We start from the raw sequence: 144,179 nt of genomic DNA, 5'->3' as shown, positions 1-144,179 counted from the left end.
CCACTTCAGATGCTGACACGTCCAGATTGTCACCTGTGATTCTGATGGACCAGCTATAAACTAGAGGCCCGATAATTTGCTAGAACAGCTCACAGAAATCAGAATAACAGTTGACTCACTAGATTACAGTGCATTGTACAGGGATACAACTCAGGAACAGCCAGATGGAGGAGATGCCCAGGGTGGAGAACAGGGCCTCCGGGCACCTCCATGTGTTTAACAACCCAGAAGCTCGCCACATCCCTTCGCTTAGGGTTTATTTTTATTTATTTTTTATGAAGACCCCATTACTGTAGACACAACTGATTAAATCGTTGGCCTATAGTGATTAACTTGATCTCCAGCTCATCTCTCCTCCCCAGAGATTAAGGTGTGGAGCTGAAAGTTCCAACTCTCTAATCACTAGTTTGGTTCCCTTGGCAACCAGCCCCCACCCTGAGGCTGTCCAGGAGCTCCCAGTCATCTTATTAGCAAACAGCAAGACACTTACCACTTCAGAAATCCAGGTACCAAACAGGCTGGAGACCAAATAGGTATCTCTTACATGACAGACACAAATCATTTACAAGTGTTCTTTCTGAATTTGGGACGTGATCTTGGAGCAATGTCAGAAAGAATCGTTAAGAAGACTGGGTGATCTGGGTGATGGCTGCAAATAATAATAATTAAAAAAAAAAAAAGATGTGAAAGGATTGGAATTCATTTTACAAAGTCCAGATGAAAATTTTTTTTTTTCTGTTTGCATCATGACAATACAATACAATTATCTGGATGAAAAAGAAATAAATCACAAAGACATTCTGTGTCACACTTTGACTGTCTTCCTTTCCCAATGATTATTGGAATGCCAACAATGAAAATATAACCAAAGATCTTGATTCCAATACTGGGACTGAGACTTTGAAAAGAGGGTGTCTGGTGGTGTTAGTTTCCACTTGAGAATTAGTGTCCGTTTGTATTTGTGGTTTTAAATGGGCCAGTCGGCATGTTTGTAAGATTCCACACCCCCCAACCCCAACTCCTCACCAGCAACGTTAGCTGTTTCTGTAGATAGTTTAAGGAGTATTGAGTCTTGCAGGTGAGTGGGACAGAAGCTGAGATGGCCAAGGGAGTTGAGTGTTTGCAAGAGAATATCTAAGTGTTGGATCTGCAAGTTGGGTAAAGGAGGAGGGCAGTATATGATGTAGGGGGGAGGGGTAGGTGATGGATACTGGAAAAATGGTATTATTAGTGGACTGGATGTCTCAGTGAACTCAAAGAATTTTTGGACTGGGACTTTGGGTAAAAAGCTATAATTTGGGTACTTGAATTCAAGATTTCAGAGATGGCCGAGAAGAGGCAGAAAATTTGCTTTAGATGAATAGGTCAGGGAAAAGAAAGACTAGGATATTGAGTGGGTGAAGTCATCTTTGAGACATAAGGAGAAAGTGACCAGGAATTCTATAAGTGACAATAACTCAGAGGCTTAATGAGGGCCCTACAGACCTCAATTTGTAGTTTAAAAACCTTTAAATTCTTTTTGAAATAATTTCAGACTTTAAAAAGATACAGAAGCAACACTATAGATTTCTATAAGCACTCCACTCAGATCCTTAATTTTGTTTTTAAAGATTTATGGGTCTTCATTGCTACAGGCTTTCTCTAGTTGTGGCAAACGGGGTTACTCTTCCTTTCAGTGCTCTGGCTTCTCATTGCAAGGACTTCTCATTTTTGGGAGCCAGGGCTCTAGCACTTGGGCTTCAGTAGTTGTGGCTTGTGAACTCAGTGGGTTGCAGCTCCCGGGCTCTAGAGCGCTGGCTCAGTAGTTACGGCACAAGTCTTAGTTGCTCTGTGGCACATGGGATCTTCTTGGACCAGGGATCCAACCCGTGTCTCCTGCATTGGAAGGCTGATTCTCAACCACTAGACCCAGGGAAGCCCTTAAAACGTCAGTATCTAATATAATGACCATATAATTATAAACATCAGAAAACTAATACCGATATAGTACAGTTATGTAATCTTACAGACATTAATCAAATTGTGTTATCATTCCATCATGTTCTTATTTTTGGTCCAGGAGTCAATCCAGGATCACACATTTTTGCATTTTTTCATTTTGCCTCCTGGGTCTCCTCTAATTTGAAACACCTACTCAATCATTCTGGACCTTGACATTTTGAAACATACTGGCTGGTTATTTTGTAGAATATCTCTCAATATGAGTTATCTGATGTATGCTGATGCATTTAAGTTCTGCATTTTTGGCAAGGATACCAAAGTAGGGAAGTAACTATCTTGGTACATTTTATCAGGAGGTACATGATGTTTATTTGTCCCATTAAATGGTGCCAAATTTGACAGCTTGGTTAAGGTGGTATTGCCTAGTTACCATTGAGCCACCGGGGAAGCCTCCCTTTTAACAGCTTTTGGTTTTAGCTATGATAGGTGTGGATGAAATAAACATAAAATACCAAATAAACAAAATTGTGGAAATTAATTCTAATTAAGGATAATAAGATATTCATTATTTTGCCAGAAGGTGGTAGCAAAGTTACAATCAGATCTTGGGTAAAAATTTGCAAAAATACCCCCAAACTCAACAAAACACAAACCAAACCAAAAGAAAACAAAAAACAACAGAGAACTGGGAAAACAATGGAATGTCACCTCCTTATTTAGTATTTTATTTTTATCTTAGAGTCTTGTTATTGTTGTTCAGTCACTAAGTCATGTCTGACTCTTCGAGACCCCATGGACTGTAGAATGCCAGGCTTCCCTGTCCTCACCATCTCTTGGAGTTTGCATTCAATATTAGTAAAAGAAAAAAAGCTATAAAATAAATGCAATTCTTCGATTGTAAGTTTGATGAAACAAAGGATTATTTAAAAATTCTTCAAGAGTCAAAGACTCTTTTTAAATTTATTGTTTTTTTATTTATTTGGCGGCAGTGGATCTTAGCTGTAGCGTGTGGAATCAAGTTCTCTGACCAGGGATCAAACCCAGAACCCCTACACTGAGAATGCAGAGTTTTAACTGCTGGACCACCAGGAAAGTCCCATCAAAGTTTCTTTATCAAACTAAATTTTTACCTTGTTAGTAGTACTCTCCACTGAATAGATGAGAAAATGAAATTAATAGTAAATCCATAAAGTTCACTGCATTCTATGTATTTCACAATGGTATGCTATTTTGTGTCAAATTATAAGACTGGACACATTCTGCAACAGGAAAATGTAGGAAAGAAATTAAGATAAAAATGTTCTCTATGGACACTGATGTATAGAACAGTCTTATGGACTCTGTGGGAGAGGGAGAGGGTGGGAAGATTTGGGAGAATGGCATTGAAACATGTAAATATCATGTATGAAATGAGTTGCCAGTCCAGGTTCGATGCACGATACTGGATGCTTGGGGCTGGTGCACTGGGACGACCCAGAGGGATGGAATGGGGAGGGAGGAAGGAGGAGGGTTCAGGATGGGGAACACATGTATACCTGTGGCGGATTCATTTTGATATTTGGCAAATCTAATACAGTTATGTAAAGTTTAAAAATAAAATAAAATTTAAAAAAAAAAAAAAAAAAAAAATGTTCTCTATGGAGACCATCATCGTTAACAGTCTCCACATGAAATATTGAAGTAGAGAATGGTGAGAAGAATCTGAACAAATGTCTCATTTTCTTACTCTTATTTTCTGTCCTGTTCAGGCTGTTTTCAGCATTCCCTTATCTCCTTTCCACTTCCAGTTCATTCATTCATTCAGTTCATTGTCATTGCTTATTCCTTACTGAGTCTACCGTGTGCCAGGTACTGTTCTAGATGCTAGACATCTTGCAGTGACCAAGAAAATTAGGACCCTGCTCTGATGGTGCTTACCATCTAGTGCAGCACTACCCAAGAGAGCTTCCCGAGGTGCGGGCGATGCTTTCTGCACAACAGGCAACAGCTGCTGGTCACATGTGGCCACTGAACTCTTGAAATATGGCCTCTGTATCAGACAGAGAAGTTTTAGTGGGTGAGATAGACAGCAAGCTAATGAACAAATACACTGGAGAATTTTGGAAAATGAGAAGAGGTGCAAAAATTCAACTGCATAAAGGGATGGAAACCTGGAGAAGAAAGCAATGTTAGTTCCACTGGTCAGAGAAGGACTTTGTATGCATGACAAATGAGGTGAGACCTCATGGAGAAGCCAGTCACAGGATAAATGGAGAGAAAAAGTGTTCTAGTTGGTATGACATGCTGGATGGGGGGATAATCTTGTACCCAAGAGGAGTCATGCCTTTTCTTTCCCCACAGCCATTTGCCACTTCCCTGTTTGTTGGTTGTCTCTTTGGGTTTGCTTATCTTGGACATATCATATAAATGGAATTTCCCAAAGTATAAACTTCTGGGTCTGGCTTTTTCTAAAGTTTTCAAGGTTCATTCATGTTATACCATTTATAAGTACTTTATTTCTTTTTATTGCAAATAATATTCCACTGTGTGGATATATGCCACTTTGGTTTATTCATTTATGAGTTGATGGGCATTTGGTTTGTTTGGCTATTGTGAATAATGTTGTTATGGACATTTGTCTGTAGGTTTTTGCATACATATATTTTCAGTTCTCTTGGGTATCTCCTAGGAGTGGAATTGTTGGGTCATATGTTAACTCAGGGCTTCCCAGGTGGTGCTAGTGGTAATGAACCCACCTGCCAATGCAGGAGACGTAAAGAGGCACCGGTTCAGTCCCTGGGTCTGGAAGATCCCCTGGAGAAGGTCACGGCAACCCACTCCACTGTTCTTGCCTGGAGAATCCCATGGATGGAGGAGCCTGGTGGGCTACAGACCATGGGGTTGCAAAGAGTCCGACACGAATGAGTGACTAAGCACAGCACACAGCACGTTAACAGTGTATGTGGATTCCAACCTTCCTACATTCTCACCAACATTTATCATCTATCTTTTTGGTTATAGTTATCCAAAACTGAAAACAAAAATTTAAACCTAGTATTTTCAGAGGATAAGCCTATTACCTAAGACCTTGTATAACTAGACCTTTAGACTTTTGTGAAACCTAGTCTCTTTTTGCCGTCAGGCAACAAACTAGGTCCTACTGAAGCCTGACTGGATTCCTCTGTGCTCTAGACATGAATGCGAGAACCAGTTCCACACCTTTCTTTTTCTCTTTATGATTTTTCTTCAGAGCTGATCAGTCAGTGATGGTGCCATGAAGAGAAGCATCTTTTTATTCTTGGTTCTTCTCACATCCTCACACACTGAAGAAACCTCACCCCGTTTACATGCTCAGAGGTGTGCCGTGGACTCTAACTTGCTTTCTGAGGATTTCCATGAAACTTGCTGACTCTAAGACTTGTGAGACATTGAAAACTGAAGCTCTGTTGCCAGAGGTGTCTGTGGAGCAGGCCTTGGGATGAGAAATGCCTTTTAGCTCAGTAAAGAGAGACAAAGAAGTCTAGTTGTCAAGAAAAAAAGTGGACCGAAGCTTTAGAACAATCTGTCTCAAAGGATTACTTTTTTTTCCTTCTGTTGCTCTGCATGAGGGATCTTAGTTCCCTGAGCAGGGATCGAACATGTGCCCCCTGCGATGGAGGTGCAGTGTCTCAACCACAGGGCCGCCAGAGAAGTCCCAGGATTACTTTTGAAGATGTGCTTTTCTAGCTCCAATATTCTCTAATTTATGTAAGACCCTTACAGGTCAATCAGCCAAAGCTCACACCCAACCCAGGGACCCCTTCTCTGACCCGCCCGTTAGATCTGCTTTGTGCTGAAACATGTGAAGCAATGGAAGGCCACTGTGACTTCATGAGATAAACAATTCTATTTTTGGAAGTGGGGAAGTTGAAGTAACTCTCCATACATCAAGCTGGAGTTTCTTGTTCAGGGGGGTCACCTAGTTTTATGCTTTGAGAGCTAAATAGGAATCTACACTTCTTTTGACATGAGGAAACCCATCAGTTTCCAGGTAAAATCCACCTGGGGGTCCCCAGGGGTTGTGTGGGGGAAGTCTCCCTAGGATGCTGGCTCAATTGCCTGGGCATTCTCCCTAGAGACCCCCTTACTAATTACAGCATCACTACCTTATTGCCTGTGTGGGGAGTTACGTCCTCCATTTATGGGGGCTGTGTCTGCCCCAACACTTCAGTGCTCCTGCCCATGGCCCTTAATTCACCTCAGCACAACCAAGACCACGAGCAATTCCCTCTCACTGTTCATACGTTTATGATTTGTAACAAAGTCTTGCGTTTGCTCCCAGGAAGCCGAGGAGAGAGGGTGTGCTCAAAGATTGTATTCCAAACCCAGATTTCTTCCAAATTCCGTCTTGCTGCCACTCCCTCTTGCAGCTTCTGGTCAAGGCCCAGGGTGAGCCATCCGTCCAAAGGTAAGGGCAGTGAGGTCAACCCAGACCACAGGTCCCCTCAGGCCTCAGGCACTCTAAGTACCTGGGTTTGAGGAGACGCAGTGGGAGGCGTGGAGCCAACAGCAGGTCCTCGGCCAAGACCTCACCAGCCTTCCCACTGCCCACCCTTCTCAGTCACATCCCACTTGCTTTGTCCTTTACACCTTCTCTTGATTTGTCAAGGACAAGGTGAAGTCTACTTAGTCTATCACTGCTCAGTTGTTGATTCCAAACAGAAAAGAAATAACAAATTGAAAGGCTGAAGGAGAGAACTGAGTAAAGAAAACATGTATTTCCTCCCTACACGTGTCTCTCTGGGGAGTGAAAGATCCAGAAAGGGCAGCGTGTTGGGGCTGTCAGTGGGGGTTTAAATTCAGCTCTGCCCTGGGTGAGGGATTTCCAAGGTGGCTCAGTGGTAATGAATCCACCTGCCAATGCCAGAGTCACAGGAGATGCGGGTTCTATCCCTGGGCTGGGAAGATTCCCCGGGAGAAGGAAATGGCAACCCGCTCCAGTGTTCTTGCCTGGAGAATCCCAGGGACGGGGGAGCCTGGTGGGCTGCCGTCTATGGGGTTGCACAGAGTTGGACACGACTGAAGAGACTTGGCAGCAGCAGCAGCAGCAGTGTTCTCTTTTTATAATGTCCTCGCTGTGACATCACCATAGAATTTGATGTCAGGAGACCTGGATTTCAGTCTTATGTCTGCCACTCATGAGCATGGGGGCGTTTATCAAGCTGCTTAACTTCTCAGAGCCTCAATTTTCTTATCTGTGGAAAGGAAACGTGTGAGGGAATATGGCTGGTTGCAGCACAGAACCAGCTAGTTTGATCAGTTGCTTGCCCGACTGCTTGCCTAGGCTCCCAAAAGGAGAAAAGCAAGAAAAATCTCTTATACGTTGTTTACCGTACATGCGCTTATAAGGAGACACTCATTTCACTTCCACAGTGCTGTTACTGATATCTTCCCTTTCCACAGAAGAGAAAATTGAGACTCGGAGAAGTTAAGTAGCTTAATAATAGACCAACACTCCTGTGTGAGTAACAAAGTCTTTCAATCTTATGATCTCTCTTGGTCTAGACCTGCACTGACCAATATGCTATTATTTTAAACAATTATAAAAAAATTAAACTAAAATCTGTCTGTGCCACCTTAGCCATGTTTTAAACACTCAGTGAGGCCAGTGGCTGGCGTGTTGGACTGTGCAGGTTTGGATTAGTGACCTGGAATGTGGGTGGGTGTTACTGTCCTCCCCTGATCCACAGAGCAACACTGGATGCAGATAAGAGGCCTCGGACTCAAAGGCTTTCAGAAACCAGAGAGGGAAGCAAAATGAGCTGGGGGCTGGCTATGCTAGGGGATCGGTGGGGTCTGGGTTAGACTGAGCAGTGGACGCCTGGTCTAAAGAGCAGCTGCTACTCCGCTTTGGCCAGAGGTTGGCCCAGGGGTGCCAGATCTTTTCTTTTTTTTTGACACGGATAAAGAATTTTTATTTTATTTTTTATTTGTATTATTATTATTTTAATATTTATTTATTTGTCTGTATTGAGTCTTAGTTACAGCGTGTGGGGTCTAGTTCCCTGACCAGGGATTGAACCCCAAGCCCCTTGAATTCGGAACGCAGAGTTTTAACCACTGCACCACCAGGGAAGTCCCTGAATTTTAAAGATTTCAATGTTAGATGAGCCCACAAGCCCCTAGTTTTCAAATTCTGCAGATGAACCAAACCACTGCACTTGAAACATCTTCCATGTGGTCAGCTTCTGAGCGGAGAGAGGAGATTGTAGGAATGGGGACTGGAAGAGGCCAGAACTTGGGCATGAGTGTCTAGAAATGGGCAGACTAAACAAAGGAGATGGTGGCAGGAGAGAAAAACAAACCCCCAAAACAAAAACACAAGCTGCTCTTTTTTTTTTTTTAAGGGTCAAAAGTCAAGAGAGGTTTTCAGCGTGTGCACAGGCTGACAGAGAACAATAGGAATCAGCCTCCAAACGTGAAGGATCTTGAATCAGGAGCAATGATTTTCCCCAGGGATCATTGAGTTGTACGTGTCAACGTTTCATTCACAGATAAGGAAGAGCAGAAGCGTTTCCATGCCCCAGTGTGGACCCCACAAATCCTTATCGTATGACTTCAAAATCATGGTACAGGGAGATGTCTCAAAGTAACAACACAAGCATTCCAGCAAAAGCAATGGATGAAGGGGCTTCCCGACGGCTCAGTGGTAAAGAATCCACCTGAATGCAGGAGAGGCAGGTTCCATCTCTGGGTTGGGAGGGTCCCCTGGAGAAGGAAATGGCAACCCGCTCCAGTATTCTAGACAGAGGAGCCTGGAGGGCTACGTCTATGGGGTCTCAAGAGTTGGATACAACTTAGTGACTAAACCACCAACCTCCACCAATGGATGAAGGGAAAGTTTAGAGACATCACTTACCTTAACATATGATCATTGTGCTGTTATGTGATCAAAGTTATTGCATTTCTGATTCAGTCTGTTCTTCTGACTCACAAGGGTTAGAGATAGCTTTCAAATTATTGAAAGTAAACAGCATCATGCAGAGTTTTATGAATTCAACACTGTAAAAAGAAAAAAATAAAGCTTAAGTTAAAGTTCCAGTCTCTTTAACCATTTGTATTACTGGATTGTATTTACTATGTACTTCTGATTTAGAAAATTCAAGAAAAAAATGGTTTATTTGCATTTCAAATTCCTGGGTTGGGTCTTAGTTGTGACTCAGATGTTCTGCTGATTGTCTTAAGACTGCTGTTTTATAGTGTTTTATTGACATAATGCCAGGAATGTTAAAAAAAAGAAAAGAAAAACAAACAGATTGAGAAACTTGAGTCAAACTGAGGCACACGTGAGCAAAGCTCATTCAAATGTGAAAAGAACTAACTAGCAGTCTTCACTAGATATTTCAAATGGCTGGGTGTTTGTTTTGTTAAAGGTCAAGTCTATACAAACACTTACTGAATGACAAATGCATGCCCTCTATTAAATGCCCTGGGGATGGGACAGGGGAATAAATCCAACAGTCTCATTCCTGCCCTTAGCAAGTTCAGAATTCAGAAATGCAGTCATTGATATTTTCTCCTGAAGTTCAGCTGAAGTTGACAAATAATAGCCAAAGGGCTAGTGTTTTCTGGGCAACAAGCTAAGCATTTGAAAGTCCCTCCAGGATGCAGGCAAGAATACAGAGCTTACTGAGAAATCTGCAAAAAGCCATCGAGGTGTTTACAGATAAAAGAATTGATTCTCCCTCAAAATGTGGATGTTTTCTGGAAAAGGAAATGCTGCTAAACCACACAACTGCTCTTGTCTTTCAATCAGGGAGTGCCTTTCCTCCAGGAGTCTTTGTTCAAGCCAATAGCAAGTTTGTTAGATGCCTCTTTCTCCAGGGGGGTCAGTCCTTGGAGAATTTATCCTGTAAAGAGGTCAAGTTTTAACAGGTGGTGGTGGTTTAGTCGCTAAGTCGTGTTCTGCTGTTGCAACCCCTTGGACTGCAGCCTGCCAGGCTCTGTCCATGGGATTCTCCAGGCAAGAATACTGGAGTGGGTTGCCATTTCCTTTTCCAGGGGATTTCCCGACCCACAAATTGAACTCAGGTCTCCTGCATTGCAGGTGGATTCTTTACCAACTGAGCTATGAGGGAAGCTCAAGTTTTAACAGGCACCTCAGCAAAGGACAAGACATGGTCCAGAACCGTCTGGATCAGTCTGCCTTCTGGATCAATCCTGCCTTCTGGACTAGACTACTTTCTGGATCAGTCCTGCCTTCTGGATTAGTCTGCATGGACTGCCATGGCAAAAAACCACAGACCAGATGAATAAATGGAATCATGTTACCATTGGTAAAATAGACAGCCAATGGGAATTTGCTGTATGACTCAGGTGAATAAATTAATATGCATTTATGTATTTTTGACTGTATCGGTCTTCGTTGCTGTGCTGGCTTTCTCTGCTGGTGTGAGGCCTTCTCACTGCAGTGGCTTCTTTTGTTGCAGACCACAGGCTCTGGGCTGCGCGAGCTTTAGTAGTTGTGGTGTGTGGGCCCAATAGTTGAGGCTCCCAGGCTCTAGAGCTCACGCTCAGTAGTTGTGTAACATGGACTTAGTTGTTCTGTGACATGTGGGATCTTCCCGGACCAGGGATCAAACCCATGTCTCCTGCACTGGCAGGTGGATTCTTTACCACTCAGCCACCAGGGAAGCCCAGACCAGGTGACTTAAACAACATAAATTTATTTTTCTTCACAATTCTGGAGCATGGAAGTCTGAAATCAATGTGTCTTTGGGTTGGCTTCTGTTGAGTTTGCTCTTCCTGGCTTGTAGAAGGTGCCACTGGCTGTGTCCTCACCCATCTTCTTAAAGACACAGTCCTATGGGACTTATGACCTCATTTGACTTTAATCACCTGTTTAAAGGGCTTCCCTGGTGGCTCACGGAGAACGCAATGGCACCCCACTCCAGTACTCTTGCCTGGAAAATCCCATGGATGGAGGAGCCTGGTAGGCGGCAGTCCATGGGGTATCGAAGAGTCGGACGCGACTGAACAACTTCACTTTCACTTTTCACTTTCATGCACTGGAGAAGGAAATGGCAACCCACTCCAGTGTTCTTGCCTGGAGAATCCCAGGGACGGGGGGCGGGGAGCGCCTCGTGGGCTGCTGTCTCTGGGGTCGCACAGAGTCGGACACGACTGAAGTGACTTAGCAGCAGCAGCAGCTGGTGGCTCAGACGGTAAAGAATCCTCCTGCAATGAGAGAGACTGGGTTCAATCCCTGGGTTGGGAAGATCCCCTGGAAAAGGGAATGGTTACCCACTCTAGTATTCTGGCCTGGAGAATTCCATGGACAGAAGATCCTGGCAGGCTACAGTCCATGGGGTCACAACGAGTTGGACATGGCTTTCACTTTCACTTAAAAGTCGTATCTCCCCCTCAAGGGTTTTCCTGATGACTTAGTGGTAAAGAATCTGCCCATAATGCAGAAGACACAGGAGACTTGGGTTTGATCCCTGGGTCGAGACGATCCCCTGGATGAGGAAATGGCAACTCACTCCAGTATTCCAACCAGAAAAATTCCATGGACAGAGGAGTCTGGCAGGCTGCAGTCCATGGGGTCACAAAGAGTTGGACACGACTGAGTGACTAGGCATCTCGCCTCATGGGGGCAGGATTAGGGTTCTACCATTTGAGTTTTAGGGGGACACAGTTCAGTCTGTAACAACTTTTTTCATTTTATATATCAGATCATTTCATCTAGGAAAATGTGGTGTCTTTGAGTAATTGCTCCCTGCCCCTGATTTTATAAAATAAAACAAACAAAAAGCTATCATTCAAGATGAGGACAGAATTTCCTGGAGAGGAGGAACAGTCAGATCCAATAGCCCTGTTATTTGTCTCCCAAGTCCCACTGTCACATGGGGGCTCTCTCATATGCACCCCAATGCCACCTGTGGGGGTGGGTAGTGGTACGGGTGGGGAGTCTTTCTTAAGACTTAGGACATGACAAAGAGCTGAGAGTTACTGAGTACGGCAGGAAGCACATCATCCTTTGGCCACATTGTCCCTGTTAATGGTTTCACTGGAGTGACTTGCCTTGCTGCCTGGCTCCTGGGTAGGAAAGATACCTAAAGCTTCCAAGTTCTATCCCAAGAGAGAATTCTAAACTCCTTTTATTTATTTTTTCCTATTCCCCACTTACCCGCCAGCAGTGACCACCCCTCGGCATAAATCCCCATATAGGAAGCTCCTCAAGATTTCGGAAGAGGATGACCCCTTGCTGGGAATCATCACCTGTTGGTCTCCATGTGTGTGGCCCCACGGTGAATCACTGCTACCTGCCCAGTGCTCCAGAACAAGTACCGAAGTGTGCTGGGCGCTCTTTGTGGACTACATAGATCATGTGCCATCTTCCTCTCGAGGTCCTGGATGGTCGTGACTTGACTCCATCTTGCATCACCCTTCCTTCCAAATGACAGACATCCTATGAGCACAATACAGGAGCCAAGAGGGAGGAGACCAAATATTTCAATCAGATCTTGCTTGGAGAGTTTATTTTTCATAATTACTCAACAGTCTCAGACAACACGAAAATCCTAAAATCCCTGTAGGCTCCCCCAGAGTTCCACAGCAAACATGAAGGGGCTGAAAAGGCGTATTTATACCTAGACATCATGTACATCTAATCTTTGTGACTACGTTCAAAAAAGACTATCTTTCATACATGCATTTTACCTACCAAATGAAAACTGATAGAAAAAGGAGAATTTTAGCAGCAAACCACCGGGATTTCACGTATTTTCCTGAATCAATTGACGCTATAATTTTTAGCGTTCTGCTGTGATTCTTCAAAACAGATTCTTCAAAGCTGGTCTGAGTTCTGGGACATGATGCCAATTTATGATTCAACTTCTGACCCTTGTGCACAGGAGTCATCTTTGAGCATTTTGAAGGACTTAAACCCACTGAATTCCTTAAACAGAAAATTACAGAAACTTAGAGCATTGTGTTGTGATCTCAGTCGAGATGAATTTCCAAAAGGAGTTTTTATGGTTGTTTGTTTTTGTTTTCAAACAAACAATGATACAAAAGGCCAGGAAGAGGGATTCGGTTTTTCTTCAGAAATGTTTAATTTCCATGTTTTCAGTTTTGAGTATTTGGGCCTTGCAATAGCTATGAGCAAAACCTTTTCAATGCCCTGATGTCCTAGAATTAAAACAAGCCTCTCAATCATTCATTCCTACAGTAAACATTTATCAAGGGCTACTTGAATGGGCTTCCTGGTAGCTCAGTTGGTAAAGAATCTGCTTGCAGTGCAGGAGACCTGGGTTCGATCCCTGGGTCGGGAAGATCTCCAGGAGAAGGAAATGGCAAGCCACTCCAGTATTCTTGCCTGGAGAATCCCACGGACAGAGGAGCCTGGTGGGCTACAGTCCATGGGGTCGCAAGAGTTGGACATGACTTAGTGACTAAAAAGACGCTTACTCCTTGGAAGGAAAGTTATGACCAACCTAAACAGCATATTAAAAAGCAGAGACATTACTTTGTCAACAAAGGTCCATCTAGTCAAGGCTATGGTTTTTCCAGTAGTCATGTATGGATGTGAGAGTTGGACTATAAAGAAAGCTGAGCACTGAAGAATTGATGCATTTGAACTGTGGTGTTGGAGAAGACTCTTAAGAGTCCCTTGCACAGCAAGGAGATCCAACCAGTCCATCCTAAAGGAGTTCAGTCCTGGGTGTTCATTGGAAGGACTGATGCTGAAGCTGAAACTCCAATACTTTGGCCACCTGATGCAAAGAGCTGACTCATTTGAAAAGACCCTGCTGCTGGGAAAAACTGAGAGCAGGAGGAGAAGGGGATGACAGATGATGAGATGGTTGGATGGCATCACTGACTCAACGGATATGAGTTTGGGTGAACTCCAGGAGTTGGTGATGGACAGAGAGGCCTGGCATGCTGCGGTTCTTGGGGTCACAAAGACACGATTGAGTGAACTGAACTGAACTAGTGACTAAATCACCTGTATGGGTAGCAGTGTACCAGGTAGGTCCTAAAGGATGCAGAGTGGGAACGGGTGTCCTCCTAGCCATCAGAGGTGAACTTTCAGGACCTGCAGTGGGGTGAACAGTGCCCTGAAGGAGCCCACATCAGAAGTGGGGCCAGTTTAGTGGTCTTGGTGACGAGAAGAGTGGCTCTGTGGTTTAGAGCAATTTGGAATGATGTGGGGGTGTTCTTTGGGACCTGAGTCACTAACTGATCCACAGTGATATGAAGTTGGATGTGAGGTTGTAGTTGAGCAGAACCGTATGGGGCCTTCTAGGAACAGAATCCACACCGCCCCCCATGTCCTTTGCCTGCCTCTTGTCTATAGAAAAACTTAAGCCTCCCTGGGGTCCATGGGATCACGAAGAGTCGGACATGATTGAGCGACTGAACTGAATTGGGGGTAAGGAGAGGAGAAGGTGGGGAGCAAAGCAGGCATTTGTACACTGATGCAAAGGCAGAGGAATCTGAAAGGCAAATGGAAATGACTGGGAGGAAAAACCTCAAAGTAAATACCACCAGAATGAGCGGTTGTTGTTTAGCTGCTAAGTCGTGTCTGACTCTCTGGACCCTATGGACTGTAACCTGTCAGGATCCTCTGTCCCTGGGATTTCCTAGGCAAGAATACTGGAGTAGGTGTCCATTTCCTTCTCTAGGGGATCTTCCCAACCCAGGGATGGAACCCGTGTCTTCTTCATTGGCAGGCAGATTCTTTACTATCCTAACCACCAGGGAAGCCCCGAATGAGCTGATAAACACAGAAAGTTTCTGGTACAGAGCCTAACAGGGCCAGCATCTCTCCTGGAAAAGACTCCAAGGTTTTGGTGATATTATGAGATGAATTTTTATTGTCTGTAACACTCTGTGCTTAGTCACTCAGTCATGTCCTACTCTTTGCGACCCCACAGACTGTAGCCCTTCAGGCTCCTCTCTGTCCACAGGGATTCTCCAGGCAAGAATCCTGGAGTGGGTTGCCATGTTTTAAAATCTCCGCCATCTTCCTTCTGCTTTGTCTTTCTCCTTTCCCCCCACCCCCCTACACCTCTTTCCTTCTTTCTTACCACCCATGGGAACTTCCCCCACTCCCTTCATTTAACATTCCTTTGAGTCTTCAGAGCTTAGCTCATTCAGTTTTGTCTGTGAGGTGGCAGTGCCTAACTCAGCCAGCAGATGTCACGGTCGAGTAGTTACGGAATCCGCCCCCAGCAAGTCTCAGGTCAGAAGCTTCAGGTTCCCTTGGATGGATTTACTCCCTGCTTGGTTGGCTTCTGTAAGGTCTAAAACCTGTGCATCATATTTACTCGAGGCAGTGGTGTGGCCACCTCTCCACTTCAGATATGACGTTCAAGAAGCGATCTCCCCGGGGTCTGCAATCCCCATCTTTCACCGGCCCCCAGCGGCAGCACGTTGCCTCATGCCCCAAGAAGTCACAGTTGCCCTTCAAGGCTGGTTCAATGGCATTTAATGGTATCTAACCCTGGCCCATTGCCCTCTGGACTTGGATCTTGAAGTTGTGGCCAAAATGTTAGCTCCGAAGATGGAGACGGGATCAGGTACCACGAGGTCCCGAGGGCAGGAGCCAGTCTGAGTATGTCCCGTTACTTGATAGCAGACAGGCACTCTTCATCAGCTACTCAGGACTCCAGGCGCCAGGCAGTAAGTTGAGGTCAGGGAGTTTGTTTTATCTACTGATTTGGAAAAATATTTAGCCTCCCTGGAACAGGGATGTGCATTCCGTGTGCCTGAAGCCATGAAATTTGGCAAGTCCCATATCAGATGCCTAAAACTGTTATACAACTCAGTCTAATTTAGAGTGTAAGGCTTCCAGAGGGAACCAAGTCTCTCCCTTGGTCCCATAGTTCCTGCTGGCAATTCTTAGGGTCCAACACTATGAATCCTTAACAATAAAAATGGTAATGATAATAATAACCATTGCTCAGATTTGACCTACAGTTCAAGACACACAGCTTTGAATAATCAGAAGCTTGTTTCAGCCCAGAGGGAAATATGAGTACTTGTGTAATAATTTGGCCATTCTACAAATGAAGACAAAGGTACTGAGAGTGTGAGCTGTAGTGAAAACATCTCCCGAGTTGACTGTTTCTTCCACAATTGGCTCTGCCAACCAGAAAACGAAAACCATCTTTCTTGCCATTTTTCAAAAGAGAGGTCATTCCGTGTCTCATATAATCTTTATTCAAAATTGTCTTAACAGGGTTTAATCCTACTTAATTTTGCATGGTATATACAGATCTGCAAGAGCAAGTACTTAAAACTCTGTTCTCCAGGAAAGTAACACTTAAAATGGAAAAGTCAACTTACAACTAGAACGTCTAACATATAACTTCCATGTGATTTAACGGTACTTGTGTGTGTGTATATGTGCACAGAACTGCAGAAAGAACATACATTTTAGACTTTACTAGTTTTGTGTTCAACTTGCTACTCAGCAGATTCTTCAGTTTTCTCATCTTTATGTACTGTTCCTTACACAGAAATGCATTTCACTAATTTTGTAGAATAAGGGAAAAAGGTCACAGGATAGAAAAAGGGTACAAAAGTTAAATAAATTTGGGAGGTGCTGGGTTGAAAAAAGTTCAACTGATTCTTTAATTATAGTATCACTCAGAGCCTTTAATATATTAAAATAGAATGAGACTATCACAGAGGGAGAGCAATAGACAAAGCACAATGAATATCCTGCTGCTGCTAAGTTGCTTCAGTCGTGTCCGACTCTGTGCGACCCCAAAGACGGCAGCTTACCAGGCTCCCCCGTCCCTGGGATTCTCCAGGCAAGAACACTGGAGTGGGTTGCCATTTCCTTCTCCAATGCATGAAAGTGAAAAGTGAGAGTGAAGTCGCTCAGTCGTGTCCGACTCTTAGAGACCCCATGGACTGCAGCCTACCAGGCTCTTCTGTCCATGGGATTTTCCAGGCAAGAGTACTGGAGTGGGGTGCCACTGCCTTCTCCAAATGTATATCCTAGAGTTGTCCAAATTTGGGGCAACTATGGAAAAATTTTCTCCTAGAGCATCTCATAGAATTCAGGGAAATAATGACTACATTCCTCAGTGCTCTTCAGGTTGCAAATGATAGAGACCAGACATCAGCTTAGAAACCAATAGCTTGGGGAACCAAATCAAAGGTAGGGCACAGGTGGAGGTAGGTAGCCTCATGGCTGACTTGAGCAGCTTATAGTAGTATTTATCGTGAAGTGACAATGTACCAGTCACCATTCAACAGATTCGTAATTTATTCAACCTCACCACAGCCCCATGAGTTAAGGACAAGTATTATCTTCTTTTTACAAAAGTGGAAGATCAGGTTCAGAGAGGTTGCATCCCAGGCAGTCTGACTCCAAGCCCACACTTGGAACCACTGTTAATTGTATGTCTCCAAGGACTTAAATGCTGTTAAAGTTTAATTTCACTGTGACTCTTGTATCCTTGAGTCTCTTTCATTCTCTTCAGCTCTCCCCATGAGATTAGAGACCCAGCTCCTACCTCTGAGATCGCCCTCTCACCTCCTTCCTACAAAATGCTCCTCCCCCTTAATGTTCTATTAAAAAGCCTTCTGCAGAAGAATTCTGACTAGTCCCTGACTTGAGGTCAGGTGGCCGATGTGGGGACAGGAGTGTGGGGTGTTCTAATGAGCTCAGCTCACGTGCCAATACTGTGGCCAGGAGAGTGGAGAACTACAATTAGCCACACCCGCTATGTCAACAGGGTCCTTATAGGGTGATGGGAGCAGTTCTCTAAAAGAAGGTGTGTTTTCCAGAAGAGGCCTGAGGCACTGACATTCTGAGCTCTGACACAACCCATGGTCTTTTAAGATCACAGGGAAGATGTATGAATAGTGGCCCACATATTTCCAGGCACCGGAGTAGGTTGGTAGCTCATTGCAGCTACTCTTCGGGTTTCAGAAGAGAAATATCCTCCTTTGATCGGGGCTGCTAAACTAAGCAGGTGGAATAAACTAGCTGGGAAGAGTGCTTTGTATGAAAGCCACAGAGTTAGAATAAGGTGTGACTTTCAGGCCAAGGTCCAGGTCTCAGGGGACAGGCCAAGCTGGAGGACAGACAAAATCAGGTCAGAAGCCCAGGGAATAGGGCAGCAAGATCCAGCTTTGTCATGAAACACAAGATACGTTCAGAGGAAACAGGCCAGGAGTCAGCATGCAGAGGTCTAATCTTGGTGAGCAGGTACAGGCTGCCCAAAGCCAGGTTTGGACATGCCCACTCGGGCTGGAACCCAGGAGGCTGAGGTCAGTCCTCAAATGTAGAAAGGAGGCAGAGAACAATGCCTCAGATTTCAAAATGTGGGACTGACTAGGGAGCCAAGTGATACCAAAGAGACTTTCCTCCAGTTCCTATAAGGGAGAGTCAGCACAAACCGCACTCTGATTTGCTTTGACCATCTATGCCCACTCATCTGAAGGTCACCATGGACCCCTTGCAGGAATGGGCTGTCAAATACCAGAGATTGATACACACGGGGCCCTTGGTGCCAGTGGCTTCGGTTCTGACTGGCAGTCTTCGTGTCAGCCACTTTGTTGTCAGGATCGGTAGGGAGTGGGGTCCTCTTGTTCGTGAGACTTGGTCCACATTTGTCAATTGATCATTTCATACTGCTGCTGTGATCAGTTACCACAAACTCAGAATACCTGGGGGAAAAAAAACCAAACATGAATTTATTATCTCATGGTTTTGGAGGTCAGAGGTGAGAACAGGTTAAAGTCATTGGACTGAAATCAAGGTTTGGGCAGGGCTGTGTTGCCATGCAATTAAAAGACGCTTACTCCTTGGTAGGAAAGTTATGACCAACCTAGATAGCATATTCAAAAGCAGAGATATTACTTTGCCAACAAAGGTCCATCTAGTCAAGGCTATGGTTTTTCCAGTGGTCACGTATGGATGTGAGAGTTGGACTGTGAAGAAAGCTGAGCACCGAAGAATTGATGCTTTTGAACTGTGGTGTTGGAGAAGACTCTTGAGAGTCCCTTGGACTGCACAGAGATCCAACCAGTCCATTCTAAAGGAGATCAGTCCTGGGTGTTCTTTGGAAGGACTGATGCTAAAGCTGAAACTCCAGTACTTTGGCCACCTCATGAGAAGAGTTGACTCATTGGAAAAGACTCTGATGCTGGGAGGGATTGGGGGCAGGAGGAGAAGGGGATGACAGAGGATGAGATAGCTGGATGGCATTATGGACTCGATGGACATGAGTTTGAGTGAACTCCGGTAGTTGGTGATGGACAGGGAGGCCTGGCATGCTGCGATTCATGGGGTCGCAGAGTCGGACATGACTGAGCGACTGAACTGAACTGAACTGTGTTCCTCCTGCGGGTTCTCAGGGAGGCTCCCTTTCTTTGTCCTTTTCAGCATCTAGAGGCCGCCTGCATTCTTTGATTCGTGGCCCCTTCCTCCATCTTCAAAGCCAGCAGCCCAGTGTCTTCCAGTGTCTCTAACTCTGAACCTCCTGCCTCCATCTTATAAGGACCTTTGTGATTACCTTGGACCCCAGCCCTTTATAATCCATGATAATCACCTCTTCTCAACGTTTCTCGCTTAATCATACCTGCAAAATCCATTCTGCTGTGTGAGCAAATACATTGACAGTGTTTGAGGATTAGAAGTGGACCTCTTTGGGGAGGAGTATTGGTGAGAGTCCACAGCTGCCATATTCACCTGTGAACCTCCAGACAGCTTTGGCCTTTGTCATGTACCCCTGTCATTGTCATGGTGCTTCCATTGGTCCGTTCCAGATTTTAGAAGCACCTTTCTGGGTGCTTGCAGGATGAGAGCTGCACACCCTGGACGTATGAGGTCTCCTTGTTTGGGAGGATGGGGCTAGAAGGGCCATGCTATTTCCTGAGTAGGGGGGCTTCTGTGAGAGCCATTGCATGTGGGAGAGGCCCTAAGCACCCCAACCTTCCCTGACCATTGTGTTTTCCTCCGTGAAGGGGAGACTTTCTCAGCAGCCTCTAGTCTCTAGTTACAGCCATATAAATTGCTATACTTAAGCAACCTTTACGGAAAAGCAACTGGGATGGATAAACCTCTCTGGAAAAACTCTCATGGCTGTGCTCCAGGAAAAATGCATGAGAATATTTACCAAAGTCTTGTTTGTAACAGTGAAAAACTGAAAGTAACTAAGATTTCTTTCAATAGCGGAATGGACATATAAATTATTGCTATATCCTACAGTGATCAGCATGAATGGCTTAGAAGTATGCATATTGATATGGAAAATATTTAAAATATGATGTAAAGTGAAAAAAACCCAAGTTATAGAATTATATTGTTTACAGTCATAGGAGGTACAAGTGTAAAATTATGTTTGGTACGGAAGCACCCCAGCTTCTAAATGGAACTGGGTTCCAAGTGAAAATGGCAAAATGGAAATATTTATTATAGCTAAGTGGTTGGGACCATGGGTTTATTATTCTCTATACTCCTCTGTTGGAGAAGGCAATGGCACCCCACTCCAGTACTCTTGCCTGGAAAATCCCGTGGACGGAGGAGCCTGGTAGGCTGCAGTCCATGGGGTCACTAAGAGTCGGACATGACTGAGTGACTTCACTTTCACTTTTCACTTTCATGCATTGGAGAAGGAAATGGCAACCCACTCCAGTGTTTTTGCCTGGAGAATCCCAGGGACGGGGGAGCCTGGTGGGCTGCTGTCTATGGGGTCGCACAGAGTTGGACATGACTGAAGTGACTGAGCAGCAGCAGCAGCATACTCCTCTGTATATTTTAAAATATTTAATAATAGAGCAATAATTAAAAATTTAAGCATAAGACATAGTTATTTGGGTTATTTTTGAAAGCAACTTTTTTTTTTTTCTATCAGTTCAATTCAGTTGCTCAGTTGTGTCTGACTCTTTGTGACCCCATGGCCTGCAGCACGCCAGGCTTCCCTGTCTATCACCAAATCTGGGAGCTTGCTCAAATTCATGTCCATCGAGTTGGTGATGCCATCCAAACATCACGTCCTCTGTCATCCCCTTCTCCTCTTGCCTTCAATCTTTCCCAGCATCAGGGTCTTTTCTAACGAATCAATTTTTTTTTCTATAATAAAATGTTAAAAAGAAATTTGAACTAGTTTCATCATGGAGTCAGACTACATACTGAGCCAATGAATGATTCAGTTTTTCAACACTTTACCCTGTTTAAACATTGATTTGAGTAATCAAATGTCAACTCTTCAATTATTATATAATTAGTAATTTTCCTATTTGTCTTTCTATTTTTTTTAATTTTATTTTTAAACTTTACATAATTGTATTAGTTTTGCCAAATATCAAAATGAATCCACCACAGGTATACATGTGTCTTTCTAAACAGTGTGGTTAATGAGAATGTATTCTCTTGTTTTCCTTTTGTACAAAATTCTACATGGAAAGGTGGGTAAAGGAAGTTTCTCTATCTAGAGTAATTCTTACTGAAGCCCTTGCTAGTATGGTAATTACTGCAAGGACTTGCTTTAGCAGGATCAATGTTCCAGAATTTTTCCTCCAGGGACTTATGTAACAGATATTAATTTTCTCCATGGAATTGGATGTAGACATTGCTAGATAAAATTTTTATATTGAATTCAGAATTTCTTCACCCTGATAATAGTCAATTTTGAATATGACTTTATCCAGATACTAAGATGAGAATCCAACCTTACCAGTTCTACATTTCTGTCTTATACAAAATGCTACCAGTAAATATGAAAGCAACTGTCACTTAGAAATTTAATCCAGTCTTCCTGCCTATTCTGTAGTCATCTGGTACTATGTACAGTCTTTACTCTGCAAGTATCCTGTACTATTTCTCCAATTCTCCCAAATTACAAGGATGAGAGTCTTGACAGTTTGTGGGGAAGGAGAATTTAGAGCTGAAAAACAAGATTTTGAGAGTTGCAAGAGTGCAGTCAGAAGTGAACATACAACCATTCTTATACATTTTGTTGTTGCTCTCTAGAGCAGTAAAGATAATGCTCCTCTGTGCAAAATTTGAGATGCATCTTTTTCTCTGGGTGGACATGAATGCAATTGGCCGCATGCCCTTTTGCAGTATGCAACCTGCCCAACCATACATGGCAGCTCCAAGAGGGATTATCTCTAGTGGTTTATATACATCTTAAAATAGTAAATATGCTACAAGCAATTTAAATGTGCAACCCCTTGCTTGATAGAATTTTGTAAGTGCCTCTTTGCACTTGCAACAGTAAGTATGCAAATGTGTTTGGGTTTGCTGAGATAGCATGTACAATAAGAGGCATTTTTTTTGGCATCTGTTTCTGCATGTCTACTCAAATAGTCTTAGAGTCAGGACTGTTGAGTCATTTCTCCCACTCACCCAGAGAGGTTCCAACCATGATGTCCCCAGCAGAGACTGGGGAGGGGTGGTGGGGCAGGCATGTACTCGGGCCAGTGATCCATACAGGGTTCAAGCAGCATGACAACATAGTGATGCAATGGTAAATTGGTTCTGCACACAGATGGCACCCTTAAGTAGAAGTACAGAAGCGCCAAGTTATGTCTCCTAAATAATTTTGCAATGCCCCCGTGCAAGCTCATCCAGTCAGTGGAGCATCAGCAGTCCCAGGCAACAGGAATTCTGAAACTCAGTAAAGCATGGCACCTAGAACTTCCTGTGGATGGAATGCATGATGAATTTCTTTTATTATTTAATACACCTCCCAATAATCATCTAGGATTAGAAAATTCCAAAAGGAAATAAAACCTGGACAAGTCTTTGTTGAATTTGTTCGGATCATTGTCTCTGTTTCGATTAGAGTTGATTTAGTATTTCTACATGTACTTTAGAAATATAATACACACATACATAATATATAAATATAACATACACACACATATATATGTATGCATGCTAAGTTGCTTCAGTTGTGTCCAACTCTGTGTGAAAAACCTATGGACGGTAGCCCACCAGGCTCCTCTGTCCATGGGGATCTCCAGGTAAGAATACTGGAGTGGGTTACCATCCCCAATCTGCTTGACTCAGGGGTCGAACCAGCATCTCTTATGTCTCCTGAATTGGCAAGCTGGTTCTTTACCACTAGCGCCACCTGGGAAGCCTGCACACACACACGCACACATATACACACAAACACATGATTTTGGACAATCACTCAGAAAATTTGCAAGTGCAGCACAGGGTTAATCTTTACAACTGAGACTTCTCTTTTCCCCTTTGTAATTAATAAGTATTTTTTGGGGAGAGAGTCTGACACTATGTAAATACCTGTACCTGTTAATTTATAATTCACTCATTGTTCTATCAGTGTGAACATGGGCATATATGTTTGGGTAATAAACTATTGCTACCATAATTTATCTTGATACATTGTCCTTGTTTTGCCCCCATTCAAGCTGGATTTTGTGTCTTTTGGGCATCCCCTCATTCTTTGAACACTTCTTGCTTTTTCTAGCATAAGATGATGCAGGCTTATCATCCACTTTCCCCTCTCCAGCCTGGAGCTGCTGTTTCCTCAAAGAGCCTTGGTTTCTTTCAGTGGAGGCTGGTGTTTGGAATCCAAGAACCCTAGGTGTGCTCATTTCTATTGGGGTGCTTTTGCTCCAGACCCTTTTAATGGATAGGTTTTCTGTCTGTCTGTCTGTCTATCTCTACACACACACACACACTTCTTATATACTATTCATATATATATATATATATATACACCTCTATCTGTATTTATTGCTATGCAGTGCTGTGCTTAGTCACTCAGTCATGTCCTACTCTTTGGGACCTAATGGTTTGTAGCCCACCAGGCTCCTCTGTCCATGCGATTCTCCAGGCAAGAACACAGGAGTGGGTTGCCATGCCCTCCTCCAGGGGATCTTCCCAACCCAGGGATCGAATCCAGGTCTCCCACAATACAGGCAGATTCTTAACCATGTGAGCCACCAGGGAAACCCAAGAATATTGGAGTGGGTAGCCTATCCCTTCTACAGGGGAAATTTCTGGCCTAGGAATCAAACTGGGTCTTCTTTACCAGCTGAACTACCATGGAAGCCCCATCTATTGATATATCTATGTATTTATTGAAAACTGTGACTTCACATCCATATCACCAATTCCAATCCATCCATTGAGTTCATTTATTTCTTTCTATATTTGCATCTTTCTTCTGCACAAACAACCAGGCTCCATTATCTTTACTTTATTTGCTCCTTTGATCAACCTTACTGTATTCGTACAAGCTACCATCCCTTCTCTGCCAGAGGCTCTCCTTACCGCATGCGGACATCCTTTGCTGGGCTGCCTTTCCACACAGACATCCTTCTCAGCCTTGCCTCAGTGCCCCACCTGGCACCTCCTCCCTCTGCTCCCTGTGTAAGAGCTTTGTATCCTCCCGGACTGTGTGTGTGCTGCATTCTCCTTGCTGAACTCCAACACCTGCTCTGGGCCATCAAGGCTCTTTCCTCTTCTGGTGCACAAGCCACCTTGTTCTGCCTCACCTGAAAGTCTTAGGAGGAAAGAGAAGGGAAGCAGAAGAGGAGGGGGAGGAGGAAGAGGAGTTATATGTACTTTTGAATAATGAAAAGCCCCTAACCCTCACCTCACCCAATAATCATTGAGTCATTTTAAAAAGTAGCATTGATTTGAAGACGTGCTACATTGTTGGCCTTCCTGGGCACCTCCTGCCTCTGCTCAGCCCTGGCTGTCAAGCCCTCTTATGTATGTCTTAGTCCCTTCCTTCTGTATGATGCCAGAGCACAAACCCAAGGAAGTAGGCTTGTCTCAGCTTCCTGTATCTTCCTGCAGTCCTCCCTGCAGAAATGCCCCGTGATTTACCTTTGTTTATTATTCTCAACAGTCCCATTTCCACCCCTGCTCTTCCTTATCTAAATATGCCTGTCAGGATTGACTTGGGGTTACTGGAATAAAAATTCTCAGGCTCTCCAAAGAGCTGGATAGCAATCAAGGTTTATTGCCAGAATTTGTGTACCAGGAACTCCTGACTGAATTTCCATACGTGTTTATTCCTGAGTCTGGAGCTTTCCTTAAGTAACTATTTCTGTCTTTTAAGCCTTGGCATTGTACCTGGTACATGATGGGCAGTCAGCGTGTATTTGTTAGATTAGAACAACTGATCCTGCTTGATATCCTAGCCTACATGTCCCAACACTTGAGCCGAAACTAGAAAAACTGTCATTTTCAGTCTTCTGATAATGTATTAAGTTGTCCCTGTGCTCTGGGGAGAACCAGTCAGAATAGCTGTTAGTGATGAAAAGTGGAGCAGTGACCCTTCTCTGGGATGGAGGGCTGTGGGGTAAGTCATCTTGGAATTACACACACAAGGGCTGTTACTGGGCCAGGCTGCCTCCCCACTTTCTTCCCTCCAGGGAGGGGAGGGCTTTCTAGATCTGGACCCGGGACATGATATTCCAGATATTGGAGCGATGTGTGTTCTTGCTACCATATCTGAGTGGAGACCCTGAAGAGCCTGGCTGCACACACGGGCCACATATTCCCTCCCCTTGTGCGGCAAGAGACACGAGAGACTGTGTCAGGGTCAAGGAACTTTGCTGGGAGCAAAGGGACTCCACATGGCGTTGTTGAAGAGAGAATAACCCTCTTGGCAAATGTACTGGTCTAGAATGTGTTCTGATGTCTTTGGGGGCTAAGGAACAACATCCAGTCCCAGGGGGAGAGGATGGAGTCTCCCCTGAAAGGAATGGGCAGTCTGACCACCAGTTGTCCTGAGTAGAGGTTAGTCCTGGGGAAGGAGGTGGGCGCCTTAAGAGGAGCGGGAAGAATGTCCTTCTTTCTCCAGGCCTTGGGTAAGTCTGGCCTGGATGCTGAAAAGCGAAAGCTTCAGAAACCTTGTGTGGTGGTGGGGTGTGTGGGGCTCTGTGCCCTGAAGGCAGATGGGGAGGGATTCAGAACAGGTGGTGTCTGATTCTCATCTTTATGTTGTACTCCTTTTCTGTGATTTTGGAAACACACACAAACAAGCAGACAGACACATACATAATTCACAACACCTAGACTGGAAGAAAAATATCCTTGAGCTATGGGTAGATTTCATCATCTATATATTAAGAAAAATAGGATACGTCACATAGGTTTGGTACATTCCAGGTAGTGCTAGAGGTAAAGAATCTGACTGCCAATGCAGGAGACTTATATAAGAGACACAGGTTTGGTCCCTGGGTTGGGAAGATCCCTGGGTTGGGAAGATCCCCTGGAGGAGGGCATCGCAACCCACTTCAGTAATGTTGCCTGGAAAATCCTGTGGACAGAGCCTTGTAGCCTTGGCAGGCTACAGTCCATGAGGTCACAAAAGAGTCAGACATGACTGAGCAACTAAACAACAAAAAAATCACCCCATACTTTTCTAGATGACCCTGGGATGGAAGGAAATAATGTTCTGTTGAGCACTACGAAAGCCTTCATTTTCACTTGAAGATAAGTAGGGTTGATGAGTTCACATAATGTGTCAGATTGCAGACCAATAAGAGAGCCAGAAAGAAACCAAGTCATCTAACTCCTACAGGTAAATCTTATCACCCTTTTTACCTGGATAAAGAAACAAGTTGAGTGGTTAAGAACATGCCTTACACCACACAGTTCATAAATGTCAATGCCTGTGTTCAGTCCCAGACCTAGCTGGTTTCAAAGCCCACCCATTGTACTTAAAGCCCACCCATTGTACTTCATCACATGATGCTTATAAGCGGATTTGTATCCAGATAGGAAATGAAGACATCGTATCCAGATAGGAAATGCTTGACACTTTCAGCAGGATGTTTCCTCTATTTGTTGCTCACAGCTAATCTGGGGATCATCCAGAGATTTTCTGATATTTCAAAAATTATCTAATTTTCTCTTATAAGTTACTGTAATTTTTACTCATAAGCTACTGTAAAAGTGAGAGATAATATATAAACCTCCAGAAAATTTTTTTTGTTATTACCTACTTCTTAACTCATTTTGAATTGTACAAATAAACTTGCCCAATCCTATATTTTTTCAGTATGACCAACTTCATCAACGGAGTTTTCATACAGAGATATAAAATGTCAATGTCAGGGTAAAATTACCCTGAACGTACTCCTATTAAAGGTAAATCCTTTAAATACCTGATTGTGGAAATTAATGATAACTGTATTTTGTGAAATGAAGCTAAATATTAAGAGGAGGTTTCTGTGTAGACATTTTCCACAAACTTAGCATTTTGACTACTGCTAATTCTGTTAAGCATCACTACGAACAAAGCTAGTGGAGGTGATGGAGTTCCAGTTGAGCTATTTCAAATCCTGAAAGATGATGCTGTGGAAGTGTTGCACTCAATATGCCAGCAAATTTGGAAAACTCAGCAGTGGCCACAGGACTGGAAAAGGTCAGTTTTCATTCCAGTCCCAAAGAAAGGCCATGCCAAAGAATGCTCAAACTACCGCACAATTGCACTCATCTCACATGCTAGTAAAGTAATGCTCAAAATTCTCCAAGCCAGGCTTCAGCAATATGTGAACCGTGAACTTCCTGATGTTCAAGCTGGTTTTAGAAAAGGCAGAGGAACCAGAGATCAAATCGCCAACATCCACTGGATCATGGAAAAAGCAAGAGAGTTCCAGAAAAACATCTATTTCTGCTTTATTGACTATGCCAAAGCCTTTGACTGTGTGGATCACAATAAACTGTGGAAAATTCTGAAAGAGATGGTAATACCAGACCACCTGATCTGCCTCTTGAGAAACCTATATCCAGGTCAGGAAGCAACAGTTAGAACTGGACATGGAACAACAGACTGGTTCCAAAGAGGAAAAGAAGTACATCAAGGCTGATTATTGTCACCCTGCTTATTTAACTTATATGCAAAGTACATCATGAGAAACGCTGGACTGGAAGAAACACAAGCTGGAATCAAGATTGCAGGGAGAAATATCAATAACCTCAGATACGCAGATGACACCACCCTTATGGCAGAAAGTGAAGAGGAACTCAAAAGCCTCTTGATGAAAGTGAAAGTAGAGAGTGAAAAAGTTGGCTTAAAGCTCAACATTCAGAAAACGAAGATCATGGCATCCGGTCCCACCACTTCATGGGAAATAGATGGGGAAACGGTGGAAACAGTGTCAGACTTTATTTTTCTGGGCTCCAAAATCACTGCAGAAGGTGACTGCAGCCATGAAATTAAAAGATGCTTACTCCTTGGAAGGAAAGTTATGACCAACCTAGATAGCATATTCAAAAGCAGAGACATTACTTTGCCAACAAAGGTTTGTCTAGTCACAGGTATGGTTTTTCCTGTGGTCATGTATGGATGTGAGAGTTGGACTGTGAAGAAGGCTGAGCGCCAAAGAATTGATGCTTTTGAACTGTGGTGTTGGAGAAGACTCTTGAGAGTCCCTTGGACTGCAAGGAGATCCAACCAGTCCATTCTGAAGGAGATCAGCCCTGGGATTTCTTTGGAAGGAATGATGCTAAAGCTGAAACTCCAGTCCTTTGGCCACCTCATGCGAAGAGTTGACTCATTGGAAAAGACTCTGATGCTGGGAGGGATTGGGGGCAGGAGGAGAAGGGGACGACAGAGGATGAGATGGCTGGATGGCATCACTGACTCGATGGACGTGAGTCTGGGTGAACTCCGGGAGTTGGTGATGGACAGGGAGGCCTGGTGTGCTGTAATTCATGGGGTTGCAAAGAGTTGGACACGACTGAGTGATTGAACTGAACTGAATTCTGTTAATCTGTCATCAGAATCATGCTGTCCTTTAGAACCAGTGCACACAAGATTGCCTTTTCCTATATGGATGATCTGAGAGTTACTCTTCACTGAAATATTCTCAGTAGTATCTGTTCATGTCTCCAATCCACTTGTAAATAAGGCATAATCATAAATTGCTGCTGCTGCTGCTAAGTTGCTTCAGTTGTGTCCGACTCTGTGCGACCCCATAGATGGCAGCCCATCGGGCTCCCCCATCCCTGGGATTCTCCAGGCAAGAACCCTGGAGTGGGTTGCCATTTCCTTCTCCAGTGAATGAAAGTGAAAAGTGAAAGTGAAGTCACTCAGTTGTGTGGACTCTTCACAACCCCATGGACTGTAGCCCACCAGGCTCCTCCGTCCATGGGATTTCCCAGGCAAGAGTACTGGAGTGGATTGCCATTGCCTTTTCCAAATCATAAATTAAAGAGTCTGATTTTACTGGTGAAAATCAAAAGCTTTCTCATTGTTATAACATAGGTGGTCAACCAAATAATCCACAACATGCTAATATATAGTTTTTGGGGATTATTTTAGAAAGATAATGCAAAATGTCAATATTCTTGGGGTACTCTTATCTCACATATAAAAGCATTTCTTCATAACTATCTGTGTTCTGTCCTTTTTGAAAAGATGCGGTAGTTCTTAACATAACTCAGCCATATAATTTGAAGTAACTTTAAGAATGTCAGTGCATGTAAAATTTGGTTATGTTGGGTTGACTTTTAAAATAGAACAGAATGTCATTTAGTCTCACTGGATGAGAAATATTTCAACATTAAACAATGTGTTTCACAGTCACTGGGTAGTAAAATTTCCCATATGTGTATTTACTCAGGAAAATAGCTAATTATTAGCAATTAATAACTAGAAGGGTGATCTGAATACTACCTCTGCTCGTGAACTCAATTTGCATGCTTTTTCATACAATTTAACAAATATATATGAATATATTTATGTACATAAAAGCTTGGAAATTAGAGCTTTCCCCTACTTAATAGAGATTATCTGAAGGCTGTAAGGTATTTTTCTTTTTAAAATACAATTGCAGGATATCAAGGGCTTAAGAACTATCAGAATGCATGTGGAAATTTTACACCAAACACATATCTAGCAATTTATAGCAGCAAATCATTGTTATACCCTTCAAAGGGTTTATCTTAGGAGGGTACACATTTATACCAAGGATGATACCATTGACCTAAACCACTGTTTCTCATACTGGGGGAAGGGTCATGATTCCTGGGGTTCTGAGGACATAGTCTCAGATTCTCCATTAGTTTTTGTTTTTTTTTTTAAATGTATATATTTTTTGGTTATGCTGGGTCTTAGTTGTGGGACTTGGGATCTAAAATCTTCATTATGGCATACAGGATCTTAGCTGAGCATGCAAATGCTTATTGCAGCTTGTGGGATCTAGCTCCCTGAGCTGGGATCAAACCCTGGTACCCAGCATCGGGAGCATCAAGTCTTAGCCCCTGGACCACCAGGGAAGTCCCTCCACTAGATAGTTTAAAAGTTGCATTTATATTTCTAAGGTATCTCAAAAATTTAATATCAGCATATTATGGATCATCTGAGTGACCAGATCATAACTGAGTATTGCCAAGAATTTCTATGCTTCTGTTTACATTTGTGTTCTTTATTCATTAACATCCAGCAACACCACTGTAATTATCGTGGGCTAATAAGAAAAGAGCACAGATATTTTCACACCAAACGAAGGCCAAGCAATGACCTGGTCCTGCTGTCCCAAGCTTTCCCAGGAGACTGAAGGGATAAATAAGAGGGAATTGCATCATCACAAGGCATGCAGTGGCACAGCCGTGCTGAACTCCAGAATATCCACAGTATAGCGGTCAGTGCTACGTCCGCGTTACGAGTCACAGCTTAGCTTCAGAAAAACAGCACCTGTCAAATCTTATGTGAGTAATTTGAATTGTATTGGTTTGTCATTTTCTTTGAATTGAATGTTAAACTTTGATGTGGCTTTATAATTTTATAAGTGCTATAAATCCAAGGATTTTTAACCCCTAGTTTTATGTTGGCACACATCAAAGTAACATTGCAGTAAAAGTAATTTAAGACAACACTAGATGATCCATGAGAGTATTTCGTTTATAACCTTTCATTTATTTAGTTTATTAAAAGTGGTCCTTTGAAGAAGCAGTGCTCTTAATGCTTTGGACTTTTTCTTTAGGAATTGCCTCTATTGTGCAATTCTTTGAATATTTTCAAGTGTATAAATCTTTCTGTCTGATCACAGATGTGTTAAAGTCATCGCAGAAGATACTTTGCATTTGCCAGACTAGCACCTGAGAAGCCTCTTTTGGTTATTGTCCCTCTGTTTTCCTTTCTGGAATGCAGTCTTGGTGGAGCTGCCAATCACGGTGCCCCATCCTTCCTCCACCCCCCACCCCCTGGCCTGGGGCGGACAGGGGATCCAAATGATGTCAGTCAGACTCTCCCTGGAATTCGAAGCTTGACACGAGGACTGAAAATAGTTGAAGCTGATTCATCCCAATGATGGAAGTCTTAAGAGGCCGTCTGTTATTTCCTGCTCCTTTATTCCCTGGTTTTGCCTGGATTCTGATCCTTTCCAAGATTTGCTGGTCAGCTGCCACTTAAATTCTGTGGACTAACCTAACCTTTCAACAAATCCCTTTATCTTTGATAAATTTAGCCAGAGTTGGTGTCTGTTAACAAGTAACCATTGATGGAGATATAAGAGTGAAGTCTGATATAAAGGGTTAGTGACAATGCCAGGAAATTTTATTTGGGGTCAATAAAATAATGTGGAAACACTGTGGGTAGCATTTATTGGGGCTCCTTATCTGGCTGGTGGTGGTTTAGTCTCTGAATTGTGTCTGATGCTTATTCAGATATTTATTCCTCTGGCTCTCTCCCTTCAAGGTCACCTTGGGCTAGCTGTGTCTCTCAACTAAAGGTGGTCTCTTCAGGGGGTCTCTACCCAGTTCTCTTCTGATTTTCAGTGGTCCCTCCCTTACATGTCCCTTTTGAGCCTAATGTATTAACTATCCCTGTGGTTTTCCTACTGTTGTTATTTAGTTGCAGAATCCTACCTGGCTGTTTGTGGCCTCATGGACTGTAGCATGCCAGGATCCTCTGTTCTCAACTATTTCCTGGAGTTTGCTCAGATACATCTCCATTGAGTTGGTGATGCTATCTGACCATCTCATCCTCTGCTGCCCGTTTCTCATTTTGCTTCAATCTTTCCCAGGATCAAGGTCTTTTCTGATGAGTCCACTCTTCCCATCAGGTGGCCAAAGTATTGGAGCTTCAGCTTCAGCAACAGTCCTTCCAATGAATATTCAGGACTGATTTCCTTTAGGATTGACTGGTTGGATCTCCTTGCACTCCGAGGGACTCTCAAGAGTCTTCTCCAGCACCACAATTTGAAAGCATAATTTCTTCAGTGCTCAGTCTTCTTTATGATCCATCTCTCACATCTCACATTTCTCACACTACTGGAAAAACCATGGTTGGTTGGTGGTTTAGTTGCCAAGTTGTGTATGACTTGTGACCCCATGAACTGTAGCGGTCAGGCTTCTCTGTCCATGGGATTTCCCAAGCAAGATTACTGGAGTGGGTTGCCGTTTCCTTCGCCAGGGGGATATTCCTGACCCAGGAATTGAACCTGCATCTCCTGAGTCTCTTGCTTTTCAGGCAGATTCTTTACCACTGAGCCACCTGGGAAGCCCCTCATCTGGCTACTATTTCTATAACCACTATTGAAAGAAGCTGTGGAGCCTTGTGACCTTAGGATCAAATAGAGCTCGTTTTTTCATTTCCCAGCTGTGTGACCTTAAGTATGTTACTTAAACTCTCTAAGCCTCAGTTTCCTTGTAGATAAATGGGGCTTAATAATAGTATATGGGCTTCCCTGGTAGCTCAGTTGGTAAAGAATCTGCCTGTAATGCAGGAGACCCCAGTTTGTGGTATTGTGAGGATTAAATGATACAAAGTATATAAACCATATAGTAAACATTCAGTGTCTAAAGATTATGATAAATTTGGAGGGGAATTTTATTATTTATCTGTTTTGGCTGTGCTGTGCAGCATGTGCCATCTCAGTTCCTTGACCAGGAATTGAACCTGCACCCTCTGCAGTAGAAGTTTGGAGTCTTAACTGCTAGATAGCCAGGGAATTCCGATGATTATGATAATTTTAATATGTTTTATGAAGTTATCATTGAGCTACATGCTGGGGCTGCTAAAATAATCAAAGAAATTAAATCCACTCATATTCTTCTTGGAAAAAGCACTGACTTTGTTTGAAGCGGCACATTGGTATTCATTTAGGGAGAAAGCAAGGAATTAAGTACCCGCAAGGAAATGTTTAAGTGATAGCCAAGTGAGGATAGAGAGAGAAGAGATGTTAGCCAGGGAATGACAGATTAGACATTTCAGACTGAAAAGTGATGTAATATGATCCGGCCTCTCTAAAATGAGGGGACTCTTGCCATCTGTTTTATTTCTGGTGTTCTATGTGAGATTATTGAACTAAGAGACAACACCTGGTGATAATTCATAGTTGCTCACTTTATGCATAGAAAACAGATCCTTGAAACAGATTTTGGGACTGGGTTGTGTATGTGTTCAAGAAGCACAGAGACTGCTTCCTTAACAAGGCAAGGGGATATGGGCCCTGGGTAGCTCGTAGCCTGTAGTGGATCATGACCACTCGAATCATCACCAGTGGTATCCACAAGTAAAGTGCAGGTGGAGGAGAGAAGGCATGGGGAGATCAAGTGGCCATGGGACTTAGTTGTTATGGCGACAGTAATGTTTGTAAAGACTGTGGAGTCACCGGCTTTTTCTGACAACCGTAGATGATACGAGAGAAATGGAAACCCCCGAACATAGATTTAAGAATACTCACAGAGTTTACCCGTCAATCCCAATCTCCGGATTCCTCCCCCACCCTTTTCCCCCTTGGTATCCATATATTTGATCTCCATGTTTATGTCTTGATACTATGTATAAAATAGATAACTAATAGAGAACATATTGTATAGCAGCAGTCTCCAACCTTTTTGGCACTAGGGATCAGTTTCATGGAAGACAATTTTTCCACAGACTGGAGCGGGAGGGCGTGGTTTCGGGATGATTGACTTGCATTACACTTACTATGTGCTTTGTTTTTATTGTTATTACATCAGCTCCAACTCAGATCATTAGGCATTAGATCCCGGAGGCTGGGGACCCCTGCTGTATAGCACAGGGACCTCTGCTTAATGCACTGTGGTGTCCTGAATGAGAAGGAAGTTCAAAAGGGAGGGGATAATTGTGTATGTATGGCTGGTTCATTTTGCTGCACAGTAGAAACTAACACAACACTGTAAAGCAACTATACTCCAAAGAAAATTAATTTAAAAAGAAAGGGTACTCATCGGGGACCAGATGGCAATGTAACCTCAGTGTTGGTCCAACTGCGGGGCAAAGGAGGAAGTGCTAAAGAGTCAGTGTAATGCTCACACTTGCTAGGCTTCTTAGCCTAGGGTATAGGCCTTATCCAGATAACCACCATGGTGTTATCACTCACCTAGAACCAGACATCCTGGAATGGGAAGTCAAGTGGGCCTTAAGAAACATCACTATGAACAAAGCTAGTGGAGCTGATGGAATTCCAGTTGAGCTATTTCAGATCCTAAAAGATGATGCTGTGAAAGTGCTGCACTCAATATGCCAGCAAATTTGGAAAACTCAGCAGTGGCCACAGGACTGGAAAAGGTCAGTTTTCATTCCAATCCCAAAGTATGCTCAAACTACCACACAATTGCACTCATCTCACATGCTAGCAAAGTAATGCTCAAAATTCTCCAAGCCAGGCTTCAACAGTACATGAACCATGAACTTCCAGATGTTCAAGCTGGATTTAGAAAAGGCAGAGGAACCAGAGATCAAATTGCCAACATCCACTGGATCATCAAAAAAGCAAGAGGTTCCAGAAAAACATCTACTTCTGCTTCATTGACTATGCCAAAGCCTTTGACTGTGTGGATCACAACAAACTGTGGAAAATTCTTCAAGAGATGGGAATACCAGACCACCTTAGAAATCTGTATGCAGGTCAAGAAGCAACAGTAAGAACTAGACATGGAACAACAGACTGGTTCCAAATAGGGAAAGGAGTACGTCAAAGCTGTATATTGTCACCCTGTTTATTTAACTTATATGCAGAGTACATCATGAGAAACTCTGGGCTGGAAGAAACACAAGCTGGAGTCAAGATTTCTGGGAGAAATATCAATAACCTCAGATATGCCGATGACACCACACTTATGGCAGAAAGCGAAGAAGAACTAAAGAGCCTCTTGATGAAAGTGAAAGAGGAGAGTGAAAAAGTTGGCTTAAAGCTCAACATTCGGAAAACTAAGATCATGGTATCTGGTCCCATCACGTCATGGGAAATAGATGGGGAAACAGTGGAAACAGTGACACATTTTATTTTTTGGGTCTCCAAAATAGTGCAGATGGTGACTGCATCCGTGAAATTAAAAGACGCTTGCTCCTTGGAAGAAAAGTTATGACCATCCTAGATAGCATATTAAAAACCAGAGACAAGACATTGCCAACAAAAGTCCATCTACTTAAAGCTATGGTTTTTCCAGTAGTCATGTATGGACATGAGAGTTGGACTATAAAGAAAGCTAAGCGCCAAAGAATTGATGCTTTTGAACTGTGGTGTTGGAGAAGACTCTTTAGAGTCCCTTGGACTGCAAGGAGATCCAACCAATCCATCCTAAAGAAGACCAGTCCTGAATATTCATTGGAAGGATTGATGCTAAAGCTGAAACTCCAATACTTGGGCTACCTGATACGAAGAACTGACTCATTTGAAAAGACCCTGATGCTGGGAAAGATTGAAGGTGGGAGGAGAAGGGCACGACAGAAGATGAGATGGTTGGGTAGCATCACCTACTCAATGGACATGAGTTTGAGTAAGTTCTGGGAGTTGGTGATGGACAGGAAAGCCTGGCGTGTTGCATTCAGTCCATGGGGTTGCAAAGAGTCAGACACGACTGAACAACTGAATTGAAAGGCATTGGTGGGACTGGAGTGAGACAGGAGCCATGGCTCGAAGACATTAGGATCCTACAGTGATCAGCATGGCTGAGGACTTTGAACCTATAAATTCCCCTGACTCCCTTTCTGGCAGAGGAAACCCTACCTCTCTCCCCCAAGGGAACAAACCTTCTGCTGCTTAAAGTCTTTGATATGGAAATATCTGGTGCTGTCTCCCAAAGGAGGTCACTACTCTGCCTCTAGACCTGTAACAAGAGCTAAAATCTAAAAGAGTTCTTTTTTTTTTAGTTCTGATGGAGAGGCATGAAGGCCAGTCTTTGAAGAGAGAGTTTATACACAGATGTAAGATGTCACTGATTGGACTTGACAAGAGTCTGGGGAGCTGCCCGAGAGCCTGGTGAGAGTGAATTCTGAAGGTGTTACACCAAACAGGACAACAATTAAATCTCTTTTGGCCTGAATTTATTAACACTGGGGCATATGCTGATGACACCACCCTTATGGCAGAAAGTGAAGAACTAAAGAGCCTCTTGATGAAAGTGAAAGAAGAGAGTGAAAAAAGCTGGCTTAAAACTCAACATGCAAAAAAACAAACAGCATGGCATCCGGTCCCATCACTTCATGGCAAATAGATGGGGAGACAACGGAAACAGTGACAGACTTTATTTTATTGGGCTCCAAAATCACCACAGATGTGACTTCAGCCATGAAATTAAAAGACACTTGCTCTTTGGAAAAAAAGCTATGACAAACCTAGATAGCATATTAAAAACCAGAGACATTATTTTGCCAACAAAGGTCCATCTAGTCAAAGCTATGGTTTTTCTAGTAGTCATGTATGGATGTGAGAGTTGGATTATAAATACGGCTGAGAGCCAAAGAAATGATGCTTTGGAACTGTGGTGTTGAAGAAGACTCTTGAGAGTCCCTTGGACTGCAAGGAGATCAAACTAGTCCATCCTAAAGGAAATCAGTTCTGAATATTCATTGGAAGTACTGAAGCTGAAGCTCTAATACTTTGGCCACCTGATGGGAAGAGTCAACTCATTGGAAAAGACCCTGATGCTGGGGAAGATTGAAGGCAGGAGGAGAAGGGGATGACAGAGGAGGAGATGGTTGGATGGATTCAATGGACATGAGTTTGAGCAAGCTCCGGGAGATGGTGAAGGACAGGGAAGCTTGGCGTGCTGCAGTCTATGGGGTTGCAAAGAGTCGGACATTACTACTGAAAGACTAAACAACAACAAAATTCCAACAGGATTCCAGATTTCACATGTTGACTAGACTTGGCCCTGGTTTGGCAGCATGGTATATTATCCAAGTTGTTTGGAATGTATATCACATTCCATATTTATCAGTTCTTCTGCTATCACAGTATAGTTTGGAGAAAGAATGGTTATTTTGATATTCCATGGTACATGGAATTATGCTAATGGGATTTGATGTTCAGGAAGTAGAAAATTCCTTGAATGCCTTGGCAAGACACATGCATGCTCAAGCATGAAAAGTAAGCCCTGAGAAAGATTAGGGCTTTGCCATCTTGGTACCTTTCTAGAGTCCAGGGATCCAGGTATTTGGGGATATTTCTTTTACAGTGAGGGATTTGTTGCTGCACCCTGCCTCTCTCACCACTAAGAATGAAGTACAAAGCTTGGTGAGGCTCTGTGAGTTTTGGAGGCACATCCCATTTGGGCACCAGTTTTGAATAAGGCTTCTCTGGTGGCTCTAGGGGTTCCCTCATAGCTCAGTTGGTAAAGAATCTGCCTGCAATGCAGGAGACCCCGGTTTGATTCCTGGGTAGGGAAGATCTGCTGGGGAAGGGATAGGCTACCCACTCTAGTATTCTTGGGCTTCCCTTTTGGCTCAGCTGGTAAACAATCTGCCTGCAATGTGGAAGACCTGGGTTCGATCCCTGGGTTGGGAAGATCCCCTGGCAAAGGGAAAGGCTACCCACTCCAGTATTCTGGCCTGGAGATTCCCAAGGACTGTCTAGTCCATGGGGTTGCAAAGAGTCGGACATGACTGAGTGACTTTCACTTTCTTCCTGGTGGCTCAGCAGTAAAGAATCCACCTGCCAATGCAGGAAAGGAGACACAGGTTTGATCCCTGGGTCAGGAAGGTTCCCTGGAGAAGGAAATGGCAACCCACTCCAGTATTCTTTCCTGGAGAATCTCCATGGACAGAGAAGACTGGTAGGCTACAGTCCATGGGGTTGCAAAGAGTTGGTTATGACTGAGGGACAGACTTTTGCTGTTTTTTCCCCCCCCTACTTTAAATGGGGCCTGGAATAAAAAATGTCTCTGCAGTGGGTCTATGCTGTGACCCCAGCTGCCGAGCCATTGGAGCCTTGTGACCTGACAGAACCAGCAGTAAGAGAAAATGACTTTGGGAAAAGAAACTCCAATATAATAAAAATACAACATTTTTATTTTCTCATTTTTATACAAATAATACATACTTCATATAGAAATTTTAAGAATACAAATATGGGAGAAAGAAGAAAATCAATCAACTATAACTTCACAACCCATATAACTTGGATTCTATCATGGCGCATACCCTCAGTATCCTCCCAGCTCCTCCCCAACTTTTTTTAATGCATGTAAATACTTTTCTTTTTCTTCGGAAAACTAGATCACAGAGAACACAAAACTTCGCAATTTACATTTTTCATTAAGTAGATTGAAAATACTCATTGTTCTTCAGCAACATTATTTTAAATGTCTGTTTCATTTTTCATTGGATGGATGTCTCATGATTAACTTAATCTTTTAGTTTCATATGTTTAGATTGTTTTCAATTCCTAGCTACTCTGATAGGTTTTACTGATAAACACATTTCAATTTTTATTCTATTAAATTAAACCCAAACCTAGGAAAGAAAGAAAATTGATATCAGAAAAATAATATACCTTTAAATGAAAAAATACTGATGTGGAAGGAAATAGAGACATATATTTTGAACTGAGATAGAGAAAGGTAAAGCATCCATCTATCCTTCAGTTCAGTTCAGTTCAGTCACTCAGTTGTGTCTGATTCTTTGAAACCCCATGGACTGCAGCAAGCCAGGCCTCCCTGTCCCTCACCAACTCCCAGAGTTTACTCAAACTCATATCCATTGAGTCGGTGATGCCATCCAACCATCTCATCCTCTGTCGTCCCCTTCTCCTCCTGCCTTCAATCTTTCCCAGGATCAGGGTCTCTTCTAATGAGTTGACTCTTCCCATCTGGTAGCCAAAGTATTGGAGTTTCAACTTCAACATCAGTCCTTCCAATGAATATTCAGGACTGATTTCCTTTAGGATGGATTGGTTGGATCTCCTTGCTCTCCAAGGGACTCTCAAGAGTCTTCTCCAACACCACAGTTCAAAAGCATTAATTCTTTGGTGCTCAGCTTTCTTTATAGTCCAACTCTCACATCCATACATGACTACTGGAAAAACCATAACCTTGACGAGACGGACCTTTGTTGGCAAAGTAATGTCTCTGCTTTTTAATATACTGTCTGGGTTGGTCATAACTTTCCTTCCAAGGAGTATGCGTCTTTTAATTTCATGGCTGCAGTCACCATCTGCAGTGATTTTGGAGCCCCAAATAGTAAAGTCAGCCACTGTTTCCACTATTTCCCCATCTATTTGCCATGAAGTGATGGGACTAGATGCCATGATCTTCGTTTTCTGAATGTTGAGTTTTAAGCCAACTTTTTCACTCTCTTTCACTTTCATCAAGAGGCTCTTTAGTTCTTCTTCACTTTCTGCAATAAGGGTGGTATCATCTGCATATCTGAGGTTATTGATATTTCTCCCAGAAATCTTGATTCCAGCTTCTGCTTCATCCAGCCCAGCATTTCTCATGATGTACTCTGCATGTAAGTTAAATAAGCAGGGTGACAATATACATCCTTGATGTACTCCTTTTCCTATTGGAACCAGTCTGTTGTTCCATGTCCAGTTCTTACTGTTGCTTCTTGACCTGCATACAGATTTCTCAGGAGGCAGGTCAGCTGGTCTGGTTTTTGCATCTCTTGAAGAATTTTCCACAGTTTATTGTGATCCACACACTCAAAGTGTTTGGCATAGTCAGTAAAGCAGAAGTAGATGTTTTTCTGGAACTCTTGCTTTTTCCATGATCCAACAGATGTTGGCAATTTGACCTCTGGTTCCTCTGCCTTTTCTAAATCCAGCTTGAACATCTGGAAGTTCATGGTTCATGTACTGTTGAAGCCTGGCTTGGAGAATTTTGAGCATTACTTTGCTAGCATGTGAGATGAATGCAATTGTGTGGTAGTTTGAGCATTCTTTGGCATTACCTTTCTTTGGGATTGGAATGAAAACTGACCTTTTCCAGTCCTGTGGCCACTGCTGAGTTTTCCAAATTTGCTGGCATATTGAGTGCAGCACTTTCACAGCATCATCTTTTAGGATCTGAAATAGCTCAACTGGAATTCCATCACCTCCACTAGCTTTGTTCGTATTGATGCTTCCTAAGGCCCACTTGACTTCGCATTCCAGGATGTCTGCCTCTAGGTGAGTGATCACACCATTGCGATTATCTGGGTCATGAAGATTGTTTTTTGTATAGTTCTTCTGTGTATTCTTGCCACGTCTTCTTAATAGCTTCTGCTTCTGTTAGGTCCATATCATTTTTGTCCTTTATCGTGTCCATATTTGCATGAAATATTCCTTTGGTATCTCAAATTTTCTTAAGAGATCTCTAGTCTTTCCTTACACTAATGTTAAACTTCCTGAACTTAATTATACTTTGGTCATTTAGGGGATTATTTCAGTAATATCCTAGCAGCACTGATCAATGTCCAGGAAAAAACCCCATGTAAAATCCACAAACTTTGTAGATTTTTGTCTTGCTTGTTTTTTTTTTTTTTTTTTTTTTTTTTTTTTAACCATATGACAATGAATGTCAAAGAGCTCTACTATGATATTTTATTTTTGGTTAACTTTGCCTAAGAATGACTTGCTCAATAGTTGCCTTCTGTATTAATCATATCTTTATTTTGTGATACTTTGACATCTTGGACCAGTCTTACTGTCTAGAGAGAGACTTGCCCCTCCAGGATGAACTGCTTCTTAGAGATGGTAAGCAACTCACCTGTGAGCGGAACTTTCCTGTGTACAGTAATCCATCCAAAGGCACTGTCCCCAGCCACTAGACACCAAACCAATTTCCCTGCCTTAAAAATTGAGATCTGGACAACAGGAGACCACTCCTACAGCCTGGAATCCTGTTACAAAATTAATTATTCAAATGATTCGATTCTATGCTTGTTCAAACTTGCCAACCCTGCCTCACCCATTCCTTCCCACAGAAACGACAGTAAAAGCTCTTTCATACTTTCTCCTTCTCTCCTCTCTCTTGACCCACTGACTGACTTGGTGCTTCCCCACATGGTGCTGGGGGCTGTGTCACACCCCGTTACTTGGGAAATGCAAGCGGTGAACTGTACTTTCAAAGGCAGTTATCACCTCACCATGTTCAGTTGTGTGCAACTCTTTGCAGCCCTACGTACTGTAGACCACCAGGCTCCTCTGTACATGGGATTCTCCAGGCAAGAATACTGGAGTGGGTATTGTCATCTCCTTCTCCAGGGGATCTTCCTGACTCAGGGATTGAACCCGTGTCTCATCTCATCTCCTGCATTGGCAGGCAGATTATTTACCACTAAGCCACCTCGGAAGCCCCTTATCACCTCACCACACCTGACTGAAACAAATTCCTGGTACATTTTAGAACACCTTCTTTCTCTCCTTAACTGTAAGCATCCAAAAGCTGCCTGGGGTTCGAATTCTATGCCTATTCTCAACACGCTTTCCCAGTTTATAGCAACATCCAGACAGGGTCCGTTGTGCTTCTGAGGTTTTGGGATTGCCCAAGCCCTGAAGCTCTGCACACTGTGTGGGCAAAGTTTCTTCCATAATACAGAATGCCTTTTGGGTATTGAAATTTGTTTTTTAGTTTTCTTGAGCTAGATCTTCATGGTTTTTCCTTGTTCAAAGAAGAAAACAATCTGTTATTTTGCTTCCTCATCTTTAATAGTTGTGACGAAAATATGACTCCCTCAATGCAAATTTTACACAACGTGAATCTTTCTCCAAAGCCCAGTAACTGGCCATGTAAAAGATGTGTCAACCAAAGGCTCCATTTGATCTCTGTAGCTCTAGCAGCTTAAAAATAACTCCCAATGAGAAATAGAAGGGTGGCTACTCACAATGACAGTGGGGAACACAAGGACTTTGAAGAACAAGTGATTCACTCAGATCAGATCAGATCAGTCGCTCAGTCTTGTCCGACTCTGCGATCCTATGAATCGCAGCACGCCAGGCCTCCCTGTCCATCACCAACACCTGGAGTTCACTCAGACTCACGTCCATCGAGTCAGTGATGCCATCCAGCCATCTCATCCTCTGTCATCCCCTTCTCCTCCTGCCCCCAATCCCTCCCAGCATCAGAGTCTTTTCCAATGAGTCAACTCTTCGAATGAGGTGGCCAAAGCACTGGAGTTTCAGCTTTAGCATCATTCCTTCCAAAGAAATCCCATGACTGATCTCCTTCAGAATGGACTGGTTGGATCTCCTTGCAGTCCAAGGGACTCTCAAGAGTCTTCTCCAACACCACAGTTCAATAGCATCAATTCTTCGGTGCTCAGCCTTCTTCACAGTCCAACTCTCACATCCATATATGACCACAGGAAAAACCATAGCCTTGACTAGACAGATTCACTAGGAGAGGATAAATCAAATAGAATCAAAACTTAATTAAAACCATCTTTTCCTAAAAAAAATGAGCTTTGAGATTTTGTAAAAAAAAATGATAAAATTCAGAATTTAGAACATTTAGAAAATCAGGTCAAATACTCAACAATCGCTGAGTAACACCCCCACACACTTCAGGCTCAGAACAAAAATGCTCAAGGTTCTCAATAACATAATGTATGATGAGACAAGAAGATGTATCCTCCTGAGGAATGACAGAGTCATGATGCCTTAGTTCTTGGATTGGCTTCCTTGGGTGGCACTGGGCATGCACTGAACTTGCGAGGCTCTTATGTCTGTGAAATAAAAAGATAGAACTGGCTGAATTCTAAAAACCTGACATGTTAGTAATTTACTCGGAATTCACTCTATGACTATTCCATGCTCATTTTTTAGGTCTTACAACAGAAACCCTCAGGAGTAGAGACCTTTCCTCTTAATTATTCAGTTCAGTTCAGTTCAGTCACTCAGTCGTGTCCAACTCTTCGAGACCCCATGAATCGCAGTACGCCAGGCCTCCCTGTCCATTACCAACTCCCGGAGTTCACTCATACTCATGTCCATCGTGTCCATAATGCCATCCAGCCATCTCATCCTCTGTCATCCCCTTCTCCTCCTGCCCCCAATCCCTTCCAGCATCAGGGTCTTTTCCAATGAGTCAACTCTTCACATGAGGTGGCCAAAGGACTGGAGTTTCAGCTTTAGCATCATTCCTTCCAAAGAACACCCAGGGCTGATCTCCTTTAGAATGGACTGGTTGGAGCTCCTTGCAGTCCAAGGGACTCTCAAGAGTCTTCTCCAACACCACAGTTCAAAAGCATCAATTCTTCGGTGCTCAGCCTTCTTCATAGTCCAACTCTCACATCCATACATGACCACAGGAAAAACCATAGCCTTGACTAGACGAACCTTTGTTGGCAAAGTAATGTCTCTGCTTTTCAATATGCTATCTAGGTTGGTCATAACTTTCCTTCCAAGGAGTAAGCATCTTTTAATTTCATGGCTGCAATCACCATCTGCAGTGATTAGCAGTACCTCTTTTGATGGGTTTCCCTGGTGGTTCAGTGGTAAAGAATCTGCCTGACAATGTAGGAGACATGGGTTTGATCCCTGGGTTGGGAAGATCCCCTGGGGGAGGAAATGGCAACCCACACCAGTATTCTTGCCTGGGAAATCCCACAGACAGAGGAGAAGTTCATGTTGTTGCAAAAGGGTCAGACATGACTTAGAAACTAAACAATGATGATACGTTTAATATATGTTGAAAAATAAATGCATGTACTGACATTTTGTAATAAATGAAAAGTGACCTGACTTCCACAGCAGAAGGCAGAGCACTGAATTCCACCTATATCACCTTAAAATTGAGAGGAGTGGAGGCTGGGGAGGCTGTTAGGGGGTGAAAAAGCCTGATGAATATTCATTGCAGCCAGCACCTTGGCCTCTCAATTTTCACCCTCAATAATATCCCCATATCCACAGCCAAACAAGAAAATCACCAAACACAGGGAGTTAGTCCTTATGTATCTAAAAATGCACAGAACAACTCAAATCACATCACTGGTCATAGTAACAGGATTCTGAATCAGAATTTCTTTTTTAAAAAAATTTATTTGGCTGGACCGGGTCTTTGTTGTGGCGTGAGAACCCTCAGTTATGGCATGTGGGATCTAGTTCTCCAACCAGGGATGGAACCTGGTTCCCTGCACTGGGAGCTTGGAGGCTTAGCCACTGGACTCCCCCTGGGAAGTCCCAGGATTTCTTGATAGGGTCCATTATTTCTCTAATTCTGTGGTGTTCCCATCTCAATATTCCATAGCTGATGGACCACATTGTAAAGTCATCGGTATGACAGTGGAGCAAACAGAGAGAAAGAAAAGCAGAAAATAGGTAAAATACAGAAACATACATGGGATAGAAAGAGGATGGAAACATGAGTAGAGATTAAGTCCCTTGTATCTGTACCAAGTCAGGAGATTGTAACTGGGTTTAGGGACTTCACCATGCCATGGACTCCTTGACTTCAGTCAGTATCTCAGCTTGTTAGTGCTCTTCACTCACTGAGTTGGCCCCAACCTTTAATTCACAGAGTCTGATTCCTGGCTCAGATATGCTCCTGTGTCTGTTTATCACTTGTATTGACATGGGAGGAGGCCCCTCCTGGGAGCTCTTGGATTCCATTCATATTTCTCCTGCTCACACTGTGTTTCAGCATAGTGAGTTCCCCTTGACAGTCAGGATCAAACTTTCTGGCCAATTTAGGACCAGTTTAGGACTTATCTAATTTTTTGCTTGTTTACCCATTGGTATGAAGATCCCAAGTAGCCACTGTCAATTGTGAAATCATTCCTTCCTAGGTTCAAAACCAGCAGAACCCAGAGGCACAGAGATGGGAGCGTAAAATTTGAAAGTGGGTCATTAGGAGTAATATTTGAAAGTGGGTCATTAGGAATAACTGCAAGGAGATCAAACTGGTCAGTCCTAGAGGAAATCAGTTCTGAGTATTCATTGAAAGGACTGATGCTGAAGCTGAAACTCTAATACTTTGGCCACCTGATGTGAAGAATTGACTCATTTAAAAAGACCTTGATGCTGGGAAAGATTGAAGGCAGGAGGAGAAGGGGACGACAGAGGATGAGATGGTTGGATGACATCACTGACTCAATGCACATGAGTCTGAGCAAGCTCTGGGAATTGGTAATGGACGGGGGATGCCTGGTGTGCTGCAGTCCATGGGGTCACAAAGAGCCATACATGACATGACTGAACTGACTGACGAGTAATAACAAAAGGTGACGATCCCGTTTCTGTTCCTTCATTCCTAGATCCATGTACTTTGGCTCTGGGAGCAATGGCAGTGTGTATTGACTGAAACTCAAATAGGTCATTCCTACATACTTGAAAACCTTTTGCTTCTGATCAGTGGTGAGTATATGATAAAATCTGCAGATCTCATGGGAATGAGAATATTACCTACCTTTTTTCTTTGTAAAGTTAATTCCTTGGTCATAAGGGATGGTGTATGGGATACCAGGACAGTAATTCCACAGATAGTGGAGCTGGCAAAAGCGTTGTGAGAAGGGGACGAATCTAAATACAGAATAAATATACATTTCAGTGAAAATACGCTGCTACCCAGAGGAAGGGGTTCAGTGTAGTTAGCCTCCCTTCAGAGAGGTGAATGGCTCACCCAGAGAATGGTCCCTGCTGCAGTCAAACTGGGTACTCACAATAGCACTAGTTAAGTTGGTTTTGCCAAAGTGAAAGTAATGAAAGTGTTAGTTGCTCAGTCATGTCTGATTATTTGCAACCCCATAGACTGTAGACTGCCAGGCTCCTCTGTCCCTGGGATTTTCCAAGCAAAAATAGTGGAGTGGGTTGCTATTCCCTTCTCCAGGGGATCTTCCAGACCTAGGGATTGAACCTGGGTCTCCCGCATTGCAGGCAGATTCTTTACTGTCTGAGTCACAAGGCGAATCTATTTTGTGGAGGCTATGCATGAACTCTGCTCCTGACAGCACAGGCACTTTATGAGTCTTCTGAACAGCAATGGAGTGACTGGGAGGGAGCTTCTAGACCAGGTCATCTTTCCCATCTGAATAACTAAGAGTGGATCTGGAGGGGGAGGGGGTGCCTATAGACCCACCAGTGAGGAACGTCTTCAAAAGACTTTTTGGTATAACAGGAAAGAACACAAGGAAAATAAAAGCAAGTTTTAAAAGGCCATACAAATATCCCAGTTTATGTAATACAAGTTACTCAACCTATTTTGATATACAAGTTAGCATTAGGTTCATATGTATTGACCCAAAACTAAAAAATGTGAGTTGATTCACTCCTGTAAAAGAAGCCTGCAGGTCTATCACTGGGGACTCAGACGCTGATTTTTTTCTTTTCCACCATCCTGAGCATAACGGTTCCATTCTCAAGTTCATTTCATGGTCTAATATGACTGCTGGAGCTCCAGCGATCATGTACATTTTCCAGGTAGGAAGAAGAGAAAGGACCACAGGCTTCAGTCTATGCCCTACCTTTAGAAACAACCTTCCTGAAACTTTTACCCAACAACTTCTACTTACATTTGATTAGTCAAACTTTGTTTCACATGGCCATGCTAAGTGTCAAGGGAGGCTCGTCAATATAGTTTTTAAGCAGAGAAGATTGCTTCCTTGAATAAAATGGGGTTCTAAGGACAAAGGGAAGAATGAACATTGGATGGACAGCAGCCGTGTTTGCCATAGATTGCTTCCATGGCTCAGAAAACCTGTTCAATAGATGTCTTTCAGCTTTAAAGAGCTGGCAAAAGCCCAAAGCCACATTGCCTGTATTCTGTCTGTACCTTGAGCTCCTTTCTGGAATATCCATGATGGGGAGCTGTCATGTCATGTCATCCAGCATGGGGAGCTGTCATCTTAGAACCCATCACCTCAGTGCTCCTTCAGCCTCCCAGGGTGCCTCAAGCCAGAAAAGCCAACTTTTTTCTCTGGGCTTGTCCTACTTGGTTTCAGGTTTTGGCCAGGAAGTTGTTTCTCTTCCCTAGGTGACTCTCAATAAAACTCACCATTGTAAGGTAGTATGCTGTGGAAACATCTGTCTTCTAGCATGGTAGATTAAAAAAATTTCTTTTAATTGAGTTATAATTTACATACCATACAGTTCACTTTCTTTACTTGCACAATTCAATGGTATTTGAATTGTGACTATGCAAAAGTCATATGCAAAAATTTGCATATGCAAATTTCAAAAATATTTAAAAATTTGTTTGTTTGGTAGAGTCGCATGTAGGATCTTAGTACCCTGACCAGGAATGAAACATGGGCCCCTTACTTTGGAACCATGCAGTCTTAACCTCTGGACCACCGAGGAAGTTCCTGGTAGATTCTTATTTTAACAGCCACCAATGAATCATGGAGGGCTTCCCTAGTGGCTCATCAGTAAAGAATCTGCCTGCAATGCAAGGGACACAAGTTTGATCCTTGGGTTGGGAAGATCCCTTGGAGAAGGAAGTGGAAACCCACTCCAGTATTCTTGCCTGGAAAATCCCATGGATAGAGGAGCCTGGCAGGCTATAGTCCATTGGGTTTTAAAGACTCAGACACAACTTAGTGACTAACAACAGCAATAGCAATGAATCACGTATCTGGTACTCCTTCCCTTATGTACCTCCTTCCCTGAGTGACTCTGGGCTTGGCCATGGGACATGCTCTGGCCAATGAGGCATCAGCAAATGTTGGGTCAGAGACTTGCTATGTGCTCTTGTAATGAAGCTTGTGTTCTTGGATCACCTCTGTGTAAGAAACCCAGGCAATCTTGTTGGAGAGGTTAGCCCCAGCTAACGTGAATGAGGCCCTCTTGGATTTTCCAGCCCCAGATAAACTACCAGATGATGGTAACCACGTGAGAAACCGTAGATTAAAAAAACCCCAGAAGGACCACCCAGCCGAGTTCACTTGTAGAATTATGAGTAAATAAATGGTTGCTGTTCTAAGCCATTACATTTTGAGGTGGTCTTTTATGTAGAAACAGAAAACTGAGACTTATTGGATATTGCTCAGAGAAGTTATGGCTGGGGTTAGGGTTATGGGTTGATCATATCCCCTAACCACAAGGCTGTAGTTTTAAGAATATATTCTTCAATGAGCACTTGTTGTTTTTGGCCACTCAGCATCCATTTCACCCTAGGTAAGAACACTAAGATTTTACTCAGGGCAATCAATTATTTAATTCTCACATGTGATTCTTTTGGCCACAGTGTTTGGACGGCTTGAGGTAAATGACTTAATTCAGACAATTAAAGGTCAGGTCTAGGACTTTTGGTCAAACTCTCTTTTCAGCTAGAAGACAGACTATGAAGTTATGAAGGATCTGAGGATATTGTGGTCCTCCACTTTGGAAATTAAGGCATACCAAACAGCCACTGGAAGCATACTAAATTTTTACTGTAAAGAAGTTCCTGAAGGAAGCCTTCATGTAGAGCTAGCTGGTGGGAGTGTAAATCGATGCTGCCCTTCTGCTGTTAGGCCATAGTAACCCAAGTAAAAACACATATACCTTTGATGAAACAGCATATACTCCAGGGAAACGCTCATGTAAATCCATAAGGGAACACAGATAAAGATTTTTAAAGAGCAGTTTCTTGTGGCAGAGAAGTAACACAGGTATCAAAAACTAGGAGAATGGAAGTTCCCTGATCACCTAGTGGTTAGGATTCTGGTCTGTGACTCCTGTGGCAGATTCAATTCCTGGTTGGGGAACTGAGATCCAGCAAGCCGTGCAGCTTGGCCAATATCAAAAAACAAACAAACCAACCAAAAAATGGGCAGAATATGAAATCTAGAAAGATGGTAGTCATGAAACTATTTGTAGGGCTGCAATGGAGACACAGACATAGAGGACAGACTTGCAGACATATTAGGGGAAGGAGAGGGTGGGACAAGTAGGGAGAGTAGCGTGGAAACATATACATTACCATATGTAAATAGCTGGTGGGAATTTGCTGTATGACACAGGGAGCTCAAATCTGGTGCTCTGTGACTACCTAGAGGGGTGGGATGGGGTGGGAGGTGGGAAAAGAGGGAGGGGACATATGTATGTCTGTAACTGATTCATGATGATGTATGGCAGAAACCAATACAATATTGTAAAGCCATTATCCTCCAATCAAAAATAAATTTTAAAAAATGGGCAGAAAATCTAAATAGACATTTCTCTAAAGAATACATACAGCTAGACAAAAAGCTCATGAAAAGATGCTCAGTATTGTTAATTATTAGAGAAATACAAATAGAAATTACAGTAAGATTTGACACGGGTAAGGATGGCCATCATCAAAAAAATCTACAAAGAATAAATGCTGGAGAGGGTGTGGAGAAAAGGGAATCCTTCTACACTGTTTAAGGGAGTGTAAATTGTTAAAAACATGATGCAATAAGTATAGAGGGTCCTTAAAAAGCTAAAAATAGAGCATATGAAACAGCAATCCCACCCCTAGGCATATACTTAGAGAAAACCATAATTCAAAAAGATACACACACCCCAATGTTTATTGCGTCATTATTTACAATAGCCAAGAAATAGAAGCAACAAGAATGTCCATTGACAGGAATAGGTAAAGAAGATGTGGTGCATTTTTACAATACAATACTGTTGCTGCTGCTGCTAAGTCGCTTCAGTCATGTCCGACTCTGTGCGACCCCATAGACAGCAGCCCACCAGGCTCCCCCATTCCTGGGATTCTCCAGGCAAGAACACTGGAGTGGGTTGCCATTTCCTTCTCCAATGCATGAAAGTGAAAAGTGAAAGTGAAGTCGATCTGTCGTGTCCGACTCCTAGCGACCCCATGGACTGCAGCCTACCAGGCTCCTCCATCCATGGGAGTTTCCAGGCAAGAGTACTGAAGTGGGGTGCCATTGCCTTCTCCACAATTGAATACTACTCAGCCACAAAAAAGAGTGAAATAAGCCATTTGCAGCCACATGGATGGACCTAGAGATTGTCACATGGAGTGAAGTAAGTCAGACAGAAAGACAAATATCATATGATATTGTTTATATGTGGAACCTAAAAGAAATGGTACAGGTGAACTTATTTACAAAACAAAAATAGAGTCACAGATGTAGAAAACAAAATTATAGTTACCAAGGGAGAAGAGGGGGAGGGATCAACTGGAAGACTGAGATTGACAAGGACAGAGAAGCCTGGTGTGCTGCAGTCCATGTGGTTGCAAGAAGTTGGACACGACTGAGTGACTGCACAACAACAACAACAACAAATATTACTGTACACAAAACAGATACTAATAAGTACCTACTCTACAGCACAGGGAACTCTACTCAATACTCTGTAATGATCTATATGGGAAAAGAATCTAAAAAAGAGTGGTTATATGTATATGTCGGAGAAGGCAATGGCACCCCACTCCAGTACTCTTTCCTGGAGAATCCCATGGACAGAGGAGCCTGGTGGGCTGCAGTCCATGGGGTTGCTAGGAGTCGGACACGACTGAGCGACTTCACTTTCACTTTTCACTTACATGCCTTAGAGAAGGAAATGGCAACCCACTCCATTGTTCTTGCCTAGAGAATCCCAGGGAGGGGGGAGCCTGGTGGGCTGCTGTCTATGGGGTCGTACAGAGTCGGACATGACTGAAGCGACTTAGCAGCAGCAGCAGCATGTGTATATGTATAACTGATTCCATCTAACAAAGGTCCATCTAGTCAAGGCTATGGTTTTTCCAGTGGTCATGTATGGATGTGAGAGTTGGACTATAAAGAAAGCTGAGTGCCAAAGAATTGATGCTTTTGAACTGTGGTGTTGGAGAAGACTCTTGAGAGTCCCTTGGACTGCAAGGAGATCCAACCAGTCCGTTCTGAAGGAGATCAGTCCTGGGTGTTCATTGGAAGGACTGATGTTGAAGCTGAACCTCCAATACTTTGGCCACCTGATGCAAAGAGCTGACTCATTTGAAAAGACTCTGATGCTGGGAGGGATTGGGGGCAGGAGGAGAAGGGGACGACAGAGGATGAGATGGTTGGATGGCATCACCGACTCGATGGACATGGGTTTGGGTGGACTTCAGGAGTTGGTGTTGGACAGGGAGGCCTGCAGCTCATGGGGTTGCAAAGAGTTGGACACGACCGAGGGACTGAACTGAACTGATAACTGATACACTTTGCTGTACATCTGAAACTAACACAACATTGTAAGTCAACTATACTCCAATAAAAGTTAATTTTAAAAAATCTAGGAGAATAAACAAGTAAAATGTGGTAGAACTCTTCGGTATTCAAAAGTAATAAAACTAAGTTTTAAAACGCTGAGGGCCTCAGTATATGCCCTCCCTTTAGAGACGACCTGAGGTGGCCAGCAACATGGCCGCTGGGAGGCCCCAGTGCTCACCTCCCCGGTAAAAACAACAGTATATCATCTCATCACATTGCACACTTTAAATATGTCTGATTATACGTGACTATTATTCCATGCTAAAGTTAGAAAAAAGAGATGAGCAGTTCTAAAAATTAAGTAAAACAAAGGTAATGATGTAGAATTTTCTTCTAATAGCTTTGTTAAGATCTATCCTTGATACTCTATGCGAACATAAGAAATAGCATAATACAACTTCTGTACTGGAATAACACATGCATGCACAAGAAACACTCTTTTTCAAGAATACAGACTTATATCTATGGCATATATGGAATGTGAAGGAAGAAATGAAGGGAGAACTTAAAATAAGACAAGAACCTTGCAGATTGATCATGAATGTGCCAAGAATGGAGGATATGGTTAATTAAAAAATGTGTACATGAAGTTAAACAAAAACCCCAAGGTGATTCACTAGAACATGAATGACTCGCAATTTGAGACAATTTGTACATTTATATACACTCAAATATGAGAGATTACCCAAGAGGAGAGTCATTTCCATATTCTACCTCCAGACTTCCAAAAGCAACAGGGTTCAAATTAAAATAACTCTTACTATTTTCCCCAGGCAGTTAGTAAAGGGAAAAAGAACAGAAAGACTGAAAAGGGAATATTTTTGTAAGAAGGATGAAGAGAAAAGAAGAGCATTTAATGTTAGAGGAGTTACCAAAAATTGAAGTAACAGTATTAGCTTGATTAGACAGTTTTCTCCACTAATGTCAGGGCGAAATCTGATGTCACAACCTGATCACCAAAAATACGAGAGGGCAAATGTCAGGAATTTTCCTGATGTTTTCCTCATGGCATACTATTCTATTTTAGTCTTATGCATCAGCTATCCAAGATTTAATACCTCATGGAATGTACTTGCTGGAAAGAAACAAAAAACTATATCTCAGAACATTGCACATGATGGTAACACAAATTTTCCTCATCATCTTTAATCACTGTTCATAGCGTTATAAAAGATAATGATTTAAAAAATTTTTTAGGATACTGCATTTTTCTCTTAGCAAGGAAATAAAAATTAGGTATGAGTGATGAGGTGCTGGTATATCAATGTATGAAGATCTCTTGAAGTTAGTATTTAGGATCTTTGGCTTCTTATATTGCTTGTGCAATCATAAGTACAACATGATGATATCTGAATGTTTAAAAAATTATTTTAGAAGTTATATCTATGAATATATAAATATGAGCTAATTTCTCTTTGAATTACATTTTTCCTTTCACTGCTTTATTATTTCTCTTTTAAATTTTGTTTTATAGGAAACTTGCATTCTTTGGGTTTATTACTGGTAAAGTGAAATTTCAAGTGCTTACTTCATCATGGAGGATTAAGGAAAAAAACAATCCCAGCTCTCATGGAGTTTACATTCTAGTGGATTCAGTTCATTTCAGTTCAGTTCAGTTGCTCAGTCGTGTCTGACTCTTTGCGACCCCATGAATTGCAGCATGCCAGGCCTCCCTGTCCATCACCAACTCCTGGATTTCACTCAAACTCACGTCCATTGAGTCGGTGATGCCATCCAGCCATCTCACCCTCTGTCGTCCCCTTCTCCTCCTGCCCCCAATCCCTCCCAGCATCAGAGTCTTTTCCAATGAGTCAACTCTTCACATGAGGTGGCCAAAGTACTGGAGTTTCAGCTTTAGCATCATTCCTTCCAAAGAAATCCCAGGACTGATCTCCTTTAGAATGGACTGGTTGGAGCTCCTTGCAGTCCAAGGGACTCTCAAGAGTCTTCTCCAACACCACAGTTCAAAAGCATCAATTCTTCGGCACTCAGCTTTCTTCACAGTCCAGCTCTCACATCCATACATGACTACTGGAAAAACCATAGCCTTGACTAGACGGACCTTTGTTGGTAAAGTAATGTCTCTGCTTTTGAATATGCTATCTAGGTTGGTCATAACTTTCCTTCTAAGGAGTAAGTGTCTTTTAATTTCATGGCTGCAATCACCATCTGCAGTGATTTTGGAGCCCCCCAAAATAAAGTCTGCCACTGTTTCCACTGTTTCCCCATCTATTTGCCATGAAGTGATGGGACCAGATGCCATGATCTTTGTTTTCTGAATGTTGAGCTTTAAGCCAACTTTTTCACTCTCCTCTTTCACTTTCATCAAGAAGCTTTTTAGTTCCTCTTCACTTTCTGCCATAAGGGTGGTATCATCTGCATAGCTGAGGTTATTGATATTTCTCCCAGCAGTCTTGATTCTAGCTTATGCTTCTTCCAGCCTAGCATTTCAGTGCTGATTAATTTGGAGTACAAACTGTTCAATATCATGACATAATAATAACAGGAAAAATAGTTTTATACGATTTTTTGATTTTCACAAAATGTAATAAGATGTCCACAAGGTGAAATTTGATCTATTTTTGTCCTGATAATGTTTCTCTTAAACATTGCACATTTGGCTATTATGATTGACTATCACACAGATTTAAATATAACTTGGGTCAGATCATATCTTTGAACAAAAACAAGTGAATGTCTGATGCAATAGGTTTACGCTATAGAACACCACCATCCTTGACACACTGAAAGTCGCTCAGTCATGTCCGACCCTATGGATTATACAGTCCATGGAATTCTCCAGGCCAGAATACTGGAGTGGGTAGCTGCTCTCTTCTCCAGGGGATCTTCCCAACCCAAGGATCGAACCTGAGTCTCCTACCTTGCAGATGATCTCCTGCATTGCAGGTAAATTCTTTACCATTTGAGACAGAGGAACTTGGTGGGTTACAATCCATGGGGTCGCAAAGAGTCAGCCACAACTGAATGATTGAGCTTGCATGCATGCAGGCAATATTCCATTGTGTATATGTACCACATCTTCTTTATCCATTCATCTGTCGATGGATATCTAGGTTGCTTTCATGTCCTAGTGCTCTACAAACATTGGGGTACATATGCCTTTTTCAATTATGTTTTTCTCAGGGTATATGCCAGTAGTGGGATTGCTGGGTAATATTGTAGATTGATTCCTAATTTTTAAGGAATCTCCATACTGTTCTCCACAATGGCTGTATCAGTTTACATTCCCACCAACAGTGTAGGAGGGTTTCCTGGAGAAAGTAGCATTGACCAGCAGACACTATCATGTGTAAAATAGATAGCTGGTGGGAAGTTGCTGTATAGCGTGGGAGCCCAGCCTGACACTCTGTGATGACCAAGAGGGGTAGGGTTGGGGGAGGGGAGGCAGGCTCAAGAGGGAGCGAACATAATTATATATAATGATACATAATTATGGCTGATTCATGTTGTTGTATGGCAGAAACCAACACAACATTGTAAGGCAATTTACCTTCAGTTAAAAAATAAATTTAAAAAAGATCCAGGACATCCAAAAATAAATAATTTAGCAACTAAACAACAATAAATACATAAATAATATTCTATTTAAAAAAAAAAGTGTGAAGGGCAGCCGTGGGGTAGCAAATATGAGCTCTTGTTCTCTTTGCCCTACTATGTAGAGGACAGAACACTGAACAAACTCCTGTCTCAAGCTTACCAGGAAATATCTCAGTTTGGGAATCTAGGGCCAACATCAAGTGTTAGTCATTCAGTCGTATCTGACTTTTTGCAACCCCATGGATTGTAGCCTACCAGGCTCCTCTGTCCATGGAATTCTCCAGGAAAGAATACTGCAGTAGGTGGCCACTCCCTTCTCCAAGGGATCTTCCCGATCCAGGAATTGAACCTGAGTGTCCTGCATTGCAGGCAGATTGTTTACCATTTGAGCCACCAGGGAAACCTAACCTCAAAGTGATCTGCCAAAAGAGTTCCTCCAAAGAAGCCACTATTACAGAGCATTGTTAAGTAAAGTCTGTTGTGATCAGGCAATAGATAATTCCAAACAAGGTATGCATAAGCCATCTTGGTTTTGGGTTTTGAATTCATTCATTCATTCATTCCATGATGAATTTATGGAACATCGTTCAAACACTTACTTGGTATAGTGCTCTTTACCAGGCATTGAAGGGAATGTAATAACAGCTGCCATTTATTGATTTCCTACTTATACAAAGCACTGCACATCTTTTTTTTTTATTTTTCTGGCTTTTCTACAACACCAGGACAAGATTATTATCTCCATTTTAGGAGGGGAAAACTGAGGGAAAGGGGAAACTAAAGGACAGATGCTGCTGCTACTGCTAAGTCGCTGCAGTTATGTCCGACTCTGTGCGACCCCATAGACGGAAGCCCACTAGGCTGCCCCGTCCCTGGGATTCTGTAGGCAAGAACACTGGAGTGGGTTGCTATTGCCTTCTCCAGTGCATGAAAGTGAAAAGTGAAAGTGAAGTCGCTCAGTCATGTCTGACTCTTAGCGACCCCATGGACTGCAGCCTACCAGGCTCCTCTGTCCTTGGGATTTTCCAGGCAAGAGTACTGGAGTGGGGTGCCATTGCCTTCTCCAAAAGGGCAGATAGGTGAGGAGATAACCTTGGGACACACTGTAAGACTTCTAAATGCCTTTTATTCCCACAGGATATCGCCCTGAGAACCGGATCCCCACCCAGACTGGCTCCTTGTAAATGGAAATAAAATCGCATGTGATCACGACCCTAAAGGATGCTGTGGGAACTCAGATGGGAGAAGTGATTGTTGCTGAAGTTTGGAATAGTCAGTGAAACCTTAAGAAAAAAAAGAGAGTAGGATGCAATGGCTATGCACTTTGCCCTGAGGAAAATTCTCTAAAATCCCATTTCATATTTTTACATGCCTTCTTAAGTCCTTTTTGACATAACGCCATGTACAACTATGTAAACCAATTAAATGGAGTCAGAATTGGCATGGATGAAGTTGAGGCACATACACTTATCTTTGTGAATCTCATGATTTATATTAAATAACTGGTCTATAAATCAATGATGAGAATTCTTGATGTAGCTTGCCAATCCCAGAAAACCTCATGCCAGAAACTCAGACTAAATCACATTTGAGTTCTACATTTTTCAGAAGTGTTTCTAATGTCATTCTATCTCAGAAGATTTCCAAAGAAATGAAGAGAGATTGCGGTTGATGGAAAGTGAGGAGGACAGTTACAAATACACTGTAATACAGAAACAAATCTGGCCATAAGGAGCTAAATCTATTGGAGCTGCATTTTCAAAAGGGTCCTTCGAGACCACACTTAACTGCATTTTCTGATGAAAGTAAATCATAAGTTTAAATTTAAATAAATATATGTAATTGCTATTACTATAGTGCTGGGAAAAAAAACTGTAGATTTGTATAAAAGAAGGGAAGAGATCAATTAACAAAGTCTCTGCTAAGGAAAGCTAAAACCTAGAGGTAAGTTTTCAATTTAATTTTTTGGCCATTTATTGATTTTCTTCCCATATCTCCCTCTAAAGAATCAACTGTATGTTAAAAACAAAATCTCAGCACTCATTGAATTACAGAAATGTTCTTGAATTACATGTAATATTCTTTCATGTTTTCTGCCTCTAGGGGGAAGTGTGTTTTCAACAATTCTGTTCCCATAAGATACTTTCTTTGTGGGCTACAGGCTTCATAGCATTATTCTTCAATATGACTTCAGGGCTGGCTTAACAAGGGAAAGGAGAGTCATTTTGAAAGTCCCTTACTTTAGAAATTGCAGCCGGGCTTCTGAGGGAGATGGTACAGACTGTGACAACTGGTGGAGAAAACTTCGTTCTGATGGCATGTATATTTCAAACAATGGCTGGTTGAGGTTCCCTATAGAATGTTGTTTTCCCTGTTGGCAGAGTAATGCCATAGAGACATGATTTCATTTCACAGATGGAAAACAAACAGCTGAATACTTCATAGAAAACTTGCCACTTGATTTTAATAATAAAGTTAAAAAACAAGATTTATAGATATTGATGACAAGAGATCTAAATCTTATTAAAAGTGTGTTGGTTTCTATAATATCACATTTAGGGCTAACATTGCTTTTCATTTGGCTAATTTTATTTTGCAGCATTTCCCTGTAACTTTCTTTTGTTTTCATTTTGAATTGTAGTCAGAAAGAATGCATTCAGTGAAAAGGTTAGTAATCTTTTGAATGTTAAAAAAAGTGCTTCTCCCTCCCACTCCTGCCTCCCATTTCAGTGTTTTACAGAACTGAAGAGAATAATGTTTAAAAATCGAGTCCAAGGCATGAGTTACTCCTTTTTTCTTTTTTCCTACCTACATGGTTTGATTCATCTTTATGACCATGATGCTGCAAAAATTAGACTACAATCTATTAGTATCTTTCTTACTATGCTGCAAGTTTTCAAAATAGCAACATATAAAATAAATTTTTGATATAAAATGTGTTACTCTTAAATGGCATTTAGCTTTGTTCCCAACCCTTTTTTACATGGTGTAATAAATATTTATTTCTAATTCAGTGCCATTAAAAAATATCTTCCAGGGGGTGAAGAGGCATATAAGTATGACATTTATATTATTTGGCCTAGATTCCTCACGTAGAGAGCAAAATGTCTCAGGTTAGGTGACTTCTAAGGAGATCCAACCAGTCCATTCTAAAGGATATCAGTCCTGGCTGTTCATAGGAAGGGCTGATGCTAAAGCTGAAACTCCAATACTTTGGCCACCTTATGCGAAGAGTTGACTCATTGGAAAAGACTGATGCTGGGAGGGATTGGGGGCAGGAGGAGAAGGGGACGACAGAGGATGAGATGGCTGGATGGCATTATGGACTCGAAGGACATGAGTTTGAGTGAACTCCGGGAGTTGGTGATGGACAGGGAGGCCTGGCGTACAGCGATTCATGGGGTCGCAAAGAGTAGGACGCGACTGAGGGACTGAGCTGAACTGAAAATTTTTCCAGCCATAAGATTGGAGAACTCCATGATATTCGTGATACTCACACACACTCTCAGCTGCCCCGGTAAGTCTGATGGAAAGAGAATAAACTGGTAATGTTAAGTCCATATACTTGTATTACTTGGCAGTTCTTCCTATAATCTTGTGCCTATTTTCATTTGAAAAACTTAAAAAAATCCTAATTTCTATAAAATGATTAAGTCATGGCAATGTACTGTACAGCATAGTGACTATAGCTAGTAATGCTATATGACATACTTGAAAGTTGTGAAGAGCAGGTATTAAAGTTCTCATCACACAAAATTTTTGTTTTCTAACTATATGGTGACGATGTCAACTAGAGTTGTGGAGATGATTTCATAGTATATACAAGTATCAAATAATTGCGTTACATCCCTGAGGTTAATATAATGTCATATGTCAATTATACCTCAATAAATACATCTTAATTTCTGCTCAATGGAAAAATGTAAGGGATGTTTTGAGCACCGGATTCTCTGGTTCAGCTGCCTAGTTTGGGGGCTCTTCCCTTACAGGGCTTAGGTTGTCAGGGCTCTTGAATGACAAACAGGAAGCTGAGAACTCTGATGCAAAGGCCACTCAGAGGCTGTGATACTCACTCCACCATAAAGGCACTGCCCTGCCCGTGACCCTTGGCGCGAATGGGCAGCGCCTGCAAGGGGAGAGGCGTTCTTGCCCGGGGTCACCCCAGCCTTTCCGACTAAGCTACGCTACACCGTGCTCAGCATCAAATCGCCATTGGCCAGTGTTCCCCAGACACAGAGCAGAGCGAGCAGTAATAGCAAACCCTGGTTCCTCCACGTCTCCTGGCAACCAGTTTCGAAATCCATTAAGACCCTTGGAATTCGGGATTTAGCCTCTCTCTTTCCCTCTCTCCCTCCTTCCCTCCGTTCCTTCTGCCTTTTTTCTCTCTCTTTCCTTCCTAGGAGTTCAGGGGGGATTTTTTTTTTTTTTAATCACTGTGAAGCTCTAAATCTTAATTTCCAGTGTGTGAAAACTACGTTTTTTTGTGGAATTAAATTGTATACGGATGCCTCGTTTATTACCGGTTAGCAGCTCTAATAAGATAAATGAAAGTTTTCACAGGAGTTAGAAGATCCTACTTGAAGATTCAGCGATCGAAGTGCAAAATCTAAAAGCCCTGCAGGGTGCAACGTTACTCATCATTATATTTATGGTGCCAGAAAGAGCGATAAGGAGGGTGCTGATAAGGCTGATGAGCGCTGATGCCTGAAGTTGTAACATCTCCGGAAGCCCCAATTTACCTTTTTCATCCTCATAAAAGAGAGCGATTGCTCCTTGAGGCCTCGGCTTTCAACAAAACTAAAAAAAAAAAAGACCAAAAAAGCGAACTCGGGATGATGGCATCGGGGATACAAGTCGGCTACAAGTTTCTGCCGAAAGAGGGCGTTGGTCTAAGACGAATAGAAATTTGTGGACACGGACGCCCAAATGAAAGACCTTTGAAAACATTTTCTAATGTATTTTAATTCGTGGGACTTAAATATCAGAATTCACCAATCGAATATAGCACGTTCATACTGCAAATGACCTCGGCGCGTTACCACGATCGAAGGGTCAAGTTCCCTTCGAACCTGCCCCGCAGCTCGGCGGACCCTGGGGAGGCTCCTCCGGCCACCAACTTCTCCACGACCGTGTCCATCCTCGTTTCCCCCGCTGCTGTGCCTGCCTGTGACAAGTGACAAGCGACTGAGTCTTGGCCGCAGGTCCTTCCTCCGCATTGCAGGATCCGGAGCACCGGGGAGAAGCGTTGGGATTTCCGAGCGCACGGATGGCCGCTGATGACGCGCCTGCATCCGGGGGACCCTCAGGGGTGAAGCTTTAGGGAGAAGGTCTCTTTATTTAGTTACCTGGCTTAGTACATAAAGTCCAGAGGACGCCTTGGAGATGCTTTTCAAGCTTTCTGCTACCTTCAGAAGAACTGTTTTTCCCTTTGGAAGCAACAAGTTTCGCTTTTCTGCTCGCTGCGCGCCGCGGGAGATGTGGGTGCGCTGGGACACTGGATCCCGCGCGGCACGGCGACTCCGGCGCGAACACGCGGGGCTCGCGGGGAGGTGGCCGCCAAGGGTGGGGAGCGGGGGAAGAAGGGGGCCGAGGACGCCCAGCAGCTAGGCGTTCCAGGCCCTCGACCCAGCCGTCTGCCCCGGGACCTTGGTCCCTGTTTCCTGACCTTGCGCCAGGGGACCGCGAAGGTCGAGAGCCCGTCCCAAGTTGGCGCGTCTGGAGAGATTGTGGCTGGAGTGAGAGAGAGGTGAGAGCAAACGGGACCTAGGGTGTTTGTTTGTTTGTTTGTCAACCAAACCACCAATTTCTGGGGCCATCCCTTTCCCTTAATCCTGTTTTTTTTTTTTTTTTTTTTTTTTTTTTGCAAGGCGCGCGCGCGCGCGTGTGTGTGTGTGTCTGCGCGCGTTTCTTTACTTTCAAACACATTTCCATCTTTAAAGCCCGGAGCTGGAGACAGAGCTGCCGCGTGCTGGGCCAGGGAGAGGCGAGGACCCTGGTGGCGGTGTAGCTTTGTGGGGGCTTCCGCGGCTGTAGAAATGAGCGATTGCGGCTTTAAGGAAAAGGCAAAAGGACTGGCGAGGAGTGGGAGTGAGGGACAGGGAAGGGGTGGGAAGAGTAGGGGTGCGGGGAGGAGGAGTCCTGATGTAAGAATGTTAATAAGAGACTCCCCTAGCCCAGCCCCCACTTCTCCCCACCCCCACCCGCTGGAAATACCAGCCCGGCCTCTGCACGCCTTGTGTGGTAACACGCTCCGCCGCTGCCACGCTATTTAAACGCGGGTTATGGATCCGGGAACCGGCGCGAATCAATGAGATCAAACGCGAGGGAGATGCACCGTCAATTACAAGCACTTGGACAAGTCTAACTTTTTCTTCTTTTACAAATGCGACCTTAGCAACGCCCATATAAGAAGCCACCTCTAAGCAAAACAGTATATATCAAGGGAGGGCTAATCTATGTATTTATAAAAAGTATATATATAAATATACTATAGGAGTACAGGTTTACACCCAGTTAACTTTTTCTTTTTCTTTCTGTCTTTCTTTTTCTTTTTTTTTTTTAAACGAGTGGCATTGCAAAGGAGGACTCTTCCTCTCTTTTGGCGAGTTAGTGAAGGGGGTATTCTTTTATTTTTTCTTAGAGCGCCCAAGGGGGCGCAGGGACCTCGGAGAGGAGTGGGGAGTTAAGAGGTAGGGTGGGTGGGGGGCAGAGGGCGAGTCCGCAGCGAGGGCAGGCGCTTTCCTGCGGCACGATGCCGTCCCTGCTGGTGCTCACTTTCTCCGCGTGCGTCCTGCTCGGTTGGGCGTTACTGGCCGACTGCACTGGTGGCGGTGGCAGCGGGGGCGCGGGCCCGGGCCGCGGGCGCCGGGAGAGAGAGGCGCTGCCGCCGCAGAAGATCGAGGTCCTGGTGCTGTTGCCCCAGGACGACTCTTACCTGTTCTCCCTGGCTCGGGTGCGACCGGCCATCGAGTACGCGCTGCGCAGCGTGGAGGGCAACGCGACCGGGCGGCGGCTCCTGCCAGCCGGCACTCGCTTCCAGGTGGCCTACGAAGACTCGGACTGCGGCAACCGCGCACTCTTCAGCCTGGTGGACCGCGTGGCGGCGGCGCGGGGAGCCAAGCCGGATCTCATCCTGGGGCCGGTGTGCGAGTACGCGGCGGCGCCGGTGGCTCGGCTAGCGTCGCACTGGGACCTCCCCATGCTGTCTGCCGGGGCCCTGGCAGCCGGCTTCCAGCATAAGGACACGGAGTACTCGCACCTTACGCGCGTGGCACCCTCGTACGCCAAGATGGGCGAGATGATGCTCGCCCTGTTCCGCCACCACCAGTGGAGCCGCGCCGTGCTGGTCTACAGCGACGACAAGCTGGAGCGGAACTGCTTCTTCACCCTCGAGGGGGTCCATGAGGTCTTCCAGGAGGAAGGCTTGCATACGTCCGCCTACAATTTCGATGAGACCAAAGACTTGGATCTGGAGGACATCGTGCGCCACATCCAGGCCAGTGAGCGAGGTGAGCAGCAGTGCGCCCCGGGTCCCGGGCCCTAACCCAGCCCCTTTCCTCGGCTCTCCCTACATGCCTGTTGGCTCCCCTGGAGACCCCACTACTCCCTGCTGCACTGAGGATCAGAGTAGGGAGCGCCCACCGGGACTCGCCCGAGTGTGCATAGTCTGGCTGCGACGACCTTCGACCATCACCCATGGTTATGGTGGGGTGTACGTAGAGGGTCCTGGGGAAGTGATGAAGCCTGTGGGTGGGGCATGTGAGCAGGCAGCCTTCCCAGGCCCGCGCCCTGGTCCAACAGGTGCTGTCAAACCTCTTGGGTTTTTTCTTTCCCGTTCTTCTGTGTCCGGCGCCGAGTTTGGGGCTCACTGCGGGAACCCGCCTCCAACTACGGTCTCAAAGCGTGACAAGGGCCAAAGAACTTGTTATCGGGTCCTTTTCCGACGTGCGCCGGCTCCTAGTGAGGAAGCGTACACTGAGTTCCACAGCCCGCGCGCCGCCTCATGGTCAGCTCCGGTCTTCGGATTTCCCTTGCTGCTCCTTCCACAGATCTCAGCTTTCTTTTAAAGACTCATTGTATCGCCCTTCTCATTCCTTCCATGGCCCCTCCAGCCCCGTATAAACGGGCTTCTGTGGTTTCCATAAAAAATGCCTCGCAGTGTCTGGACCCTGGTGACGCCCATTGCCCCCTGCACATTCAGCGTCGTGGTCTCCAGTGCGCCAGCAGCTAGGCTTTGGGAGAGTGCGCGCGCTGGAGAAGCGGGCACTGGACCTCCCTTCCCTCTCTAGTTTTCTCTGTGGGTCTGTGGGGGTTTGGAGCTCAAGGTTGAGGATAGTGGCTATGGTTCTAGGGGATGGGAGGAGAAGCGGGTGGTCACGGATACAGAATCGCAGAAGCCCCCAGTGCGGCTCATTTTACTGCCCAGTAGATCTGTGCGAAGGCGGGCGGAGAACCCAGCATAGCGCAGTTCTCTCCTTACCAGTGTCAGGTTTGGGGTGCAAACGCTCGCTCGCGGGATCCCGCAGGCTCCCGCTCAGCGCTCACGCGCCTGGATTGTCAGTGGCGCAATCCCAGTAAAGCTCCCTCCCCACTTACCCACGCGGGGAGACGGAAGGGGAGAGGGGCAGAGCCAGGCGCAGGGCTAGCCTACGACTTGGCATGGCTGGTCACCTGGGCGCTGGCCGTGGGATCAGCGCAACCGGAGGCAAGGGGTCTCGGGAACAGGTGAGAGAGGGTAAAGACGCCGCGGAAGAGGGCGCTGCGGCCATCCCCTTCCCAATTTGGCCACCCCGCACTCGGAGTGAACCGCACTCTTTAGAGTGAAGAGGCGCGAGGTGTTGACAGTGGGGAGGCATGGCCAAGTTTTGAGCGTTCGTACTCCAGGCTGTCTGCGCCGAATTCCTGCCAGCCAAGCAGGCAGGGCGCCGGCTTTGCTGATTATGAAAAAGGGCACTTGTATCCAAGGGCGGCGGATTCGCCACGCCGGGCCGAGAAAGTCACATCTACTTCTTTCCTGTTCTCAGTCCCCAGGTCACTGCAGACCCCGAAAAGCGTTCTTCAGCTCTCGGCTCTCAAGGGCTTGGAGCTAGACTTCCCAGCTTGGGCTGGGGATTGGGGGTGTGTCCCCCTACCGGCAAGAACCGCGGTTGGCCAACGTGTTTGTGCTGCCACCGCCCTGAAGGTCTTAGTGCCCGCCGTGACTCCCTGCGCACGTGGCCTGGAATTCGTGTTCGAGGTCAGGCCGGATGAGGGCATATCGAGGCCACCGGGGGCCCCTCGGCCTCACATGGTGTGTGGCTGAGCCAGGGGGTAGGGAGGGGTGGGGCTGGGGGGCTTCAAAGAGCTTGGGCTACAGTCTGCGGCTGCTATTTTTTCAATTCCAAAAAGCAGATGTTCCCAAGTTTCTTTACTTTTTTTCTTCCAAGTTTGAATTTAGTGGTCACAGTTTGCTTGGCTGACCCGTATGTTTTGCAGGTGGTAAAGTTACCATTCTTACTCTAAAAAATATTTCTGACAGTGACTTGGCAGATGTTCAGAAATAAAAAATCAAAATAATTTCTCCCCTTAAGCCCTCCTCCCTCAGCAGAAATTCCCTACACTCAAGAGAGAAAGATGTTTGGTAACAGCTCTCTCTGGGGGTCTCTTAAGTTTTACTGATCACCTTTACTTCACCAAAAGTGGTTAATGGGTTAAATAGGGGCCCAATACAATGACTGAGTAGAGTTTGAATTTTCAGAGCTCTTAGCCTGCCTCAGGCATTCACTGGCCAGGGAGCTTGGGCTGCTATCAGACTCCAGTTATAACGGGGGTAGCCAGGGTAGTCTGTTGTTGCGTCTGACTCTGCATTCCCATGGACTGTGTGCAGCCCACCAGGCTCCTCTGTCAATGGGATTCTCCAGGAAAGAATACTGGAGTGGGTTGACATTTCCTTCTCCAGGGGGTCTTCCTGACGCAGAGATCGAACCCAAGCCTCCTGCTTGGCAGGCAGATTCTTTACCACCCAACTGCCAGGGAATCCCCAGTCAGGGCATATCTACAGAGATAATATCCTTTCCCACAAAGTGAGAAGAGAACCCAGAGGTGAGAAGCAGACCCTTTGGATCTGGCGGCTGCACTCAACTGCTGCAGGGCCTGCCCAAGTCACTTCCTGACTTTCTCAGAGTTTCCTCCTCTGTGAAACAGAGGTGGGGTGAGAATCAGGCCTGTTCGGACCAGTGTTTGGTGGTTCTGATTTCTGCTCAACTCAAGTGTAAAATGGAACTGTTTTTGTTTTTGAACATTCCACATTAAACATCATAGAACTAGGGAATCTTTTTCCTCCCTCTTTTGGAGATAAATTTTTAGCACTTTTTTTTTTTTTTGGACTTGAAGTTCATCTTTAAAATCAGATCACAAAAGTTTTAATCTCTTAAAGGGTTAAATTAATAATGCCACCATTTCAATAATATGACTAAATTTTAATTTGGCTATGTGTGCTATAGAATTAAACACTGAGGGGTATTATTGATTCTTCTTGGGGATTTAATATCAAAGTCAATAATAAACATTTTTTTCTCACAAGTAGTAGCCAATGTATATCACTAAAATACATGCATGTGAGCATGCATTGTTTTTAAAAAGTCAACTACGCCCTCAATATTTAACACTCAATAATAAATTTATTTTTATAAAGAGGCATTAAAAAATATTTTTTCAAGCAATAAAAGTGAGCAGTTGCTTTGTCATACATCTCATAAGATGCAGAACCAGAATTATTGTGCACACATTTTTGTATGAAGAACTGTAGTTTTATCTTTTTTGGTTATTAATATGTCATTATTCTTGGCCTGTATAACAGCTATGGTGATAACAGCATTTAATCAATACAAGAGTGATTTATTTTTAGAATAGGCTGGGGTAAATGACCGAGCAGTTGGTCAGAGTTTTTAACCAAAGATGTTAGACTTTCTGATTCAAGACTCTGTTTTTCTTATCCCTTTTCTTGTATTTACCACCTGTCATTTAAAAAAAGTTCCTCTTACTTAGTTATTTCTTTGGATGCTCCCCAATATTGTTGAGTTTTAGTTTTAAATTTCTCCTGTCATATTTTCAATTTGCAGCACATGGCATATCTTGCTTTGCTTCCATGGAACAACATCTCTTTTCCCTTCTAAGTTTAGAATTAAGTAGAAGATGGATGTAGGCATCAGTTGGAGAATATGAAAATATCATTTTTATTATTGATAAAAAACCTATTGCAGAACATGGATTTAGATCAGTTACCAAAAAGGGCCTGCCTGCTATTATTTTCCCCATGAATTTGGCTGGGTCATCCACTAAATCACAGCTAGTATGGCACACCCCACTCCAGGACAGACCTCACTACAGGGCGAAAGTTACCCATGATGTGTGCTCTCTGCAAGCAGATGCACCTCAAAGAGGAAGAAAGGACTGAGTCCAGTATGCCCAGTTTTCTCTTCTAGACTCAGCCATCAGACAGGTCCCTCCTTTCCCTCTGGGGGTGGGAAGAGGCGGGTAAATGAAGGTACACAGGGAGATCAGGAGTGTCCTTCTCTTAGAGATTGCTCCAGATGGAAAGCTGAAATGGGTGAAAGGGTATCTCCTTCACTCAAATATGCTTCCTGGATTGTTTTGGGGGTCCCCGAATTGACTTCTCTAGCCATGTCTTCGCAAGTGATTGCAAGAACGTGTTGCTATAGGGAGAAGCCACTTACAGAAGACACTGTGGGAATCAGGGAGTGGAGGGTGACATGGAACCCCACAAGTTCTCCAGCAAGGAGGGAAAAATGGAGCAAAATGATGAAAAGCCTATCCGGAAACTTGGACTCACACCACCATTTCCTCTTTTAGAAGTTTTAACAATTTGACCCCCAAAATTAGTATTTATATATTTAATATGCTTAAGTATATATTTAAATATGTACATTTTAAATCTATTTAAGTACAGAAGGAATTATCTGAATTGACCTCCACTTAAGCAGCTTTCAGGATTAGCTGATGCTCTCCTTTTCTCTATAAACTTTTTTGGCTGCTGGTGAAAGCTGGTAGCTAGTCTTGCTTTTCCGAGGTTTGCCAGCACACTTCTCACAAATCTGTTTATACCAGTTGTACTTATTATAAGTATGCAGTTTAATTAGTCATTATGTAAACTGATGAAACATGAGAAGAAGAGAAAGCTATTTTAGTGAACACTATTTTAAACCTTCCAAAAGATTGTATAAAGGCATGTTGCTAAAAATACATGCTGTTGAATTAGGCATGAATGAAAAAGCCATGACAGATTGGGGAGCATCCCACAATCTAGAAGGACTCTGCGTTCTGACTGCTCGGCCAATGTTTTTAAGTGTTTGCTCCAGCTTAAACTGGGTGACAGCGTGCACTATGGGTTTTCTTTTCTGGAAGGAAAATAATACCTAGCCCACGAAGTTGGGGGTTAGGATTTCCTTTTGAGAGCTGGACTACATTTGTCCACATGTCCATTTCATTCGTCATGAAATGGCTGAGATCTAAAATAATTCCAGACTGTTTAGATCGGCCCAGTGCTGCTCCAGGTCACTCTTGCTTAGTTTAAGCAGGTACTGACATTTAAAGAAAGAATGTGCCCATTGGAGGGGGTTGATCTTGGTGGTGATGAGGAAAGAGAGGAGATGGGCCAGGGCTGTAAAAATAGAAAAGAAGTGACAGGCCAGTGTAGGGCACGGCCCATCTAGGGCTTGGGGAAGCATGTGCTCCGGCCTGAGGACACAGACTGTTCGGACCTGAGCCAGGTGTAGCTCTCCGATGGATGCTTCAGGTTATCAAGGCCTGATGCCTTTGGATGCCTGGACCCTTCAGCTGACCCTCCTCATCCTTCTTGCATCCTTACTAACATCCTGCTGTTTACAATTTGGCTCCTTAATTGGCACCTCCAGGTCTATATTGACACAAACATATTTGTGACTATTTTGGTCCTCATTGAAATTAATCTTCATTTCAGATTAGCTAAAAATATCTAAGTTAGGTTATTAGAATTCTTTTCCCCAAACAATGACTCTACACTTTATGTGCTAACAGAGTCCTGTTCTGTTTATGGGGAGTGATCTAGAACTAGACTCTTGACTATGATCAGTTGATAGAAAAGTGATGACTGCAGTTGGACAGTCAGCCAGAGCTTCCTGGAGCCTCTTGGGATCCGCTTGTCCAGCCTTAGTCCAGGCTGTTTTGTGGGACACCTTGGTTCTTTTGTCTTCCCAGGTGGTGCTAGTGGTAAAGAACCTGCAAGCCAATGAAGGAGACTAAGAGAAGTGGGTTCGATCCCTGGATTGGGAAGATCCCCTGAAGGAGGGCACAGCAACCCACTCCAGTATTCTTGCCTGGAGAATCCCCTGGACAGAGGAGCCTGGTGGGCTACAGTCCATGGGGTTCACAAAGAGTCAGGCTCTATTGAAGTGACTTAGCTCGCGCACATGCATAGGCTCTTATCATTTAAGGGACTAGAATCGAATGAGAGCGGAACAAACATTTAGGTCACAATGAGTAATGAGAAATTTCTTCAAAAACTTTGTTACTGATACATCTTGGAATTCGACTATTTATTCTAGATATATAACTATATTTCCAGGCACAAACAGCACTTACTCCCGCAGTTAGACATCTTAAGAAGTTTGGTATGGTTTTAAAAACTTGCCCTGCAGAGCTTTCAGCCTGTACCCTGAGCTGTTATGTCGTAAGAAATGTCAGAGTCATGACCTAACACTCTGAATTAACCTATGCAGTAAACGAAATGTCAGCAAGCTCCTGGCCCTTGGCGCAGGTTGCCAAGGCGGCTTTGGCACAGCCTGAAGTTTGTTCTGCATCATTCCTCACCCGTGCTTTTACAAAGAACATACACACGGCACAGGGCCGGCTCGTGTGGTGATAATGCGGTTATGGCACCCAGGCCTCTCCTCTCCTCTGTGCAGAAAAGCACAGCGGGTGCTGTCATGGGGGTCAGGGGCCATCGACAGTGATCCAAATAGGTGGATGAAGGCCAGGTCTCTCTTCCCTTTCATCCCTTGTAGCTGTTACGTGACAGGGAACAGTATTCTGCAGCTGCTTAGAGCCTCTCGGCTCTGACAGTGTGGATGTGAACCGAGAGCATGTGGGAAGGGACCTGGAATCTTGGTAACTATTTCCTCTATGTGTTGAGACAGCTTTAAAAAAAGTGTTCTCCATTCAAACATCAGAAAGCATATCCCACCTGCTGCATCCTCTGATTTGCCAAATGAAAACCCTTCGGGTTGTTTTCTGAGGAAAATGTATTTGCTATGCTGTGCTAAAGTTTCTTCAGTCGTGGCCGACTCTTTGCCACCCCATGGACTGTAGCCCACCAGGCTCCTTTGTCCATGGGATTCTCAGGCAAGAATATTGGAGTGGATTGCCATACCCTCCTCCAGGGGATCTTCCAGACCCAGGGATCGAACCTGCGTCTCTCTTATGCCTCCTGCATTGGCAGGCAGGTTCTTTACCACTAGCACCACTATGCTGCTGCTGCTGCTGCTAAGTTGCTTCAGTCGTGTCTGACTCTGTGCGACCCCATAGACGGCAGCCCACCAGGCTCCCCCGCCCCTGGGATTCTCCAGGCAAGAACACTGAGTGGGTTGCCATTTCCTTCTCTGATGCATGAAAGTGAAAAGTGAAAGTGAAATCGCTCAGTCGTGTCTGACTAGTAGTGACCCCATGGACTGCAGCCTACCAGGCTCCTCCATCCATGAGATTTTCTAGGCAAGAGTACTGGAGTGGCTTGCCATTGCCTTCTCCGCTCCACTATGCTAGTAAGGTATAAAAAGCAGTTGACATGTCTCACTATCTTATATTGGGCCAATCTGGGAATTTACTTGAAGTATTTTAAAAAGATTTATTTTGAAATAATCTTGTGTTTTTGGAAAGGATGTAGGAAAGTATAAAGCACCTCTGGCTTGCCTTCACCCAGATTTTCACTAGTGGTAAATGTTCTGCCACTATGCTTTGTCATTCCAAATCTCTCCTTTCCCTCCCCTACCCCTTCCAAATATATACTCATGTACATATATATGCACAAGTATTGCTATCTTTTTATGAACTATTTGAGGGTAAGTACAGTCATCATGCTTTTGTACCCCTAAAAATTGAAGTGTGCACTTCCCAAGAAGAAGAACATTCACTCATAGACCCACAGTAGAATTATGAAAAGCAAGAACATTAACACAAACATAATACTATTATCCAATTTATAGACCTTATTCAAATTTCTCCAGTTGTCTCAACAATGCCCTTTATAGAAAAACTTTTATTATTATTATTTTTAAGGCCCAGGATCCAATCTAGGATCACACAGTGCATTCAGCTTTCTGTTTCCCTGAGTCTCTGCTAGTCTAGAACATCTCAGGCCGTTTTTGTTTTTCATGAAAGTGACCATTTTAAAGGGTGTAGGTTCACTGTTCTAGTCACTGTCCCCCAAATTGGGTTTGCAGCTGCTTCCCTCTGATTAGATTGAGGTGGCCAGTTTTGAGGTTTGGGGCTCCTGATGTGTTACAGCAGGGGGCTCATGAGTCTGCTCACATGGTGGGTACCGTTGGCATCCATCACTTGGTTGTGGTGGTGACAGATAGCTTTCTCCACTGCCAAGTTACTCTTCTGCCCTTTGTAACTCATGAGTAATTTGTGAGGATTCTGCAGGACCTTAGCAGAGCCCTGGTCCACGTCAGATGCCGTCCTCTGTGCAGGGCCATTTCACGCATCCGTTTTTTCCTCCCCACAGTGGTGATCATGTGTGCGAGTAGCGACACCATCCGGGGGATCATGCTGGCGGCGCACAGGCATGGAATGACCAGCGGGGACTACGCCTTCTTCAACATCGAGCTCTTCAACAGCTCCTTCTATGGTAACTCTGCCTCCGGTTTCCCCTCCTGCTGCTGCTAGGCTGTCAAAAAGGGGTTGTGAGACAGGGCCAATAACTTGTTTCAGTCGATATGATTTCCATAGGTGGTGGTGTTCAGTTGCTCAGTTGTGTCTGACTCTGCGACCCCATGGACTGCAGCACACCAGGCTTCCCTGTCCTTCAGTATCTCCTGGAGTTTGCTCAAACTCATGTCCATTGAGTCCGTGAAGCCATCCAGCCATCTCATCCTCTGTTGCCTCCTTCTTCTCCTGCCTTCAATCTCTCCCAGCATCAGGGTCTTTTCTGATGAGTTGGGTCTTTGCATCAGGTGGCCAAATTACTGGAGCTTCAGCTTCAGCATCAGTCCTTCCAATGAGTATTCATGGTTGATTTTCTTTCCATAGATAGGATTTTGGAAATGTGTGATTCTGAATACTCCCACTTCTCCTAAATTCTCAAGCTTTTCTCCCCTGAGAATTCAGAGCAGAAAAATAGCACCACCTATGAGGCTACGGGACTAAATGATCATAAATCCAGGCCCTGAAGACTCCTCCCCAGTGCATTTTCAACTTTGGGTTGCTACCATGGTGGACTGTTGGGATACTTTTATCGAGATTTGGATGGAAATTTTAGAAGCATGGAATAGACTAACACATCAACATAACAGAACATGTCAAAGTGTGTCACACATAGCATACATATGGTTTCATAAAACTTTTAAGTAATGTGATTGCATGTTTCTGCGGATATATTTATACATGTCACACATATATTTGTAATGAACCATAATGTGAAACGAGAAATAAATAACCATTTCTGTAAACTGAGGTAAAATATTTTGAAAGTTGCTGCTACTAACCCCTCCTCCTTCCAGATCATTGTTGTTGTTGTTCATTCATTAAGTCTTGTCTGGCTCTTTGCGACCCCATGGACTACAGCACGCCAGCTTCCCTTCTAGATTACTCCCTCTTAAATTTCTCTTATAAAATGTTCAGGGGCCACTAACAGATATGATCCAAAGCATTTAATTCCTTAAAATGGGTCTGGAGAAGTTCCCAAGGTACCTGTGATGGAGGCTGCCTAATGCATCAAGATCACAGGTCACAGCATTTCCTCCCAAGTGTGATTAGGATTCTCTCTGAAGTCAACAGTGTAAGGCTATGGAGCATTTTCTCAGGTGCCACACACTGGCAGTTCCAGGGAAACTGTAAGTGTGTATATCACAAATGGCATGTTTGCGTGGAGCTCCACTTCCCTGCTACTGCAGTTGAGGTGTAGTCAGATGGGATCTAAACCTTAGAGCATGTGCCTCAGTTTCCTGCTTTGGTATACTGGCTTACTTAAGCTATCAGTTCAGTTTAGTCACTCAGTCGTGTCTGACTCTTTGTGACCCCATGGACTGCAGCACGCCAGGTCTCCCGGTCCATCACCAACTTCTGGAGTTTACCCAAACCCATGTCCATTGAGTCGGTGATGCCATCCAACCATCTCATCCTCTGTTGTCCCCTTCTCCTTCTGCATTCAATCTTTCCCAGCAACAGGGTCTTTTCAAATGAGTCAGTTCTTCGCATCAGGTGGCCAAAGTATTGGAGTTTCAGATTCATCAGCCTCAGTCCTTCCAATGAATATTCAGGACTGATTTCCTTTAGGATGGACTGGTTTGATCTCCTTGCAGTCCAGGGGACTCTCAAGAGTCTTTTCCAGCTCCACAGCTCAAAAGCATCAATTCTTGGGCACTCAGCTTTCTTTATAGTCCAACTCTCACATTCATACATGACTGCTGGAAAAACCATAGCTTTGACTAGACAGACCCTTGTTGGCAAAGTAATGTTTCTGCTTTTTAATATGCTGTCTAGGTTGGTCATAACTTTCCTTCCAAGGAGTAAGCGTCTTTAATTTCAGGGCTGCAGTCACCATCTGCAGTGATTTTAGAGCCCAAAAAAGTAAAGTCTGTCACTGTTTCCACTGTTTCCCCATCTATAAGTGATGGGACCAGATGCCATGATCTTAGTTTTCTGAATGTTGAGCTTTAAGCCAGGTTTTTCACTCTCCTCTTTCATTTTCATCAAGAGGCTCTTTAGTTCTTCTCTTTCTGCCATAAGGGTGGTGTCATCTGCATATCTGAGGTTATTGATATTTCTCTCAGAAATCTTGATTCCGGCTCGTGCTTCCTCCAGCCCAGCATTTCTCATGATGTACTCTGCATATAAGTTAAATAAACAGGGTGACAATATACAGCCTTGATGTACTCCTTTCCCAATTTGGAGTCAGTCTGTTGTTCCATCTCCAGTTCTAGCTGTTGCTTCTTGACCTGAGTACAGATTTCTCAGGATGCAGGTCAGGTGGTCTGGTATTCCCATCTCTTGAAGAATTTTCCACAGTTTGTGGTGATCCACACAGTCAAAGGCTTTGGCATAGTCAATAAAGCAGAGGTAGATGTTTTTCTGGAACTCTCTTGCTTTTCCTATGATCCAGTGGATGTTGGCAATTTGATCTCTGGTTCCTCTGCCTTTTCTAAAAGGCCTATGCTTGAACATCTGGAAGTTCATGGTTCGTGTACTGTTGAAGCCTGGCTTGGAGAATTTTGAGCATTACTTTGTTAGCATGTGAGATGAGTGCAATTGTGCTGTAGTTTGAGCATTCTTTGGCATTACCTTTCTTTGGGATTGGAATGAAAACTGATCTTTTCCAGCCCTGTGGCCACTGCTGAGTTTTCCAAATTTGCTGGCATATTGAGTGCAGCATTTTCACAGGATCATCTTTTAGCATTTAAAATAGCTCAACTGGAATTCCATCAGCTCCACTAGCCTTGTTCGTAGTGATGCTTCCTAAGGCCCACTTGACTTCGCATTCCAGGATGTCTGGCTCTAGGTGAGTGATCACACCATCATGATTATCTTGGTTGTGACGATCTTTTTTGTATAGTTCTGTGTATTCTTGCCACCTTTTCTTAATATTTTCTGCTTCTGTTAGGTCCCTACCATTTCTGTCCTTTATTGCTCCTATCTTTGCATGAAATGTTCCCTTGGTATCTCTAATTTTCTTGAAGAGATTTCTAGTCTTTCCCATTCTATTGTTTTCCTCTATTTCTTTGCATTGATTACTGAAGAAGGCTTTCTTATGTCTCCTTGCTATTCTTTGGAACTCTGCATTCAAATTACTTAAGCAATAGATCATTGTGAATGAACGTAATAAATCACACTTCTCATGGGGATAAAGAAAAGTTGTTGAAGCAAAAGTAATTTTTTCCCCTGTAATGGATAAAACTGAAGACTTGCAGCTTGCAGGATAAACACCAGTTTTTCTCTCCTTGCTCTCATCATTGTCCTTTCCCCTCTCTTTACATAAGCAGAGTGGTAGTTTTGCTTCTTGGCCCAAGATCAGAATGTAGCTACATTATTGAATACAATTTTGAATTCATTGAGATACTGGTAGAGACTTGTGACAAATGAAAAAAATTTATTGAGTTTAGCAAGTTGGCTACTGCAAGCATAGAATTTGGAGACAGTGCATGAGAATGCAAGTACACAAAAAACTAGGTACTGGAATTCCTTTCATCTCTGGATAAAGCTTGCATTACTTTTTCCTGCTCATTACAATACATGAGCATTACAGAAATTTTGAGAAATGTAGAAAAGCACAGGGAAGAAAATAAGTTGCTGCAACTCTATTATCCAGATAAAAGTACACTGATAATATTTAGGTGTACAGCTTGTCTATTTCATTAAAAATATGAATTTATGGAAAATATTTTTCAATAAAATGATCACATTATCTATAGTATAGTTACATAGTATTTTATAATGCTAATATGTCATCTTAATCAGTATTTTAGTTTTTGGTGTTTTTGTTGTTTCCAGCTTTTTATTATAAGAGCAATGTTATATTGAGTTGCCTCACTGTGGGGATGCATTTGTACATACACATGTGCTGTGCTGTGCTTAGTCGCTCAGTTGTGTTCAACTCTTTGCAAGCCCATGGACTATAGCTCGCCAGGCTTCTTTGTCCATGGAAATTCTCCAGGCAAGAATACTGGAGTGGTTTGCCATGCCCTCCTCCAGGGGATCTTCCCGACCAAGAGATTGAACCCAGGTCTCCTGCATCACAGGCAGATTCTTTACTGTCTAAGTCACTAGGGAATCCCAAGAATACTAAAGTGGGTAGTCTATCCCTTTTCCAGTGGATCTTCCCGACCCAGGAATTGAACCGGGGTCTCTGCATTGCACGTGGATTCTTTACCAGCTGAGCTACCAGGGAAGCCCATACACATACAGACATTCATATATATATATGTGTGTGTGTGTGAAATCTGTAAGACATGCTTCTAGAAGCAGAATTTCTGGGTCAAATGTTATATGCATTTACCTTTTGATGGATATTGCCAACTTGTCCCTTTAAAAGGTTTGCCAGTTTACACTTCTGCAACAACATATGAGAATGTCTGTTTTCCTGCACCTCTGTCAATTCTGCATCATCTAACTTTTAAATTATTTTATTTATTAAAATTTCTTTTTATGTATATAGCAAAGTTTTGCAGTTTTCTTTATTTGAATTTCGCATCATTCTTGCTGAGTTCATTCTTAGATATTTTATGTTTTCTGATTGTTGTTATGATCCTGACCTCTTCCTATTACATTTTGTAGTTGTTACATAGAAACAGGAATTCTACATATTAAACCTTCTATTCTAATAGTTTTTAAAATCATTTTCAAATAATAGCAATAGCTAGCTGTTCATTTTGATAGTTGAATATTATTTTTCATTTTTTACTCCATTGACAATAGCCTCCAGAATAATTTTGTGTAACAATGGTGGTACTTAATTTTTAGTATCTTGTTAGAAGTAGATGTTCAAATACTCCTCGGTTTATTAAGTGTGGTTTAAAAAAATTGAAAGTGAGTGATGAATGTTATCAAATACATTTTACCTATGCTTTTAAATAAATTTCCTAGTATTGAGCCATTATAATATTCTTGAAATTAAACATAGTCTGCATAATTTTTTTTAGATGTATTGCCGATATAAGTTTTTAGTATTTTATTTAGGATTTTTGAATCTATATTCATGAGTGAGATTGGACAGTTTTCTTGCCCTTAGCTCAGTTCAGTTCAGTTCAGTTGCTCAGTCATGTCTGACTCTTTGCGACCCCATGAACTGCAGCACACCAGGCCTCCGTATCCATCACCATCTGCCGGAGTCCACCCAAACCCATGTCCATTGAGTCGGTGATACCATCCAACCATCTCATCCTCTGTTGCCCCCTTCTCTTCCTACCTTCAATCTTTCCCAGCATCAGGGTCTTTTCCAATGAGTCAGCTCTTTGCTTCAGGTGGCCAAAGTATTGGAGTTTCAGCTTCAACATCAGTCCTTCCAATGAACACCCAGGACTGATCTCCTTTAGGATGGACTGGTTCGATCTCCTTGCAGTCCAAGGGACTCTCAAGAGTCTTCTCCAACACCACAGTTCAAAAGCATCAATTCTTCAGCGCTCAGCTTTCTTTATAGTCCAACTCTCATGTGCATACATGACCACTGGAAACTTAGGTGGTACTCCCCTATTTTAATAGGGCGATATTGCAGGCAGAAGATCCAGGGGATCTTCCCAACCCAGGGATCGAACCCAGGTTTCCCTCATTGCAGGCAGATTCTTTACTAGCTGAGCCACAAGGGAAGCCCAAGAATACTGGAGTGGGTAGCCTATCCCTTCTCCAACGGATCTTTCCAACCCAAGAATTGAACCAGGGTTTCATGCATTGCAGGCATATTCTTTACAAACTGAGCTATCAAGGAAGCCCTATTTTAATATCAAGTTAATATTAGCTTTATAAAATCAACTGGGACACTTTCCATTGTTTTTCTGCTCTAGAACAGTTTGTGTACCATAAAACTATTCCTTGGAAGATGGAAACAATTCAACTTTGTCTCTGGACCTAACTTCTTTTTAGAGGTAATTTTTGGAAAATTAAAAAAACTTTTGAAATAATTTCAGATGTATAGAGAACTTGCAAAAATAACACAGAGTTCATGTATACCTTTTACTCAGATTTCTCTAGTTTAAACAATTTATATAACCATAGTGCACTTATCAAAATAAAACTAACATTGGTACAATACTAAGAACTAAACTACAGGCTTTATTTGAAATTTACCACTTTTCCTCCTAATGTACCTTTTCTGTTCCAGGATTCAGTCCACTGAGTTGTGTCTTCTTAATCTTCTCTAATCTGTGATAGTTCTTCAATATTTCTTTGTTGTTTATGACCTAACACTTTGAAGTCTGTTATTTGTAGACTGTCTCACAGGATAAGTTGAGTTTATACATCTTTGGCCAGAATACTACGAAAGTAGTGTTTGTCCTTCTCATTGTGTAATATCAGTGAATGAGAAGTCATATATATATATAACTTACTGTTGGTGATTTTGGGACAACTTTTTTTAACTTTTAAAAGCTTTTTTAATATGGAAAATTTTAAATGTACACAAAAGTGGAAGGAGTAGTGTAATAAATCCCCATGAATCCATCAGTTAGCTTCAAGAATTATTGATACATGGCCCATCTCATCTTGTCTATATCATTCTCTTTGGGAAAACTTTTTAAAAATTTAAATTTATTTTTAATTGGAGAATAATTGCTTTACAATATTGTATCAGTTTCTGCCATATATCAACATGAGGGACAACTTTTTAAAGCTTATTTTTTCACTAATTCAGTTTTTCTTCTTGAAAATTTAACTGCATGGAGTTATACAGTGTGCTCTGATACAATCTACAAAGTATCCTTGGTGTTTCTTTCTTTTTTAAAAAATAGTCTTTATTATTGTTATTTTTTATTAAAAAAAATTGGCTATGCTGGGTCCTTGTTGCAGTGCTCAGGCATTCTCTATATATTAAGGCACGTGGAAGCTTCTCTATAGTTGTTAAGTTACTGCTCGAGGGCTGAGTTGCTCTGTGGCATGTGGGATTTTAGTTCACCAAACAGAGTTCGAACCTGTGTCCCCAGCATTCAAAGGCTATCCTTGGTGTTTCTGCTTATATCCCTTTCTTTCACCTTTTACAGCCTGGTTGCTTAGGCTTTGAGCTCAGCTGTCAATGTGCCTGAGAGGCTGTGCCACAAACCAGCTCTTGGCAAATTGATATCACCCTGCCCTCATCCTCAAGCCTTAGTTTCTTCTAATGATAATAATAGTGCTTATGTCATGGCATCAGGCAGAGTAATAAATGGTGTGGTGTGTGCAAAATGCATAGAAAACTTCTTGGAACATGATGAGTGTTTAGTAAATGTTAGTTATATTTACTATTAATTTCAGTTTACACCAACAGTCACATATAGTACTTTAAAAATTATAATTTTGAAAAAATATGTCTGTACATTTTCCTGTGGTGTAGTTTTATATAGCTTGATTTAGGCCATACATTGTTCTGTTACCAAATTAATCAGCTTTTGTCTAGTACCTCATAAGGACCTGGGTGCATTAGGAATTACATCTGTATGCAAATAACCAAGACTCCTAATTATAGTAATTTAAACAAATGTAGAGATTTATGCTCTCACTTGTAGGAAGTCCAGGGCAGAATGATGGTTCCATAAAGTCATCAGGGATCTAAGCCTTTTCGTGTTTTTGGCTACCTCAGTCCTAGTGAATGGCATCCATCCTCAAGATGATGAATTCGTGGCTAGAATTCCAGGGATTAGATCTTAATTTTAGGGAAGGCAGAAGGGGAACATGAGAGGCAAAAGAGATCCTTTCAGTTGACTCAATTCTGTTTGAAGGGTTCTCTGGAGGCCCCACTCTTTATTTTTTGGTTACATATCATTTGCTACTCCTCGTTGAAAGGGGGAGGCAGGAAATGTGTGCTTTTAGCTGGTCTCACTGGTACCCCCAGATCAATCCAGGAATCTATTACTGAGGGACACGGGAGAATAGATGTAGGGAGGCAACTGTCCGTGTTTGTCACAGTCCCTGAAGCGCCTTCCCTTCTCAGAGCAGAAGCAGCAAACAGGATCTTTCGGAAGGCACAGTGACCTACCCAAGGCTCTGGAGTCTGCTGCTCATAAAGGGTCTTCTCTGAGATTTTATATCCTAAGAATCAGCGTTTCCCACATGGCACAATGGTAAATAATCTGCTTGCCAATCAGGGGACACAGGTTTGATCCCTGGGTCGGGAAGATTCCCTGGAGAAGGAAATGGCAACCCGCTCCAGTATTCTTGCCTGGAGAATCCCATGGACGGAGGAGCCTGGTGGGCTACAGTGCATAGGGTTGCAAGGAGTGGGACATGACTAAGCGACTAAACCACCACCAACACCTATGTTCATGAAAAGTTATCCAACATCCTCCTCTCCCTGTGCTTCTTCACGTGAAACTCTACACCACTGCTAGAAAAAGGCTCTATTTTAAATAGTCTTTGAGATTTTTAAGAAACATATTGATAGTGTGTCCATATTTACTGATTATCTGATTGTCTTGGTGGACACTCAAAAAATTTCTCAGGTCTGCCCCCAATTATATTATTACAGGACTTCTGAATTTATTATAAGGAATTCAAATGATGGAGAATAGATTGAAAGCATAGGTTTTTAAAAAATCTAGAGTGAAATCGATATATATTGCTCTGTAGAGTTTTGGATAGCACTTGTTGGCATTTCCATTCCCTGGCATTATCTTGTCTGGATGTAAGTTTAGATGGAAAGTCATTTGGGTGATCCTGTCTGGGGCTCTATTGTATTGTAGCACTTCTTCTGACTTCCTGAGAACTCAGAGCACGCTAGTTAAGGTGAGGATGGAAGTATCCAGGGCTAGTAATGCACTTAAATTACTTGACTCACTAACAGTAGGATAATGACAGGGAAACTGGGGAGGAATTGGATTTATATTTTGTTGTTAAAGTGGTATGTTCCCAGGTGGCGCAGCAGTTAAGAATCCACCTGCCAATGCAGGAGATGCAAGAGTTGCAGGTTCAATCTCTAGGTCGGGAAGATCCCCTGGAACAGGAAATGGCAACCCACTCTAGTATTCTTGCCTGGAGAATCCCATGGACAGAGGAGCCTGGTGGGCTAGTCCATGGGATCACAAAGAGTCAGCCACGATGGAGCTACTGATTGTGAGTGCATGCGTGTTATAGTCAGTTTGGAGTAATGAGAAAAGAGAATTCTCACACAGTCTTGTGGTCTGTGTGGCTCTTGAGGGAGAGCTGAGTATTGGAACAGTGGGAAAAGCTGACACCTTTTGTGGGTTATTAGCCAATTTTTGTAGCCTCAAGGCAAAGAAAATTCCTGTTGGAAAGGTGGCATTAGGTGATTGGTTAGGATGCTATAGGGTGGGTATGTTTACCTAGTATGGGGTCAGGGAGCTGGCTGGTTTCAATCAGGGTTCTCAGGGCAACGGTTCCTATGGGGCTTGGTCTGTTTGGGAGATGACCTTGGTACAGGGCCTTGGCACAAGGCTTTATATCTGTGACCTTGGTACAGGGCTCCACGAATCTTTCAACTGTGACAGTTGTTAAACCGCGTTTAAACACTTCCTTTTCTAATCTTTCTTCCTCTGTTCTTTTTTTTTAAAGCACTTTTGTTCTCCCACTGAATTTGCAGTTTTATTTATTTTTTAAAATAATTTATTTTTGGCTGTGCTGCTCTCATTGCTGTGTGGGCTTTTCTCTAATTGTGGCAAGCAGAGGCAAGTGCCGAGTTGCAGTGCTTGGGCTTCTCATTGCCGTGGTTTCTCCTGTTGCGGAGCACAGGCTCTATGGTATGTGGGCTCAGTGGCTGTGGCTCCCAGGCTCTAGAGCACAGGCTCAAGGGTTGTGGCACCCAGGCTCGGCTGATCTGTGGCACGTGGGATCTTCCCAGACGAAGCATCCACCCTGTGTCTCCTGCACTGGCAGGCCGATTCTTTACCACTGAGCCACCAGGGAAGCCCCCCATTTGCAATTTTAAGTCCTGGAACATCCTAAACTTCGATGAAGTGAGGAGGAGCAGGCATGGCACCGGTGTTTGGAGGCTGGGCTTGTGTTTGAATCCTGACTTCCCTGGTGGCTCAGATGGTAAGGAGTCTGCCTGCAGTGCACGGTTTGATCCCTGGTTTGGGAAGATCCCCGGGAGGAGGAAATGGCAATCCACTCCAGTACTCTTGCCTGGAAAATTCCATGGACAGAGGAGCCTGGCAGGCTACTGTCCATGGGGTCGCAAAGAGTCAGACATGACTGAATGACTTCACTTTCTTTTCTGTGTATTAACCAAGTGACTTCAGGCATGTTTAAGCCTCAGTTTCCTCATCTGTAACATGGTGATAATACTTCAATATTTCTTATAGAGTGTGTGTGTGTATATATATATATATATATATATTTTTTTTTTTTTTTTTAATGAGGATTAAAGAATGAAATGCTCTAGGCAAAGCTGTTCACAATGGCTTCGCTCAGTAAGTGGTGCTGTTATCACTGGTGGGAGGAACTGGACCAGCGAAGGTCAAGGCAAGCATGTAACATTTGGAGAGAGTGGCTTAGGCAAGGAGGCTGATGCTTTTCTCTCACTTAAATGGCTGCCAGAGGTCAGGAGCCACAGTGTTCTGCAGCCATCCTGGTTGTACTCCAGGCGTCATTTCTTGAATGTGGTCTGTGATGTCTCAGCTTGTCACTCAGCCCACATTTACCAAAGGCTTACTATGTGTTGAGTCTTTGGTAAGTTTGGAGAACTATAGGATGACATGGTTATCCCAGTGTGGGTACCACCAGCCTGAGCCAGCTCCCTGGCCACAGGATTGCCAAGTCTAGGGCTTGATGCTGAGCAAGATATTTCCTCTTTCACAAATACTCTGTATCCTTCTCACACAAAATGCAAGCTTGCATGCATGCATGCTAAGTTGCTTCAGTCATATCCGACTCCTTGCAACCCCATGGACTGTGACCCACCAGGCTCCTCTGTCCATAGACTTCTCCAGACAAGAGTACTGGAGTCTGTTGCAATGCCCTCCTTGAGGGGATCTTCTTGACCCAGGGATCAAACCTGCGTCTCATGCCTCCTTCATTGGCAGGCGGATTCTTTACCACTAGCGCCAGTTGGGAAGCCCAAATGCAAGCTTGGACCTCCACAATGTTTAAAACCAAACCAAATAAAGCAAATGCACTTTCCTTTATTCCTGAGAAATCTACCAGAGTCACCTTCTCTGCCTACCCTCTCATTAGCTGCCTTCTTTCTTCTCTTCTTAATCCCTTGTTCAGGATGACTGTAGGAGTAAGACAATAGATCCACCACTCCTCTGAGAGTGCTGGGTCACCACTGACACCCTCACTGCCAAAGCCATCCGCCTTACCGCAGACCACGCTTATGTGCCTCTAAAGCAGTGCTGGCCAGTGGAACCTTCTGTGATGCTGGTGGATGCTATTCTGTGTCTCCCAGTACAGGAGTTATGGCCACATATGACCATTGTACGTTGAAAATGTGGCCAGTGTGACTGAGGAACTGAAATTTTAATTTTATTTAATCTTGGTTAATTGAAGTGTAAATAGTCACACGTGTGGCCTGTGGCTGGTATATGAGGTCAGCTCTAGTTCTTGCCCTATTGCTTCTGTCCATTTCTTTCTGGAATTTTTAGCCTTGGTGGCACAGCATTCTTCTGGCTTTCTGTTAGCTCCTCTCACTCCTGTGCCCATTAAAACAGCACCCCCAAAGGGTGTATGTTCACCCTCCGCCTTCTCCTCTTGAGTTCTCAGTGTAAGACCTGTGGACGTGACCTCCAGCACTTTCTCTAGCCCTCATTCTTCTTGCTGGCTTCAGACCACTCTTTCCAGCCGCAGCCTGGTGCTGCCACGTGGGTGTTCTGCAGTCAGTCACCTTGAATTGATCGTGACCCTAACTGAAATCACTATCATTTCCACATCCACTAACCCTTTCCCCTCCCTCTGGCTCTGCTGTTTCCTCTGACAGCCGTTGGCCTTTCCTCTCTGGCATCACCGGTGACGCGCATCCTTCTCGGCTGTCGTTCACTCTCTCATTCTTGTGGAGTCTTCACATTCCTCTTGCACAGCCCTCTGCATTCATTCTCAAGGGCTCACCCTCTTTTAATGATTCTAAAAGCACATGCTGCTGAAAATTTGCTAAATTCAGAAAAACACGAAAGGAAAAGAAAACTTGCCTGTGATTCGAACCACCTGGAGACCCATGTACAATTTTTTTTTTGGGTGGGGAGTTGTGACTTCGCACATGTAACCTCTTGTAACCTCTTGCCTGGATTACTGTGGCTCTGAATCCTCAGTGTCTCCCCAGTCTAATCCACTGCTATTTCCCTAGGCATGAGTCTAATCATGTCATTCTTCTGTTCCGCTCGTAAATCTCCAGAGGCACCCAGTTGTCTGTTGAATTAAATTTGTCCCCACTGATGCGGCATCACGCCAAGCTGACCTCCGCTTTCCTAGCTTTCAATGGCTCCGTATGGGAAAGGTTACTGACGTAACGCAACAAGAGACTCGCTCAAAGCAGGAAGTCATAGTATCAGTTTTGCTTGTGACTATATACCTGTTTAATTTGCTTTACATTTATTAGTCATTTTTATTTCCATTCTTTTTTTTCTAGAAAACAAAACTTCAAAGTCATTACCTTTAGATTGTGGTAGACAGCTGTATTGTACCAAATTTCACTTCTTTCAAAATAAAAAAATGCTTTTCTCCATAGTATCATAGTAACTGAGATAGTTGCTATTTCTGGTTCGATGTGTATTTTCTAATTATGCAACAGAATACGTTATAGGGTTATTTCCTTTCTTGTGCCCTTGGAGAGGACTCATACCCAAAGCTGAGAAACACCGACTCTCTTTGCCCAAGAAGCATCATTCCTGCTGACTCTTCATACCTTGAGTCAATTCAAAATGAATCAATTAACATGGATTGCACTAGAAGAAATGGATTCCTTCATGGGCTGAAGATCTTCTGGATGTTCTTAGAAGTTGGGGTCTTTCTAGCAAATGAAATTTGGCCCCTTTACAAAAGGCCATGTTGTCTGTGTCTTGAGCACACAGCAGGGTTGACCCTGGCCTGGCCAATGACAGTGGCACGTAGCTCACCTGCTCTCTGAGCACTGGCGTAGCTGTAGCCTCATCGGTGTTCAGGAGGTTTTGTCCGGGAGAAGAAGGAGGACAACTTCATCGAGTTTTGTTTGGTGGCCTGAAATTTAATCTTGTGCTTATTGTGAACGGATCTAGCCCTTAATGAATTCTGTCCTTGGCTCTATCTTATTTATCTTTTAACAGCTCCCTGGCACATAGTAAGCAATTAATAAATGGTTGCTATTATTAGGATTATGACTAAAGAGAGGTCTCCACAAACAAATTCTTTGTCCCTGTCTTTTCTCCTGCTCCAGACTGAGGTTCCCAGCTGCCCACTGAATGTTATACACATTTGCACCTTTGCCCGTGCCATTGTAGGTTCTGCCAAGCATGCCTTTCCATCCTCTTCTCATCTTATTAAAATCCTATTCACACATTTCAGGCCAGGTGGATGCCTCTTCCTGGCATGAAACTTCCTTCATTGGAGCGAGTTACCTCTTCCTCTATGCTCTGTGTGGTTTCCATGTGCCACTTGCTACCCTGTGCTGATAAAGAGAAGAAGAATGATTCTTATCCATGTAATTCGCCCTTGCTTTTGTAAAAGGGAGAGCCATGAAACAGCAGGTTTCTGAATGCCTTGGTTTCCAAGAATGCTGGGGTGGGCTTCCATGCCCTCCTCTAGGGATTCTTCACAACCTAGGGACTGAACCCAGGTCTCCTGCATTGCAGGCAGATTCTTTACTGTCTGAGTCACCAGAGAAGCCCCTATCTGTAAAACAGAGAAGATAACTATACCCAATTTTCTGTAAAATTGTATCCCAAAATCTGTAAAATTAATATGACCAACCTAGACAGCTATTAAAAAGCAGAAACACTACTTTGCCAACAAAGGTCCATCTAGTCAAAGCTATGTTTTTTTCCAGTAGTCATGTATGGATGTGAGAGTTGGGTCATAAAGAAAGCTGAGCACTGAAAAATTGATGCTTTTGAGCTGTGGTTTTGGAGAAGACTGTTGAGAATCCCTTGGACTGCAAGGCAATCAAACCAGTCCATCCTAAAGGAAATCAACTCTGAATATTCGTTGGAAGGACTGATGCTAAAGCTGAAACTCCAACACTTTGGCCACCTGATGTGAAGAACTGACTCGTTGTAAAAGACCCTGATGCTGGGAAAGATTGAAGGCAGGAGGAGAGGGGATGACAGAGGATGAGATGGTTGGATGGCATCACTGACTTGATGCACATGAGTTTGAGCAAGCTCCAGGAGTTGGTGATGGACAGGGAAGCCTGGTGTGCTGCAGCCCATGGGGTTGCAAAGAGTTAGGCATGATTGAGCAACTGAACTGAACTGAAATTGTACCCACAGTCACACAATCTTGAGAGGGTTAAATAAGTTTATACATTAAAGTGTTCAATAATGAGGCTTTTATTATTATTATAATATATATGCTCAATAAATGCTAGCAATTTTTATTTTGTTACTGCTGATGCACCGATGAACTTGTCTAATAAATAATCTTTATGATGTTGCCAGCACTAAAGAGATATAAATTTTCAAGTTCATCTAAGCTACTTTTCATCCTGAAGAGATTTGAGAAATAGTTCAATAATCTCAAATCTCTTTTTCTTTTAGTACCAACTTTATAATACTTTATAAATTCATTTTCATATGTAGCCATCCTTGCCTTCCACATTTACATAGCATCGGGTTTATTGTAGCACGTTAACAACTTGGTTGACCTTCACAGTTGATTTTAGGTATTGAATAATTAGGTGTTCAATAATTAGGTATGATTATTATGTATTTAATAATAAGTGAATTTGTTGTTCAGTCACTAAGTCGTGTCCAACTCTTTGTGACCCCATGGATTGCAGCACTCCAGGCTTCTCTGTCCTTCACTGTTTTGTGGAGTTTCCTCAGATTAATGTCCATTGAGTCCATAATGCTATCTAACCATCTTTTCCCCTCTCATCCCCTTTTCCTTCTGCCCTCAATCTTTCCCAGCATCAGGGTCTTTTCCAATAAGTCAGCTCTTCGCAGCAGGTGGCCAAAGTATTGGAGCTTCAGCTTCAGCATCAATCCTTCCAATGAATATTCAGGGTTGATTTCATTTAGCATTGACTGGTTTGATCTCCTTAAAAAATAAGTGTGAATGGAAAGGGATAAACTTACTACTTACTCCTGCAGTGCTGTAATTCTTGAGGGCCTAAAATTCCAGTTACATGGTTATTATAAGGCAATGAATCTAACAGTGCTTTTCTCTCTGTCTCACATTTCAAAGGAACACGTGTCCAAAGGGCCTTCTTCTCCCTTGGTGATCTTGACTTTGTCACTTTACACCCAAGTGCAAAACTGTGACAATACCTCCTGCCCCAGCCGCCAAAAGAAACACAGAAGCATATTGTGGTAGAAAAGGGAGAATGGCCCCTTTGTGGTGACTGGCTTGGAATTATAAATATTTTTACTTCTCCCATAGGAGATGGCTCGTGGAAGAGAGGAGACAAACACGACTTTGAAGCTAAGCAAGCGTACTCATCCCTCCAAACAATCACTCTACTGAGGACAGTGAAACCTGAGTTTGAGAAGTTTTCCATGGAGGTGAAAAGTTCTGTTGAGAAGCAAGGACTCAGTGAGGAAGATTACGTAAGTGTTTGATTAGGAGCCTAGACCTTCAGCATCCCCAAAACAGTCGTCGAATTAAATCAGATGTGATAAAGCATCCCGTTCTGAATCATTCAAAGATTCCTAGGTTCAGGTCTGAATGTCACTGTTGCTGTGTGTGTGTGTGTGTTTTTCCTGGCCAACTTTCCTCTCTCCTCCCCATTGGGCCCCCATCACCCCACCCTTCACTTAAACTTTTCCAGCTGCTGCAGGAAGAGAAGTTGCTTTCTGTGGGTGCTTGTGGTCATGCTAAGCAGAGGTCTGGAGACTTCCCTCACCTCTTCTGCTAGCAGCATGTTGGGGGAGAAGACAGATGAAGGATTGCCAAAGTTTGGCATGCCTAACTTTTCCAAAGCTTGGTGGAGGAAGGTATTTTGGATTTTAGAAGGCTCCTTCTTTAGGCCATCTGTCTTAGCTTCGTGGCCCATCTGCTTCCCTTGCTTGTGGCCCTGTTGTTGCCTCTTTCCACTGCGGGCTGTTTCCTACTGAAGTATTCCAGAGCATCCCACTTCATGAGTGTGGTTGCTACTCAGCATCTTCCAAGATGCATCTTCTAACTCCGACTGGAGTCAGGAGCTCAGGCCAGGCTCAGGATTAAGCTGCAGGACGTCTCACTGTGTGATCCAGAGCAAATTCCTCAGTCTTCCTCATTTAGACGAGGGTGGGAGGATCATAGATAATCTAGCTGAAGTCTTCAGCACTATCTGGTCAAAAAGTTGGAACTCAATGAATGGTGCCTCTTTTGTACTATTGTTATAAGATCATACTTGTCTTTGTAGGAATTTGCTATCTAGTGACATACAAAGGGTCTTATAAACAGATATTTATGTCTTAAAAGCCACATATATACATGTATATAACACATCATTTAAAATATCTTTTGATTTTCTAGATGAGCACTGTCTTCTAGATGTAATGTGAACCACAAGTGTAAAAGTTAAAATCAGGTGAAATTAATTTTAATAATACATTTTATTTCACTTAGATATAAAAATATTTCAACATTTAATCAGTGTAAATTATGATTGAGATTGTATATATTTTTTCTTATATGAAGTCCAATATGTATTTTGCCCTTGCGTGCTGAATTGTTTTAGTCATGTCTGACTCTTTACAACACTTTGGACTGTAGCCCACCAGGCTCCTCTGTCCATGGGATTCTCCAGGCAAGAGTACTTGAATGGGTTGCCATGCTGTCCTCCAGGGGATTTTCCCGACTCAGGGATTGAACCTGCATCTTTATCTTGTGCACTGGCAGGCAGGTTCTTTACCACTAGCACCACCTGGAAAGCCCATTTTACCCTTACTGCTGCTGCTGCTGCTAAGTTGCTTCAGTCGTGTCCGACTCTGTGGGACCCTATAGACGGCAGCCCTCCAGGCTCCACCATCCCTGGGATTCTCCAGGCAAGAACACTGAGTGGGTTGCCATTGCCTTCTCCAATGCACAGAATATCTTAATTCAGCTAAAGTGCTTGACCAGTGGCTGCCATATTGGACATCATGGTCTGAATTATGAAAGAAGTAGGGTTTCTGTAATAGAGAGGGGGCTTCCCAGGTGGCTCAGGGGGTAAAGAATCTGCCTGCAATGCAGGAGATGCAGGAGACTTGGGTTCCATCCCTGGGTTGGGAAAATCCTTTGCTGTACTGACTGCAATACAGTAGTTACATTTGGGAAAGCCACCTCACCTCCCGGGCTTCCCTTGTGGCTCAGATGGTAAAGAATCTGCATGCAATGAGGGAGACCTGGGTTCCATCCCTGGTTTGGGAAGATCTCCTGGAGAAGGGCATAGCAACCCACTTCAGTATTCTTGCTTGGAGAATCCCCATGGGCAGAGGAGCCTGGTGGGCTATAGTCCATAGAGTCGGAAAGACTCAGACATGACTGAAGCGACTTCAGTTCAGTTCAGTTCAGTTCAGTTGCTCAGTCGTGTCCAACTCTTTGCAACCCCATGAATCGCAGCACGCAAGGCCTCCCTGTCCATCACCAACTCCCAGAGTTCACTCAGACTCATGTCCATCGAGTCAGTGATGCCATCCAGCCATCTCTCCTCTGTCGTCCCCTTCTCCTCCTGCCCCCAATCCCTCCCAGCATCAGAGTCTTTTCCAAAGAGTCAACTCTTGGCATGAGGTGGCCAAAGTACTGGAGTTTCAGCTTTAGCGTCATTCCTTCCAAAGAAATCCCAGGGCTGATCTCCTTTAGAACGGACTGGTTGGATCTCCTTGAAGCGACTTAGCACTCTGTAATAGAGCCCAAGTTTTTTATAGAAACTTATAGGCTGTAGCCCATGGGGTTGCTAAGAGTCGGACATGACTGAGCGACTTCACTTTCACTTTTCACTTTCATGCATTGGAGAAGGAAATGGCGACCCACTCCAGTATTCTTGCCTGGAGAATCCCAGGGATGGGGGAGCCTGGTGGCTGCTGTCTATGGGGTCGCACAGAGTCGGACACGACTGAAGCGACTTAGCAGCGGCGGCAGCATGATCGTTTTGTCATCACCGGAATCCTTTGCCCCAGGAATATGGAAGGACACAAAGGGCATCATGACTCCTTTAGTAGTTCTGCCAGAGGTGGTCTGTGTCAATATTGAAAGCATCTGAGTCTTTTACATATGCCATTATAGGTTATTTTGCTTTACTAAATTCATACTAATTTTCTGCTTCATATTAAAAACTCAAAAATGGTGTCATCTTGTCTAATGACAAATTTTTTCTTCTTCCTGAAGTTGTTGAAGTTCAGATATTTCAGTATAGGTTGGCCAACACTGATGATATTCAGTAGGTGACAGTTGGCATTCCACTGCTCCACCAGGTATATCTTCTTGATCATTAGTTATCTTGTGTTCAGAATATTAAATCTTATTTTAATGGTGAAGTGAAAGTGAAAGTTGCTCAGTCATGTCCAACTTTTTATGACCCCATGGACTATACAGTCCATGGAATTCTGCCAGGCCAGAATACTGGAATGGGTAGCCGTTCCCTTCTTCAGGGGATCTTCCCAACTCAGGGATTGAACCCAGGTCTCTATTTTAATGGTAGTCTGGGCAAGATCTTCCTGAAAGGTGTACCTACTACAGAGATCCAGAATACATTCCAATCAAAGACTGCTGCTTTAGAGATTATTTGTAGTTGTAGATTATAATACTGCTTTTCTTTGATGGTGGGATCATTAAAACAGATTTCATTTTATTTATTTTTTGGTACTTAGCATTGGTGTTTATTTATATTTGCCACACCATGCAACATGTGGGATCCTAGTTTCCTGACCAGGGATCCAACCTGTGCCTGATGCATTGGAAGCTCTAAGTCTTAATCACTGGACCACCCTGGATCTTATAAATAGATAAAAATGATCATGTAAAGTAGAAATCGGAGCTCCTCCTAATGACTTTGTCTTTCTAGTTATGTGTGTTTTAGCTGTGCTCTCTTGAGTGTCATTGCAGATGTTTGTTGGGTTAGTTTAGACAGGTGGTTGTGGTGGGTACCATGAAGGAGGGAGCTATGGGGCCTGACACTGGTTAGAGCTTGATCTCCTGCAGCAGGAGATGCTGGAGCAGACTAGCAAGACATGGTGGTCTTCATCTTAAGGCTCAGCTCTTTCCTGGGTCTGTTTCTCTTGTTTGGACTAATGGATTGTCTCATCTGCTTACTTGGAACTTCTGTTCATGACATTCGTCATGAGTTTTGCAGTCCTGGCTATTGATCTCAAAGCAACTTTGGTGCACTCTCTTGATTACTTCTGAATTTTTACTGTGCATTTCCTAAGCAATCACCTGAACTGTGAATGGTAACAGTTTTGTTTCTTTCTGATTCTTCTTCCTTTAAGTATGCTTAAGAGCATACTTAGTTACATAAGTATTCTGAATTAAAATTAAGTAAAATTAATTAAATAGAAACCTTTAAGGATACTGGCTAGGATCCCAATGCAATATTGAATATATGTAGTGGTAGTGGCTGTCCTTGCCTTCTTCTTAACTTTAAAACGAAGAATGTACCAGGGATAACATTTTGGCAAGATCTTTCAAAGTTCAAAGGCCAATACTTAGCAAATTTGTATCTAGGGATTTATCTTTTAGCTATGTAAAGCACTTGGAACAATAAAGCAGGTGCTGAAGTATAAACACTGGCATTACAATTGTACAGAGTATTCACTGCAGCATTATTTGTTGTGGCTGAAAACTGGAAATAGTCTAATTAATTGCCCATAAATAAGGGACTATTTATATAAATTATAACATATGTATGCAATGGGATAGGATGGAATTGTGAAAAATAAGGACAAATCTCTGTGTACTCAAGTGGAAAAACTAGCGTGATATATTAAATGATAACAGCAAAGTACAGAATAGTGTATAAATAGTAAAATAAAAAAATAAAATGAGCATATAACACATTTCATATCTGCTCATATCACTATTCAAGTGTTATTTGGGGAAAGAGTGGAAGTTCTCTTTTATTTTTATTTGTTGGTGAGTTCTGTTTTGGCAAAATGATGCCCTTTATTAGGATAACTGAAATAAAAAGAGCACAGAAAACATCAAGATTCACGTAATGTAGATTAAGGAAAGGATCTGGACACAGATTTTTTTTTAATTGAAGTATAGCTATTTGCAATATTATATTATTAATTTCTGATATACAGCAAAGTGATTCTGTTATATATGTTATATATATATAGTGATTCTGTTATATATATGTTATATATATATATATATATATACATTCATTTTCATATTCTTTTTGATTAAGGTTCCACAGGATATTGACTATAATTTCCTGTGCTATACAGTAGGATCTTGTTGTTTATCCAGCCTATATATAATAGTTTGTATCTACTTATCCCAAACTCCCAGTCCCACTGCCCTACCCCTCCCTTGGCAAACACATCTCTGTTCTCTATGACAGGACACACATTTTCATTGTAGGCATTATAAGCTGTTTGATATCCCTGACTCCATGTCATGCATATTAGCATCGTGGCTGTCATATTAGCATATAGTTGGCGTCTTTGGAAGGCTTGCAATCTCAAAATGCAAAAATTTGAAGCTTTAAAAATTTTATAAGGCTATATTTAAATATTGGAAGGATGGACTGGCAATAAAATAAAATTATTATTATAAATTTAAAATAAAATAATTTTATTTTATTTAAAAAAATAAAAAATTTTAAATAAAATTGTTATTATATATTTTAAACTTAGCAAATTTTATTATCAATGTGATTGTCTCTCCCCTCGTTTTCTCTCTTTCCTTCTCCCTCTCTCTCTCCCTCCATCCATCTCCAACTCTTGCCTTCTCTTTTTTTAAAGTGACTTTTTAATTGAGATAAGAACAAATTTACATGTAGTTTTAGATGCAATACAGAGATATTCCTTATATATAGTGCCTAGTTTTCCCAATTGGTAGCATTTTGGAAAATTTCATGCATGATCACAACCAGGGTATTGACACTGATAACAAGGCACTGATTTGACTCAGATTTTCTCAATTTTATTTGTACTTATGTGTGTATATACGTGTGTGTTGGTATAAATTCTATGCAATTTAATCACCTGTGTAGGTTGAGGTGATTAAATTTTATCAAATACCTTTTCTACACCTGTTGAAGTAATCAGATTTTTTTTCTTTATTCTCTTATAATGTGGTGAGTTGCATTACCAGGGTTTTCCCCCTGAACCCCAGTTGTACTGAGATATAATTGACACATAACAGTGTAAGTCTAAGGACAACATAAGGATTTGATATTTATGTATATTGAGAAATGATCACCACAGTAAGTTTAGTTAACACTGATCACCTGGGATAGTTACAAAATTTTTTCTTGTGATGGAAACTATAAAAACTATTCTTTTAGCAACTTTCAAATGTACAATACAGTATTGTTGACTATGGTCATCTTGTTGTATATCACATCTCCAGAATGGATTTATCTTATAATCGGAATTTGTATCATTGGACCTCCTTCATTACTAGAGTTTTTAAATTTTAATAATCTCCAAACAACTTGGAATAATATTTCTGCTCTCTCTCTACATCAAGTCTTGGACTCTTCTATTTCCCAGTTCTTAGCTTGGAGAATATAATCGCAGTTGAACCTATACACGTTTGTCAGGGTGGAGCTTTCCAGGCCATTGACAGCCTGTAAACTAGCCTTTCTGGGTCAAAAGTCTGCTCCTGTCTCACTCACCTCTGGTGGGTGGTTGGGTAGGTATATGTGTGATATGATGGAAAAGATTGCCCAGGGTTGGGCTGTTGTTGGGGCTTTGGGTGTTGTGTATACTGTAATTGTCTAGTTGTTAGCACTTGTATCTTATGACACTGTCTCCACCATCCCTGTGGGTAATACAATAGTATTTATTTATTTTTTGGCTGTACTGGGTCCTTGTTGTGGAGTATGGGATCTCTGGTTGTGGCATGTGGGTTCTTAGTTGTGGCAAGTGAGATCTAGTTTCCTGACCAGGGATTGAACAGGGCCCTCTGCATTGGGAGTGTGGATTCTTAACCCCTGAACTGCCAGGGAAGTCCCAGTAGTATTTTTAAAGTATATTTGTTCTTTTACTAGTGAATCTGGTGAAAACTTAATCTAGTCGATGCATCATGTTTTAATAGGGCCCATTATATCCGGGGGACAGTATAGTGTTTAAATGTGCCAGTTTCCTTTTCATAGACCTGGATCTGCCTCTCAGTGTTTTTATCTTGAGCATGTTTCTGAAACTGTGCCTTAGGTTTCTGACTATAAAGTGGAGATAATAATTTTTAACTGACAGGTTAAAAGAATTTCAGCATTGTATATAAATATTTAAATATATTGAACACAATGCTAGGCACTAAGTAAATATTCAATGGATGGTAGCCATTATTTCTCTTCCTTTTGCTTTTTATATTCCAGAGCAGTGTAACCCATGTGTCTGAGGTTCCTGTATATACTGTCCTCTTTAGCTCCCCTGTTCATCCTTCAGATGTTAACTCAGGTAACACTTTCTCAGGACATTTTCCCTGATACTCCAGACTAACTCATGCACTCTGCTCCTCGACATCATAGCCTACCTCTCTGGTCGTAACCACATGACTGTGTGTGAGATTTTAAAATTACTTCTGACTTCCTCTACCACACTGGAAGTTCCATGAGAGCTGTCTACTCTTGCCTCCCCCTTACTATATGCTTGACACTTAGGAAGCAGTTCAATGTCTTATTGAACCAGAAGACATCAGACCCAGCTTCCCTCCTATACAGTGGTGAGGACTGAAGCCATGGGAGGTGAGGTGTGTGTGTGCTTTGTCGCTCAGTCATGGCCACCTGAGCCTATATACCATATAGATTGTGACCCTGTAGACCATAGCCTGCCAGGCTCCTCTGTCCATGGGGATTCTCCAGGCATACTGAAGTGGATTGCCATGCCCTCCTCCAGGGGATCTTCCCAACCCAGGGATCGAACCCAGGTCTCCTACATTGCAGGCAGATTCTTTACCATCTGAGCCACCAGGGAAGCCCTGGAGGAGGTGGCTTTCCCAAATGTAGCCACTATAATGCAGTCAGTACGGCACTGTTGGGTGGTGACAGAGTCCTGTGCTTAGACCTTAGCAGGTGGATAGCACCAGGAGTTCAAATCCACTCCTACTGTAGGAGATGGTATTGGGGGGTTAGTAGTGGGTTTTTATAGTGGGGACTCTGAAGGCCATCTGAGGGGGCATCAGAAATCTAAAGTTAGCAATAAAGTCCCATGGGAGAGGCCCTGTAGTATCCGTAGAGCTTCCAGCGGCTCAGACAAGTGCTCGCCAACTGTCTGTCTAGCCTTCTCTGGTGGTTTTTATTGGGTTGCCCACATGTGCAGTGGCTCTCACTCAAGGGTGTCTTAATGGAGCTGTTTGGCTTCTGCCACCGAATGGTTTCAATTCTAGAGCACTGGTATTTGGTTTTAGAATGCGCTGTGTGGTGGCCAAGCCAAGATTAGTGGCATCCCCTGACTCCCAGTCCAGTGACTTTCTTTTTCCACTACATCAGTCTGACCTTTTTAACAACAATGTGCCCAATACGAGGGCAAACCCATGACCCAGAGATTAAGTGTCTCAGACCCTACAAGTGAGCCTGGCAGGCAGCACAGGCAGAAGCGCTTCCTTCCTTTCCCTGCATCCCGCTTGCCCAAATACACACTTTTAAGGTATCAGTGTCTCTTTACTCTTTCACATACTTGACAAAGTCTGATCAGGACTTGGTCTTCTTTCCATCTACTGGGATTTATTTTGCATGTTTTCTTCTGAAGTGTAAACAATCATGTCCTAAGTCATCGGAGGCTGTTTATTGAGCACCCCAGGGAGCATGGCTGTGAACCTGATCCTGGACCATGTAATGGTCCCATCTTGGGTGGGATCTTCGTCACCTAAAAATACTTGAGCAAGGATATAAATATCCATGAGCTCTGGGAGCCTACAGAGGCTGCAATTCCGGTGCCAGCACGGATGTAAAACATCATTCACTTCAGTGTCAGCACTCTGACACACTAATGGCATTCACACAAGTCTGGACAGTTTATCTTTTAGTAACCAAATGTGGCACATGTGTGAAAATATCCATGTTTCAAGAGAAATGAAATCAAACACAGTGGAGTGGGTTCACTTAGTTCTTTAGTAGGAGGCTTCTTCCAAATTCATCCAACTTTCCATGACCTCTTTACGTAGATGACTTAGGGTACATTAACTCTTTATAATTATGTACAAAATTTTGTATGTAGGTGCACATGTGTATATTTCTCTCAAGAAATATGCAGCCTTCATCTGACTTTTAATGACATCAATCTCACAAAAAGGTGAGAATCATTGAATTAGACCAGGGTTAGTCAGCATATCATTTGACCTGTTATTGTCCCAAACCCTGTTTATTCACACAGATAGTCTACAGTTTAGTGTAAGCAGGGCTACATTGAAAAATCACTCCCTTAGAAGAAAGTGAAGAAACACCTAAATGCCCTTTTATTTTTTAATCTTATTCTGAAACCATTTGTTTTATTCCTTAGATGGAAGGAAGAGATACTATTCATTTAATCATACTTTCATTCTGGACTAGGGAGTCAGTCTAGTCTTTACACCTACCAGTGTTTTCACATCTTTAAGAGGGAGACTTAAATTTGTCCCAGTTACTATTTCTCAGTTTAGCCTAGGCCAGTGCTGGAGACATCTTTTCCCATCTGGCAGCCACCCTGACTCCCCGGTCCTGTAAATCCCGCTCTTGGCTTTGCCCCATTCTCCTATTGTGTTTGGCACTTCTGACACCCATTCACCGGCTGGCCCTTTAACAGCTGGCTCTGCTCTTGGGTGAAGCTCACCCTCTTTCCTTGATGTTGTAGTTGTTTAAATCAAAATAACACATGAATTTCTAGATTGCGTACAATGAAAAATGACCCACACTAAATTAAAAATACATTCATAGTACTCTTAAGATAAACATGAGTCTCCCATTCTGCTCTACTCCACTCCTGACACCCATTCTTTGGAGGCCATAATTCTTAATGTTTTTATTGGTCCCTGCTGTTTCCCTTTATAGTAAACTAGCTTATTTATATTGATGTTTTTAATATTAAAATTTTTGATATTACGTTGCAATTTCCTAAAATGGAAAAAGATTTAACTCCTTTATACACTCTTCCTCTACCAATACTACCCATCTTGCCAATATTTTATGACATAATTTTCAGTTAAAGGTATAGTCACAGAATAAAATCTGAAGAAAGACTAAAAAATAGAACTTTTATTATTATGACATACATATATGTGTATATAAATATGTATGTATTTACAACAGAATCATGTAGTATTCTATGATTATATTTCCTTTCCTATGTAGCTTTTTGTTTTTTCTGGAGTTAGTAATTTCCTTGGTTTTTTATTTGCTTCCATGTAATTCTCACTATTTCATTCTCATTCCTTCAGTCAAAATTTTTAGAAAATGATGTTTCTTTTTTTTCCTATTGTCTTCCTGCTCTAGTTTAGAGTAACAGCTTTCTTTCATATCAAACTTTAGTTCTCTCCTGTACCAGATCCTTCTTTTTCTTAGATACCACAACTCCTTCTTTGTTGAATTTCAACTTAGTTTTGAAGGACAAAGAGAGTATGAGTGGAAAAACTTTTCACACCTTGCATGCAATCAGAAAATATTTTTTTTGTTATATTTAATTGATTACTTATCTGGATAGAAAATTGTAGTTTGAAGATTATTTTCTCTAAAAATTTTGGGGTCATTGCTCTATTTTTTTTTTTCAGTTTTTGGTATTACCATTCTGATTATTTATCTCTTTCATACTATTTTCTTTTTCTCTACTTCTATAAGCATTTAGTACTTTCTCTGTATCATTGGTTGAATCAGTTAGGATCCAGTCAGGAAAACAGAGTCTACACAAGGTATTTCAGCCGAAGGAATTTAGTAGGAGAAGCTAACTTTAAGGTATAAGAAAAGCTAACACACCAAATAGAAGAGTAAGGCAAGCCAGCGATTGGCAACAGCAAAGAGCCATTACTGCATCTAGAGCTAGAAGGCTCAGAGAAAAGACAGTTTTACCAGGAACTCCAGAGTTAAGGCTGCTCATGAGAGCTAGAAGCAGGGAAGAAGTATAGCCCTGCCAGAGAGGCTGTCTAAGGCAAAGAGAGAGGGAGCACTATCCTGGGTTTCCCTCCTTTCTGGCTCTTTAACCAGGGCTTCTTGTTGGCATCTTCATGCAAAGATGGGCTCGATAAAGGACAGAAATGGTATGGACCTAATAGGAGCAGAAGATATTAAGACGAGATGGCAAGAATACACAGAAGAACTGTACAAAAAAGGTCTTCAAGACCCAAATAATCACGATGGTATGATCACTCACCTAGAGCCAGACATCCTGGAATGGGAAGTCAAGTGGGCCTTAGGAAGCATCACTACAAACAAAGCTAGTGGAGGTGATAGAATTCCAGTTGAGCTATTTCAAATCCTGAAAGATAATGCTGTGAAAGTGCTGCACTCAATATGCCAGCAAATTTGGAAAACTCAGCAGTGGCCACAGGACTGGAAAAGGTCAGTTTTCATACCAATCCCAAAGAAAGGCAATGCCAAAGAATGCTCAAACTACTGCACAATTGCACTCATCTCACACCCTAGTAAAGTAATGCTCAAAATTCTCCAGGCCAGGCTTCAGCCATATGTGAACCGTGAACTTCCAGATGTTCAAGCTGGTTTTAGAAAAGGCAGAGGAACCAGAGATCAAACTGCCAACATCTGCTGGATCATTGAAAAAGCAAAAGAGTTCCAGAAAAACATCTATTTCTGCTTTATTGACTATGCCAAAGCCTTTGACTGTGTGGATCACAATAAACTGTGGAAAATTCTGAAAGAGATGGGAATACCAGACCACCTGACCTGCCTCTTGAGAAACCTATATGCAGGTCAGGAAGCAACAGTTAGAACTGGACATGGAACAACAGACTGGTTCCAAATAGGAAAAGAAGTACATCAAGGCTGTATATTGTCACCCTGTTTATTTAACTTATATGCAGAGTACACCATGAGAAACGCTGGGCTGCAAGAAGCACAAGCTGGAATTGAGATTGCCGGGAGAAATATCAATAACCTCAGATATGCAGATGACACCACCCTTATGGCAGAAAGTGAAGAGGAACTAAAAGCTTCTTGATGAAAGTGAAAGAGGAGAGAGAAAAAGTTGGCTTAAAGCTCAACATTCAGAAAATGAAAATCATGGCATCTGTTCCCATCACTTCATGGAAAATAGATGGGGGAACAGTGGAAACAGTGTCAGACTTTATTTTTTGGGCTCCAAAATCACTGCAGATGGTGATTGCAGCCATGAAATTAAAAGACGCTTACTCCTTGGAAGGAAAGTTATGACCAACCTAGATAGCATATTAAAAAGCGCAGATATTACTTTGCCAACAAAGGTCCGTCTAGTCAAAGCTATGGTTTTTCCAGTGGTCATGTATGGATGTGAGAGCTGAGCACCAAAGAATTGATGCTTTTGAACTGTGGTATTGGAGAAGACTCTTGTGAATCCCTTGGACTGCAAGGAGATCCAACCAATCCACCCTAAAGGAGACCAGTCCTGGGTGTTCATTGGAAGGACTGATGCTGAGGCTGAAACTCCAATATTTTGGCCATCTCATGCGAACAGTTGACTCATTGGAAAAGACTCTGGTGCTGGGAGGGATTGGGGGCAGGAGGAGAAGGGGATGACAGAGGATGAGACGGCTGGATGGCATCACTGCCTCGATGCACATGAGTTTGGGTGAACTCCGGGAGTTGGTGATGGACAGGGAGGCCTGGTGTGCTGCAATTCATGGGGTCGCAAAGAGTCCGACACGACTGAGCAACTGAACTGAACTGAACTTGTTGGCTGAATGAACCAAGAATAAGCTGACAAGGAAATGCAACCTGGATGAATCACCCTTCTATGATATAACAGAGCAAACAGATGTTGGGAGGGAAATGAATTGGAGATCTAATAGGTAGACTGTTGGCTCAGTGGTGTTCTGAAATTTCACGATGGTGAGTTTTGGTGTGGGTCTTTATAAATCTGTACTAATCACTTTGTTTGCTCTTTCTGAAAAATTTTAAAGTTGGATGTCATGTCTCCTCGGTTGATTCTTTAATTTTCTCTTTTATTTTTCAACTCTGCCAATTTCTTTTATTTTCTGAGATTGCCACAAATTTATCTTCCAATCTGTCTATAGAATTTTTAATTTTTGCTATCAAAATTTTAATTTACAAGACCTCTTTTTCATTCTGAGTGCCAATACACTAACCTGTTTCCTGGATGCAATATCTTTTTTTTTCTGAGTATACCCTTTCATCAGTTCAAGAATATACTTCTTTCACATTTTAACTTATCTAAAGTTGGGATTCGTTTTGTTATTGGTGGGCTGTCACAATTTTTTCTGTCTAAGGGCAGATAGGAGAAGGAAATGGCAACACACTCCAGTGTTCTTGCCTGGAGAATCCCAGGGACAGAGGAGCCTGGTGGGCTGCCGTCTATGGGGTCGCACAGAGTTGGACACGACTGAAGCGAGTTAGCAGCAGCAGCAGCAGCAGCAAGGGCACATAAAACAAAGGTGCTTCTTGTAATTGCAGGCATTTCATATTTGTTGATATTTTTAAAAAGTTTTATTTTATTTCCTGCATTGCCCGTGTCTTTCAAGTTTTTTTAAAAATATTAATTTTGAATTCTTTCTATGTTGTATTATAGGCTTTTCTTAAACTGTTGGTAATCCTTATCTAAGTTCTGTGTGTATGGGAACTTGTCTAGTGGTAGATTTTAATGTAGGGTAATAAGATGTCACAGAGAAGGCAATGGCACCCCACTCCAGTACTCTTGCTTGGAAAATCCCATGGATGGAGGAGCCTGGTAGGCTGCAGTCCATGGGGTTGCTAAGAGTCAGACATGACTGAGCGACTTCACTTTCACTTTTCACTTTCATGCATTGGAGAAGGAAATGGCAGCCCACTCTGGTGTTCTTGCCTGGAGAATCCCAGGGATGGCAGAGCCTGGCGGGCTGCCGTCTCTGGGGTCGCACAGAGTCGGACACGACTGAAGCGACTTAGCAGCAGCAGCAATAAGATGTCAAGTTGGCATTTTCAAAAGGTCATCTCAAATATGATTATGTGGAGGTTGTTTCTCTTCGGGTGGTCCGTTTCAATAAATAATTGTTCTCCAAATATCTTGTTGAGAGTCATAAGGCTGCCTTACATTCTGGCAGCCGAGAAAGGGGGGACTCTTACATCTAGGACTGAGGGCTTTTCACTTATACCTCAATTTTCAGCTGTGATTATACTCTCCTGGTCAGATATTCTTTGCATCAACATTTGGAAGTAGGGGATCTGACATTTAAATGTTCTTTGTACAGATTTTCAACTAGTCCCGTTATTTCCCACCCCACTGCATCCTTGCCTCCAGAGGTAACTAGTGTCTCCAACTCTAGAACCTCTAGACTGGAGTTCCTTACTTCTTGTTGGAGTTCCCTGTCATGCTCCCCCACACACTTGGATTTAGGTTTCTCAGGTCTGTTGTTACTTACCCCTTTCCAACTTCCAAATTTTATCAACTCTCCTCATCCACTGTTTCCTTCCTATATTCTTTGAACTTGTAAATTTACATCTTAAAAATTTCATTGTCATTTTAGTGGGGATTTTGCAGGGAATGTATGGTTAAGTGGTTGTGACTACCAGCAGTCTCTCTGGATTGTTGAATTTCAGCACCATGCAAGTAGGCAGAGATGGTGGTGCCATCCTATTTATTTTTGGGAGTGGTGGTTGTTGTGATAATCTCGTTGTACTCAAAGCAAAGAAGGGAGGGGAAAAGAGAGAGTGTGTTTGAGAGAGGGAGTTAGTGTATTTCTTTTGGTCCAGAATGTCCTTATTCCTTTAGAAATTCTCTTTTGGTTATAGTTTCTCTTCTAGTGGCTACTTAATCCTGATTTATTTGCTCAGTGCTTACTTTCTTACCCTCACAGTTATGCCTGTCCTCTCTGATTCTTGAAAAGGAACTATACAGAGGCAACATCCATTAACAGTAATACATACTCACTAAGAAAAGGGCTGTTCTTTTCCAGTTTTGTCATACTGATGTAGGAAGGCTTCATTTTGCTTTGTGTCCAGGGGTGTTTCCTCTAATATAGCTCTTGTGCCAGATTCACTTGCAAAAGGAACATAGATAAGAATGTCGTCCAGGAATCCTGATGCCAGTACAAGTAGAAGTCTAAGTTTTAAAGTAGATTTTTAAAAAGCTAAGTTGGCTGACTTTTAAGGTTAAGAAATGGGATATTTACATAAAATAACCTGTTTATGTCCTGGTGGGTTATTTGCAACTTATCACGATGCAGTGGCAGCAGTTTTACACCTTTCATAGAATCAGAAAAAAATTGAAAACATTGGAAGACATAGATTTGTTTAGAGGGTTCCATCTTGGGAGTCAGTCATCTTCCAATGCAGCCTTGGGTAGTAGAGACCATCTCCTCTGAACAGAATATGTTGGGCTTCCCTGGTGGCTTAGACAGTAAAGAATCTGCCTGCAATGTGGAAGGCCTGGGTTCGATCCCTGGGTTGGGAAGATCCCCTGGATGAGACCATGGCAACCTAGTCCAATATTCTTACCTGGAAGAATTCCCATGGACAGAGGAGCCTGGGAGGCTACAGTCCATGGGGTCGCAAAGAGTCAGACACGACTAAGCACAGTACCCTAGTGATCTCCAATGTTGCAGGCAGCGTTGTTTTAGACCCAGAGGCAATCCAGCTGGGAAAGGAGCTGTAGGAGAGAAGGCTGACCCTGGACTTGGGCTGAGAAAGCCCTTGGCTTGGTCTCTTTAGTTCTTGGGGCTTCCTCTGTTGTAAGACCAGAGATTTGGGGCCACAATCTCAAGGCGCTTTCCCATTCCTAGGTTTCTATTATTATATGTACAAAGTGTTTTTCTAACTTTAGTGTTAATTTAGAGGTTGTATTTCATTGTCACTATCTGGATATGGAATTATTACAGTAAAGCATTCTGTTGCTTATAACATTACATCATAAAAGTCTCTTGGAGATTTTCATTACTCCAACTTTAAAATACAAATGACCAACTTTTCTTCAGCTCCAAACTGGTCATCATTCTGCAGCCTGAAACCATCTGTATGTGCAAAACTCATCTTTGTATACAAAAATTAAGTAATTGTAACGTTCTGCATCCAATTTGCATTTGCAAGGATCCAGCTACAAGTGTAGTTTTGCAAAGACAAAATTAGAGCCTAGTTTTTAAGAGTGGATTAGAAGCTTTTTTTTTTAAAAAAGCATTTTTCCAATTAATCTCAGAGATGGTTTTTTGATGCTGTTGTCAAAGAAAGGTGTTGTAGTTATAGAGAAAATGCAAAGTCCATTTTTTTTATGAAATAGTGCTGCATCCTTGGTACTCTGGTTTTCAAATTCAGTTTCATACTTCTTAATGCAAGCTCTGTTTTTGACTTGGGGTAGAATTTGGTAAATGCTGTTTTTATTTCTAACCAAGTATTCTGAGAAGGGGGTGATTTTATAACCTTGGATATTTGCTCATTTGAGGTTAGCAGACCACCCATAGCTTGTTTTTTCTCCTTATTTAAAAGTTGAAAATGTAACTAATTAAACAAATATTCCGGCCATGTCCGATGGCACAGCAGTATTGTTAGGGAGGTAGGATGTGTACTGGGCAATCCCTCTCTCCCAGGTCTCCATCTGACACTCAGAAAAGAAATGGGGGCCTGAAGTCTACACCTTATCTAGCCACAGTATTCGAACAGAGATAGGGTTTAATAAATCATTGTTTAGATAGGCGAAGCATTGCAGTTTGGAAAGTCCAAGATGTTGAATAGTACACATGGTATTTCCTTCAATGAGAGGAAAGCCCAGCAGTAAATCTGTCTAATCCAGCTTGTGTTTTGACCCTGGTTTTGCACAGAGGCAGTGTGGGAGGTGACATTAGTGGAGAAGTTATCAGTTCAGCAGTAAAATCTTGGCTGGGCCTTTCCCCTCCTCTTGTCTTAAAGTGAAAGTGTTCGTTGCTCAGTCATGTCCCACCACCAGGCTCCTTTGTTCCTGGAATTCTCCAGGCAAGAACACTGGAGTAGGTAGCCATTCCCTTCTCTAGGGGATCTTCCTGATCTAGGGATTGAACCCAGGTCTCCTGCATTGCAGGAAGATTCTTTAAGATCTGAGCCACCAGGGAAGCCCCTCTTCTCTTGTCTTGTATATCATTTAATTGGAACTGTGTACTCTCACTGAGGGCTTCCCAGGTGGTGTTAGTGGTAAAGAACGCACCTGCCAATACAAGAGACACAAGAGACTCGGGTTTGATCTCTGGGTCGGGAAGATCCCCTGGAGAAGGGCCTGACAACCCACTCCAGTATTCCTGCCTAGAGAATCCTCACGGACAGAGGAGCCTGTTGGGCTACAGTCTATAGGGTCTCACAGAATCAGACATGACTGAAGCGACTTAGCTGGCATGCATGCACACACTCTCACTGAAATTTCCAGTTAGCTCTTCAGTAAAACCAATGAAAGAAGGAAAAAAAAAAATAATGCAGCCAAGGCAAGCAGGATCTGCCCCACTTCTGGTGAGAGTGTGCACAGGCTGTTTTTGTGTCTACCAGGGCTGCCTCAGAATAGAGGACCTGCCCCACACTACCCTGACCTGTGCCCTCACCCTCTTCCTTTCAAGTCAGCCGGAGAATAATTTGTCCAAATGAAAAGACCCTTTCAGGCACTGGAGGAGGGCTTTGCTAATTGTATTTGAAAGAATAAGAGCAAACCACAAGTTGACTTTTAACAACAGAAAAATAATGTGTTCACATGCCAACATATCAATAAGATTAGTTTTATTAGAAAAATGTAATCAGGCAGAATGAGGATGCCAAGAGGAATGGCTTATTAAAAGCCATTCTCTTTTTTCTTCTAGCTAAAGAAATTATCAGTCGACTTGGAAAACACATTTAAATAAAGATGTCTTAAAATCTAAAAAAAAAAATCACTTTTTTCCTTGACATAAAAGAGAAAATGCTTTAAAATTGTCTTTCTGTAATTTTAAATAGCTTTAGTTGTGCTCCTAAATATTAGAATACTAAAATATTAGAATTAGAATATTAAAACAGTTGGGACTGTCCTGGCTAAAGCATCTTTATTTGATTGTAAATAGGCATTCATCTGCTTGTGATCCCCACATATTGGCAGATGTGGAACTATTCATTGCTGTTGAACTGGTGCAATTGGCAAATGTTCAGGGAAGCTCCATAGCACCCAGGAGAAATGGTTTTTCCACGCAGTGGACTTCATTTGGACCTGTCAGGTGACAATCACTGCGTTTTGTTTTTGTTTTTTACTGTTATGTGCAGCGATGCAATTTTAGTTAGAAAGGTATTTTGCAATAATGGTGACAACATACTCAAATATGCACAACTAAAATAGCAATGCCGTGTGGAAATATGTTTCACAACCAAGGCCAAGCTGCTTTCCTTTTTTTTTTTTTTCCCCTGAATTGTCACTGAATGGAGTAGAAGGGCCAAACTCTTTAAAGTGGAAGCACATTCTTCTTTTTTTTAATTAAAAAAATTCTTTATATTTAATTGAAGGATAACTGCTTTACAATATTGTATTGGTTTCATCCATACATCAGCAGAAGCACAGTCTTTCTAGAAGAGTCAAATCACTTAAACTAAGGACTAGAGACACATTGCCAGTTCAGTTTCCAGAAAGAACATATATCAGTGTGAACCATTGTACCCATTAGTGAAGAAGCACTGAGGCAAAACTGTAGAGGAAGAAAGCGCAGATTTCTGTTTTCTGCCTTTCTCTTCCCTTTGGATGTCTCTGTGCTCTGGGGGGCCTCAGGGCCTCGGCTTCCCCCTTTCTCTACTTGGTGAGGAACTCATTTCCACACAGATATTGAGGGGTCAGTAGATTAGCTTTATTACCAGGATATTTCATTTAAAAGAGGAAGCTGGAAAAGGAAGACAACGTAAATGAATCTAAAGGTGATATTTTCTTTTGGGTGGAGGAGATGAACGAGTCTTTCAGATGTCAGGGTTTAGTTTTTCTACAAGAGAGCTCTACTCAGGAAACATTACTTTAGTCAGGCCACCCTGTGGCTGGAGCAGTGTGGTGCTTTCTGAACATTAACTCCTTTACATGAAGCTTAGCATTTTACTAATAGAGCAGCAAAGTACCACATTTCATATAACTGGACAGGAACCAGGAAGGAATCTCATGTGTTCAGCCTTGCAACTTGGAAGATGGGAGGCCAACAGGCCCCTGTCAGTTTCGCTCACCGCTGCACTGACAGAGGACTCTGGTGTTTGGTGCTGGCAGCAGCCACAGGTTCTGGAAGTCCTCGGGCAGAGTCGGTTTTTAAGGCCTGGCCTTGGATGCTGCTGTCCGTGTTTGTGGATGTGGTGGAGGAGTTCAAGGTCGTGGTTCAATAAATGTTCATTGATGGGCATAAAACAATGGATGACCCTGGGGCATGCCACCTTGTGTGCCCAAGACTTTAATCTGTGAAATGGAGAAAACCACACCAAGTTGCTCTTGGACGTTGTGAAAAATGATTGTAAAAGGGTTTTAGAAGCTTAAGCGTTTTGAGTGATGGTGTCCAAAGAAAACAGACCCAACCGCAGAGAGCAGAGCATCCCCATGGCCCTGTGAGCAGTGTTCAGCAGCAGTGTTGAGTGGCATCCTTTTTGGGTCCAGCCAAAAGAGAGGAACTAGAATAACATTGCTGGGGGCTCAACCCTCATTCTGGTTGTGAAATTTGAAAGTGGCTTAAGCTGTAGGAAATTATTTTGGATTAGTCTTTATCATCTGATTTCTCCCTGGAGTGAAATTACTTCATTTTATAAGGTTCTAAAAATCTTGCTCCCACAGGCTGCAATTTAGAGGTAAGGATTTTGCGTGCATGCTCAGTCATGTCTGACTCTTTGCAACCCTTGGACTGTACCTGCCAGGCTCCTCTGTCCATGGGATTCTCCAGGAAAGAATACTGGAGTGGGTTGCTACTTCCTCCTCCAGGGGATCTTCCCAAGGTAGGGAGGAAGTGAGCAAAGGATTTTGTGTGTGTTTGTATAATGAACAGTTTAACAATTGGCATAAATTTGGGACCTGTGTTATTTATTTCCTTTGCCCAGTTATCTCTGGGATAATTACTAAATCACTGCAGTCAGCCAGCTGTGTTTTTATCTTATCCTTAAGATCTTAAAGAGATTTCATTTTTTTAAAGTAAATAGTCCTACATCAAATTGCCACTCTAATTGGCCCACTGTTGGCCTACAAATCATAGTCATTTCAATTTGGGGCCATTTTTTTTCTATTTTGTAACTCAGCAGTGACTGAAATCTACTCAACAGTATGTTTATGGTAACCATATGTCTACGAATTCCTTCGGTAGGACAGATTTCAGATATAGCTCATATGCTATCTATATGCACATGCATTTTTGTTGATCACTTGACCCTGCTTATTACCAGGCATGCAGTTAAGCCTGCAGACGGTTTTTGATCGAATGCCCACCACTGCACACTTACTGAGCGCTTCCTTCAGGCAAGGCACTGTGTCCTGTGAAGACAGTTCAGCACTTATGTGGGTGGCTCTTGAAGGATGGGTAAGACGAGGTAGTACAGAAGAGCTTCCTCAGAGAGACCAATAATGGGAATCCCAGCTTAGAAATAGGATTCAGTAGAAGGCAATGGCAGCCCACTCCAGTACTCTTGCCTGGAAAATCCCATGGATGGAGGAGCCTGGTAGGTCTCTAGGAGTCGGACACAACTGAGCAACTTCACTTTCACTTTTCACTTTCATGCACTGGAAAAGGAAATGGCAACCCACTCCAGTGTTCTTGCCTGGAGAATCCCAGGGACGGGGGAGCCTGGTGGGCTGCCGTCTATGGGGTTGCACAGAGTCGGACACGACTGAAGCGATGCAGCAGCAGCAGCAGCAGCAGCAGACACATCTAGGGAATAGTAAGCAAAATCACCTGGCTTGAATGAGGGGATTTTGTCGAGGAGGGTATTTGGAAAGGTCTTTCTTCTTTGAAAGTTGCTCCTCCCTTGGCTGCCAAAACACCACCATGTCTAAGTGGTCTGCCTATGTTGGAGACCTTCCTGGTCTCCTTTCATGACTCTTCTTTTCCACTTGCTCCACAAATATTCATGTTTCCTAGGTTCTTCCCTTGGCTCTTTTATCTCTCGAAACTTTCTGGGCAGCACGTCTACTCACTTGAATGAGATGCTCATCTCCATGTGGATAACGCCTACATTTCTATCTACAACTCCAGACTCCCTCGGAGTGGCAGGCACCCAGTTCCAGCTGCCCATTTTGGCACCTCTGGCTGAATAATACTGTGTCTACTTGTCTCATCCTTTCATTCAGAATTGCTCCATTCTGAGCTCTGCTGAACCAAGTGTAGAAGGGGAGTCAAGCAGTATGGAAGTTTGAGTTCAAAGAATCTGTTCTGTATGCAGAAAAAAGTAGGAGACTGTAGTCAAAAAGAGATTTTCAAGAATTTTGAAAGTGAAACAGTACTAGTGATGATAAGACCTAGGGTTTTGCTACCCAAAGGGCGGTCTGTGTACCAGTGCATCAGCATCACCTGGGAGATTGCAGAAATGAGGAGCCCTAGTGCTCTGCCCCTCAGACCTATTGAATAAGAATCATTAGAACAAGATTCGCAGGTGAGCTGCATGCACAGTTCTGAGAAACTGTGTTCTAGGGTATGTGCCTGAGAGTGAACTGAGGAAGTTCAGCGGAGTAGAAATTCATCAAATAATGGCAGTCAGGGAACCAAGAGGCTACAATATTGAATGAATGGATAAAGCACAGGGACACTGAAATGGTTCGGTATGAGTGCAATAATGTGGGTGGAGAGGAAGAATTTGAGCTGACTGCCAACCTCCTCAATGTATTATGTCCTGGAGTGAGGGAGGGTCCTTGCATCGGATGACAGTGATATTTGATGTGGGATTTTTGACATCTGAGTTCATTGAGAACAGAGCCTCTGATTAGGATCTTTCCCCTTTCAAGTTCTGTTGCTGTTGCTTAGTCACTGTGTTGTCTCTGATTCTTGCAAACCCTTGGACTGTAGCCTGGCAACCTTCTCTGTCCATGGGATGGCCCAGGCAAGAATACTGGAGTGGGTTGCCATTTTCTTCTCCAGGGGATCTTCCTGACCCAGGGATTGAACCTGTGTCTCCTGCTTGACAGGCAGATTCTTTACCACTGAGCCACCAGGGAAGCCCCTTTAAGTTCTGTGCTTCAGGGCTTAAAAAATATAGCAAGTCCTTATATAATGGTGAATTGACTTTACAAGCAGTGGGCTTATACAAATTAAGCCCTTTGATCAATTTACTTATTTTTTTTTTTTAAAGCAACCCTGGAGCTTTAACAATCTGGTTTCCAACATCACCATCCCTCCTACTTTTGATTCTGTTTTCCTGACAGTTAATGAAAAATGTGTTTGCCGGGGCAAATTTTTTCTTTCTTTTTTTCTCTCTCCTGATACACATGAAACATCTTGAAAATCTTATACGTGTTAGAGAACTCATATTGGTGCTCTATACTTGGGTGTGGGTTTGGTCTTTAAGGAGGTGTTTTGCTTGATAGACAAATCAACACTGATGATGAAGGTCCTGATTTGGAGTCAGATTTAAGTTCCAGTTGCAGCTCTATCCTTACTATCTGTGTGATGTTGAGTGAATCAGGCAACTGTTATGGCCTTCAGTTTCTCATTTACACAACATGCTGGTTGGATTATATGAGCTCTGAATTCCCTCTGAGTTGTAAACTTGTGATTCCGTAATTCTTTTAGGCTGTTAGGAATGCCTATGAGGTTAAAATAATGCATCTCCCTAAGACATGTGCTCAGGAGTCTCTCTTGTATTGTGGCCAATATATTTATTAAGCTCAGTGTCGTTCTATCTGTGATTCCAAATGAAGACACATCTGCATCTAGAATACTCTGTATAGTTCTGGTAGCTTTCTTAAGAGAAATGAGACTCCTCACAGAAGCAGAATATATTAGCCCTAAATATTTTAAAAAAGAAATAGGGTATCTTTTAGTTGCCCAATTAGGTGAAATAATTTTCTTATGAAATAGACTGAAACAGATCAATCTCTTCAAAATGTCACACGATCCAAACTTGTGAAGACTGTGGGGCATTTCTTGAAATGTGAAGACTTAACTGAATTCTCAAAACTGTAGACCTGAAGGGATACTTTCAGGATAATTATAAGGAATGACTATTTTTCCTGGTAGTTAGTAAGCATATGAAACTCATTACTTGCCTAGTTTCCAAAGGCTGTCTTCACATGGGTTCCAGAATGATTTAGATGAGTTCATTATGATGGATCCCAAATGGGATTCAGAACGTGTTGATCTTTTGGTGTGGGGCCCCATTCTTTAGAGCTGATATCTGAGATATACAAATGCCTTTAAATTATTGCTTAAAAATTTTAGTTCAGTGATAGAAAACAGAACTGGATTGGACAAAACAAGAACGTTGACCTTATGATTATGTATTTTCTTATAGCAGCGACTGTGGACAAATTTTCCAGGCTTGTCCTGGAATATTCATTTAGGGGATTAATTAAGAAAACTTTTTACTATGGGAAACTTTCAGTATATACAAAACTGGAAAGCACAGTATTGTGAAACTCCATGCTCTCATCACTTAGCTTCGTAATTAGCCAAGTCTAATTTCATCTCTAATCTTTTTCCTACCCTTACCCTCAGTTCAGTTCAGTTCAGTCTCTCAGTCATGTCCGACTCTTTGAGACCTCATGAATTACAGCACGCCAGGCCTCCCTGTTCATCACCAACTCCTGGAGTTCACTTAAACTTATGTCCATCGAGTCGGTGATGCCATCCAGCCATCTCATCCTCTGTCGTCCCCTTCTCCTCCTGCCCCCAATCCCTCCCAGCACCAGGGTCTTTTCCAATGAGTCAACTCTTCACTGAGTTTCAGCTTCAGCGTTGGTCCTTCCAATGAACACCCGGGACTGATCTCCTTAAGGATGGACTGGCTGGATCTCCTTTCAGTCCAAGGGACTCTCAAGAGTCTTCTCCAACACCACAGTTCAAAAGCATCAATTCTTTGGCGCTCAGCTTTCTTCACAGTCCAACTCTCACATCCATACATGACCACTGGAAAAACCATAGCTTTGACTAGATGGACCTTTGTTGGTAAAGTAAAATCTCTGCTTTTCAATATACTATCTAGGTTGGTCGTAACTTTCCTTCCAAGGAGTAAGCGTCTTTTAATTTCATGGCTGCAATCACCATCTGCAGTGATTTTGGAGCCCCCCCCCCCAAAATAAAGTCTGCCACTGTTTCCACTGTTTCCCCATCTATTTGCCATGAAGTGATTACTTTGCCAATAAAGGTTCATCTAGTCAAGGCTACGGTTTTTCCTGTGGTCATGTATGGATGTGAGAGTTGGACTGTGAAGAAGGCTGAGCACCGAAGAATTGATGCTTTTGAACTGTGGTGTTGGAGAAGACTCTTGAGAGTCCCTTGGACTGCAAGGAGCTCCAACCAGTCCATCCTAAAGGAGATCAGCCCTGGGATTTCTTTGGAAGGAATGATGCTAAAGCTGAAACTCCAGTACTTTGGCCACCCCATGCAAAGAGTTGACTCATTGAAAAAGACCCTGATGCTGGGAGGGATTGGGGGCAAGAGGAGAAGGGGACAATAGAGGATGAGATGGCTGGATGGCATCACTGACTCGATGGACGTGAGTCTAAGTGAACTCTGGGAGTTGGTGATGGACAGGGAGGCCTGGCGTGCTGCAATTCATGGGGTCGCAAAGAGTCAGACACTACTGAGCGACTGATCTAAGCTGATCTGATCTGATGGGACCAGATGCCATGATCTTCGTTTTCTGAATGTTGAGCTTTAAGCCAACTTTTTCACTCTCCACTTTCACTTTCATCAAGAGGCTTTTTAGTTCCTCTTCACTTTCTGCCATAAGGGTGGTGTCATCTGCATATCTGAGGTTATTGATATTTCTCCCGGCAATCTTGATTCCAGCTTGTGCTTCATCCAGCCCAGCGTTTCTCATGATGTACTCTGCATATAAGTTAAATAAGCAAGGTGACAATATACAGCCTTGACATACTCCTTTTCATATTTGGAACCAGTCTGTTGTTCCATGTCCAGTTGCTTCCTGTTGCTTCCTGACCTGCATATAGGTTTCTCAAGAGGCAGGTCAGGTGGTCTGGTATTCCCATCTCTTTCAGGATTTTCCAAAGTTTATTGTGATCCACAGAGTCAAAGTCTTTGGCATAGTCAATAAAGCAGAAATAGATGTTTTTCTGGAACTCTAGGCCCTGGTAATTGTGAAGCAAATCCAAGACATCCTCATTTTGTCTTAAGCATTTTAACTTTTATCTAAAAGATTAGTTTCTTTATTATTTAATTAAAATAAAATTTATACCCAGTGAAATCCAGAGCTCTTAATTGTATACCTTGATCACCTTTGATCCTTGTATATGTCTGTGCAACCACCACTCCTAGTAAGATATAGATTTGCGTGACCACATAGTTTCCCCATGTCCTTTTCCAGTCAGTTTCTACCTCCATAAGCAACCTGGCTCCTTCCCCTCACCTTTAATGAGGTATAACTGACAAATGAGTTTCAGGTATACAAGCATAAGGATTTGGTATATGTACATATTGTGAAGTGATTATGACAATAGTTAGTTAATACAACTGTTACCTCATATATTCAGTGGTTACCTTTTCAATTTTTATTTTCTGGTGGTGAGAACATTTTAAGATTTACTCTCTTAGTAAATTACATGTCTACAATACAGTACTGTTAACTAAAGTTACCATGCTGTGCATTAAATCCCCGGAACTTACTCATCCTATCACTTAAAGTTTGTACCCTTTTACCAACACCTCCCCATTTCTCCCACTTGCCAGTCACTGGCAACCACCATTTAACTCTCTTTTTCTGTGAATTTCACCTTTTTAAATTCCACACACATGAGATCATTTAGTATTCCCTCTTTCTCTGTATGGTTATTTTACTTCACCTAGTGCTCTCCAAATGTATCCATATTGACCCCAATGGCAGGATTTCCATATGATTGAATTCTGCCTATCATCTATCTGTCTGTCTTTCTCTGTCATACACATTTTCTTTAATCATTTATCTGCCAATGGACACAGCTGTTTCCATATCTTGGCCATTGTGAATAATGCTGCAGTGAACGTAGAGTGCAATTATCTCTTCCAGATACTGATTTTAGTTCCTTCAGATGTATACCCATACATGTATACCCATGTACACCCATGTATACCCTGATAGGCTTATTAATAGGCCTTTTTATTCACAGCTGGGCAAGAGCAACTTTAGCTGAGTCAGAAATCCTGATTCACTTGATCTGAGCTGCTGGTTTAAACGTTTGCTTAACAATTAGCATGTTTCCTCATGTCCCCTCTCTTCTTTTCTTCTTCCATCTTCTGCCCTCTCATTCCATCTCTAGACGTGGTTCTGTCCCTCCCTCATCTTGCAATACATTGTTCATCTTCTCTCCTATAGACCCTTGTTGGTCTTTCTAATCTACTCAATCTACTCTACTTGGAGAGCTCTGCAGCTATTGGCCAGTTAGAAACAGAAACTAGAGCACAGAGCTGTTTTCAAGTATGAGCTGGCTGAACATATGTGCCAGTTGGATAGATGTCTTAACTAGGCAAGACTTGGTTTGGACCCTTACTTAAGAACTTGCCCACTCAACATTTTCTGGACTTTAGACCCCATCCACTGACCAAGATCTCTTCTTTCTGTTTAGGATGTTAGAGTCTCTATCACAGGGTAATAACAGTGTCCATTCACAAAAGTCTCGTAAGGGCTAAACACGTGCTGTTGTCATGCTCAGTAGCTTCAGTCATGTCTGACTCCTCGTGACTCTATGAACTGTAGCCCGCCAGGCTCCTTGTCCATGGGATTTTCCAGGCAATAATACTGGAGTGGGTTTCCATTTCCTCTTCCAGGGCATCTTCCCAACTCAGGGATTGAACTTGTGTCTCCTGCATTGCAGGCAGATTCTTCACTGCTGAGCCATCAGGGAAGATCCTAAACACAGTAGAATTTAAATTCTACTAAGTTCAGCTCCTAGAATATAGGAGATGTTCAATATCATAGCTATAACCTGGAGGTAAAGAGCACTGTTTGACTTTGTTCAATCTGGCATTTTGTGAACTTGTTTAACCATGATAGTGCTATTTCTGGAAGCATCTGTTAACATTTTAAGGAATGCTGCTGCTCTATGGAATCCAGGTTGGAAACCCTGAATTAAGAATTGAACAAAATCAAGCTGTTGACTGTTCACAGTGAGTGAATAAATCAGTGCTGCTTAAACTAGAAGCTGGGCTTCCGGATCTTAGCTCAATCCTCACCACACGTTGCTTGAATAAACAGGAGAGGTTTCATTTTAAGATACAAGACAGAATCAAAAAGGTGGTGCTAGTGGTAAAGAACCTGCCTGCCAATGCAGGATACATAAGAGATGTGGGTTGGATCCCTGGGTGGAGAAGATCCTCTGGAGTAGGAAATGGCAACCCACTCCAGTATTTTTGCCTGGAGAATCCCATGGACAGAGGAGCTTGGTGGGCTACAGTCCATGGGGCTGCAAAGAGTCAGACAAGATTGAGCGATCTGTCTATATGAAGCCTGGATTTTTGCTCATCTCTTTCTTCTAGTCACATCTCCAGGTGACTCAAGAAATTCAAGGAAAGCTATCTGAAGTTCTCTGGATCAGCTGTCAAGGATGTCATCAAGTTGGATAAGTTAGAATTTACATGGTCCTTCTGATTTTGGCCTTTCAGAAACAATGAGGCCAGACACTGTCCTCCTTTTTTCCCTTGTCTCTGTCTCCTTCTGCCTTGGTCACCCTGCTTCATGTCTTGGGGCTGCTTCACTGCCCAGTAGGTGACTGCTCCCTGCCCTTGCCCTCCCCCTTGGGTGGGGTGTGTGTGTTCGCCCATCTTGATGTTGTGCCTGACAGAGGAACTCAGATCCCTGGAAAGTGAGGCCACTGAGTGACCAGAGCAGTGTGTGGAGATCGGGTCCCCAAGCTTTCCGGAGGCACAGATGGTCGAACACGGGTGGGACATCCAGGCCAAGGACAGACATTGCTCACTTGATCACCTGAAAGCCAGGGACGATTATGTCATTAGGAATGTGCATTTCTCAACTAAGCCTTTAAGAGTGATGGGTGAGGAGAAGCATCCTTATATGACATGTGTGTGTGAAACGTTCAAAGGGCACACATATCAGATGACTGAATTCCCTGCGTGAGCCATGGGAGAATTTTAAAAAGTCATTCTTGTGCTTGTGCTCCACACCCACTAATCCCAGGAGTCCAGTTCCAGTTCCAGGAGTCCAGTTTTCCTCCACTTCGTTTCTCAGGTGGCTCTCCTGGCTGGGGTTGGTGCACGGATATGATCTGCAAGCACTGTGATACCTGCGGGCAGTTTGCACTGCTGTTCTCTTCATTAGAAGGACAGCCAGTTGCGGTGGTGTGGAAGATGCATGAGGGGTCAGAACCAGACTTAATGATCTCCTCAGGGCTGCTGTTGTTTAATGATCCATTTTGTCTTAGGTAATGAGAAAGAGGAAAAAAAATCTGCTTATATTTGCAGGCATCAGCCACACTTTAGGCTAGCTGATCCGAGTTAATTTACCAGTCTTGGGCATTACTTTGGGGGCCAGAGCTGAGCCTGGGATGGAGACAGTCATTTATCAACTTAGGGCCCACTTCCATCCCAAACAAGTCTGCCAGGGGATATGGTGGTTCTTTGGCCAAGCATAGGGCTGGACCCCGGCTCCCTCCTGAATCTGCTGTCTGACGGTTAGAAAGCCATTTGCCCTTTGCACAAGGATAGTGTTCTTCAGAGTTCACTAGGATAGGGAGGAAGGTTTTCAGCTTCAGTTTCCTCAAGGCTAAAATCAGACAGCAAGTGACCAAGTATGAATTCCCTGAAGGCAGGCCCAATAGAAAAGAGCAGATGTTGGGGGTATCTGCCAGTAAGAGTGAGAACTCCTCTTTTGATGTTGAAGAATTTGTGATATCACTTGATTTATTGTTACACTATATTGTAGATTTTTAATTTTATGATTCAAAGAAAATTGCATAAAAATAGATAGTATCTATATGTTTCTTGTATGGAGGTCACGTGTGTAGTGTTCATCAAATGCCTAATATCTTTTAACCTTTGACCTCCCCATGCAGCATGCCTGGGCCAATTTTTTCTCATCCAGTGGCCTAGGAGGGCAGGACAAGGTTCATCTTCAGGGTCTTGTTTCTCATCATTCCAGATGAAGCTGCCATTGTTCTTGCTCTGATAGGGAGAAGCAGGTCCTGGGCCATGTCTCCTCTTATTTACCTGCCATCACAATGTCCCTGTCCCTGATGAATGGATACAGAAGCGGTTGTATATATACACAGTGGAGTATTACTCAGCCATAAAAAGGAACACATCTGAGTCGGTGCTAATGAGGTGGATGAACTTAGAGCCTATTATACAGAGTGAAGTAACTCAGAAAGAGAAAACAAATAGCATATTTTAACACATATATATGGACTCTAGAAAGATGGTACCGATGAACCTATTTGCAGGGCAGCCATGGAGATGCAGACATAGAGAACAGACTTATGGACATGAGATCAGGGGAGGGAAGAAGAAGATGGGATGAATGGAGAGAGTAGCATGGAAACATATACATTACCATATGTAAAATAGTTAGCCAGTGGGAATTTGCTGTTTGATGCAGGGAACTCAAACCGACGCTCTGTGACAGCCTAGAGGTATGGGATGTGGGAGGTGAGAGGGAGATTCAAGAGGTAGGGGACATAGGTATCAGTTCAGTTCAGTTGCTCAGTCATGTCCAAGTCTTTGTGACCCCGTGGACTGCAGCACGCCAGGCTTCCCTTTCCATCACCAATTCCCAGAGCTTGCTCAAACCTGTATCTGAATTGGTGATGCCATCCAACCATCTCATCCTCTGTCGTCCCTTTCTCCTTCTGCCTTCAATCTTTCTCAGCATCAGGGTCTTTTCCAATTAGTTGGTTCATCGCATCAGGTGGCCAAAGTATTGGAGTTTCAGCTTCAGCATTAGTCCTTCCAATGAATATTCAGGACTGATTTCCTTTAGGATTGACTGGTTTGATCTCCTTGCAGTCCAAGGGACTCTCAAGAATTTTCTTCAACACCAGAACATAGGTATCCCTATGGCTGATTCATGTTGATATATGGCAGAAACCAACACAATATTGTAAAGCAATTATCCTTCAGTTAAAAATAGCTTAAAAAAGTATTAAAAAAAGGTCTTTGTCCCTGATCACCTCTTGGACTAAAGGAGAGGTTAAAGGTCACCTTTTTTTTGAAAGACTTGAAAAATGCTGCCCAGCACCCTCCACTTTCCTCATTTGCACTGGGAACCATTGATTTGTGGTGAGGAAGGTAGATTCACCTGATGAATACTTGAGTTCATGTGGATTCCACTAGCCAAGCCCTGGGACAGCCTCACCCTGTACTCAGCTTTGGTAGGTTTCTCCCAGTTGCCTCCATCTGAGAGCTTTATAGGCTTTCTTGGATGTCTAGACAGCCCTGGGAGCCAGATACTGCCAGCCTATTCATTCTCACTTTACAGAACAGCTGAGGCATGTAGCGTTCTCTGCTGACTTGTTTGGAACACAGCCACTGAGGAATTCACCTATGAATTTGTCTCCCCAAAAAGAAATGAGAAAAGACTCTACCCACAGTTATAGGAGCCATGTTAGAAATGGCAACTGTTTATGCTCAGTTAAAAAATAACTCTGCCTCTTTTTTTTAAATTGAAGTATAGCTGATGTACAATGTTATATGAGTTACTGGTATCAATATAATGGTTCATGATTTTTAAAACTTTCGTTCATTTGTAGTTATTATAAAATATTGGCTATATCCCCCATGTTGTACAATATATCCTTGTAGCTGATTCCATATCTGATAGTTTGTACTGCTTAATCCTCTATATTACTTCTCCTTCCCTTTTTTCTCCCCACTGGTAACCACTAGTTTGTTCTCTATACCTGTAAGTCCACTTTGAAAAAGAACTAGATTTCTATTCTGCCTTCCCCGTGATGGAGATTTAAAAAGAAACCACATTAGCAGACAGACATGGCTAACAGGTACTATCAGAAAGAAAAGTCAAAGGCAAAAAATGGCTTTCTTTTGCATGGAATAGCCCACCTCCAGAGGATAAAATCAAGGGAATTGAGATGAAATGAAGGGAGAGCATGCTTCCTTGTTCTGGCAAATTCCCCAGAATGAATAAAAGATGGTGAATAATGATCATCTTATTTGAATGATAAAAGCAAATCATTATTACCCTGGAGCTGGTCCCTCTTGGGGGTTAACTTCACAGCTGCCTTGTGTGGAATCCACCTCTGCACCCATGGGGAATGGTGGTGCTGTGTAGGGAGACTGTAGACTCCTAGGGATCATGGACTGTATGGTTCTCTTAACTCCATTTGGTGTCCAGCAGGGGAATGGCTACATTTACAAATTTAGTGAAGGCTTCTTTCTTGCTGGAAAGTGAAAGTGTGTTAATCGCACAGTTGTGTCTGACTCTTTGCAACCCCACGGACTGTAGCATGCTAGACTCCTCTGTCCATCGGATTCTCCAGGCAAGAATACTGGAGTGGGTAGCTGTTTCCTTCTCCAGAGGATCTTCCTGACCCAGGGATCAAACCTGGGTCTCCCACATTGCAGGCTGATTCTTTACTGTCTGAGTAACCAGGGAAGCCCTGGCTAGAAATGAGGCTTAATACAAGAACAGGTCAGTCAGAAGAGGGAATCCTATTTTCTTCTGTTGGTAATGACAGCATGCTCTGTCAGTCAGGATTTTGAGGTTTGGGTGTTGTTCTGACCAGAAGCAGGGGGTAGATCAGATAAACTTACAAAGCCTTTCAGCCTGAAAGTCCAGTGGAAAGAGTTCCAAAGGCAACTTAATACTCTGGATTTATTTTTCTCCCGCACTTTTTACAAAAATTTGCACTTCCAATTTACAGTGTCTATAATGTGCTAACGGGCTTTCCTCCCATTAAAAAACACGTGTGGATGTGAGAATGTTTCTCCTTAAGAAGGGACGGTCTCTGGGGCTTTGCTTCTGGCTTGAGGTCCTATGAGGTAGGTGTGATGAACCCTCCCCCGCAGTGGGTGGGGGTGTGAGCGAACCTCACTGGGGGCCAGCAGCTCTCCTGCTAATTTTGGCAGGAGAGGGAGACACTCAGCTACTTGGCGAGGAAAGAAAGTAAATTTTGTGATTCATTTGCAAATCGAGATAAAATGAGTTTTCAGACATGTGTTCAGAGCCTGTCTATTCTTTTCTACCATTAAACCTGTGTGTGTGTGTATGTGTGTGTGTGTTTGTGTATATTAGTTGCTCAGTTGTATCCGACTCTTTGTGACCCCATGGACTGTAGCTCGCCAGGCTCCTCTGTCCATGGAGTTCTCCAGGCAAGAATACTGGAGTGGGTTGCCACTCCCTTTTCCAGGGGATCTTCCCAAAGCAGGGATCGAACCCAGGTCTCTCACATGGCAGGCAGATTCTTTACTGTCTGAGCCACCATGGAAGCCCTTAAACCTGTTAGGACGGAGGTAATCCAAGTTCACGTTTTTCAGTCAAATCATTGTTCTTCCCATTCTGGTGCTTTGGGTGGCCAGTGGCAGCATGGTGGCCTCTGGATTAGGATTTTGAGAAGAAGGAGAGAGAGAAGTGGACAGGTGATGTCTAGCAGCTGAAACTTTATAGTCTGTGTGGAGGCTGTCTTAGGCTCCCAGAACAAGGAATATAGATGGAAAGCTTCCAGAATTCTAGAAGGTTGAGAGAGAGTGATGCTCTTTAGGTCCTCAAAGTAAGGAGTCGATTAGATCAGAGCTTTTTAAAAGCACCTTATATTCACCATATCCCACCATCTGTGATTCTTCCTGCTATAGCTGGGTGATTTTTATATAATTATCAAAGAGAAGATAGATCTTTTGAAAAAATATTTTTTATTGTAGCTTGAGGATTAAATCATGCAGCCCAAGTCCACTCATGAACTCATTAGCATACATACTTTCTCAAGCCATGATGACTTCATGGGCTAAGTGAAAATTTCATTCCTTTGGAAAATTGAATTAGTCTAGCCAAATCAGCAGAAAATTATCTTTGACTAGTAGGTGTTACTTCTACACTATTCTGCTTTGCCTAAAAAAATAATGACCCTGAGACTTTAACTAGATGGCTAAGCAATAAAGCCAATGTCTGCCATTTTCTTTCACAGTCCCAAGAACTGTTGTAGATGTTTTACACACACTTGTTCATTAATCCCCAGAAGAGCTCTAGGAGATAAATTGATACTAAACTCTCATTTAATCGATAAGGAAATTGAAGATTAAAGAGATCAGGCAACCTGTCAAGGCTTGGATTAAACTTTGGGTGTAGCGGCTAAGTGATGGCTCTCCTGTAAACTCTACTAGTCTGACCTCTGCCTCTCCCAGGGGGTCAGTAAAACTGACCAGCTGCACTCATCATACTTGGGTGGAATTAAGGATGAGACATCATGGAAGATCCCTGTTTGGTATATGAAAGCATGAACAGGGAGTCTTAGTTTCCATGAAAGTGGGTCAGTAAGATATGCTGTAACAGTAAGTAGATCACTTATTTTCTGAACACTGCTATTAGGAATTAGAAGCCTTAGCAAGATCCTTAGGTTTATAATTCTCTGTCTCCAAACGATAAGAACAAAAGGTAACAGTGAGTGCTGACGTTTGCAGATTTTATATCTGCTAATTCATTTAAAATGACAACAACCCCTTGAGATAGCTATGGCTATCTTCCTCATTTTCCAGATGGGGAAAACTGAGACCCAGAGTGGTGCAGAAATAGCCAGGAAGTGGCAGAGCTGGGTATGAACCCAGGCTGTGTAAGCATTATTCTAGCCTGCCTGTCAGCAGCAGCACTCGGCTTTGGCAGTTCTGAAATACTTGCTTCTGTGATGCATATAGGACTTAGTCCTTCAGAGTGGGATGAGGCTGAGAAGAACTAGACATTGAGCTATGTCTTCTGTGAATGTTCGTGTATTTGAACCAGGTGGCTCTCCTCCTCTGGGTTTTTTTCCTAGGGATGGGGCAGGAATGTCCCTCACAGGGCTTCCCTGTGGTTGTCTGTGGGATACTCAATTCACCCTGCTGCATGGAACTGTGTTCTTGACACACTCTTCTGAAATAAGAAGGCTGGAATCTGGGGGTACTCTTTTACAGAATCTGTAACTCTTAAGTGTTTCAAGATTGTATATGCTTATTTCATCTTCAGTGAACATTAATGGGTTTAAATGTGGTATCAGAACTTGCCAAACGGTGCTTATAGAAGGAAACAGGCTCAGAAAGATTAAGTGACTTCTCCAATTTCACACGAAGTTGTACGTTGCTGAGTGCAAAGGCTATCTTACTTGAGCCAGGACTCAACCAAGATAAACCAACGGCCTGTTTCTGCTCTTGTCCTTGGAGCTTGGCAGGGACCGGAAGTAGGGAGGACTCAGATGCACTGGAACTACTCAGAATACAAATTGGAGAGAGAAACTGAGATGCTGATGCTGATAGAAGAGAGGACAGAGAGGGGATAGCCACACCCACTCCTCTTTGCACACTTGGGCATCTGTGCTCCTCAACTAGGCAGGTGGTAGTATTTGAATATGAATGAATGGATCCCTACTGTCCCTTCAGTTCTGCTCCATATTCAGAGCATGGAAAGCACAGGGGTTGGTGAGGGTGGAGAAGACCTCAATGGGGAGATGGCTTCAGGTAGAGAGCAGACGTGGGAGTAGAGGGCACGTGTTCAGAGGTATCTGTAGGCAAAGGCCGATCGCACCTGGAATACTTAACCTGGCCCACAGGTACATTTTCCTTAACTTCGGTAATATCTTGTCTTTTCTCCAAATTCTCAAATGAGGAAAGGGTTTTCCCGACATGAGCCAGTGCCAGGAAAACTGTAGCCTTTTCTTTGTTAGTTGCTCTTCTGCACACTTCTGCCATTGCCATGTGCTTCGAGCCTAACCTGTTAACCATTTGGATTCTCTCACATTATTCCTGAACGTGAGTCATGTGGTGTCTGGGCTCACCCACCTGGGCTTTCCTTTCCAGGTGAACATGTTTGTTGAAGGATTCCATGATGCCATCCTCCTCTACGTCCTGGCTTTACGTGAAGTACTCAGAGCTGGTTACAGTAAGAAGGATGGAGGGAAAATTATCCAGCAGACTTGGAACCGAACATTTGAAGGTAAGGATTCAGTCTACAAGCTCACAGCGTTCTGCTGCCAATCAAGTTGCTTTTTCCCTGGTTCTGTTTTTCTCTCTTACAACTATGGGACCTTGCTAGTATCTTAGTTTTCCCAGCTATAAAAGGATAATAAATCATGATCAACTACTTCACAGGCTTGTGAAAATTAAATGAGATAAAGCTTATGAAAGTGCTTTGAAGGAGTCCCACTGAAATAGGAAGCACCTTGTCTCCTGACGGCAACAATTCTTTGCTAAGTCACGTCAGTCATGTCTGACTCTTTGCAACCCCTGGACTGTAGCCCATCCGGCTCCACTGTCCATGGGATTTTCCAGGCAAGACTACTGAAGTGGGTTGCCATGCCCTTCTCCAGGAGATCTTCCTGACCCAGGGATCGAACCCCAGTCTCTTGTGTCTCCTGCATTGGTGGGTGCATTCTTTACCTCTTTACCACTTGTGTCACCTGGCATAAGCCTCATTCACAGCAATCAGTTTGTGAAGAGTTCTGTGATCAGTTTTAGAAGAAATTATCCCAGATACACTTTCCTCTGGTCCAAACATCTGGAGGTTTGAGATGATGAGCAGGTCCAGTTGAGCTCTCTCCTTTCAATTTTTGAAATGGTGAATACTGGTTGTTGCTTTCTTAGGAACAGAGGAATTATAAGAACTGGCATGTCATCTCCTCACTCAAGCAATTTAATTGACATTTAAAAATTGTACAAGAGTGAGACTATTCTTGGCTGGAAAGTTAAACACTACAAAAATGTACAAAATGAAAAGTGAAAGTTTTCCTTTCCACCCTAGTCCCCTCTCCCCAATGTAATGGCTATTAAAAATTTCCTATGATTCAGCCTAAAAATATTCTGTGCCTCCTGCCAGCACATATGCATTTGTATATCTTATCTAAAAAATTTACACAAAAGGGTCATACTAGGAATGCCATTCCTCATCTTAGCTTTTTCACTTGTATGTCAAGCAGAAGAATTTTCCATATGAGCGCTCATAAATTCAGCACATTTTAAAATGATGGTTCCACATTTTTCCATTGTTTGGCTGTACAAGGATTTCTTTACCCAGTCTCCTATTGATGGACACTTCAGTTGTCTAGTTTTTGCTATTATGCAAAATGCTATCATGAGGTTACACATCTTGATGAATTTCTGTGAGTACACCCAACAGGGAACATTCTTAGTCATGGCCTATCTGGATCCAAAATTATATTGGTGCCTTTTAAAGTGCATTGTTGTTCTATCACTAAGTTGTGTCCAACTCTTTGTGACCCCAGGGACTGCAGCATGCCAGGGTTCCCTGTCCCTCACCATCACCCAGAGTTTGCCCAAGTTCATGTCCATTGAATTGGTGATGCCATCCAACCATCTCAGCCTCTGTTGTCCCCTTCTCCTGGAGGAGGGAATGGCAAACCACTAAAGTATACTTGCTGTGAGAATCCCATGAACTGTATAAAAAGGCAAAGTACATTAGATATTGCCAAAGAGCTTCCAGAAAGGTCTGCTAGTCCATATTCTTGCTAATGGTGTATAAAATACTAGTTTCCTCTCACATCAGTTTAGTTCAGTTCAGTTCAGTCGCTCAGTCGTGTCCGACTCTTTGCGACCCTATGAACTGCAGCATGCCAGGCCTCCCTGTCCATCACCAACTCCCGGAGTTTACCCAAACTCACGTCCACTGAGTCAGTGATGCCATCCAGCCATCTCATCCTCTGTCGTCCCCTTCTCCTCCTGCCTTCAATCTTCCCCAGCATCAGGGTCTTTTCAAATGAGTCAGCTCTTTGCATCAGGTGGCCAAAATATTGGAGTTTCAGCTTCAACATCAGTCCTTCCAATGAACACAAAGGACTGATTTCCTTTAGGATGGACTGGTTCGATCTCCTTGCAGTCCAAGGGACTCTCAAGAGTCTTCTCCAACACCACAGTTCAAAAGCATCAATTCCTCGGTGCTCAGCTTTCTTTATAGTCCAACTCTCACATCCATACATGACTACTGGAGAAACCATAGCCTTGACTAGAAGGACCTTTGTTGACAAAGTAATGTCTCTGCTTTTTAATGTTCTATCTAGGTTGGTCATAACTTTCCTTCCAAGGAGGAAGCCTCTTTTAATTTCATGGCTGCAATCACCATCTGCAGTGATTTGGGAGCCCCCAAAAATAAAGTCAGCCACTATTTCCACTGTTTTCCCATCTATTTTCCATGAAGTGATGGGACCAGATGCCATGATCTTAGTTTTCTGAATGTTGAGCTTTAAGCCAACTTTTTCACTCACCTCTTTCACTTTCATCAAGAGGCTCTTTAGTTCTTCTTAACTTTCTGCCATAAGGGTGGTGTCATCTGCATATGTGAGGCATATTTCTCCCGGAAATCTTGATTCTAGCTTGTGCTTCATCCAGCCCAGTGTTTCTTATGATGTACTCTGCATATAAGTTAAATAAGCAGGGTGACAATATACAGCCTTGAAGTACCCCTTTTCCTATTTGGAACCAGTCTGTTGTTCCATGTCCATTTCTAACTGTTGCTTCCCGACCTGCCATCAGTCAAAAATGAGGATGAGATTCAATATTAGAACACCCAGTTGCTGGAGCCCTGGGGACATCAACTTCATATTCACTCACTCATTCATTCATTCATCAGGTATTCTTGAGCACTTCCTATGTGCCAGGCGCTGGGTTAGTTCAGTTCAGTTCAGTTCAGTCGCTCAGTCATGTCCGACTCTTTGCAACCCTATGAACCACAGCATGCCAGGCCTCCCTGTCCATCACCAACTCCCGGAGTTCACTCAGACTCACATCCATCGAGTCAGTGATGCCATCCAGCCATCTCATCCTCTATCGTCCCCTTCTCCTCCTGCCCCCAATCCTCCCAGCATTAGACTTTTCCAATGAGTCAACTTTTCGCATGAGGTGGTCAAAGTACTGGAGTTTCAGCCTTAGCATCATTCCTTCCAAAGAAATCCCAGGGCTGATCTCCTTTAGGATGGACTGGTTGGATCTCCTTGCAATTCAAGGGACTCTCAAGAGTCTTCTCCAACACCACAGTTCAAAAGCATCAATTCTTTGGTGCTCAGCTTTCTTCACAGTCCAACTCTCACATCCATACATGACCACTGGAGAAACCATAGCCTTGACTAGATGGACCTTTGTTGGCCAAGTAATGTCTCTGCTTTTGAATATGCTATCTAGGTTGGTCATAACTTTTCTTCCAAGGAGTAAGCACTGGGTTAAGGGGCTGATAACTCAGCAGTAAATTAAAGATGTTCCTTGCAGTAAGCTGAGCTTCTGTGGAATGAATACACCACTTCAGGGGCTGGAAAGTGAATCAAGTTAAGGGAGATAGAAAGTTATGGGAGGGATATAGTAGGGCTACTAATTTAAATAGAGTTCAGCGAAGTTCTCTCTGATAAGTGGCAGTTGGGTACAGACCTCAGGGTACTGAGATATATGACACAGCTATTTAGGAGAGAATAGTCTAGAGGCAGCAGCAAACACAGAGACCCTGAGTGTAGCTGGGGAACAGTGGCAAATGCCCTGGGAAGAGCCTGTGGGCCTGTGTGGCTAAAGCAGTATGGGAGTTGCATTGTGAAGTGAGCCAGAGACAGTGTGAAGTAGGACCAGACTCTGTGGGCCTGGAAGCTACATTGAGGACCTTGAATGAGATGGAAGCCACCAGAGGGTGTCAAGGGAAACAGGATCTATCTTGAGTCTTTAAAAGGGAGCCCTCTGGGATCTGGGTGGAAAATAAACTGTAGGGTATGTACAGATGTGAGAGTTGGACCACAAAGAAGGCTGAGCACTGAATAATTGATGCTTTCAAATTGTGGTGCTGGAGAAGACTCTTGAGAGTCCCTTGGACAGCACGGAGATCAAACCAGTCAATCCTAAAGGAAATCAACCCTGAATATTCATTGGAAGGACTGATGCTGAAGCTCCAATACTTTGGCCACCTGATGTGAAGAGCCAACTTATTGGAAAAGATCCCGATGCTGGGAAAGACTGATGGCAAGAGGAGAGGAGGGTGACAGAGAATAAGATGGTTGGATAGCATCACTGACTCAATGGACATGAGTTTGAGCAAACTCAGGGAGATAGTGAAGGACACACCAGGGAAGCCTGGTGTGCTGCAGTTCATGGGGTCACAAAGAGTAGGACATGACCTAGCAACTGAACAACAGCAATGCCGATGGATATCATCTGAGGACCACTGACATACAGGTCACTAACCAGGTCAGAAAACCAGCATCCTAGCCACTGACTGTCACCTCAGTCCTTTCATTTTCTCCTTGGTCACCTGTACCAGGAGGGGTTGGATCAGCTGATGACTGACAAAGGCCCTTTCAGTTCTGCATCATGCCAACAATTTGAGCCCTTGAATGTACTGGGGCTGTGCCTATCTGCCTTACCAAGATTAGATTCGGGGCACATACTGTGTTTCTCACTTAGGACTCTCCTCTCCTCTACTGCCTCACCTTGTGCTTGGTCATTAGAAAGGGTAAGATGGTACAGAGGGTCAGGTTCCAGCGAGAATTGTCTGGGCAGCAGCTCTGGTGACAGTTGGTGGATTTCATTTCTCCTTGCTAGTTTTAGTAGATGCCACATCTTACTCTAACCCAGAGTGGCATCTGCTTTAACTTTGAACAGATTGTGGGATGTGAACAAATCAAGTAACCCTTCAGGGTTGTCTTGCTTGACCTCTGACAGCTTTAGTTGAGGAGCTGAAGTCAAATGGGATCAGTCAAGGGTCATATTAGGACAGAATCAAATTTCCCAGAAATTGTGTCCCATGCCCTGAGAGCTGGCATGTGTGGATACAACCTTGGTAGGCCACATCCCATTCCTAGCTGTTCCTCTCTGCATGGTGTGGTCATTTGCTCTTGGTCTTCCAAGGGAGGTTGTTAAGGGAAGGGCAGGTGCCCATGATGGCTGGAACTCAGTTTTGCATAAAGGGCATGGACTAAATTTTCCTGTGGGCCAATCTGAGGCTTCCTTTCTAGAGCTGGGTCTACACAGGCAATACTAAATGAGTCCCAGAATAATCAGCTGTATAGTTCAGTCCAAACTTAGAATCTCATCTGTCCAATGTAAAGATAACTGAAGCCAAGCTAAGTGTTGACCTTGAATTGTTTGGGGAGCTCGTTCTATTTGCTAAACAATGATCAACCTGAGGGTAAACACCCAAAGAACTATAAAAAATCCCTAACTGTTCTAAAATTAAAAACAATTAAAATTTTAATAGTCACTGTAAGTGACCACTAAGTTGTCAAGGGAAAAATACTCTGGATGTTATTTGACAAATTTGGATTTTATTACCGTGAAACTTATGACCGACTCTCAAGACTTTCAATAAATGGCCTGGGAAGAAGCTGAATTTCCTCACTGTGGGAGAGGTCAGGGTGACACGGTAAATAGGACTGTGGCTCAAACCCTGAGCTCCACTGCAGGCCAGTAGAAAGGAGGGTAGGAAGTCTAATTACTTATGTACAGGAAAATTCTGCTGTCAGCCTGACACTCTCACCTTATGTAGAATACTCTCAGGTGAAGTCTCACTTGCTAATTGGCCACCCTGAGGGTTCACACCCCATTTCTTGGCAGAACTGTAATAGCTTAAAGCGTAATGAGGTCTTGGATTACTAGGGCCACCTTGTCTTATAAAATACTCTGCAAAACACTTAGCAGAACACACCATCATAAACACCTCCAAACAGAACAGCATATGGTTTTGGACAGCCAGTATGTTTGGAGATACATCTGTATTTATTTTTCAGTGACATTCATTACTTAAAAGTTGTATAGACTGTCAAGAATAAGCCAGCTTGAGATATGTGTATCCTCTGTAAGCAGTCTCTATTAAGAAGACAAAAAAAAAACCCCAACAAATTAGGATGAATAGTAGCTCCATTCTGTTTCCGGCAAAGTAGACCAAAGTCTGGAAAAATCAGAGGGCCTTCAAACCACAACCCAGAGGAGAGCAAACCCAAATACTTGCTCTCTCCAAACCACACTAGAGGATGGAACTTTCCCTTGGGACTCCTTTTCCCAGACATTCATTTTATTTCCGGTGAGAACCAAATCAATAGAGACCCCAATTAAGAACTCTACTGAACTCTGCCACAGTTTAAAATGAAAGAAAACAAATACTTAGGATGTGGCTGACACATATATTCTCTTACTTAGTTAAGGAAAATGACAATATAGACATAATGAATATCAGCTGATGATATATACATGTTCGCTTTTATTGATTAGCTTCTGTAAGCCACCATTGCTAGCCTAAGCAAGCCTAACCCTTTGTGTGGCACTCCGGGCCCTCCAGGCTCTGGCCTCCCTGCTTGAGGTTTACAGCTCACTGTTCCCTTCCATACACATGAGCCACCTCCCCCCAAGCCCCTCTGTCCCCTTGATTCCTTTCAGCTTTTGTGCCTTTGTAAATACTCGCAAGGCTGCCTTTCTGCCTAGAACACTCCCACACCCTGCTGGCTGCTTGTCCAAATCAGAGGCTTCACCAACATGTCTACTAAAGGTCTGCTCTTCTACTGGGTCCTCTGCGAATCTCCAGCTAGATGTTCCAGCCCGTCCCCTGAATGGTGTGGACACCATCCTAGGTCCTCTCCCAGATTCCAGGCATAGCGATAGTAATAACAAAAGAAGAAAACAACTGACTTCTCTGAAACCCACAAGTACTTTACCTGTGTTAGCTCCCTTAATCTTTTCAGCAGCCTCTTGGCAGAAAGGTACTATCCTGCTTTTTTTTTCCAGTTCTGGAGACTGGGGCTCAGAGGTCTAACTAAATCCTTGCCCAAGGTCACAGAGCTAGGAAATGTGAAAGATGGGATTCAGATGCAGGTGATCAGATTCCCGCGCCAACAAGATAAATTCCTAGTCCAGTCTCTTGAGCAGACATTGTGTCCGGTTCATCTTTGCCTCTGCTGCAGTATTGAATTCAGTCCCTAGTAATTGCTGGATAAACAATGAATGATTTATTGTATCTATAGGAGATGATGAGTGTTAACTAAACTCATTTCACAATATTTTTGTCAAACCTTTATGCTGGACTCTTGAAACTTACACAGTGAGATACGTCGATTACATCTCAATTTAACTGGAAAACAAAGATAAAGCCCCTCAAAGGATGGATGCATGAACACAAGTGGGATAAACTAGCTCTTCTTTGTTTCTCGGCTCCCGTGACCTGTGAAGCAGGCCCTCTGCTCTCCTGTGCATTCAAGGAGCCCACACGGAAGCACATTCACTGAATCCTGGCCCTGGAACAGGTTTTCCTTTGTAATGTTTGTCCAGTGATAACATGAACCCATGACAAGTCTCCAAACGTGCTACAACTCTGCTTCTTACTCTGCATTTAAAAAAAAAATTACAAAACTCTGGGATAAGCATACTGCTTTCAGGATTAGCCTTAGCCTTTTTTTTTTTCTTTAACATATTCCCCAAAAAAGGTCATTTGTTTCTTTTTCTTTTCATTTTTAAATGGAGAAATGTTAAGAATTTAGGAATGCAGACACAGATGAAATTACAATGTCTTTCTAAATGCCAACAAAAATGCTCCGAGTCTGATGAGATTCCCTGTGGCATGAGTTTGTTTAAAAAATCCTGTCAATTCATTTTCTTGTTTTTGTTGGCGGACAGAGGTATTTTAAATAACCAACTGGAGCTCCTTGCATCTCACCTCCTAGGTATTGCTGGGCAGGTGTCCATAGATGCCAACGGCGACCGGTATGGGGATTTCTCCGTGATCGCCATGACTGACACAGAAGCGGGTACCCAGGAGGTAAGCAGATGGGACCTCCACCCCAGCCTCCTTTGCTTGTTGAGATTCCAAGGAATGTATTTGTCCTGGTATCCAAACAGCTGCCCCCAAAGCAGCTTCCAAATAAAAATGAGCTGAACACTGGGAGTTTCCAAGTGAGGGGATTTCCTTCTGGCTGAGGGTATCAGGGAAGGCTTTAGGAAGTGGTTCCTTGTTTATCCTAAGTGGAGACATCCTACCTTTCAGGTGGCCGAGAATCACACCTCAGCCCTAAGATGCAGGACAGTGTCATTGAATGAGAGACTTAAAGTGAATTTGTGTATTTATTTCCTCCCTTAAAATTTGAAAAAAAGATTTTTTTTGGCAGGGAGTGGTTACAAACTGGACCATGCATTAGTATGTCAAAAGATGATGGAGTTTGAGGATAGCATCACTAGAAAGAAAAGGGTGCCCTGGACATAGAGATGAGTCTCTGACACTTACTGGGGTATGAGCTCTCTGCCTCAGCTTCCTCGGCTGTAACAAGGAGATCGTCATATCTCCCTTGCTGACCTCACATGGTGGTCATGAGCACCAGATGAAATGGAACCTGGAGAAGTATTATATAAATTTTGCATGATAAATATATAAATAAAGAGGATGTGAATCCACCGGGTTTGAGGTCAGATGATGCAGTTCCTTCTTTAATTCTCTGAAGGCTCTCACCCAGGGTTGATGACTGCTCTCACACTTCCTGTGACCTGGCATGAAGGACTTGCTGTTCTTCTCTTTGTCCACATGGACCTGGCCTCTATGGGAGGGGCCAGGCCACCAGGATCTGTACTGGCTACCTTTGCTGTAAGATTTTTTTACCCTCGATGATCTGAGTCTCATGTATATTCCAGTCTCTCCTGTATAGAAGGAGGCTAGTAATAGAGAGGGTCATGGTAAGGACTCAGGTGTGAATGTGTGTAAAGTACTTGGTACATGCTCAGTACATGCCAGTGACTGTTGGAGTTTGGTGATTATCTAGAATTCTTTTATTCCAACATGAGAGCCTGTGGGGCCTCTTTCAGGAGAGAGAAGGCAGGGGGTGTCACCGTCCCCCAGGAGCAGGGTGCTGCTGTCCAGACAGTAGGGAGGTGGATCCTGAGAACCTGGGTGCGAAGGTAGTGCTAGATCAGGGATCGGTAGCTGATGAAACAGTTGTTTAAACCAGAAGCTGAGGGTAACACTTGAACTGAGCCATAAAAGAATACTGATTTTTCAGAGGCCACAGGAACTAACTGAAAAGAGTTCAGCTTGGATGTGGGGTGCAAATAGGATGTGTTCAACAGAGAGGAGAAGGTAACCCTCAAAGTCAAGATGGAGAAGAGCCTTCAAACCAGAGGAAGGTGCAGTGGAAGGTTCCTAAAGAGGCTCTCTGATGCTTGAATTCTGTGTCAGGCTTCACTGACCCGGGAATAAGATGGGTCATGAACTCCCTCTTCTTGGAACAAACTGGGGCCTGACAGATGGCTGACCTGCAGGCGGGAGGGGCACCACTCTCTCCCAGGAGCAAGGGGAAAGCCATACCTTCCGAGGTTACTGCTTTCTGCATAACCACCTTCCCCACCATGGGGAGCCCGTGCTTTCTAAATTATGCTCACTTTACAAGCACTGTTGGTACTTTGATTTACAAAGATTTCAGAAACACACTATTGTAGTCAACCTGGAGGGTCTGGGGGCCTACTCTGGGCCTCCTTTGCAGAAAACTTCGACCTTTCAGTTTGTGCATTTTTTTTCTTTTATATAGGTTATTGGTGATTACTTTGGAAAAGAAGGTCGTTTTGAAATGCGGCCAAATGTCAAATATCCTTGGGGACCTTTAAAACTGAGAATAGATGAAACCAGAATGGTGGAGCACTCGAACAGCTCTCCTTGCAAAGCATGTAAGTTTAGAGACTTAATCCGCTCTGTGTTTCATCATCTGCAGTATCCATATAACACAGGGGTCATTCAGGAGCTCCTGTTCTGAAAGAACAGATTTCTGTCTCTGATGTGGTAAAATCCATGGCAACAGTTCACAAACTGGCATCCACCTTCATCACAGGCTTCTAGGTCCTTTTTCCCTTCCATCCTTTTCCAAGATGGTAGAAGGCGTCTTCCTACTTTTACATCTCTTACCATAGTCTGTTATTATTTGAGGTTTTATACTTTTAGGGAAAATTAAAATATCAAATACTAAATGTCACTCACTATTGATCTATTGTTTCAAAGTTTGTATTTATTCTCTTACCCACCCAGAACCAAACAATGTTCCTTAAACACCTAAAAATTTACAAATTAGCAAGTAAATGTAAAATAGGTAGCCTTGTCATAAATGTGGAAGCAAGTGGAGGTTCTTATAAGAAGCTTACAAACGGGAAAGTGGTTGGAAATCATTGCTTTAGAAAGACCCTTTGATAAGGAAAGTGGGAGAATTAAGTGAGTATCGACCTTTCAGGGAAGTGGTTCACTTTAATATCTGGTGGCTCAGACAGTAAAGAATCTGCCTGCGATGAGGGAGACCTGGGTTCAATCCCTGGGTCAGGAAGATCCCTTGGAGGGGCATGGTAATCCACTCCAATATTCTTGCCTGTTGAATCCCCATGGACAGAAGAGCCTGGCAGACTACAGTCCATGAGGTCACAAAGAGTTGGACACGACTGAGCGACTTTCACTCACTCACTCACTCATGTGTGCTCCTTATGTTTTGGGAACAGTCTTCAAACTGTGATGTATCTGTGTATATGCAATAAGTGGAAAGGCATAAATGTGTTAAGAACACAGTCTCTGGAGTTATTGGGCCCGGATTTGAAATCCCATCGTGGTCACTTACTGTGACCTCAGGATCATTTCTTCATTTCTTTAAGCCTCAGTTTTCTCAGAAGTAAAATGAAAGAAATGTACCCAACTCTCAGGAATGCTTTGAGGATTAAATAGAAGAATGTGTTAAAGACTGTGTCCTAAACTCCTTCTACACAAGCTAGCTATTTATCATTTTTATGTAATATCTGGGACACTACAGAACTTGATTGTTTCAAATTGTTACATTTTCACAAAGCTTTATAAGACATTTTGATGTGAAACTCTGGCTTTGGTGAGAGAACATCTAAAAACAGAAGATTAACCCAATAGATTTTTCACCAAATCTCCCAGCACTTGGAAGTGTCATCATCCATCTGTGAAAATGAGAGGAGCCGGCTCAGTCCCATGGTCCAGGTGGTTGTCCTCTCTGACTGGAAACTCAAAAGAGTGTGCATAGATCTGAAAACTTCAGTTTCCAGTTGTCCTCAAATCCTTCTCGAACCTGCTCTGTTCCCATTGTGCTCACTGTTTTTGTAACAGTTTGTTCATCTAGTATTTTCTTAAGTGCTTTTAAGCTTCGCACTTGGTGAAAAAAAAAACAAAACCCATACGAAATCACCAGCACCTCCACCACGACCACCACTACCACTGCCATCACCACCACCACCATGCCCACGACGACCACCAGCACGACCACGAGTACCACCACCACATGACCACCACTGCTACCATGACCATAACCAAGACCACCACCACCACCATGACCATGACGACCACCACCATGACCACGAGTACCACCACCACATGACCACCACTGCTACCATGACCATGACCATGACCATGACCACCACCACCACCATGCCATCACTGTCACCACCACCATGACCACAACTACACCACTGCCACCACCACCACCACCATGACCACGACCACCACGGCCATGACCATGAATACACCACTGCCATCACCATCACCACCACCACCACCATGAGTACCATCACCACCACGACCACCACTGCTACCATGACCGTGACCATGACCATGACCACCACCACCACCATGCCATCACTGTCACCACCAACACCACCACTACCACGACTGCCACCACCACTACCACCACTACTGTGGCCATGACCACCACCACCACCATGACCACCACCACCATGACCACCACTGCTACCACCACCATGACGTGACCACCACCACCACCATGCCATCACTGTCACCACCAACACGACCACGACCACCACCAACCACCATGACCACGGCTACACCACTGCAACCACCACCACCACCACCAATATGACCACCGCCACCACAACAACAATGAACAGGATTGCCTAGAAAAAGTTTCTTAAAAAGAAAGGAAAATTGGAAAATTTGCCTCAAATGGTAAACTGCGAAATATCTTCTAATGAATGAAAATTTTCAATGAGTGAAAAGTCAGAGTGAGGCATTTCTAGCTGTTTTTCAAAATGAACTCAGATTATCTATGTTTCTTTTTCAAGCAGGTGGCCTAGAAGAATCAGCGGTGACAGGAATTGTTGTGGGGGCCTTACTAGGAGCTGGTTTGCTAATGGCCTTCTACTTCTTCAGGTTAGGACTGCTTTATAAAGTTTTAAAATTTACTCTCCTTAATTGCCTTTATCATTTGCCTTTGCACGATCCTCCTTGTGACTTGTCCATATCTTGTGCTTACCCAGAAAGCAAGGTAGTGAAAACAGCTAAACCTTCCGTTGGTGTGACTCTGGTTTGGTGGTCAGGGGTTTAGCATATGAGGCAGTGGATCAGGGTTTCTACTGTATCCCACTGTGGGCCACAAAACCATTGCAATCTTTTGCTCACAAATATTCTGACCTGAATTCCTCCCACCCACCACATGCATAAGTGGAGACAGAATCTAGACAAAGGGGAAATCAACTTCCCCAGTCTCAGGCTTCCTCCAATTCAGAAATAGGTGGTGAGTTCACTTTCTGTAGAGAAGGAAGTGACTGAGCAGTCCACACTCTCAGGAGGTCTGTGCTCAGTCTTTGAGAGCCCGTGTGCTTCGTGCCCCCTGTGGTTAAGCCCTGAGTCTTATAAACTTGTAATATTTATGAGTGTTCAAGATACTGATAGTTTCACCTCTTGAGGGCTGTCCATTCCTTTGTAATCTTTGGGGGTTGAGTTTGAGGCTTATTAAGTCATTGGACCATGATTTTTTCATGTCTGCATGGTAATGTAACTCTGGGTGTGTATGACTCTTTGTGGGAACAATTGCATTCCTGTGTACTTCATCTGATCTTTATCTAGGGCATATCCTGGGAGCTGGGGGGAGAAATGTGGCAGAACAGACAGGACTTAACCCGCGAGGCACCCAGGGAAGAATGGGAAGGCTTGTTCTATGGCATTGGGGAAGCAGGCCAATTTTCCTCCTTGAATAAGGGCAGTGCGCCTTGGGGCATCCCACTTTAATCTCTGACCAGGGCTTTATATTCTGTCACTTCTCATTTATCAACTCAAACCCAGACGTCCCCCGAGGGCATTCTTTGTAAGAGAAACCATAGTATTTTGTAGCCAAGTAAGGTTTTATTACTACATTCACTTTCCCTCTACCCAGGAAGAAATACAGAATAACCATTGAGAGGCGAAACCAGCAAGAAGAAAGCAACGTTGGAAAACATCGGGAGTTACGGGAAGATTCCATAAGATCCCACTTTTCGGTGGCTTAAAAGGAAGCCTGTTCTTTTGGCTTGAGATTCTTTAAGGAGATAGATGGGATGAAAGACATCAATGGAATAGAAGGGGCGCTCTTGAAAAACTCATTCTTTTAAGCAGTTAGTCATTTTGTTATAAAATTTCTTTAGAAGCTCAGGAACTATTATTAATCACCATATGCCCGCTGGCCTCTCATCTCATGACAAACAAACACAAGAATATAACATCACTGCTAAATGTTGATTCTGTTTCAAGGGCATATGATTAGATTTATGTTCTGAAAGTCTGAGGTCTCCATATCTTGATGGCGTTTGGGGGCATTTTACACAAGGCTATAAAATGTGTTTTACTTAAGTGAGATGTTTTATAGCTAGAATAAAATCATTTTTACATGTAGGATATTATTGAAAAGGATTTAACCCCAAGAAGAAGAAAATGTAATGGAAAACCTCAAGGTTGAAAATGCAGCATTCCTCTCTCTACAGCTGGTGGAGGGATCTGAGGTCAAGGACTGTTCTATCTGATATATGCATTCACGTCCTGACTTTATGTTTGAAAAAGAATTTCCCCCACCTCTTTCAGTGTCTTGTAAGAGCTACTCTGGAAAGTTGTAATTATGAATGAGATAAGAGGATTTATGCAGAAAAAGCAAATATAAACTATTTCACTTTTTAAAATATAAAAAACCCTATTTCACACTAACATTTTATTTTTAAGTATTTTAATCTTATATTTTCCTATTAGAAAATGTGTCTATTTTTTCATTTTGAAGATTAAATTTCACTTATATTTTAAAAACATGGGTAATGTGTATAGCAAACCAATAATGATAAAAGATGCCTCTCTTTTTTTCTCCCTGTTTCCCTCTTCCCTGTGGCCATAGCCCAATACAAATTGCTGCTTTAACTACAGAGATCTAGAAATGTGTTCAGATTGTAGACTCTACAGGAATACATCAATTTACTTGTTTTAAATGCAAGCTATTTTAGGGATAGTCTCCTTCCAGTTCTGGCCAAATGATGAGTATCAGGATCAAGGATGAAATTCATTAGAATTAAGTCAGGTTTTATAAAGGGAGGCAACCTTTTTTTCTCAAGCAGAACTTTATAGAGAGTTAGAACTTGGCAGGACGCATAGAAATGATAATTTAATAAATGACATTTTACCCAAATTGACAATTATGATTCTGGTTAAAAGAGGGAATCTAAACAGCTACTATGTTCCCTTTTAATAAACACCGCAGAACTTTGCAGTCATCCACTAATAACTTGTGTAACAGGGGTTGGGTATGGATATCAGGAATTGGTCAAGGTTGAATAATTATTTGCTGAATCTCAACTTTGCACCGAGTACTCTGTGTATAGGTTTAAGCTTAGGTTGCCACTTTCAGGTATAATTTGTGGACAAAACAGACAGTGAGGGAAGAATGGGAAGTTGCCAGATAGGTGTACTATCTTATAATGATGTCATGAATGTCTTTCCTCAATAATGTTGGAGCATCTGGAAAATAGTGTTAAAGATTATCTTAATGTCTATAAAAGACCATCTACAGGAGGAAAATAGGACAGCTTAAGAAAACAGGGGGGTACAGAAATTGGAGCCATTCCTAGGTAGTGATGGAAGTTGTGGTTTACACTGGTAATGGAGGTGGAGGTGGGGCATGTGCGAGCTGCGCGTCCTGGAAGTTGGCCTGAGCTTGCTTCCCTGGGGGTGTCCGTCTCTTCTATTTCAGCCAGTCAGAGTGAATGGATTATTTCCGTGTAAGGCACATTTCCCCTATATTGTTTAAAAATGGAATGCATGCAGCTGGAGAGCACGATAAAAGGATGAACTCTGATCAACTGAAAGAGCTATGTTGTAGCTCTCCATGCTGAGTGCAGTGGAAAGAGTGCTGGATTCAAAACAGGAGGGAAAAAGAAGGCAAGAGACCAGCTCCAGAAATTCTAACATAGGAAGAGAGCTTGGGAAGTGAAATCCAGGAAAGCAAAGTGTGTAGCATCTCAGGACTGCTCAATATGAAAACAGAATGGAAGGGTTGCATCTGTCTTATTTTTGTGAATTGAGAGTTTATTTCTCTCTATTTTTATTTTTCAGTGATATTTTCCATGTATTTTAGAAGTACTCATTTTCTATTATCTTGTGTTTGTAAAAAAACATTTAAATTTGAGCCTGTGTACTTATTACAGGGAAAAAACTCTCTACCTGGTTGCAGTCTTTGGGTGGAAACATTTCTAACCTTTCCAGAATTTTTATAGGGGTGATTAACTCTAATTTTTTTTTTTAATTTTTTAAATTATGAAAGCATGATAACACATTTATAGGTGACTTGGAAAATACAGAACAAAGTTACATGTAGTTCCACTATATATTATAATTATTTTTTATGTAGATAAATTAAGATTCTTAGTTGGAGTTTCAATATCAAATTCTCAAAAATTAATAGAATGAATATGCAGAGAAGTAGGTGGATATAGTAGACCTGAAAAGCACTATGAACCAATTTTACATAATTAAGATTTATACAATTTTCACACAACAGTAGGATACAAATTCTATTCAAGTTCCCATAGACTATATACTAGGAGACATTGGAACACAGCCAGGGACATAAGACCAGGTGCAAAAATTTGATGGTCTAGAGATATTGAAATCATGCAGAATATGTTCTCTTGTTACTGTGGAATTACGTTAGAGATCAATATCAAAAGATATTTGAATATAACAACTCTAGTATTTTTAAAGCAGATATCTTTTATTTCTATTTCAGGTAGAAGAATAGGAGTAAACTTAATATTATGATTCCCACATAAAATCTTAAAAGTTTTAAAGGATAATTTAGTCTTTTAAAAATGGTAGAGCCAATCATGAGATGATATGTGGATGCCATTCTCTTCCAATCTTAAAGCAGTTCTACAGTTCTTGAGGTTGATTGCTTATTTACACATCTGTTGTCTATCCTTTCTTCCTTGAAATTGTCATGAAAAGTTGGAAAACCTTTGCTAAAGCTGTAGGTGTTTGGCTCAAGGTTACCTTGGTTTAAGACTTCTGGAGATTTACAACTCAGGATTTAATTTTCTAACTGCTAACATCTTTGACAACTAGTCACTCACATCTAGGCACTCACAACTAGTCACTAACATCTTTGACAACTAGTCACTTTGCCAGTAGCCACATATCATACGGTAAGATAAACAAGACTGTAGTTGTTGGATCATTTTATAAATTATTACTCTGAAATCCAGGGTGTTCATATTCCAAAAAGGGATACTTTATCAGTATTTTTTCATCAGGTCTAACATAAGTTGTCACCGATACAGGTCAAAATGAGTATATACTTTTAGTGTATTGACTCTTGGTATTGGAAATAAGTCTAGGGTTTTATGGTCATCATCATCATTTTAGATTTTTTTCTTTGCTGGACTCAGAAATAAAAGCTTTCTCTAAATGATCACTTCTATCCAGGAAGAACTTCCTGTATAGAGTGTATATCTGCCCCTACAGGTTCCCCGAGGAAATCCATGTAAACACTCATTTCTCAGAAGAACCATCAGCTTTTCCTTTCCTGAACCACAGACATAGTTCTGCAGGCTTTAAAATGGTTCTTGACTCTTCAGGGAGGAGAGACACATATGGAAAGTTGATGCCTCCTTTTCTCCTCTTCCTTAAATTCAAAGACTTGCTTTGGAATGTTAGTCACGTCTCCCTACTCACAGGATCCTGGGATCACTCATTAATTCAAAGCTCCTGTGCCTTTTGTGCCCATAACTGGCCACTTCCCTTCTGGTTGCTGCTGATTTTGGGAATGTGATATTTGTCCTTGACCATGGAATTAAGGCCATTGTATAGACCTTAAACAGACAGAGACAGGAATTCAGAGTAGGTCCAGTGGCCTTACCACCTTCTTGTGAGTGAGCATGAAGTGTCTTTTTGTGAAAGCTCTTTGGGAGACCAAATAGAATATTATGCCACTGGTATTCAGGGAGTGTCTGTAAACGGAAAGGAATACATACCTATACTTTTTGGGACACAAAGCATTCAGATCCTGAGTGGATGCAGTCATAAGGCCAAACACCAACGAAAATCAAGTCCCTTTCATGGGTTTTGTTTAGTTATGCCCTGTGGTTCAGTGCTTCATGAAAAAGCTGAAGGTGAGCTGAATTTCCTCCTTAGTGAAAAAATAGGAAACTAATAACATGGAATATGTTTTGGGAGCAGTGTGAAAACACAGAGAGTAAGATGGTGCTGTTCAGAGGAACCTGTTTCTTTTTCAGTGTATCTTTAGAACCACCTGTAATTCCAAATCACCTATAGATTCACCTGTAGAACCACCTATAATTCAGCTCCTCTCCCACGAGAAGAGTCAGGATCAAGCTTTTCCAAAAGAAATGGAAAAGGCCAGTGTTGCCAACTGCCACCATATTTACCACCCCTCTCCCCTCCGCCATCCACTGTCCATCATGGCTCCAAAGATAGCAGCTTCAAGCCATGCAGGTAGCAGCCTGTGAGTAGGACCTCCATACTTCCTCAAAGGGCAGAAAGAAGACAATGTGCTGGCTGTAAGAATGTGGCTAATTTTTGATCAGAACCCTTACCTAACTTGACCATGTGCTCCTGGGGCAGTTCAAGCCTCTGATGTGCATATACTCCAATAAAACTGGCTTCAGTTTTCAGCGTGGAGCTCTCGCAAATGTCTCTTGCAGGTGTGCCCCCATAGCTAGACCCTAGGATTAAAATGACTTTCAAGAGGTGCCGGATTGGAGTTTGTTCGGATTTCTCATTAACCACTAATGTTCATTCATACCAAAGCAATTTTAAACCAGCTGATGCTGTTAATGTTCATATTTTAAGCTACTTCAAACACAGTAAAAAGGTTTCAATGGGAGCCAAGGCTCAGAAGTAAAAATCCATATGTTATAATAGCTCTTTGATGTACTAGGCGGTGATTCCCAGGGGACATATTTGAACAAGCAGAATTAAGAGTTAGCAAAAAGTGCTGCATTGCTTTGAGTCACATGTTTAAAGACCTAAATTTCTATGTGCAAGGAATAAAGGGGCCATTCACCAGCGTAAGTCACAACATAGGCTACTGAAGTGGTTTTTATTTGCTGGGAGAACAAAGCTGTCATAGCACATAATACCAAGGCAGAGAAGGTTGAGAAACAGGCACATTTGGATTTTGAGACACGATGTCCTATTTATTATTCAATGTCAAGATCTTAAAGTGTATAGTGTGGTGTGTCTTACAAAACAGCAATGAGGTGCCCTTACCGCCCTGGAGTTGCTGTGAGTTTGCAGATCTTTCTGCTGGATCCTGGGAATCTGAGCATTGTTCCCTGTGCATGGTGAATAATTGAATCCAAGAGGACACAGAACAGACATGTGGGCAATTACTTCTGCAGCCCTTGTCTTCCGGGCCATATTATCATCAGTAATTTACATATTGGACTACCGAACATTATACACTTACCATGAGTCTGGTAGAAAAATGAAAGTAAAAAGCTGACAGCTACATACAGTTTATTATTCTAATGTAAGTAGAACTATCTGCATATAATGTGATTTAATTTATTGTTGTTTTGTGTAGAAAATGAAAATTAATGACTGTGGATATAACCCCTGTTTTGTATAATATATTTTCTTTCTGGTGCAAATTGGTCATTGAAGATATCTCCATTTGGTGTTTGGATATAAATGTGTATGTGTTCTTATAAATGTTTCTGTTAAGCAAGAATGCCACATGCTCACAGGATAACAATGTGTTCTCATTAAAAAATACATCCCACCGAAACCTTTTCCTGTTTATAATTTAACCAATATACACTGCAAATATTCATATTCTCTGAGGACTTCCTGTTCTCCTAGGACCAGTTTAGAGAAAGTAGAAGTGTTAGTTGCTCAGTCGTGTCCGACTCTTTGCAATCCTTTGGACTGTAGCCTGCCAGACTTCTCGTCCATGGGATTCTCCAGGCGAGAATACTGGAGTGGGTTGCCATGCCCTCTTCCAGGGCATCTTCCTGACCCAGGGATCGAACCCTGGTCCCCTACATTGCATGTGGATTGTTTACTGTCTGATTTACCAGGGAAGCCACAGTTTAAGTACAAGAATATTCAGCAGATGTGATGAATTGGGCTCTCTCAGGGATACCCATGAAAGAACTCAAGAATTTCTTTCCAGAAAAGGGAAATTTGCAGAAATAAGAGGATATATTATTAGAATGAGGAGTAAACCCTGAATTGTCAGGTAAGGGAAGAAATCTTTGTGAATGATATTTTAAGTCTCTGTAGCTTGAGAACAACGCATAGCTACGTGTTAGCCCCGTTGTCTCATATTATTGTGTCCCTTGCCCACTTTGACGAGGTCCTAAGTCAGTTCTGTCCCTCTAAAGTGCTTCTCAGGCTCTAGTGTACTGGACAAGTCAACAGCCTCAAGCATCTGCAGGCACCACTGGTTTGTAAAAAGTTGCTTCACTCTCTGGGAGGTTAGTCATGATTTACATTAAGCCCAAGAAATACACAGTGATTCTAGGGCTGGATCAATATGCCCCAGGTCCTGCTTCTGCTGCTGCTGCCACTGCCAGTGAGGTCCCCTGGCAATGCCATCGATGTCATTCACACTGGGTACCAGAGTTTGAGAAGATTCTGCAGCAGGTGGGGGCGTGGGAATGGGATGCCGGGATGTGGGTGGGTGTTGCAGGAATGAAGGGTGAGGCCAGGAAACCTCCAGGAAACACAGGTTGTCTCAGTCCATTCAGGCTGCTGTAACAGAATACTATGCACTGGGGCTTACACGACAGAAACGTATTTCTCATTGTTCTGGCAGGTTTGGTTCCTGGTAAGGGCTGTCCTCCTGCTTTATAGATGGCTTCCTTCTTCTTGTGTCCTTACATGGCCTCTTGTGTGTGTGTGTGTGTGTGTGGACAGAGAGAGAAAGGGAGGGAGGGAGGAAGAGAATGGGGAGGAGGGAGGCTCTTTGGTGTTTCTTCCAATGAGGACACTATTCCTATGATGGGGCCCTATCTTTATGACCTCATTTAATGTTAATTACTTCTTTGGAGGCTCTGTCTCCAAATACAGCCACACTAGGGGTTGGGACTTCAACATATGAATTTTGAGGAGGACACACACATTCAGTCCATAACACAGTGTATTCCCACTACTTTCCTCCATCACTTTGGGGACCATGGCTTTCCTGAATCTTTCCATTCTCCAACCTGCTCATTTTGAATTTTTTCATGAACACCCAACACTCCACAATAGGCCAAAGATGCCTCATGACTGTGGCTAATGGCAGGGGTGGGGGGAGGCTATGTCTCTGGAAGAAGCCTTGGGAGTTCTGCACACCATTGATTTAGGGCCTCATCTTAACCCCAAATCTTGGGCTTCTGAGGTTGATTTAAATAGCAGCTGCTATTGTGCGTCTTTACAAGAATAGCAGCTTAATAAACCATCTCATCACCAAAGGAGAACCAAGAAAAAGAATTCCTTTTGCAGACTTTATGCACCCCTGACTGTTAAAGCTCCTGAAGCCACGTCGTTTGCACTTCATAGATGAGGACTCATGGAGCCGGCCTCCTGGGGTTTATATTTGGGTTCTGACCCTTGGGCTCATGTCACCTGCGTAACAATGGTGCTAAGCTCATCGGGCTGCTGTGAGGACTTCAAACCTAAGCATGTGGTGAAGCCGTCAACAGAACAATCCCTACACTCTCCTGCTTCTTTGGATAAGAAGGCAAAACCCTCAGCTGGCCATTTTTGAGGCTTTTCCAGACAATTTGGTTTGACAATATCTAGTCCTGCCCTCTTAGAGGATGAAATCAGAGGCTGTGAAGAGAAAGAGGTCCCTTTTCTGTACACTGTCCCCCTGACAGAGGGTCCAGACAAGGCCTAGAGGGGACAGTTCCAGCCTCACGGCCTGCAAAGCTCTCACAGGGCCAGAGCAGTCACATTCAAGCCTGTTTTCTCCTCAGTTGGACCAGTGCATCACACCTGCTGCGCATGTCCTGCTTCCCACCCCCCACTGAGAGGGCCCTAGGACCCCCTCCCTGGGCTCAGCCCCCTGGACCATGACACTAGCTTCTGGGATCAGTCAGAGCAGCCCCCGCTCCCCACCCCACCAAGAAAAAGGACCGTCAGTTGTCCTGAAGGACATCTTTCCCACCAGGGGCTGCCCTCTGCCCTGGTCTCCCTGCGAAGGCTGGGATCTTGTCCCAAATGCAACAGCGGCACCTCATAAGTGTGTCAGTGGGTGGGGGGATTTGCCAGTGTAGACGAAAGGGGGTTCTGATTCCACTACCACTTCAGTTAGCCAAAGAGAGACCAGGCGTCATGAAGGCTGGTGGAAAGTGACCGCAGCAAAGGCCCAGAATTCCTGGTGCCTGTGGGGCTTCTCACCCCAGGCCTAGGGCCCCAGAGACCAGATGAAGACAGGGCGGTCTCCCCAAAGGCTGCCAAGTGCAGGGAGTCAGCCAGGCCGGTCTGGGAGGCTGCATTCCAGGCTCTGTCACCTCCTCCACATCCCTTCTCTCAGGAGCCAGTGCAGAGCACCCTCTGGTGGGGGTGGGGCGGAGGAGGGGTGGATAGGCTCCATTAAAAGCTTGAGAAGCACCAGCTGTGTGTGAGAGCTATACTCCCCTGGGGGGCCAGCTTCAGTGCCGTCAAAGGTATTTGATGCTTTCAGACAAAAATCCGGCCAGGGACTATCTAAATAGAACTTGCCACCTGGTGTCTTATTTGTGTAACCTTGATAGCGGTTCTTGGCATTTTATTCAGAAGGAAAATGAAGCATGAGCAACACTGCGTGCCTGTCCCCATCCAATTCCAGTGGCTGTTTATGGAGAGCACCCTACAAGCCAAGCCTGCACGGAGCACCTGCACTGGGATCGTTTATTTCACCAGACATGGTTATTCATATGTCACCCCCACGAAGCGGGACTGTGGTCATCCCTTCACTTTGTGTGTGTGTGTTAGTTGCTCAGTCGTGTCTGACTTTGTAACACTATGGACTGTAGCCCGCCAATTTCCTCTGTCCATGAGATTCTCCAGGCAAGAATACTGGGGTGGGTAGTCATTCCCTTCTCCAAGGGATCTTTCTGACCCAGGGATCGAACCTGGGTCTCCTGCATTACAAGCAGATTCTTTACTGTCTGAGCCACCAGAGAAGCCCCCTCGTTATTTTAGAGGTGGGTAAACTGAGGCACAGGGAGACTAAGTAACTTGTCGAAGGTCTCCCAGCTACTACATAGCAAGGCTGGGGTTTGAAGGCAGACTAGTGATCCTATTGAGGCTTGTGATAGGATCACCAGTCTACTTGTGGCTGGTGATCACATTAAGTCTCTATCAGTAGACCTCATGCCCTCTTCATTACCTTCCATGTTCAATCAAATTCCCTATCTCTTCTTCTCTGTTTCTACTGCCATGAAACCTCACCCGACATGAGCAGGGAGAAGCCTCCTAACTCTTTTGATTTCTAAGCTCTCCTCTTTTAACTAATTTTTCTCACCATTGCCCTGTCAGTCTCCCTAAAATACTGCTGTGATAACACTCCTGTCCTCTTTGATAACCTATAATAATTCCCATCCTCAGAGGTCCATTGCATATTCTGTGCCTGGTGGCCCAGCCCTCCCCCTTCAGTCTCTCTCTATTGCCTTATTCACTACCACTTCAGTTGAATGGTGCTGAAATTGACTTGCTCAAATTGATTTACTTGTCATCTACTAAACATTCCTTGTGCTTTCCTGCCAGCAGTGTTTTAT

General features: G+C 43.0%; 1 protein-coding gene across 2 annotated transcripts; it reads left to right on the top strand.

The window, feature by feature from the left end:
- The first annotated feature begins 61,009 nt into the window (after positions 1-61,009).
- NPR3 (natriuretic peptide receptor 3) lies at positions 61,010-140,315 on the top strand. 2 transcript variants are annotated; one of them, XM_055554721.1, is made up of 8 exons: positions 61,010-62,260; positions 70,510-70,632; positions 86,142-86,308; positions 121,017-121,152; positions 128,849-128,943; positions 130,697-130,832; positions 133,242-133,326; positions 134,330-140,315. In XM_055554721.1, exons 1-8 carry the CDS (start codon positions 61,504-61,506, stop codon positions 134,439-134,441), a joined length of 1,611 nt encoding a protein of 536 aa, XP_055410696.1. In that variant the 5' UTR covers positions 61,010-61,503; the 3' UTR covers positions 134,442-140,315. The 2 variants fall into 2 exon arrangements, with proteins under 2 accessions (XP_055410696.1, XP_055410695.1); XM_055554720.1 differs by having other exon boundaries at positions 133,239-133,326.
- The last annotated feature ends 3,864 nt before the right edge of the window (positions 140,316-144,179 follow it).

This window comes from Bubalus kerabau, chromosome 18 (assembly GCF_029407905.1).
Source record: "Bubalus kerabau isolate K-KA32 ecotype Philippines breed swamp buffalo chromosome 18, PCC_UOA_SB_1v2, whole genome shotgun sequence".
NCBI classification, from domain to species: domain Eukaryota; kingdom Metazoa; phylum Chordata; class Mammalia; order Artiodactyla; family Bovidae; genus Bubalus; species Bubalus kerabau.
This window is presented reverse-complemented; position numbering and strand designations above follow the sequence as displayed.

Coding starts and splice junctions, on each gene's coding strand:
- NPR3 (XM_055554720.1), top strand. CDS start 61,504: ATGCCGTCCCTGCTGGTGCTCACTTTCTCCGCGTGCGTCCTGCTCGGT. Junction 86,309..121,016: donor GACTCAGTGAGGAAGATTAC/GTAAGTGTTTGA, acceptor TTTCCTTTCCAG/GTGAACATGTTTGTTGAAGG. Junction 133,327..134,329: donor ATGGCCTTCTACTTCTTCAG/GTTAGGACTGCT, acceptor CCCTCTACCCAG/GAAGAAATACAGAATAACCA.